At 42.6% G+C, this 144179-nt stretch overlaps 4 protein-coding genes and 1 long non-coding RNA gene across 5 annotated transcripts; 2 read left to right on the top strand and 3 right to left on the bottom strand.

The window, feature by feature from the left end:
• Positions 1-62753: 62753 nt before the first annotated feature.
• On the bottom strand, positions 62754-72447 carry cdk13 (cyclin dependent kinase 13). Its single transcript, XM_079575902.1, has 14 exons — positions 70425-72447; positions 69640-70200; positions 69410-69568; positions 69197-69336; positions 68905-69075; positions 68640-68829; positions 68514-68570; positions 67388-67489; positions 67235-67312; positions 67044-67160; positions 66751-66882; positions 66042-66238; positions 65426-65911; positions 62754-64041 (listed from the first exon to the last, which is right to left on the bottom strand). Exons 1-14 carry the CDS (start codon positions 71537-71539, stop codon positions 63317-63319), a joined length of 4230 nt encoding a protein of 1409 aa, XP_079432028.1. The 5' UTR covers positions 71540-72447; the 3' UTR covers positions 62754-63316.
• Positions 72448-76308: 3861 nt separating this feature from the next.
• On the bottom strand, positions 76309-78212 carry LOC306977624. Its single transcript, XR_013793849.1, has 2 exons — positions 76934-78212; positions 76309-76882 (listed from the first exon to the last, which is right to left on the bottom strand). It is a non-coding gene; the product is annotated as an uncharacterized lncRNA (long non-coding RNA).
• A 516-nt stretch (positions 78213-78728) lies between these two features.
• On the bottom strand, positions 78729-83409 carry ralaa (v-ral simian leukemia viral oncogene homolog Aa (ras related)). Its single transcript, XM_079575986.1, has 5 exons — positions 83235-83409; positions 81101-81318; positions 80795-81003; positions 79262-79436; positions 78729-79086 (listed from the first exon to the last, which is right to left on the bottom strand). Exons 2-5 carry the CDS (start codon positions 81212-81214, stop codon positions 78964-78966), a joined length of 621 nt encoding a protein of 206 aa, XP_079432112.1. The 5' UTR covers positions 81215-81318; positions 83235-83409; the 3' UTR covers positions 78729-78963.
• A 314-nt stretch (positions 83410-83723) lies between these two features.
• Positions 83724-93364, top strand: med1l (mediator complex subunit 1-like). The gene is made up of 16 exons (XM_079576629.1): positions 83724-83806; positions 88322-88397; positions 88587-88641; positions 89509-89635; positions 89718-89746; positions 89826-89897; positions 89973-90047; positions 90106-90182; positions 90296-90358; positions 90736-90859; positions 90936-91060; positions 91231-91337; positions 91399-91597; positions 91663-91758; positions 92535-92637; positions 92863-93364. Exons 1-16 carry the CDS (start codon positions 83804-83806, stop codon positions 93227-93229), a joined length of 1698 nt encoding a protein of 565 aa, XP_079432755.1. The 5' UTR covers positions 83724-83803; the 3' UTR covers positions 93230-93364.
• A 4971-nt stretch (positions 93365-98335) lies between these two features.
• Positions 98336-142343, top strand: LOC306977564 (F-box/LRR-repeat protein 7-like). The gene is made up of 5 exons (XM_079575951.1): positions 98336-98740; positions 106539-106631; positions 136457-136795; positions 137887-138162; positions 141524-142343. The coding sequence occupies exons 1-5, from the start codon at positions 98704-98706 to the stop codon at positions 142258-142260; spliced, it is 1482 nt and encodes a 493-aa protein (XP_079432077.1). The 5' UTR covers positions 98336-98703; the 3' UTR covers positions 142261-142343.
• The last annotated feature ends 1836 nt before the right edge of the window (positions 142344-144179 follow it).

The following is a 144179-nucleotide window of genomic DNA, read 5'->3' as shown; positions in this document are numbered from 1 at the left end:
GGAAGTGACATCACCAACAGCTGCTTTTCTTCTTCTTTAAAGTTATTGGTGGAGTGCAGGCCAAACAAAAGTGCATGTCGCCCCCTAGTGTCCAACAACAACAGTGTCCAAACAAAGACATTTAAGGAGAAAAATAAATCCAAATGATCCATACATTTCCCTTTAGTCTTATTTTATTTCAACAGCTGTTTCATAAAGCTACATTATGCATTTAATCCGTTTCCTGAGTTTCCTCTTTAACACTGACATGTGACTGAGCTGTGAGGACGACAACATGGATTTATCACTTTTATAAAGTTTGGCTTGTGCAGAATCTTAATTTTTAATTAGTATTATTTTTATTATTAAATGTGCTCCTGTCAATCAACAGTGGTTGCGCATGAATCACTCGAGGGTGGGGGCGAGGGGGGTGGGGGGATTTGGCGCAGTGGCTTGTGGGATGGCACATAGCTCCTAATCACTGGTTAGTTAGCACCAGAGGTCCCTATGCTAAAGTGGCTATGATAGTTAGCATCAAGGCTCCTTTTCCTAACTACTTCCTAGCTGACTTACCAATTCGGAGGCAACTTGCCATGGCGGACCCTGACGCACATCCGGTTTGGCGTAAGAGCTCTTAGCAATCTGCCCGTTTCGGAAGCAGCCTTTGCCTCCTGAGCTGAAGCAGGACTTAGATCTGGGGGCTTTTAAAAATGAACTAAAACGTATTTTAAAAAGAGGTCAAGTATGCAATCAATAAATAAATAACACACACTTCTCCCCCCTTATGATATGTGTTCAACTTCTTGCTGGACCTAGCTAACATTTGCTAAAGGGGTGGGGCTTTTTCAAAAGGTCAATTACTAATAGCATAATTGTAAATCTAAAAACACAAAAAGCAAGGAAGTAAAGACACGCTTATTACTTTACAATATTCCACTAAAGGTTTGCAGATTGTGTTCCCCGTGCTCACATTTCGCTCATTTGGTGAACAAAGTGAAAATGAGTCCATAAATGTGACTTGAGGTATTTCTGCGAGTAAATCACATTTCCTTGCGCAAACCCTAGAATATGGATAACCTATGGGGAGCTCCTTAGAAGGTTGAGCAACTGGTAGCTCCTGATAAGCTGGAGACCCACGGCCCTAGGCGGAATCAAAGATTTTGTATGATGGTGTTGACGGGGAAATATGCAAATGCAGCAGCTGACAGGTCTCCTCTCGGAAATCTAATGCAGTGGAATTAGCTCATCGACTGATAGTTTCTCGGAGATTAGCGTGGCATTTTGGTAAAGATCATTTGCTGACTGTCGGCAAAAGAGATAAGGTCAGAGACGCCGCTTATCGGCTGGATGTTTTCCCTCACGATTTCTGTTACGCATCTCTAAACTGTGTAATTTGTAGATAGCAAAATGATCTAGATCAATTTAGATGTAAACTGTGATATTTTATTTATTAAGTAGATGCAGGATTTCTTGAAACACCTTTCCTATAAGGACAAAATAACGAGTACCACTTTGCAGTTTATGTAACCAGGGAAGTCACATTAGGGCTCGGAATCCCTTTTGTCACTGCCCGACAAACTAATCATTAGCAGGAACAAAAAAATGTCATTAGCATAAAAACTTTATCAGCAAGGTCTAATGTAACCTATCTTTTTCTAGTTTTGTAAAAATGTTCAAAATCGCCCCAAAAATGTCACAGTTTAAGCCCAATGTTCGCATGTTCTAAACACTGCATGTTCCAGAGCCACAAATGTCACTTTCTCTATTTTTTAATTCAACCATGAACAGCGAAACGTGTTCCAGAGCTGCGCAAGGACATCTTTTCAAATGTTACGGAGGCTGATTGTTATAAATGTGGAAACAAACCGCTAAAACGAAAACTCGCTCGGGAAACCAATGTAAACCAATGGCTCAGAGCGACTTCCGGCATCTCATCGGAAAATCTCCCCATCCTCGTTCCTACATGAGCCGCCCCTGGAATAAGGTGGATAGGAGAGCGCAGTTGGCGTTAGCCCGTAAGGGACGTTAGCAACATTAGCATCGCAGAGCAAACAGTCTATTCAGTCACGCAAAAAGACCAAAGATGTTGTTGGCATTTGGCCTCTCCCAGTATATTCCTATAGCTCCAAATGGGGTGAAGTTAGAAGCGACCGCGCTCTTCCACAGGCACAAAGACCAGGCAGGTACGCATCAACTCGTCTAAGCTCAGGTAAGAACACATCACAGTATGGATTAACAGTGGCCTGTTCCTTTAAGAAAAAGGGGTACAATTCATTCTGCATAAATAATTTGCAGAATGTCGACATTAATCATGTTTCTTTAAAAAAAAGTAATGTATCTTATGTTATTTTTGTGCAATACATCGACTATTGCAGTATCGGCGTATCGTAAGGTTATCATTATATACACAGAGGTTCCCACCCCTGAAAGTACCAGCATGTGGTACCAAGCCGATATCCGATATATCGGTGCATCCCTAGTGAAAAGTGTCTCATATCTTTCCCTGGAGTAGCTGGTCCAATAGCACGCTTGCCAGTATGAGCGTCGGTAAGGGAGTGTTGTTGTTTTTGTGAACATTGATGAAAACAATATGAAGACAGAGACACTAAGCTCAGCTCTGTCTTATCGAATCACCGATCTCCAAAGAGCACCGCACTTAACGGCCAACGCTCTGTCATCACTTATCTGATGCTTCATTACAGCCTGGTCCTGTTTTCAGAAAGTTTCTATTAGTGTTTTTGCAATTCAAATCACCTGCTTAAATCAGCAGCTCGGAGTACACAAAGGCGAGGGAAAGCGTGACTCATCCTATTACATCTGAACACTTGGAGGGGGAAAAGTCTATTCCTATTCCACTCAAACCCATATTATGTTTTATTCAGATTGTGTAAAGTACTTCTGGTCGACTTGGGTTTGGTGTTTCATATTGTATAATTGATCGGCTAATGATGGAATTTGCGAGATTGGGCCTTGTCGCGCAGATATTGTACTCCTGATCAAGCATTACTCCAATATGACTCGCTGTGACTTTATAGTTATTATTTATTTGAGTGAAACTGTTGAGAGATCAGGATTCATTGCTTAAAACCAGCACATAGATGTTTACATATGGTAATTAGCCACATGCTTTTCCGGCTTCCCGACGGAGCGTCTGATCAATACAGCGCCAAAATGCAGGAGGAAATGTGCGTTTCTTTGGATGCATTAAAAAGTTTTCTACAGTGAGTGAAGAGGTGAAGATTCATAGACATTTATTAAGGACGGAAAACGTTCGAAACGATGACTGAAGCTCCGGTGCAGACAGGAGCCTCCAGAACCACCATGATAGGAGCTGGATTAAGGACAGAAATCTTGGGGTTTTTCAGTGTTTTAAGGCGTTCTCAGGAAAGTTACAGCATTTAGAGGCTTTCTCCGCAGCCACACAGAGCCCAGTGACAGCGGGACTGAAGGCTGTGCGGAATCTACTTTGAGCAGGGGCGAATCCGAGTATTCAGGGGCTGGGGCACTACAGGGGAACCACTGACAGAAAAAACTGCCAGAAACTAACAAAAACAAAAATATTATTTTATATTTCTCTTTCAGACTGCAGAGATAAGCAGCTCATGTTTAAAAGAGTCTGTTTCCATTTTTTTTTTAAAGTTGCCCCCCCCCTTGAAAAAAAAAAAAAAAAAAAGAGTGGTGCTCACTGAATGGGTGCTGCTGCCGGATGCTCTCTCATCGAATGCAATTTCTCCATCTGTGAGATCAATAAAGTACCATCTTATCTTATCTTATCTTCCTTAAAATGCTGTCCCAGTAATTTTGTTAATGGACTAGACTCTAGTCCATGAACAAAATTGGACTATATATATTTCAAATGCTCTAGTCAGTAGAGCATTTGAAACATATATAGTTTAATGTTGTGGCTATTTAAATATTAATTAGACTTTAAATCCAAATTATCCATTAGATTTTTAAAAGTTTGCTTTAGCCTAAATTTCAAAATCGCTAAATCTTGAGAAAGCACTTTATTTATTATAATATAATTATAATATATGTAATATAATTGTAAGTGTATTATATTTTCAAGTAGATCAAACACATTTTGAAAAGAAGAATTAGGCTTAACGTTGGCGTTTGTGACCTGAGATAAAGAAAGACTTGACTTGACCCCATGACCGATTGACTTGGACTTCCTTGGGACTTGGACCTTCACGACTGGGACTTGACTCGAGACTCGCATTTAGTGACTTGCTCCCACATCTGGTTCATCGTGAAGCGGAACAAAATATGCCGCTATTTAGAGCCTTTGTAGTTTGAATGTAGTTTTGGTGTATCGTCCAAATATAGTGGAGTACATTTATTTTATTTATTGGTTTATTTGGTAGGAACAGTGCGTGTTAATTTGCATGTGCCGTCCCCAGCTGCACTTTCAGACACACTCATTCATCTGGCCTATTGTACATGTTTTTATTGGTGGGTAAACCGGAGGAAACCAATGGAGGCACGGGGAGAACATGCAAACGCCACAGAGAAAGGTGTGGAAATATGTGTCTTCTTGTTTTCAGTTTTCTAAATAATATAATATGTTCTTAGCTTAAAGTGAAATAACTGTTTCTCTGCTATCTCATCTGACCTCCTACTGACCTAAGTTGACCTTTTGTTAACCTGAGTGACCAAGGAACTCAGGAGACCGCTAGTTTGGCAATTGCAGTCGTAAACTTATATAGTCATTGTAAATGTATATAGTAGTCATCTGGAGCAGGGTGTTCATTTGTTATCTGTTTGGTAAAGAATGCTTTGACCAGGCTCCTTGGTATAAGCCGGGTCTTCTGTTAAACCTGCAGACTCTCTGCGACTGTCATCACGCTGTCCTCTTGTGCTAATAAAGGCTTTAACCCCTTAAAATACCTGAGCCCGTATAGGATCCACTGTTTTGCTCCGGGCATTTGGATGCCAGGTGACACAAGGGGGCGCCCTTCCAACCTTCTCAGTGTAAATGTGAATTGACTTTCTTCAGAGTTAGACTTTAGGTCAGACACCATGAGTGACAGTAACATGAGGCTAAATACAGTGAGCTCTTTGTTTCCAGTAAAAAGGCTGAGGCCTCTTTGCTCTTCAGTCACAGAGAAGTGAAGAAGGAAGTCATGGAGCTTCTGCTTTAAACAGAACTTCAGACTTCTGCTGAGAACTGTAAAACTAAAGTATGTAGTGAATAAATAAAGAATGAAATGAGAATTCTATTTAAACTGATTATTTCTGAATTCTGATTATTTTTTATTTTTAGTCACACAATTGATGCTTTTACACGTTTAAAAAAACAACAACATATATATTATCTGATGTAGAGTCATGTTTTGTCCAGTTCCTCTGAGTCGTGGTGGGTCCTTGTGGACCATGACAGATGTGGACAGGATTGTGGTAGATGTACTTTTACTTTGGAGAAATTAGTTACTATAGTAACTGTTGAAGAAATGAACCTCACGAGCTTCTTCTGTAACATCTGTCCACATCAGTCCTGCTGCACCACGACTCAGAGGAACTGGGACAAACATGACCTACAGTAGATACAAATGACCTGGGTTTGTTTTTGTAGAATGAGAGTCATTGATAATTAACCAATATATTCATTACAGACAGGATTTTTCACACTTATTATGAAGGAATACTTGAAGTTCAATCTTTTATTGTTACATCCAGCAGAAGTGTAATGTTCTAAAACAGAATATCCATGACTGCCTTCTTCACTTCTCAGTCTGTGACTGAAGAGCAATGAGGCCTCTGCTTTTTTACAGAAATAAAGCGCTCACAATTTAGCGTCATGTTACTGTGACTCACGGTGTCTGACCTACAGTGTAACTCTGAAGCCAATCAGATCACAGAGACTCAGAGTGGGTTGGGCTCAAATGTGACCAAACGCCAAGATCCAAGAACTGAGACTAAATATAATATTTCAGCGCTTTAACTTTGCTTATAGCATTTTTGTTAGCCACAACATCCACAAAGGCCCGGTCCAGGTGGCAATGGAACCCGGGACCTTGTTGCTGTGAAACACGTGGGCTAACCACGGCGCTACCCCAATAAAGTCAGAGCTCACACAAGAAGCCAATTCGATTGTCCTGCTCAAAAATCAAACTACATGAAGCGTGCAAATGTTAAATAGCCTCTATTTTTCATTCATTTGGAATCGATAAGAGAAATTACCGATGCCATTGATACCGAACCCCACATCGTGTGCTCAATAACATGCACTAACACAACCAAACAAACAAAACTGGCAAAAGTGATGAATTCCTCAGTACCTGAACTCATCCTTTACTAGAAACAAAAGGGTGTGAAGACGCCACAGCACAGCACAGAAGAGCTGGAGAAAAGTCATGAGCGCTGTAACAAAGTATGATTCATTCCTAAGAGATACCGTTTTGGAATATCTCCTCGGCGCAGTAAGGCAGTCCGGCAGATACGGCCCCCGCCTGGATGGGGGTTGATAGCGGGCGTGTCACGGGCGGCTCGCGGGGGCCTATCGTTCCGCACCCGCCATGCGAGCCAATATGTTCCCCAGACACAGATGTGGGCACAGCCTAATGGAATCCAGTCAGCGAGGGCGCGATAGCATCACCGAGTCGCAGCACAGGAGCCGCGATAAAAAAAACCTCCTAACCCTTCCTCAAGCCGTCTCATTCCCCCCCCCTCCGCCGCCCCGCTGCCCGTGCCACGCCAAAGTGTCCCGGAGAGAGCTCCTGCCAGGGTGTTACATATTAATACTTCTCCACGTGTGATAAGCAGGCGCGAGGGGATAAATATTTCCCCCTTTGTGGAACCACTTTGCCGACGATTCAAAGAAAAAGGCAATCTCAGGACATTTTCCCGCTTTCTATCGCGGAAAGGAAAAGCTCGCCGGGAAAAAAAACAAGAAAGGGAAGAGCGATGCAAATGCCAAGCCCTGTCTCGGACCATGAGAGGAACATTATTCACACGCGGCGGTAATGCATGGGAGTGTTTGTGTCGTGGATTATGGGGAACCGGCATAAGGGGAGACCTCGACGGCCTTCATAAATTTCAGAATGCGTGAACGTGTACGAGCGGGATGGAACCTGTGAGGCAGAATGTATTATGAATCTGGTTAGGAGATGATGTGTGCTTGCTTCTGAGGTCATTCTTGGTCATGTGGGTTTATTACAGGTTTAGTCTAATAGCGGTTGTTCTTCCCCCGGCTGGCTAAATAGCAACTGTGACTGTTGGCAAAGCCGACCGTTCGACAGGAGTGAAAATATGAGAAGAAGAAAACTAATCCGTCACCATTAAACCGGATTTTAAATGTTTTGCACCTTACATTATTAGTAACGGGGGCCTGAGTTTTTGCTTGAAAAGTTTGGGCCTGAAAACTTTGGGAACCACTGGTCTAGAGTCTTGTCCAAAAAAAGAATTCCCAGATGTGCAGGAGCTCAGACATCGCTGCACTGTCTTCACCAATGTACTTTGGACCAAGTTAGTGATTTAAAGGAGCTATATCATGCTATTTTAGCCATTCCAAAGTTAAGTATAGGCATTTATATGATATATTGTACCTCTACCACTATGGAGCACTCATTTTTGTGATAAATATAAGTGTTTTCTGGAGGTATTTTTCAAACCCGGAAGACACAACGCTTCGATTCAGTTAACTCCGCCCCCTCTCTCCGCACATACAATTTTACCGCAATATAAATAAACAACAATAAGTGAAGTCACTTCACGATGCAGTTATACGGAGTTGACATCTGCAACACAGCTTCATAAATGGCTAACACACACATGCTAATATGCTAACACACATGCTAATATGCTAACACACATGCTAATATGCTAACCCACGTTTGGACTGACTCACCGCTCTGCTCCATCGCTGTTTACATTGTGGGACTCGCGTTGGTTATAAAAGTTAATCCATTTTGATTCTGGCGAAGGTTCACCAAACATCCATCAGAGACAGTCACAGAAAAACACCATTTTGGTGATAGTCGCTGAATCCAGGAGAAAAAACAGCTGAGTGGCCTCTTCCTGAAAAGGGTTGAATATAAACTCCTCGTCCTCGTAGCCAAACGTGCTTCTTTTTCTCCGTGACATTATCGTTAGTTAAGAATAAAAAACAGGTGTCCAGAGTAGGTAACGAGCTGGCCTCAGCTGATCTGGAAGCACCTCGGGCACATCCTTTTTTTTTTTTTTTTTTTTTTTTTAAATTTAAATTTTTTACTCTTTGTTTCTCTCTTACGACAGAAATAATGAAAACGCTGTTTTACAAATTAAAATCAGGCCGTAAGCATAGAATTAAGACATTACATTACAGAAGCCGAGCACTTCCGTTCCGTTGTTACGACACAACTGAACACTCAGTCGTTCACCAGGAGAGGGAGGAGCAGCTGCTCAGAGAGCAGGATTCAGGAGGATTACTGAGAGCTCCGTGAATGAAGCCACAAACCACTCTGGGGGTGTTTTTGATAAGGAAATAGCATAACAACATGGCTAAAAGCTCCAAAAAGTCGATTTTGCATGATATAGGACCTTTAAAAACTTGCCCAGAGAAGCAGACGCTCCTTATTTTTAATAGAAAATGATGTTTTTGTCCATCATTGAAAATGACTTCAGAGATACTTTAGCTTAGTGTTGGCACGTCACCTATTTCTTCATTTAGTCATACGTAGAAACAAGCACCTGACCGCACCGTGTTCCCTCTGCTGGGTAATTGCTGCAACTGCGCCGTCCAGCCGGCTGCCGTAACCAGGTAACCACCGTCCATTATTTGCAATAACTCTTTGACAGAAGCGTATGTACATTCGCTTCTGTTATGCACATCTATTATGCAAATCTTAGACTTTGATGGAAACAAAAGTACAGTCTGGTCTGTAACCAAATGCAGCAACACTTTACTTCTTCCTGTGAGGGATTAGCAGTGACCCACGCAAATACCGTAAATGCTCTAATATAGGCCGGGGCCTTTATTTACTCAAGGGCATCTAGGACCAGGCCTTTATTGGAACCAGGCCACAATTAGAGACAGGCCTTTATTTCTATTTGAGCAAAACGGACGACCAGGAAAACGAAGAAAAATGAGATTTTTGTCCATTTGCACCTAAAATATTAGGTTAGTTTATTCATTAACATTTCAAACCCTCTCCCAGCGGCTGGAACATTGACGCCTTTTATTTTGTCGGGACAACAGGAAGTGTTTCGTTGCTGTTAGCGGAACATTGACATCAATGTCACTGCAGGTTTCTGTTTCGTTTTTACCGCAGACTGGATTATTTGCTGTTATCTTGTGTAAAAGGCGAGTTTAGACGGAGCGTTTGTGTTTGTGATCGATCATGAGACTGACCCGAGAGAAGACGAGACGCTCGCGCTGATGGGAGGAGTTATTTTGAGGCGTGGGACTGACCTGCACACGGAGCAGCTGGACGTGCTTTGAAGACGCGATGGAGACTTTATTAAAACCCTGGAGGGTCGCACAGCATTTGTCATTTGCCCTGTTTCCAAACATAGTCACAGGAGGTTTGAAAAGTGGCTAAATCTGTGTCAAAGTTACGCTCGGATCAGCTCCTCTGCAGCGTCGCCCTCAGCCCGGGTTCCCGTTTTTTTACTTCCTGCACGTGAGTTACCATTTACATTTACATGAGACAAATTCCTAACATGGGGAATATTTCTACTGCTATAGTTTCTAATAAAAGCCCCGGCCTGTTTTAGAGACCGGCTTTAATTTGCCTCCGCCAGCCGCGAACCTGGCCTCTGTTAGAGACCCAGCCGCTAATGGAATACAGGCCAGTATTAGAGAATTTACGGTACATAATATAAGATCATTTCAGGATTCCATTCAGGACAAGTCACCAGCTGCGCATGGGCTGAAACTAAAGAGAGGCCATTTCCACAGCCATATTCCCTTCATGAAGAACTGATCTCCTTCTCCCTGAGACTTTGTAAAAAATGCATGATGTATTACCTCACCGACTCTGAAGTACAGTTTACAAGATCGCATTAAAAAAAAAAAAAAAACAGAATCTAGGTCTCGCTCATGCTTCGCCGACTACATTTGCTTGCGTCGTCGGTAAACAGTGCTTGTTCGCATTAAGGGAGACGAGCTCAGGCAGACGGGGCGGTCATCGGAAGACAGCCACAAACAAAAGTGTAAAGTAATGAAGATAAATATGCAGATGTATTGAAATGTGCGCCGCGGCAGTTACGTATGAGATATGAGATTGTGTGATCACTTGTCAAGCGCCGGCATAAGGGAACGGGGCAGGCGTCATCTCCAGTTTAGCTCAGCTTGACGTGTTGCTTTTTTGCTGCTTGCTTCCACTCGTCGGCCTCTTCTGTTGTCACATGTTCCCTCCCCCGCAGCTGTTAATTTTTCATTTTATATCTTCTGGCCTTGTGCTATGATGGTGGATGGCATCCGCTCTCAAAGGCGGGTCAATTTGGGGAGACGCCGCTGTACCACGAAGACTACAGTAGCATATCAACCACTCTGACTTTCGTGTATACCGTGTATATTTGCTTTCTCCTTGTTACAGCAAATCTCTCCAGCTGTCAGATTGTCTCTTCAGTGCTTCAAACTGATGTTTCCTCTCGGATGTTAGTGTAACCCCAATAATATCTGGCAAACAGATCTAAAAACCATTCCTGTGCCTTCCGACGACTGACTGTGTTACTGCACTAATGTTCTATGGTCCATAGGTTCTACAAGTCTCACCTCCTGGTGGGCCAAGTCACGATCACAAGAGTGCAAGGAGCAGATAATGTGGACTAACATAAAGATTAAATGAGTTATGAAAGGACTGGAGAAGGCAATTCAACACATCATCACGTGAAACTACCAAAACTCGTAAATGAAAGATGTCTTGAGATTTCTATGGATCAATGAAATTACAGACAAAAATCTGTGCATGGACGATGTGATCTGTAATGTCCTGACGCCACAAAACATATTTTGGACACTACTGGAATGAGTTTGTGCAAATCCAGTACATATTAGTGTGAATTTAAATAAAAATGGATCGAAATTATGCAAATGTCAGTAAACAACAAAGCAGAAGTCAAAGGCACAAGTTTAAAATTGGCAAACGAATAATGACCTATTCACAGTCCGTGTATGATTTATTCATTCAAAATCAAAAATAGAGGAAATCAAAGCGTTAATTCTTTATTATGTTTGGACAAAATGATAGAAATACCAAATCCATTTAAAAACTGATGCACTGTGCACATTCAGAGGTGTGTGTGACCTCCACACCTTCAGTAACAGCCAAAGTAAGGCACTTATCAAACTGGAGCCTACTATAAAAACAACTAGCCTATGTAGAACTAACACGACATGGCACATAGTCATATGGCTGCATATGGCACGAGCGCATCACCTCACCGCTCAGCTTTGGGGACACGTCTCTAAATAACAGATACTCGCGTACTCGCTGCCGCTCGCTCAAGTTCATACACACCTGTCTTGCATTCATCAGCTGTCCCATAAAAACGGGGACAATATCGGATACAGCCACACACAAGTAACTAGCGCTCAAATCAACAACGCCTTCATCTTCCTTCTGGTCGCTTTGTACAGAGGTGCGTGTAATGGCACAGGACACGTCATTGGCCTATGTGCCCATGTCAGAACTTGAATTAGTCGGCAAAGCGGGGAGGCACAAACATCACACACTTAGCGTTTTGTCCCATCACACCTAATTAAGCCAGTGTTCAAACATTTTCTGTTAGGCCCCCCTTAAGAAGAAGAAAGCATTTCGCGAGTCTTATTTCATATATCACTGTGTGCACTGAGTGTTGTTGATTTCTGGAGATAGATATATATTTTTTAATTCATGCAGTCTTTATATTTGAAGAGTTTCGTGGCGCTAGGCTAGTGCTAGGCTAGCGCATGTCTATGGCATCTAGTAGCCTGCATTAAAAACAGTCTGACCCAAGCACAGTGCACCTGAGGCAAATCACTTATAACACCAGACTAACCATATAAATGTCTGTGTTGACATTTTTTAAATATAACCATTTTGTATTTAAAGTGCTCGGTTGCCGGATCTACAGTAGTTTGTTTACCTGCGGTCGGCATTACTACAAATGGAATTCACATAAGAGATTTCTACAAATCAGATATGGCAACATTTGAAGGACGACCCCATGATTTTCAAGAGGTTTTTAATGCAGGCTACTTGTTACCATAGACATGCACTAGCCTAGCACTAGCCTAACACGAGCCAAGTACCACTAAACTCTTCAAATATAAGGACTGCATGAATTAAAAAATATCTATCTATCTCCAGAAATCAACAACACTCTTACCACTCTTACACTCACTAGGAAATGAGGCCCTATGTCAAAAATCCGGAAATATCCCTTTAAGTCCAAGACAGTTTGGAGTCTGTAGGGGCTACTGAAGTAGAGATGTTCTTGCAAGAGTGAGAAGAAAACCTAAATTTCTCGAAAATGTGTAATTTCCTGTCTCACGCAAAGGAAATGGCCTTCAGTGGACTACAGCATCATTTCTGTCGCCTATCATGCTACACGTGGATACCAAACATGTCAATATTTGTGAATGAATACGTGTGCGAAAGATGAAGGAGCGCCACGATGTTAATGTGATTTTAGATCGTCATGAAATGGTCTTCCTTTATTTCACTATGACATTGAAACTAAGATGCGTAACTGCGTGGGAAAAAAAATCTATGCTTTCACTTGCTAATAAAGCAGCATGGGGCCTCCTCGTGTGAAATCAAACACAATATTTCAGGAACCCCCTGCTTGGCCATGGCGTCCCGGAAAAAAGACAATCTGTGAGCATTTAAACAAAGGTCAAAGAAACGGCGCTTCAGCTGTTGATTTCTCAGACGTCCTCCTTATTTTTCCGTCCTCCGTGGGGTTTGATTCGTTCTTTCTTGTACACCCGCGTAAGCCGCCGTGCTTGTTCTGACATGATCGGACCTTGTGTTTCTCTGACTGCTTAATCCACCCGCCAATCACACGCTCCCAGATTACAGTCATCGCTCAGAACGGGAATAAAAAAAGCACTTGTCTTTGGTTAGTACCGCGCAGACGCACAGGTGCTGCCATGGCTACGCAGGGCTATTCCAAGCACGCGGCGGGAGGTTCCCACTGCACATATGGCCTCACGCTGAGGTATTCCGGTGGCGTTATGCTTCGCTACATGGGATCTGGCAGGTGGAGAACAAACAGAATGCACTATCAAGCTGTCCGTCGGGATGAGGCGGGTTAGAGGTGAGCTCTATTGGTGGGACTGACCTAAAGGTTTGCGTCTTCTCACATTAGATCGGGTCAACGGCGGGCCTCCCAAATCAGTTTCTGCAGAATGCTGATTGAAATGTCACTAGTAAGAAAGTGTTTTATTCGTCATTGTGTAATTGTACGCTGAAATTGCGTTCAGGTGTTGGGTTAGACCTGGGCCACTGCGACTGAGCGCGCCGCCAATGTGGGCCAACTTTACCAGCATGTTTTTGGAGGTTGGGGAAACCGTAGAATCCGGAGGGAACCTGGCTGGCTGTCGTCACAGTGCACTGCCTCCTGGGTTTGTCGCTGTTTCAGGCCCTGTCCACATGAAATCAAGCTCAGGAATAAACGCAAAAATATTTTGTCAATCCAGCGTATCATCCACACAAAACCGGCGTTTTAAGGGTCTGCAAATGAACATTTTCCAAAGAAGGTCCCAGAGATGAAAGATCTCAAAATGCTGTTTACGTGGCTCCATTGTTACAGCGTATCCGCAACTTTTACTACATCCATCCATCCATCTTCTTCCACTTGTCCGTTGCCAGGTCGTAGGGGAGCTTGTTGTTGGAGCTGCCCAAATCACATTGTACCAGCACCTATGGCTCCTCCTGCAGGTGGTGGGTCCACGAGAGGATGACCTCCCGATTAAACGGGCCTGTTGGTCTCTCATAAGGGGCTTCTGAACCGCTCTTGGTCTGACCCGTTACCTAGGACCTGTTTGTCATGGGAGACCCTACCAGGGGCATGAAGCCCCCGACAACAGAGCTCCAGGATCATTTGGGTGCTCAAACCCCTCCACCACGTGAAGGTGGCGGTTCCAGGACAGTAAAAGTCCGGTCACTGACAGGTTTTTCTTAGTCTCGTTTAGTCTGAAGAATAAACTTGCCTCTTCATCACTTCTCTTCATCATAAATCCATGATTTGCACTGTTTACATTCCACAAGAGTTTACAGCGCACTATCTACTTTCTGTTCTATTATCTGTGGTAGCGTCACAGCGCCCCACACAGGCCTGGTGGATGAATTGCAGCGGTTTAGCAAACGTGACTGTCTTCATGTGGACGTATTTACTGAGCTGCCGTGTTTGACAAAGTTCCTTGTATTTGTGTGGATATAGTCTTAGAGTGTGAAACTTCCTCTTCCTCCTGCACAGCTCCCTCCGCTCCACAACAGTCTTTCACCAACTTCTGGGAAGAGCGTAGCAGAGGAACATAATCTGTCTTGTTCTCCAGTAAACGAACATTAGTAAAAAACAATAGGGATAGAAGGCATGTGTGGCTTAGCTGCGAGTCTTGCCTGGATACTGCCTCGTTTGTCCCTTTTTTGTTTCCTGTAGCGCCTCTTATGACGCCTCCACTGTGCTGCAGGTGTGGGGGGCTCTTGGTGCCTTTTCAGTGTTTCAGAAGAAGAAATGTGTAGGTCTCAAACGTCTTTAGCTCGTAAGCTGGCTGTTTGGTTACTGATAAATGATATGGGTCAGGAGTAAAAAAATCCACCAAACCCCACAAAAACACAGCAACGATGTTCAATGGTATCTAATTGTAAAACAATGTGGAAGAAACTGAAGGAAAAAAGAAAAAAAAGAAAAAATCTGCTGCACCTTGATGAATTAAATGTGACCAATTTCTCTTGATCTGACCATTGCAGGGTAACTGTATTTGCTGACAAAGTCTGAAGAGATGCTTCCCTCAGTCTTAACCACAAGAAAAAGCAGCTGAATTTTGCGGAATAACCTTTAGACACGTCTGATGCATGTTGGAAGAAATTCTCGTGGACCGATGAGTTCAAAATAGAGCGTTTTGGGCACAGCACTTTCGTGAAAAGAACATCAGTCCAGCCCCTAAACATGGGGGTGTAAGCAAGTAGTTCATTTGCTGAGCACCGAAGGAAGAGGCTGAAGAATGGATCCCATTCCAACAAATTCTGGAAGCAAATGCAACACCATCTGTGAAAAAGGGTAATGATCCTAAAGAGGCCTTAATATCCGCGATGGACGACCTCGAGAGGCGCAGGCTGAAGGTTTTGCCATTGCTGAATAAACATCATTGAAGATCAGTGGATAGTCTTCAAAAACAGCCGGCAAATCTGACAATTGATTATCTACCATCCCTTTCTGGCATTATTCAAGTTTGGCGTGCACACATGTCCACTTTGTCATATGTATGGACACGAGCCCACTGCCCTCAGGACGTGCATGTTGTGAGCAGAGATGCCTTTGTATTCCCTTTGCCATGTAGCCTACAGCATCACATCATAAAAACACATCAATAATTCAGCACAAGGTACGGAGGATCATACTCCACGTGTGCATGCATGTTTCATAGCTTTTCCCTCTGAACTTCCCAGAGAAACAGTCGGGATTCTTTGTCTTGGCCAAACATGCTTTTTGCCACGAAATGATGTAAATTAACTTTACCTTTGTTTTCCCCTTTCCATATAACTTTTCTTTTTACACTTTTGCATTATGCATACACCGCATATTCCATACGACGAATGGAAGCGCGGCTGCCAAATTGCACCCACAGCATCTCCACCCACCACCAGTCACTCAGTCACACGTCACATTCATAGCCAAGATAGTTGTATTATGCATCGTATTTTGAGACTTTTTTTTCCCAGATCTTTATGGAAATTGCAAACTTTTAGCCGTAGCGATACAGCTAAAAGTATGGCCATTCCCTCTCATGGGAATCACAATTTTCCCCTCTTTTTAGCCCTTTTCTGGTGGACTGTAGGGTTCCAATCCCAGCTCCCGCAGATGCACATTGTCGTTGTGTCCTTGGGCAGGACACTTCACCCGCCTCGCCTCCAGTGTCTGTGTATCAATGAGAGTGTGAATGATTGACTGGTTCCTTTCCTGTAAAGCGCTTTGGGCCTGATGAAGGTAGAAAAGCACAAAATAAGTTGAGACTATTTCCCAACAAAAGCAAGTAGCGTCACATTTTGAACATCTGAAAGGGTGATTTATTGTCTTCTGGAGTATTTTTAGAACATGTTTAATGATTAAACTCTGAATAGGAATATTCCATGTCATAAATTGTCTATCCACATGAAGATACAGAAAGTAAGACAGCATTGTAAACTGGAAAAAGGCAAACACGGATGTGCAAAATGCATGATGAGAGCCCACACTGGACAGTAGTTTTAGTCAGACTCAACCTCAATGGGGAATTTTGAACTTTAGAATCACTTTGTTAATTCTCTGTTTAGCTCAGGGCAGTTTAAGCAAAATGTCACAATGCCAACCAAACAGTCACTCATAAATGGTTACATTAAAGGAATAGGCCACCGTTTTTACATACTAAGATATGTTCTTACCTCACTTTAGACGTGTTAATATATCCCCGTCTGGTCTTTGTCCGTGCGCTCTGTCACGCAAACGGAGCACATACGCAGCCTCTCCCACATGTCACATAGCTCCAAAAAAGCTCACGATAGAAGCTACCAAGCTCTTCCACGTGTTGCCTATTTAAATAAAGTTACGTGAAGTGTTTTCATGCGAAGTATATTTACACAGAAATGTAGCATGTCGATTTTATAAGCAAATAAAAAGGGGGACTATATTGTGACACGTTACATTTCTGTGTAAATATACTTCGCATGAAAACACTTCACGTAACTTTATTTAAATAGGGAACACGTGGAAGAGCTTGGTAGCTTCTATCGTGAGCTTTTTTGGAGCTATGTGATATGTGGGAGAGGCTGCGTATGTGCTCCGTTTGCGTGACAGAGCGCACGGACAAAGACCAGACGGGGATATATTAACTCGACTAAAGTGAGGTAAGAACATATCTTAGTATATAAAAACTTTAAAACTGGAGTTGTCGTTCTGTACTATAGCCTATGGAGGACCGTGGCTGCCAAAACAATAAATATATCTATAAATAAATAAATAAAATAAAGATCAAATTTGCTAAGAATTTGATCTAAATTAATACAAAATAAATTAATACAGAAATAAATAAATACAAAAATAAATACAGAAATATAAATATATATAAATAAATAAAAAATATATAAATATATACATGAGTACATAAATATATAAATAAATGCACTTATTATAATAAATGCATGCATTTCTTTGCACATTTGATCTTTATTTTATTTATTTACTATATATTTATTTATAGATATATTTACTGTTTTGGCAGCCACGGTCCTCCATAATACCCCGTGTGCATAGCACCCAACAGTAACACAACTAAAGGACATTGACCTGCATGTGATGAACCAAGCAAACCACTGTCAGAAACAACAAACCACACTCTGGTAAACACCTTACTGAGAAATGATATATTTATAAACTATGCACTACTACTGTGTACTTAGCGTGATAAATTATATTAAACCATGAGAGTGTGAGATAGCAGATAAAAAAGTAATGGGAGAAAGTTTAGACTTTTCTTCACTTTGTTTTCCCCCTCTGGCTGCTTGGAACATGCTTCATCACCAGCTATGTTGATGAAGACTGCAATCCAGATATTTATGAAGTAGCCTCTTAGTAACAAAGTCTGCCATATTAGCAATTGATATGGGTGTCTATGCAGCTAACGTGCTGGTGTTGTGTGGCAGCGTGTTCCGACAAATGCAGGTAGAAATGTCCGTTTCATGGCATTTTTATCATTTCTGAAGTTTCTCCATAATAAACAGATTATTAGATGATGCTGTTTAGTATTAGACGTGAACCTGACCCACAATAAGCAGAAAAGAATGAATATGTTTTAACATTTGGATCAGAAGCCAATTCCATACGTTAATTTGTATGATGAACTATTTCATGAATGACTTCTAACCAGGCTTTGACATCATCTAAAGGAGATCGATAGTTGACAACAGCTGAAAACATCTGGATCGTTTCATAATTTGCTATGTTTGAGGCTAAATGCAAACGGATATAGGAAAAATGAATTGACCACAATACAGAATTCTCAAAGCTCACAAACTGTTTCCGGAGATGGGTCGCCATGTGTCATTTCTATTTTTATTTGTATGAAGCCTAAATGTAAAACCTACCCAACCTCTTTTTGCTGTCAATGGGGCTCTTCTTCTTCTCCTCTTCCACCTCGTTCCGTCTAGTCACATGGTTCAGGACGTTGTGCTGTACTCATCAATCAGGGTTGGATTTTTGGGTTTGATGGAAGAAAATACAAATTCAAGACACATGCAAAAGAGCTCAGTCAAGTTTGAAGAAATGAACTCAACTATTCCCCACCAATAATTCCACATTTCTTACTAAAAGATCAGCATCCATTTGTCCAGTTGATCTGATCGGTTCTGTTCTCGGATGGTTTTAAATGTTATCTATTATATCTCGGGACGAAGGTTCGTGTGACAGCAGCAATAAGTCGATCCCTTCGCGACGTCATTCACCATAAATGGGAGGCGAGATGAAAGAATTGTTTGTTTATCGCTGGATTGTCGAGGTCACGTCAGTCCGGGCCATCGGTGGCGTCTGAGTGGTCATTAGTCTGCTCTCTTTCTTTGGTCATGAGTTCTTACCAAGGCCAGTGCGAGACGGATGGACGGTGTGACTCACTACATTATACATTATTACTACAGCATATTTGGCTAAACGTCAGCAGAGTTGAGTTCAATGTGTTAATAATTTAATATTTGTGTGCACAATATGAAAATACCAAGAATGGCACTGCAGACAACGCAAACTGGAATAATCATGGAATTACCTCATGCATGCCATCAGTAAGTCTTTACAGTGGAACTTTGGTAGAATAGCCTCATGCTGAGCTGCCATGGCGAGTACACACTGTGTTTACATGGCCATGTGCCGATAGTCTTCATAAACGATGATCCCGATAGTCTTCATAAACGATGATCCCGATAGTCTTCATAAACGATTATCCCGATTATGAAAATTGCTACAATCAATTCCTCACTTCCGCGCATGCCAGGTTGGGATAAACATCAATCCAACATAGGTGTAAATGTGGAAATATTTGCGTGACGGGGGAATCACAGTTGAAAAGCATCATAAAGCTGAATTTAAAAGTACATTGGCTAATTGTAACACACTCGCTAATAGCTAGCGCTAACGTCCACAGCAGCTTATATATACTGTCACTGAGGAGGCCATACCTGTCAAGTTTTGGATTTGAAAATGAGGGAACATTTCCAACATCTGCTGCGAGACGTAAAATACGGCGGTTTCCCGGAGAAAACGGGACACTTGACAGCTATTTGTTTGTTTGTTTGTTTGTTTGTATACTTTATTGTGCCCATAGGGAGATTTGTTTAGCTATGGAGGAGGCTCTGCATCTGCTACAAACATCAGTATTGTCTGAGGCGTAGCTTGCCATTAGGCAAGGCAGGCAGCTGGCTGGGGCCCCCAACAGGCAAGGGCCCCCCGTGAACTGTCCCATTTTTTTTTTATAAACGCATCAAACGCGTGATATACAGTCTTCCTAAGATTTTGGAGCTGCAATTACACCATGTCTCCACTAATGCGCCATGGCGCTGTTCATCCCCATCCTGCTGCTGCTTTAGTGAGTCATGGTTCCCTATAATGTTAACTTATAATGAGCCGTGGACAGACTTTTCACTCACGTCTCCACCAGATTATATTTTTAAAGTGAAACCAGTTTATTGTGACACTCATTGTAAGTTTATAAGTTTATAAGTTTATTGATGGAATGCCCCTTGAGATGTGCCGTCTCGTTTGCGAGGGGGTCCATTACCACAAAACACTAGTTATGGTGAACAAAACACAGTAAAAGACAGGACGCAGACGGGACAAAACACACATTAGGACAGTCACACAGACAAGACAAACTTGCTCCATAGTCCTCCCAAACCCCTCCAAGATACTTAGACAAAATTTACAACAACAACAAAAAAAAACAAAAAAAACAACAACAGAAATATAGTCAAAAGAAAAAAATTCCAAGAGATGAGGTAAAAGTACAAAATTACAAATACACTTAAAGACATAAACAAGGTGTTTTTAGGTGAGAAAATAAGGAGGCTCTAAACAAACCAAACAATGTTAAAGTAGGAATGGATAAAGGTAAACTATTCCAATCAGAGGGGACTTGGAACTGAACATCTCTGCGTCCTATTTCTTTATTAATACGTGGGACAGTAAAAGTAAGAGAGTGAGTATGTGGATGTAAATGGAATAAGAAAATGCTCGGGATACTGCGGACAGCTACAGTAAATACATTTAAAAACAAACATAATCCAGAGATAATGGCGTCTATTGTTTGGCTGCAGCCAGTTGAGCATTTAGCCTCTCCCTCTCTCCACTATAGCTCCAAAACAGGTCAAGATAGAAGCTACCAAGCTCTTCCACGTTTTCCCTATTTAAATATGGTCTTACATTATAGTTCCCCCTTTTATCCGCTTAGAAAATCCACATTGTTTCATTTTGTGTAATTATACTTTGTAGTGTAACACTTCACGTAACCATATTTAAAAAGGGAAAACGTGGAAGAGCTTGGTAGCTTCTATCTTGACCTGTTTTGGAGCTATAGAGGAGAGAGGGAGAGGCTAAATGCTAACGCCGTCTGTGCTGTGTTTACGTGACTGAAGGCACGGGTGAAGATCAGACAGGTCCTAAAGAACTCGTCTAAGCTAAGGTAAGAACATATCTCAGTATGTAACAACGGTGGCCTATACCTTTAAGGTACAGATCAGATGTGTATGATCTAAAAAAAAACCTCAGCTTCTGTTCTGAGGGAAACTCATGCAGAGAACTGCATTATGGGAGTTGTCAGGTGACCAACTCCTGCCCACGAGACGGTTCACAGGGCGGCCACCAGAGGGCCCCCTACCGACATTGTTGTTTGGTACCCTTTCTATGCCACTGAGTATTGTGAGGAAAGAATGACCTTTGCTGTACTTCAATAGAGCCTCGGAGAAAAGAGTCACAACTCTGGTAGAATTGAGTCCAACAGCTGTAATCGGGAGAGCTTAACAAGTACGTCCTTTTGTTTACTTAACTGACTTAACTTTGACCAAGTATTCAGAAGTGAGGGATTAATCAGTCTTCTTTTCTTTGTGATTATCGATATTTTTACTGTACATTTGCATTTGCATTCGCAGTTTTATGGTGGTCGGCCCCTGAAGCAGTACATATACTTAAAAGTACTTAAAACGTCCTGGATAGTGGTCAATACACAGCCTTCTAGAACGCAAATGCGGCACAATTCCTCTCAGTAACGAAAGCCGCACGTTTCCACTTTCTTTCCGAACTTTTCCACAAAGGCGCAGAGTGGGGGGGAGTCATTTGTCCCAACGGGGGCCATAGTTTCTATGTGCTCGGGCCGGCGTGGGGAGGCGGCGCGCTCCATTCCTCTCGCGGTGACACCCCTCATCCGCGCCGTATCCATCTTTCTAACCGGATCGGGCCACATTGCCTCTGAAATAGCAAGAAAAGGTCAGGCCGTTAATGCGCAAAGTGACAGACGATGCATCACCCAAATCTATGGTGACTTTTGGCGATACATCCCGCGAGCAGACGCCCAGCTCTCATTGGACAGAAGAAGAAAAGAAAGAAAAAAAACAGCCGGATGAGAAATCTCAAACAGGAAACAGACTCTTTTCGCCTGTTTTTCAATAGGGGGGGGTTGTTCTTTGGTTAAACACTGCAGACAGTCTTTGTCACGCCCCTCGTCTCAGAAGTGCAATTTGTCAGAGTCGGGGAGGGGAAGAAAAATCAATGCGGAGTGCTGTTTTGTGTAATGTTCTTGAGGCTGACATTTTCATAATGTTTTCTGTCCGTTTGTAAGATGAAATTTGTTGTCACGAGTTATAGATGCTTTCTGCCGACTTAAAGTTCCACGAGACAGATGAGATAGAAACTCACTCCTGAGCAGGGCTGGACTGGCAGAAAACATACCACCATCAATTCCATCTTAAACCAGTGCTTTAGTGCAATTAATAGCCAACTGTGTCATTCCACTAATAGCTCAGAACCAATGGTTTAGACCAGGGGTGTCCAAACTTTTTGTCTCCGAGGGCCAAAATGAAAAAGTGCATGTGGTCTGCGGGCCAAACACGGCGATGTGAAGTGTGAAGCACAAATAACTGCAAATAATAATAGTTACTTTATTTATGTATTTTCAGTAGGCTAAACATTTGCATTTGATTCTATCTTTGCAAATAACATGCTACATTAAAACAAATGGTAACTTTGGCAAAAGCCTAGTTTTGGTAGAACAGAACAATAGTAGTGCAAAATGAGTGTAAATGACAACAACGCCTGTATCTACAGCACCTACAATTACTTTACCTCACTCATTTGTTAACTCAAAGAAAATGCCACATTAGATCATTTTGAAAATGTCAGTTCAACATCAATTCGTTAATAAGTTCATTTTTAACTCATGCCTTTGCTCATGTAAACAACCTTTACAATAAAAGTTAGAAAAATGGGAAAGTTGATTCAACAACGCTCTGTGATTGATTAATAACGAGACACCACAACAGTGTTTCCTTAACTTTGCAAAAGAAGTGAAACAGCGCCCCCAATTTGACTCTGGTGGTCAAAACGTGTACTGCATCCATATTTACCATTAAAGGAATAGGCCACCATTTTTACATACTGAGATATGCTCTTACCTCACTTTAGCCGAGTTAATATATCCCCGTCTGGTCTTTGTCCGTGTGCTCTGCCAGGCAAACGGAGCACATACGCAGCCTCTCCCACATGTCATATAGCTCCAAAAAAGCTCACGATAGAAGCTACCAAGCTCTTCCACGTGTTCCCTATTTAAATAAAGTTACGTGAAGTGTTTTCATGCGAAGTATATTTACACAGAAATGTAGCATGTCGATTATATAAGCAGATAAAAAGGGGGACTATATTGTGAGGCGTAATGATACGAGGAGCAAAACGTCCGTGCAGTAACTCCTAAAGGTTATTGACGGAAGTGAGCGGGGGAAGTCTTTAGGAGCTATATGACATGTGGGAGAGGCTGAGTATGTGCTCCGTTTGCCTGACAGAGCGCACGGTCAAAGACCAGACGGGGATATATTAACTCGGCTAAAGTGAGGTAAGAGCATGTCTCAGTATGTAAAAACGGTGGCCTATTCCTTTAAGAATGAATGGGAAGAGAGTTAGGATTAACCAGATGTGGCGCAAAAGTAGGTCACTCTCTGGCGAGCCAACGTAATTGTTCTGGCGGGCCAAATTAGGCCCGTGGGCCCCACTTTGGGCACCCCTGGTTTAGACGACTTGTAAAGCAACTGTTCAAAGACAAAAAATCTGTTAGTTGCAACTTGCAAAGCAATAGTCGAGGCCATTAGCAACAACTGTGTAAGCTACAAAACAGCGGGTAAGAGCTGCATGTCATTTCTGCCGAAGTCAAACTAACGCCTCATGGCACATTTTAATGTCATTGTTTACAACTTGCTGCAACATTTCTAAAACTAAATCTTAAAAGGTGTGCTCGGTTAATGAGGTTGGACTGCGACACATATAAACTTCACAAACCAAAGAAATGACCACACTGTAGATTTAAGGTCACCACACACTACAGGATGTTTATGCGACGACTATAATTCTCAGTCGCTCCGAGTCTTCTCGAGTCGTGTCTTGTCGAAGGCAGTCACACAGAGTCGGGTCGCGTAGTGTGGGGGGGGTCACGACTGGACTGGTGTTCGAATCGTGACGTGTGGGCAGCATAAAGACGCGACTAGACTTCAGTCGTAGGAAATCAAACATGTTTGATTTTTGAGCCAGATTTTGGACGCACGGGAGAAACGTGGGTGATTTTACCGTCCCAAATGTGAACACACAGAAAAGACAGACTGATATAAAGACAGAAAAACACCACCGCGCCTCCTTTTTCATTTCTCTGTCAAAACAGCGGCACAAACAACTCATTTCATGGCCGCAGCCCCACACGAAACAGCACAACTTCATACCACCAAAACTTCACAAGAACCACCTTTTCAAGCTACTTTTCAAGCTACATTTCAACCGCGAGCAGAGTTTAGCGGCACTTACTGAGTTTGGAGACGAACTGTTCAGCTTCTCCTGCTAGCTGCTGGTCTCTCTCTGCTTCTCCACTGTCTCCTCTGCCTCCATCTCGGGGCTGAGGTCCGCCTCCTATTCTTATTAAATCCACTGAAATACATCCGGCTTCTTCGTGTCGCCGACTTTTATCTCCATTTGACAGAACTATATCCAAGTGTAAGACTTCGTAGCAGCAGCAGTAGCCTCAGTCGTTAAGTGTGAACCCCCAGATGTTCTATAATCGGCTGAATCCAGTCGTGTAATGTGGGCCCCCCCATTCTATATAAAATCGTCAGAATCGTGAGACTAGAAAAATTGTGTAGTGTGTGCTGACCTTTAGATAATGAAAATCTTTTCAGAAGCTTTTTCCAAACTGCGTGCACTGACCACGAGGGGAAGGAAGGCGAGTCACCTGACAACTCCCAACATGCACTTCTTTGCAAATGTTTGTCTAAAATGCATAAAAACAGAGGCCTTGGGTTCTGTGGGTCCTGGACGGGGTACAATAAACTCTTTTCACTTATAGTGGCAAAATTATCAGGAAACTTGTTCTCAGATTGTCAGTACACTTTGTGAGAAACGTCTGCAGTCCGATGAGTGCGTTTTTTAGTTCACCGTCTGGGCCGTTAGCTTTATAAAGTCAGAGGTCCTTCTTTTCATGCTATCCACATAATCTGGGCCTGATGCATCTCCAGCCAGCAGACCGACTTATGCAAATGAAAAATATGTGATTCATCCACTCTTTTTAAATCTTTTCTCACATCGGTCTCTAATGCCTCATTCTGCGAGCACCAGCCTTTCTGTCCATGTTTCATTCACGCGCACTGTTTTCTCCTCTCTCTATACTTATTATTTAATTTATAGATTGTCGTGGCAAAAAAACATTGTGTCACTTTAATATTATTATTTTACAACAGCGGCCCAGGCAGGGTTAATACGGGCCGCAGCAAGTCCACTTTAATGCTTTTTAATGCACAAATACAGTTTTTGTTTTCAAGCAACACAGAAAATGAGTGCATATTTTAATATTTGCAAACATTCCATCAAACAGAGAGGAAAATGTCACATTCAAAAGAAAATTGGACACAACGGGAAACTTTTGAGCCAAATTGAGCCAAGTCCAATTTCAGCCGGAACTGCAGCTGAGTTTCAGACCAGGACTCTGGTATTTGGACAAACTTGTGCCGTAGTTGAAAATTGTTGATTTAAAGCCTGTCGGAATAAATGTCAATGCTTTTTAAAGATATTTGAGGCCTTGGCCCTAAAACTGACCAGGGGACCAACATGATCCCCGACTTTTTACCCAAAGGCAAGTTACTGCAGGTGAATATGAGACACTTTTTTTTTAAAGATAGTAAATTGAAACTTTTGTTGTAGATCACTGATCTAAACATGAGGAAACATGGTTTTTTTTCTGTCATTTTATGTTTTCACATAAAAATAACACATATAATGCAAAAACAAAATTGAAATTGTCTACACTTTCATCGACAAATCTAAATAATAGAAGAATTAGGTTTAAATGGTTTTATTTGGTTGTCAATAACACAATTTTTCAAAGGGGATTTTGGGTTTGTCCCCGTTTCAGAGAGTGGTGTCCTGCACTGGTCAGCTCCTCCTTCTTCTTCCTCCTGCGCAGCTCCCTCCGCTCCACAGCAGTCTGTCACCATCTCCTTGTTTGTCCCTTCCTTGTTTCCTGTAGCTCCTCTTGTGACGCCTCCCCTGTGCTGCAGGTGTGGGGGCTCTTGGTGCCTCCTCAGTGTTTCAGTGTTCAGACATTTTTAGGTCTCAAATATCTTTAGCTCATAAGCTAGCTGTTTGTTTACTTTTAAAAGCTGCTTTCTTCAGGACCATTACGGGCTCTTTGCAGTAAAAAATCCACTGAACCTCACAAAAACACTGCAAAGATGTACAAAAGTATCCAGTAAAACAATGTGGAACAGAGAAATGCAGTTCACAGAAAAGGCAAAAATGCTGCTGTACCAACAGAGAGGGAGGTTGCTGCTTCTTTATGCGTCATCATGAATATTCCCTAAAAAAAAAACTAAAAAATATTTGAAAAATACAAGATTGGAAAGTTTGGAGTGCAGATGTTATTGCAAGAGTGTAAAGAAAACCTCTTTTGTCCACTGCAGTCTCCCTGAAAGTAGGGATGCACCGATACCACTTTTTCTAAAACCAATATGAGTACGAGTACTTTGATTTAAGTACTCGCCAATACCGAATACTGACACAGACCGTTTGAAGTGAATAAACGGTTTATTGACTGACTTTTTCACAGCAGATTGGTTGGTAATTAGTTAATTTACTCATTTACTTTTCTTGGAGTAAAGTCGTCGACACTTTTAAAAGAAGTTATATCAGAATTGAAGATGGCATTTTATTTTTTACATCTTTCATTCAATATAATTTTTAATTTTTATTGCTCTGTCCATCAAAGACAGAACAGCTCATGTCCAAATGCTCCTCAATGCCTGTGCTCTGTGGTCTCTTTACGGCTTTACTTCAGCTCCGTGTGGATTTTCTCATGTGTTTGTAGTAACTTAGCGAGTAGCTACAGCATTTTGATTGTTTTGCTGCAGCTCAATATAAACATGCTGTATCTCTTTATTTTAGATTTTCTGAGGACTTTTTAGTCGCTGGGTTAGTTTTTTCAGATGAATAAACCCCTGGGCATAAAACAGCGTAAGAATCGCCAGTAGCGGGCTAGTTAGCAACATTAGCATCATTAGCCTGTGTGTTGTAAACACTGCAGACGCTGCAGCACAAACAACATGTAGCTCTGGTTAAATCCAGCACAGACTCTGGTTTAGGGAGTGTCGTCTGTAATAAAGTCAGCTCTATGTGGAATATTGTATTTATACTAAACAATTCTCCAGTTTGTTGCTATTTTCTCTCCTCAGTGGTATATATTGGTATCGGAAATGACCATTCGTGCCTTTTGTGCTCCAAGCGGAAAGCAAAAGCGTCTATATTGGTGAATGAGGACGCATGCAGCACGATTCCTTTTATAAACCCCCTTTGCGCGACAAAATTTAGCCGATGTTTGTGAGATTCAAAGTGTAAAATCCACTTGTGCAAGAGTATTTGAAGTTCTAAACACAAAAACACCAACACAAATACGCTTGAACGTCTGAACATATTTTTCAAAACCCGAATTGAACTCGTCCCTCTCTGCAGAAAGGAAACCGGCTGATGGATTTCCCTCCCTAGCGAGCGAGAGGGGAAACAAAACAAAAAAAAACGTCTTCCTCGCTGCGAGATTCCGTCAACACATTAACAGGGCACATATTTCCCCCTTCTCTTCGCATTTGTTTTGGGCTTTTAAAACCCCGCCGCTGCCCGTCTCTCGGACACAAAGCTGTCAGCGCGGATCCCGTCACCGCTCGCATTGTTCCTCGTGTAATTTCCTCGCCTTGTTTGTCCTCATTTTACGCGGCCTTAAACTGATTTGCCGCGCTGTGGGCTGTCTTCCGCCGGCTCCTATCCAATATTTCCCTCATCTCAAAGTAAATACATCGGAAAAGGCACTTCTTCACAGTAAATAGAGGGCGCCCATTTCGAGACGATTTCGCACAATCATGTTTTATTCCGCTTTCCTTTTTTTTTCCCCCGCTCGCAGATCACGGCTAATGGAAGTCGGTTGCGGGTTTGATTGGCCGCTCTGCTTGAAGGGCTCGGTGACTGACAGTTTGGGGTGTTTACTTTGGGATGAGGGGGGAGAAGAAGAAGAAAAAAAAGAGTGCGGAAATCAGAGAGCCGTGAAGTGGAAGTAAGTTGCCGTGGGGCTCGGGCCTGCGTTCTTTAAAGCGTTGCGCTAATTTGAAAGAGACTATAAGCTGTGCGATCTTCAAAACTATTTTCTGGAATTAGCTCCGCGGGGCTGCGGAGAATGAGATGGATGAGGAAGTGCTGGAGCTTTCTGTGTCGTTTGATGCGTGGAGTGGTGAGACAAAACCAGAGGGATAAGAGGCGCTGTCTGAGTGTCTGCAAATGGAAATGTTAAAACCAAAAGTAGGCCATTAGATGATTTAATGCCCAGAGTCAGGACTAAACACGTTAAATAAAAAAAAAGGCGTGGCTGCAACAGGTGTCCAAATGATTGGTCAGGTGTTCAGGCGCAGACAAGTGGCTGTAATTAAAGTGATAGTGAAAGTCTTGTATTTTTGTATAAGTAAGTATATGTAAATATATATATATTGATATTTGTTCCTCCTTCCCGGATCTCAGCAACTAATCATAGTCTAGTATCCTCCTGTGGTGAGAATCAGGCCCCGTCCGAAACGAGCAGATTGGTCAGAGGTCTAGCGCCAAACCGGATGTGCGTCAGCGGCCGCCATGATAAGAAGTGTCCGATTTGGTCTGTCAGTGAGGAAGGAGTTAGGAAAAGGAGCCTCGATGCTAACTATCATAGCCACTTTAGCATAGGGACCTCTGGTGCTAACTCACCGGTGATTAGGAGCTATGTGCCATCCAAACACTGTTGATTGACAGGTGCACATTTAATAATAAAAAATAATAAAAACAAATAAGATTCTGCACAAAGCAAACTTTATAAAAGTGACAAAATACATGTTGTCGTCCCCACAGCTCTGTCACGTGTCAGTGTTAAAGAGTAAACGGCTTAAAGGAAGACAGTTTGTGCTTTTGCTTTCATTTAGTAGAAACTTAAGCCACATGGATCTTTTGCTACTGTAGCTTTATGAAAATCAGTTGAGATAAAATAACACTAAAGGGAAATGTGAAGGATCATTTGGATTTTTTTTTTTTTTTTCTGAAACGTGAAATGTCTTTATTTGGAAACTATGTTGTACTATGTCCAACAACAACATAGTTTCCAAATAAAGAGTAGGGGGCGACATGCGCTTTTGTTTGGCCTGCACTCCACCAATAACTTTAAAGAAGAAGACAAATAGCTGTTGGTGATGTCACTTCCCCTTCCCCTGGGTAAGGACGGTCGAATTGGACAAATGCTGCTGAAGCTCTAGTTCACCAAATAAGATCTAACAGTTGACCTCATGAAAGGTTAAGGATTAGTTGCTAGTGTTAGTGCTTAGAGGCTATGATTTGATGGTTTCGGACGCAGCCTAAGACAAGCTTTTCCTGTGAGTCTGTCGGGTCCAATCAGAAGGGAGGGGGAGGAGCTTGATCGTTTACTTTTGAAAATTCTTCCCGTCAGACCTTGGAGAATGGAGTGCGTGAGTGAGTGGTTGGTGATGGTCGGAGGGGCCGATGGCGCAGACTGGTTGCCTCAATTCCGTCAATTCCGTGTGGCTACAATAGTAACTTACCACCACCGAGTATGGAGTGAACGAATAGTGCAATGTAAAGCGTCTTACTCATTAATTGTCCATTAGAAGAAATACTACACTGACAGAAAAGACGGAGCGAGAGGGATCTTGTACATCCAATTCAAAGTGGCGCTAGCCCACAGTTAGCTTTGCCCGCTAGTCTGTTAGCTTCTTCTTCGTGATTCCATTAGTGTGTATGGCGCCTCCGACCCGGTGACAGTGAAGTTGCAAGTGTGGTTTTCTGGCCAGAGACACCAGGGGGAGATGAAAGACCCTCCAATCATCCCATTCACACTACAGAAAGGATTTATTAAGGTAAACACGTTTCTTAGTGCTGCTTTTAAGAGGCGAGGAATTTCATAGTTTACTTTCCTATTCCACTTCCTATCTCTCCTCACTTTGCAAACTTACAGACTTCATTGGTCCTTAAAGTGATAACTTTAAGGACCAATGAGCAGCAGGGCCTGAAGGCAATTGGCAGCAAGAGTTCACACAACAACAACAACAGCAGCTGACTAATGAACAAAGAGAAGGGAGCCTGGAGGTCTGGGGCTGTAACAATTGCCATGTGTATGAAATGTGCTCTACAAATAATCTCGCCTTGCCTCATTTGTGTGGGATTTCTCACAGACACAAGTCACTCAAAGCAGAATTATTCATTCCCTCCGTACACAGAGGTGGTATGCTCCGTCTGCAGCCATAAGTGCCCTGGGATAGACTGACAGCAGCAAGGTGGTTGAATGCAGAGGAGACTGGGCCTTTAGCTTTAACATCAGTGCTCTGTCTTTCTGTTCAGGAGGGCTTTATGTTATTCTGTCATTTTCTTTTGCATGTTTTTACCAACCATCTCAAATCTGAAATAGTGCTTCTGGTTGTGTTACCTGTCCTGTCTGTGAACATCAACCTGCCCCGGGGCCACAGATGATAATTAGCCCTTGTGGCCAACTCTGGCATATTTACATAGAGATTTTAGGGACTCCAATGAATACACACAAAAAAAAACATATGAATAATCGCTGTCAATCTGAGCTGTGGGAAAATGATTAAAGGAACAGGCCACCGTTTTTTTCCATACTGAGATGTGTTACCTGAGCTTAGACGAGTTGATGCGTACCTGTCTGGTCTTTGTGCGTGCCCAAAATGGCCAAAGATGTTGTTAGCATATGGCCTCTCCCAGTATGAAGTTGGAAGCTACCACGTTCTTCCACGGGCACACACAAAGACAGGACAGGTACGCATCAACTCGTCTAAGCTCAGGTGAGAACATATCACAGTATGGAAAAACGGTGGCCTGTTCCTTTAAGAATCTACGGCAGATCTAACTCCTCCCAAAAACTCAAACTCATTCAATTCTAAAAAAAAAAAAAGGTTTAATTTAAGCCTCTTCTCTCTGCTGTGCTTCATTAAATACAAATGAGCTTTCTTTATTCACATCTTGTTTCATCAGAATGGGAAATCTAACTCTTCAACTTTTCAGCTTTTCTTCTTTTCTTTTCTTTTTTTAAACACAGCGCTAATGTTTTGTATTCTCCCAGTATTTGGTTCACCTCATCGGACCCCATCAACATGGAAATGTGGCTGGCACAAAGTTGCATTACTGTCGAAACCGTCACCGGGTAAGTAGCTGATTTGTCATGATGCAAAAATTGCAGCAACACCGCGCTTAACTTTGGTACTTGTAATGGAACTTTTCAATATTCTTATGGGCCAATATGACACGCTCCGCTGATCAAAAAGTATATTTGCATGCATGCGATGTATAATGTATGTGTTATTTATATGGTTATTAGCTGCGCTGCCAGACGGCTGGTTTTCGACGGACTCCGCGCTGCTGGTGCAGTAACAAGGAGCCATTTTGTCTTGGCCTGAGTCTCTCTCCGTCACTCGTCCTTGTGGGGGATTAGAATGCGCCCCGCTTGTCTTGTCTGCTCACTCATTAATCACACTGTGAGGGAGCGGGCCCAGCACTAAATATACAGTTTGTCCTCATCAGGGCACTCCACGCACAGCGCCATTACAGCGGCGCTATGGCACTACAGAGCGCCGGCGCCGCTCCTCCGGGCTCGTAATGACGCATCAGCCGCGCCATGTGTCGGCCAAAGCTCATTACCGTGACCCCGCGGACGCCCAGGCTCGGCCCGGGCTCGGCCCAGTCTGAGACAGCAACACTTGTGTGCTGTTAGGCTCCCTTAATGCAATGAGTGCAGCACAGGTGCGACTTCTGGAAATAGCTCTGGAGGAAAATGCTACTGTTCCTCCAGCAACAAGTTGTTTCTTGCAGCAAATTGTTTTTCTGCCTCTCCCTCTCTTTTTTGTCTTAGTTCATAGCACTAAATGTTTTCTAAAATAGATATTGCAGGCAGTTTGCGGAAAACTTTCCAAAACTCTACACAGCGTAGCTAACCGTGCACATTTCTCCAGTTTGGCTCTACCCAAATCTAAACGTGTGAAAAAACGAGACGAAAACAAGGATGAAAGTGCAACAAAATAGTGGCAAAAATGAGATGAAAAAGAAAGGAAGTTCAGCTTCCCGATGGCCTTGTGTACGAAACTGTTCCTCAGTCGACTGGAACTGATCTGTAGATTCCGCAGTCTCCTCCCTGAAGGCATGAACTTGAAGAGACTGTGTACATCTCCTTAACAGAGGGGAGAGGGGCTCCACAGATCTTCTCCGCTGCTCTCACGATGCTCTGGAGGCTCCTTCGGCAGGAGCCAGTGCTGGAGCCATGCCTCGCAGTGATGGAGCTGGTCAGGATGCTCTCTATAGTCCCTCTGTAGAAGAACCACACAGTGATGGAGCTGGTCAGGATGCTCTCTATAGTCCCTCTGTAGAAGAACCTCACAGTGATGGAGCTGGTCAGGATGCTCTCTATAGTCCCTATAGAAGAACCACACAGTGATGGAGCTGGTCAGGGTGCTCTCTATAGTCCCTCTGTAGAAGAACCCCACAGTGATGGAGCTGGTCAGGATGCTCTCTATAGTCCCTCTGTAGAAGAACCACACAGTGATGGAGCTGGTCAGGATGCCCTCTATAGTCCCTCTGTAGAAGAACCACACAGTGATGGAGCTGGTCAGGATGCTCTCTATAGTCCCTCTGTAGAAGAACCACACAGTGATGGAGCTGGTCAGGATGCTCTCTATAGTCCCTCTGTAGAAGAACACACAGTGATGGAGCTGGTCAGGATGCTCTCTATAGTCCCTCTGTAGAAGAACACACAGTGATGGAGCTGGTCAGGATGCTCTCTATAGTCCCTCTGTAGAAGAACCTCACAGTGATGGAGCTGGTCAGGATGCTCTCTATAGTCCCTCTGTAGAAGAACCACACAGTGATGGAGCTGGTCAGGATGCTCTCTATAGTCCCTCTGTAGAAGAACCTCACAGTGATGGAGCTGGTCAGGATGCTCTCTATAGTCCCTCTGTAGAAGAACCTCACAGTGATGGAGCTGGTCAGGATGCTCTCTATAGTCCCTCTGTAGAAGAACCTCACAGTGATGGAGCTGGTCAGGATGCTCTCTATAGTCCCTCTGTAGAAGAACCACACAGTGATGGAGCTGGTCAGGATGCTCTCTATAGTCCCTCTGTAGAAGAACCTCACAGTGATGGAGCTGGTCAGGATGCTCTCTATAGTCCCTCTGTAGAAGAACCACACAGTGATGGAGCTGGTCAGGATGCTCTCTATAGTCCCTCTGTAGAAGAACCTCACAGTGATGGAGCTGGTCAGGATGCTCTCTATAGTCCCTCTGTAGAAGAACCTCACAGTGATGGAGCTGGTCAGGATGCTCTCTATAGTCCCTCTGTAGAAGAACCTCACAGTGATGGAGCTGGTCAGGATGCTCTCTATAGTCCCTCTGTAGAAGTTGCACATAACAGAGGCTGGGACTCTGGCTCTTCTTAACTTGCGGAGAAAGTAGAGACGCTGATTACTTTTACTGACCAGTGATGTAGTGTGTGTGGTCCAGGAGAGCTTCTCTGTGATGTGCACACCCAGGAACTTAGTGCTGGTCACCCTCTCCACTGCAGCACCGTTGATTGCAGGGACAGCCCACAGACACCGGGGGCGGACTGAAGGCAGGAGGGGAGGCGCATGTAGGGAGTCGGAACAGTCAAAGTCTGCATCATATAGTATCTGCTGCAGAATTGTATTCCTTTTATAGAAGATGAAGCAAGCAGAGCGAATGAAAACGCTATGACAGACAGAACCGGAAGTTGCGAAGTCAAATGTTACCCATAATGCAGTGCAAAATTCATTCTCTCCCCCACACATCGGATGACATTATGGGAGAGCAGAACACCCGAATACCTGATGTTCAATTCCAACCATCCGCTCCAGCACAAACTAGGGGTCATTAGGACGCTCCAACACAAGAGCTAAACAGGGGCATCCCAGTGCAGAAGGAAAGACCTAAGAGGAGCAGGACGTCCAGAGAGCCCTCCTAGGCTGTGGCTCTTCTAACTGGGCTTTCACTCAAGAAAAAGAACAGGACAGGCCGACTTCAGAGCCCAGGAGAAAGGGAGTCTCTTTGCAGTATGAAGCTGGGCTCTCGGAGAAACTTCAGAGAATCGTTAGACAACACAGATGACCAGTGAACCACCAACCAGTGAATGCATTGAGGCAAAAAATGTGTGTGGAAACTGGAGACAGTCCTGGTTTCTGCCAACCCAAGAGCAGGGCTCGTCCCTGAATGGAGAAGCGTTTGTCAACTGGTTTTGCAAAATCGGTGTTTGAACATTGTTTACCTCATATCTGGGGACACAAGTTTCTCAAAGTCCTTTCAACTGACAATCTCATCCGCGTGATTAACCAATGCCACCGCATTCAGCAGCTCCATTTGTTTCCTTAAGAATAATTGATTACATTCTGGATAAACCCATTAAAAGGCAGTTTGTGAAGTCAACACTCGTAACTGTGTTTTGATATCTTCAGTTGTGATAACACACATTTGCGCTCGCTTTTATTCATGGGTTTGGGAGAAGGGATTTTTTGAGACGCTAATGGGCCGCACTTTTGTTGGATGAAAAAGCGTTTTGGTAATGGCGCTTTGCACGCTCACCCCAGAGCTTTTTGATAATGTCCAACACCGAACGACTTGTAATTCAGCGGGGGACGCTCTTCCGTCAACACGCTGCCAACCTGCGCGCCGCCGCCGCCACCGCCACCGCCACATATCAATCGCCGCACAGGCCTTTTGTAGCAAACCGCGCCATTGCCAAAACCAAACACGCTCGCTTCTCCATTACAAGGATATTCATTATCCAAACAAGGGCGTCCCATTTCAAATTCTCTTTAGTCTAATTACTCCGCTTCAGACGGGCTTTTTTCCAGTTCAAGACCAACCCGGGGGCGCTCATTTTTACCTGCAAACAAAGCTCACAAGCCATTACCGCCGTACTGTAGCTTTCCATGTACAAGCATAATGAGCGCCAGTCCCCTTAATGGAATCCAAATAAACACTGCTTTTTATGCATTGTTTTCACTCAGAGACCAGTGAATGGGGAATGGCACTGAGCTCGGTGGAGGCTTTCGAAAAACGGAGGAATAGGCAAGCGTTTTTCTGTGAAGAAAAGAAGAGAAAGCTATTTTTGTCACATCTTTTTTTTTGTGTGTGCACAATAACCAAATCCACAGGCGTTGGTTGCACACCACAAAGGGGCCTTTTCAACAACAAAGAAGTGAATATTGTGACTCAGTTTATTGGACTATTCTAAACCTTACCTCATCATCGTGACCATCAAAACTTTGTATGGCGGAAAGACACACATATTTAATATTTTTCTGTCTACATTTAAAAGACTCTTACCACTTGTACTTTAATGATTTGGTCAATTAACACAGTGTGTGTGTACTTGTACTTACAACATTGTGAGGACCAGTTTGAGTTTTTAACCAACAGAGTGAGGACATTTTTGGAAAGTGAAGACATTTGGGTGGTCCTCACTTCTTTGAAGGACTGTTTTGAGGGTCAAGATGTAGTTTAGGGTTAGAATTGGGTTTAGTTTAGGGTTAGGGTTAGGTACGACACATTGTGGTACGACACATTGTCGCTAATAAACAGCAACAATGTGTCGTACCACAACTATGCAGATGACACTCAAATCTACATGTCACTGACGGCTGGTGAACATGGGCCTGTAGATACTCTCTGTCACTGCATCCAACAGATTAACTTTCTCCAGAGCCGGTGCTGGCCCTTCTGGGGCCCTAAGCAAAAATCCACAAGGGGGCCCTACAGTAGCGTCCCATGGCTATTCGACGAAGAGAGAATCCATTTATGGTCAAAACAGTTCCACTGTTCCAGGGCAGAAGCAGAACATACAGACCTCAATTCAGGCCCCGCCCCCTGTGTGAGGACCACTAACCACTAAACCACTGTGAGACTGGGATTTAGGACGACTACTAGTCTATTTCCCTTTTTAAAATAGTAAATGGCAAATGGTCCCATTCTCTCACCTCTGGTCCCTGACCCACAGATTGGGAACCGCTGATTTAAAACTAACTGAAACCTGCTCCTGACGGTTGTTTCTGTCTGACCGCTGAGAACTCAGACAAACCTGAGATCATTGTTTTTGGCTCATCAGTCACCTTGAGTCTCTCTCTCTAAAACCAAACAATCAGGTTCGAAATCTAGGAGTGATCATGGACTCAGACCTGAACTTAATCAACCACATCAAAGCAACAACATCAGCAGCTTTTTACCATCTGAAAAACATGGCTAAGATCAGAGGAATAGTGTCAAAACCAGACTTAGAGAGACTTAGCCATGTGTTTGTCTCCAGCAGGTTAGACTACTGTAACGGCTGCTCACTGTTAGAGCTGCAGAACATCCAGAACCAGGAAATACGACCATATTAGTCCAGTGCTCCGGTCTCTGCACTGACTTCCTGTCACTCAGAGAATAGAATTTAAAACAGATCTGCACCAAAGTCCATCTCTGACGTGTTAGAGCCGTATGAACCATCTCGGGCCCTGAGAACTTCAGGGAGGGGCCTCCTGGTGGTTCCCAGAGTCAATAATAAACACGGTGAGGCTGCGTTTCAGTTTCATGCAGCTAAAATCTGGAACAGTCGTCACGAGGATGTGAGACAGGCCTCAACTCTGACAATGTTCAAATCCAGGCTGAAAACAGTTCTTTTTGCCCGTGCATATAACTGAAAGTATTTTATCTGCACTCTTGCCTTTTTTCTGTAATTGATTAATTTTAAGTTGATGTTTTGTTGATTTGATCTGTTTTCTTGTACCTTTATGCAACTATGATGCACTTTGAATTGCCTTGTGTATGAACTGTTCTGAAAAATCATCTCAATGGGCCATATGCATGAGAGCAACACCAAACCAGGGGTACCAGAGCTCTTAGCAGGGGATACTTCGAATGTTATCGGGTTAAAAAGGTTTGTAGAAGGCTATTTCCATTTTACTTTTAAGGGAAATTTTATTTTAATTATGCTTTTCAGTAAAAGGTTTAAATGTCAGAGTTTAGCTTAAGTTTGTACACGACCCTATCTCAGAGTTTTGTAGAGCAGGATCCTGGAGGTAGGGGATACTCGGAATAAAAATGATTGACTCAATGGGTAAGGTAGGGAAGCATTGTAGCAACCGCTCAAGGTCACATGGCAGGCAGTGATTTACTGATGGAAAGTTAGCATCCTGTTAAAAACATCAGATGATTTTGTCTTGAAGCTAATGACTAACCTTAGATTCAAATGAAAAGAAATGCAAATTAAAACCGCACCAAGATTTTAAACAATCATCCTGTCTTTAGCATAAACAGGCCTAATTGTAAGTTCTTTATATTTTGATTCATTGTTTATGGTATTAGCTCTGAGATAGAAACGCCTGCAGACATTCCCTCCAGTCAAGCTCAAACATAAGCTTCTATCACGTAGCCAGTGACTGTCCATCAGTATCTCACTGTCCGTGATGTTTTCTTGAATTATTTATTGATTGGAGCATCGCTAATCACTGTGGGGGAAAGACCGAGAGAGGAAGAACCGCGGCCTCCGGAGGATTCACTCGGAGGTCACGTCACTCATACGCACAGAGCCCATTAGCTTTGTGCAACAAGTCCGCCAAAAAGCAACCCCTGCTTTCCGAAGTTAGCCAGCGACTTTCAGAATAAAGACGCCCGAAGTTGTGACTTGACCTTTTGACTGTTTAAGCATTAACACTTGTACTGGCTAATGAGTTGGATATTCTTTTTTAAAAGTTAGAAAATATCCTTCTTGTCCTCTGCTCCATTAACCATATTCACTTTTGGACTCTACGGGGGACCTGCTACCCCTGGCCCCTTCAACTAAGTGTATGCAGATAGCGCTCCTTCATGGTAACAGCAGAGCAATAGAGTTAAATAAGTGGCAAGACCTTGGTTTACATACGTTTAAGAAATGCTCAAAGTGAAGCAGAATGTGATTTTTCCCTTCAGCCATTTAAGTGCAATGAATAATGAATGGCCATCATTTTCACAGCGGCGTTTCCTCACACTGATGTGTCCTCCCACAGGTATGTATGTTCTGCAAATTGTTCACGCGTTGCCTTGTTTACAGACAGATGTCAGTAGTTCACTGCCAGCATATTCAGTCAAACAACAATGAAACCTCGCACAGGGTTCAGTGCACTGAATGTGCTGTGCATTATATTGTCAAGGATTTACTGTTTACTGTGTACCCACTCAGCGCCGCCCGCGCTGTGGAAGGCGTCTGTCGACAGCCAGAGAAATTGATCATAAACAAGATGTTGTATTGATTTTACCACCTTTACGTAGGTCACAACGCACAGCTTGTACAGCCTCCAGTTTCCCAGTGTTGTTCAGCTAACTTTCTCTTTCACTGTTGAGGAAGTAGTATTTGCAAATATTCTTTAGCAGCTGACTATTTGTTTAGCTGGAGAACCTTTGCAAGCGACATGCCAAATGAATAATGTAGGATCTCATTCTTTGGGCACATAGTGTTGCTGAACCTAGACCTGACCAACTGCAGCGACCCCAGATCACAACAGTGAGGGGGTGTGGATCAGGACAAATGAATGAGGGAGAGTTTCAGTAAGCTTTTTAGATCAATATTGCATTTTATCAATCAATCAAATTTCATTTGTGTAGCGCCTTACAATAGCCAGAAGGTGCCCGGGGCGCTTTCCAGTATAAAAACAAGAATCACAATAGACATCAATAAATAAAAACACAAATGTTCATAAAAACAGATGTTGAGTCAGTGGCTACATATCGTCTGAATAGATGTGTCTTCAACTTTGATTTAAAAACACTTAACTCAGTGATGCTTTGGAAGGTGTATCGGAAGTGCGTTCCACAGCTTTTGGCCTTGGACGGCAAATGACGAGCCTCCAAACTTTTCGATTTTTCGGCACAAAATGCCAAGGAGTCCTTGCCTCAAGTGGAGGAGTTCAAGTATCTCTGGGTCTTGTTCACGAGTGAGGGACGGATGGAGCGTGAGATCGACAGACGGATCGGTGCGGCGTCAGCAGTGATGCGGTCGCTGTATCGGTCTGTCGTGGTGAAGAGGGAGCTGAGTCGGGGCAAAGCTCTCGATTTACCGATCGATCTACGTTTCCACTCTCACCTATGGTCATGAGATTTGGGTCATGACCGAAAGGACAAGATTGTGGATACAAGCGGCTGAAATGAGTTTCCTGGGCTGGGCGCACCCTTCGAGATCGGGTGAGGAGCTCGGAGTAGAGTCGCTGCTCCTCCACGTCGAAAGGAGCCAGCTGAGGTGGCTCGGGCATCTGTTCCGGATGCCTCCTGGTCGCCTCCCGCGGGAGGTGTTCCAGGCATGTCCTAGTGGGACAAGGCCTTGTGGAAGGCCCAGGACACGGTTGGACTATGTCTCCGAGCTGGCCTGGTGTCGCCTCGGGGTCCCCCCAGAACAGCTGGAGGAGGTGTGTGTGGATCGGGAAGTCTGGGCATCTCTGCTGAGACTGCTGTCCCCGTGACCCGGCCCCGGATAAAGCGGAAGAAAATGGATGGATGGATGGATGGATGGATGGAAAGTGTCAATGTGCTCACACACCTAATATAACCAGTGGAATCACGTTACCGCTTCTATTTGGTCACTTGAAACCGTTGAAATCAGTCGCTTACATATGTTCACTTCAGGAGGAGCCAGTGCTGTTCCGCGATTCTGAAAAATATGCGTGCAAACTCTGGGCTTGCACTGTTGCTGCAATGAGATGTAAATAAAAGTAGTTTCCTGATTCTTTGTGCTTTGGTGACAGTGGAATAGTTTTAGTTTAGTTCTGACACTTAACTTACGTCACACAAACCTGTGGGTTTGGAGTCTGTCAGGCCTCGTGTTATGATAAAATCCTCTGATCCGAATGCCTTGGCTGATCGTTGTCATAAAGCTTTACCTCCACTTTTCAGGCGATGTCTCCGTTTCACTTGCATCTTTATGATGTAGCAGTGCTGGTTATGTTGCTCCAAATTCAGACATCATTTCCTGTGTCCTTTTTCCCGAATGCGTGTTAGACTTCACGTTGACAATACACAGAAATCACCTGCGTTGGGTCTGAATGAAGCTTCAGACAGTGATTGAGAAGTGATTAGCAAACACCTGCACAGTTCGCATAACCCGTCTTTAATCAGCTTTACATAAGTCACAACACACTGTTTTGTATTGCATCCATTTTCCCCAGTGGCGTTTCAACACCAGCTCCACTAACTCAGCATTCAACCCTGACATTTCACGCTTGATTTCATTTCTTTGCTTTGTTCTGTGTGTTGATTTTGCAAACGCTTTCCTTACAGTAACGGATATGTCGATTGCGTTGCTTGGTTGATTGCACACACTGTCACGGTTTTGTTTCCACAACTGGTTCCAAACAAACAAGTTGCTTTGTTACAGTAAAGTATTCAAATGAATCTGTGAAATGTTGTTGCATTGTAACAAATCCAGGTTCAGCGGACCTGAACGTTAACCAGCGAACAGCTTTGCCGAGGATGCCTGTGGTCCTCATTTCCGCCGTACGTGGGTCGAATAAACGGCATGACTGATATCTCTGGCCTGGCCCAAGTATGCCGGCCGAAACTGGACATTTCATTCTCAGCCCACCGGCATCGACAGCGATCATTGAAATTCTTTCCAAGGCAGTGTCAAGCTCCCCAGTGCCGTCATACCGCAGCAGAATTCACAATGCCGCCGCGCTGTTTACTCAGAGCAACATAATGACTTGCGATATTGAGACTTCATAGGTCGATGGCGAAAGGTTGATTCTGATTGAAATGATGCCTATGTCAAGCTCATCAGCCCGCGCCATCTGTCCCTCGAGGTTCGTACGCCCCCCCCCCCACCAAGATCCTGTGGTTTCATAACTGGAGAAGGGTTCTGCACGGCTGCTTTTGATCTACGACTAAAACCAAGCTTGGTGTAGAGGAAAGCAGTTCAGACTATTCTTTCATTTTGCGGCGTGTTAATGTCTTAATGTGCACAGGAGGCAGAGTGAGGGAAGCATTAACGCCCCCCCCCCCCCCCTCAATAACAGCCTCTTTCCCAGCTTTTGTCGTATTGACTACTGTAATCCCTGCTTTCTGCTCTTCCCAAAAAGAGCCAAGAATAAAGGGGTAAATAGATAGCAAAAGTGGAAAAAGGTCGAAACCCCCTTAAATATTCAATAAAACGCATGTGTATATGTTCAGTATGAAGAAAGTTACAGCGGTTCAAAATCCCCCCACCCATTTCATCGAAACAAATGGAGATCAGTGTGACCTAAAACCAGAAATGACCATACCTGATATTCAACCCTGGAAACGCCACCTTAACGTGGTGGAGGGGTTTGAGCGCCCGAATGATCCTGGGGGCTCTGTTGTAGGGGGCTTGGGGCCCCTGGTTTGGTCTCCCATGGCAAACAGGTCCTAGGTGAGGGGTCAGACAAAGAGCGGTTCAGAAGCCCCTTCTGAGAAACCAACAGGCCCAGTTAAAATCATGAGGCCGTTCTTCTGTGGACCCACCACCTGCAGGAGGAGCCATAAGGGGCTGGTGCAATGTGATTTGGGCAGATCCAACAGCTGCCTCCACGACCTGGAAACGGAAAAGTGGAAGAAAATGGATGGATGGATGGAACTTTCAGTTAAAGGAACAGGCCACCGTTTTTCCATACTGAGATATGTTCTTGCCTGAGCTTAGACAAGTTGATGCGTACCTGTCTGGTCTTTGTGTGTGCCCTCAGTCACACAAAACGAAGATGTTGTTAGCATTTGGCCTCCACCAATGTATTCCTATAGCTCCAAACGGGGGTGAACGTGACTGGCTGGACGGGCATTCCCACAGCAGTTCGCCAAACAGGACATTTGCTGCCCCGCTCTAATAATGACCAGGGCGAAACCCGGTCACAAATATCGGGGACAAAAATGGACAAGCTTTTTAGAAACCTCATCATACCTAAAAAAGAGTATCTCAGGTTTATAACTTTAACAAAATTCAGCAGCTCGCGTCCTGATGAAGACCAGGAGGCGAGACCACAACGCGATTCCATCAGTGTGTATTGGTGGCTCGGTTCCGGTGGTAGCGAAGTTGCAATTGTGGCTTTCTGGCCAGAGACACCAGGGGGAGATGGAAGACCCCTCAATCATCTCATTAACACTTGTATTACCCCCACAGGGACTACGGAAAGGATTTATTAAGGCAAACACGTTACTTAGTACTGCTTTAATACTTTATCAGTATTTACAGCCAAGTTGGAGGGGGAAAAAATTGTAAAAAACTAAAATTGGGTTGCGGCACAATGTACTTCCCTCCCTTTGTCTTTTCTGTCAGCGTAGTATTTACTCTCGGGACACCTGCAGTGGCGCTTATGGCCTCTAGGCTCTAAGTTCTCCTTTGAATTAGATATAATTTAAAATAGATATAATGATAAGAGGCTTTATTTCATTTATTAAAAGTGCAAAAATACGTATTCTACTTGCCGATTGGCTTGAACCAATTCACACATGTGCGCCCCCTGTTGGCTCAAGTTCTGACTTTAGCACGACTAGCCTGAATTGGCCTGTAATGTTTTATCACTGTCTAACTACACTGATTTAAAGGAAATATGGTCATCTAAAATATACTAGATTGCATGTTCAATTCAAAATTTCTTGAGGGAGGACCCCCACACCCCCCTTTAAAAATGTGTTTATTGGGCAATGATTGTAGTGCACAATATGACCACAGGGGGGAAATACACTTTACAAAATAAAACGTACACAGAAGTATTTCATGACTCTGCCCACCAGCGCGAGGAAATCCCATGTGATTCAAGTGACCCACCGAATGGTCCGCGAGGCCGCTGTCTCCCACGTCGGCGGCCGTTGGGAGATCAATCGCCCGGACCTCGATGACCTGTCCGCCGTGCGTGCGGCTGAGAGATCACACTAAAAGGGCAGAGCGGCCTAACCTTTCAGCGCGGAGTCACCTCACAGCAGCCGCACAAGTGGGAGACGGAGGAAGCATAACGAAGAGCTGCCCTTTTGCCGCGCTGATCGATCTGCCCCCAAAGCGTCCATCTCACCGTCTCCGGGTCAATCGGGGAATTTTAAATAGAATGAACTCCTTTTTCTTCTCCTTTTTTTTTTTCCTTGGAGGGTCCAAATGTAAATGTAAGAATGAGCTGAGCTGAACTGCTGTCAGGTGATGGAACATTGGTGTTTGGGGAGTGCATTTGTTTCAAACCGCAGTAACTTTCTGCACAACTCGTCTGGGCTTAAAGCGAAAAATTATTCTGGTTATACTATGTTGAAAATACTTTGTGGGAAGTGACTTGTCGGATCAATTCTTTTTCATCTGGCATATTTGCACTGTGACTATTGCAGATGTCAATTTAAATCTAAGCATAGATTTAAACTAGGGCTGCTTGATTATTGAAAAAATAATAATCACAATTATTTTTGTTGAAATTGAAATCGCGATTATTCAAACGATTATTTGTTGCCTTTAAAAAAAAGTCTTTATTTTATTTATATATTTAATAATAATAAAAACTATGCCGAATATTTTCTGTTTTCTGAACAGTCAAAAAAGTACAAATGATTTCAAGTTTGCTTCGATTAAGGAGAGGTCTCTGTTTCACACCTGCCCCCTGCTGGCCAGGCCTCACACCTGCGCAAGTAAACTGAGCAGCGCGGCCTGATGACATCATCACACAGAGCTGCTTGTTTTTGTGTCAGGCAAAAGCATGAGCCACAGCACGTGAAATGCGAAGGGGAAATAATCCCAGCGCCGTGACATAATGCAAGTCTGCTTTGCAAAAAAAAAAAAAAATATATATATATATATATAAATAAATAAAACGTTTTGTTTTTTCCCCGATTATGCTCATTTAGTAATAGTTTAGTGTAATAATCGAAATTGTAATCGGATTTCGATTAATTGCACAGCCCTAATTTGAACAAGAACAGACAATTTCCTGAACTCCTCAAATAAAAGAGAGTTGAGCGAGCTGAGAGTCTGCACTTTAAGTCCACATTAATCATATAACTGTAGCTTCAATACCCTTTGATGAACAGGTTGTACAACAAAATGTGAGCCACTGTCTGAAGGCCTTACTTTGAGCACACCTGTAATGTGATTTAAGATAACAACATAGTGCTGTGGGAACAAGAAACAAGAACAAAACTGTGATGGATGAATGGAGTGTGAGACGAGCCAAGTAAGGTTGGGTATTGGTTTTGAATGCCCCCGTTCACCTCACCTGGGGAGGTGTTCCGGGCACGTCGCCCCAGGGGGAGGCCCCAGGGGAGACCTAGGAGCTGGAGAAAGTGCAAGTGTAGGGAAGTCTGGGCATCTCTGCTGCCTTTGCAAACTGAGCTTGAATAAAGCAGAAGATGGAGGGGTGGATGAATGATGAAAAAGCAACAGCAATATAACTAACGATGTCATTATTTTCTCAGGGAAACTTAAATTGTACTCCGTGATGTCCTTCGTCCACACAATCCTGCTTCTGCCAAAGGTTCTGTCTCAGACCCCTGAACTATGGCTGTGCTCTGACAAACAAGCTTTAAAAGTTTGTGCTGAAGGCTAGAGGCGATGCTGGAGGCATGCTAACTTAATTGGCCCGCTTGTTTATCTCGCAACTTTGTATAAAGACAAAAATGTCCAAATGCTTGCATTTAGTTTAGCAATCTGCGGCCAAGCAATAAAACAGCTCACCAGCAGCAGCAGCCTACAACCTACAGCCCAGCCATGTTCAGGTCATGTTCTAATGCCAACAATACAAATTTGTTTAGAGAAGGGTATACAAACACTTTGGTGGCTTATTTGAATACTTTACAAATGTCTTGCTGTAACATAAAGCATATTTAAGATTTACGTTTTCACACCAAACTACACTGCTCACAAAAACTTAGGGCACACTCAAAAAACACATTCTAGATGTCAATCAATTTGATTTTTCGGATGAAAATCTTTATTCATAGTGTAGGGCAATGTGTTGAGAACAAAATAACATAAGAATGATAATTGGAAATCAAATTCTCAGCCCCTGGAGGTCTGGATCCAAAATTATAGTCAAAATCAAAGTGACAAATCAGGTCACTGGTTGATCCAAATTCTGTAGAAATTCCTCCAAACGAGTCTGTATCATCCTCAGTAGTGTGTGTGGCCTCCACGTGCCTGAATGCACTCCCTACAACGCCTGGGCAGCTCCTGATGAGACCACGGATGTCCTCCTGAGGGATCTCCTCCCAGACCTGGATTAGAGCATCAGTCAGCTCCTGGACAGTCTGTGGTGCCACGTGGCGTTGATGGATGGACCGAGACATGATGTCCCAGATGTTCTATTGGATTTAAGTCTGGGGAACGGGCAGGCCAGTCCAGAACATCAGTACCTTCATCATGCAGGAGCTGCTGACACACTCTTGCCACATGCGGCCTGGCTTTATCAGGCATCAGAAGGAACCCAGGGCCCACAGCACCATCATATGGTCTTACAATAGGTCTGAGGATCTCATCCCGGTCCCCAATGCCAGTCAGGGAACCTCTGGCTCGCACATGGAGGGCTGTGCGGCCCCCCAATGAAATGCCTCCCCAGACCATCACTGACCCACCACCAAACCGGTCATGCTGGATGATGTTGCAGCAGCAGAACGTTCTCCAGGGCGTCTCCAGACTCTGTCACGTCTGTCACATGTGCTCAGGGTGAACCTGCTCTCATCCGTGAAGAGCACAGGGCACCATTGGCCAATCTGCCAATCGCTGTGTTCTCGGGCGAATGCCAATCGGGCTGCACGGCGTTGGGCAGTAAGCACCGGCCCAACTTGTGGACGTCGGGCCCTCATACCCCCCTCACACCCCCCTCATACCACCCTCATACCACCCTCATACCACCCTCATACCACCCTCATACCGCCCTCATGGAGTCGTTTCTGACCGTTTGAGGACCAACATGCACATTTGTGGCCCTCTGGAGGTCATTTTGTAGGGCTCGGGCAGTGCTTCTCCTGTTTCTCCGTGCACAAATGAGCAGATAGCGGTCCTGCTGCTGGGTTGTTGACCTCGGTCGCCCCCCCCAGGTCTCCTGGTGTACTGGCCTGTCTCCTGGTATCTCCTCCATGCTCTGGACACTGCGCTAGGAGACACAGCAAACCTTCTTGCCACAGCACGAATGGACGTGCCATTTTGGATGAGCATCACTCCCTGAGCAGCTTCTGTGGGTTGTAGATGCTCCTCATGATGCCTCTAGTGGTGAGAACACTGGACAAATGCAAAAGTGTTCCAAAAATACGGTCCAAAGGATGAAGACAGGGAAATGGTCTGTGGTCACCACCTGCAAAACCATTCCTCTTTTGGAGTGATCTTGCTAATTCCCTCTCATTTCCACCTGTGTCTGTTTAATTTCCACAACACCAAGTGAAATTGATTCACAATAAGCGTGGCTTCCTGACTGGACAGTCTGATATCCCAGAAATTTGATTGACTTGGACTTACATAGTGTTTTTTGAGTGTGCCCTAAGTTTTTGTGAGCAGTGTATATATGCTCTCCTTAACCTGTTACCTGCCGTGTTAGGGTTAGAGTCAGGCTGGTTTTACCAGACCCTCGTACTCATTGTGTTTTGTACAAGGGTCTGGACATTCACAATTGAGCTCCGTTATCAGGTGTGAGGGGTGAACTCCTTTGAAACGTTTGGATCTGATTTCCACCAGAGTTTGGTCGCGACGTATGTAATGTACCCGAGTGAGTGAAGCAGCTATCATAACTCTGTCATAACTCTATCATAACTCTATCATAACTCTATCATAGCTCTATCATAGCTCTGTCATAGCTCTGTCATAACTCTATCATAACTCTATCATAGCTCTATCATAGCTCTGTCATAGCTCTGTCATAACTCTATCATAACTCTATCATAGCTCTATCATAGCTCTATCATAGCTCTGTCATAACTCTATCATAACTCTATCATAACTCTATCATAACTCTATCATAACTCTATCATAGCCCTGTCATAACTCTATCATAACTCTATCATAGCCCTATCATAACTCTATCATAACTCTATCATAACTCTATCATAACTCTTGGGGACATTCCTTGCACATTCCAAGGCTTCAATTTTAGTTTCTGGATATTTGGGAGCTGAGCCAGAACAGATTAAAGATCTTCCATTACTTTCGTATCCGCCGCCAAACTACAACCAGCAAATGCGATGCAAACACATGTAGGGAAATTATAATTGACCGGAGTTTACAGATGGCTAAGGCCAGGCTAGCTTAGGGTTAGCAATTGTGCACATCCAAATCCCAAAGTGTATTGACAGGAGAGCTTATAGCCTATATGTGTGATACCTCATTTGAAAGCCAAGACCTTCGAGTTTCTAGAAGTATGTGTGTAAGATTTGTGTGACTTACATTACATTTACCTTTCCTCACCCTAATCATTACCCTAACCCCCTGATCAGGGCCAAGCAACAGGTTAAAGGTGCGACAGTGGCGCAGATGGTAGAGAGGGTCGTCTCATGATCGGAAGGTCGGGGGTTCGAATCCCACCTCTTGAAAGTGCACACTGTCGTTGTGTCCTTGGGCAAGACACTTCACCCACATTGCCCCCAGTGTCTGCGTACATTGGTGTATGAATGAGAGTATGAATGGGTGAGTGGATCCTTGCTGTAAAGCGCTTTGAGTGCCTAATGTAGGTGGAAAAGCGCTATATAAGTTGAGACCATTTACCATTTATTGTGTAACTTTTTATTCAGGGAAAAAAGTTGATATTAGTGCATATTTGACCTTGTAGTGACCCAGCGGCTGTATGAGTGATCAGCATGACGCCTTTACTTTCCATCAGAGTGGTCTCTAACACGCTCCAGGATCAATTGTTTGGAAGGTTTTCACGACTGACGAAGCCTCTCACTCGAAAACCTTCAAAGCAATTGATCCTGGAGCGTTGTCGAGACCTTTAACATTCCATGATTCAAAGTAAAGGCCCCGTGCTGAGCAGCCGCTGGGTCAGCACGAGGTCAAATACGCACAAATATCAACTTTTTTCCACATAAAAAGTTACATAATGCACCTAAGCCAATATATGGGAGGCTTCACCACAGCCTTATATTCCGGAGAGACTAATACATGTTTTTTTCTTCTTTATTATGCATTTTTGGTTGGTGCGACTTATACGCCGGAGAGACTTATATATGTTTTTTTCTTCGTTATTCCTTTTTTAGCTTGTGCGACTTATACTCCAGAGCGACTTATACATGTTTTTTCCTTCTTCATTATGCATTTTTGGCTGGTGCGACTTATACTCCAGAGCGAAATTAGTATATGTTTTTTCCTTCTTCATTATGCATTTTTAGCTGGTGCCACTTATACTCCGGAGGGACTTATATATGTTTTTTTTCTTCTTCGTTATTCCTTTTTTGGCTTGTGCGACTTACACCCCAGAGCGACTTATACTCCGGAAAATACCTACCTAAGCCAATATATGGGAGGCTTCACCACAGCCTTATATTCTGGAGAGACTAATACATGTTTTTTTCTGCTTTATTATGCATTTTTGGTTGGTGCGACTTATACTCCAGAGCGACATTAGTATATGTTTTTTCCTTCTTCATTATGCATTTTTAGCTGGTGCCACTTATACTCCGGAGGGACTTATATATGTTTTTTTCTTCGTTATTCCTTTTTTTAGCTTGTGCGACTTATACTCCAGAGCAACTTATACATGTTTTTTCCTTCTTCATTATGCATTTTTGGCTGGTGCAACTTATACTCCAGAGCGACATTAGTATATGTTTTTTCCTTCTTCATTATGCATTTTTAGCTGGTGCCACTTATACCCCGGAGGGACTTATATATGTTTTTTTCTTCTTCGTTATTCCTTTTTTTAGCTTGTGCGACTTATACTCCAGAGCAACTTATACATGTTTTTTCCTTCTTCATTATGCATTTTTGGCTGGTGCGACTTATACTCCAGAGCGACATTAGTATATGTTTTTTCCTTCTTCACTATGCATTTTTAGCTGGTGCCACTTATACTCCGGAGGGACTTATATATGTTTTTTTTCTTCTTCGTTATTCCTTTTTTGGCTTGTGCGACTTACACCCCAGAGCGACTTATACTCCGGAAAATACCTACCTAAGCCAATATATGGGAGGCTTCACCACAGCCTTATATTCTGGAGAGACTAATACATGTTTTTTTCTTCTTTATTATGCATTTTTGGTTGGTGCGACTTATACTCCAGAGCGACATTAGTATATGTTTTTTCCTTCTTCATTATGCATTTTTAGCTGGTGCCACTTATACTCCGGAGGGACTTATATATGTTTTTTTCTTCGTTATTCCATTTTTTAGCTTGTGCGACTTATACTCCAGAGCAAGTTATACATGTTTTTTCCTTCCTCATTATGCATTTTTGGCTGGTGCGACTTATACTCCAGAGCGACATTAGTATATGTTTTTTCCTTCTTCATTATGCATTTTTAGCTGGTGCCACTTATACTCCAGAGGGACTTATATATATTTTTTTTTCTTCTTCGTTATTCCTTTTTTGGCTTGTGCGACTTATACCCCAGAGCAACTTATACTCCGGAAAATACCTACCTAAGCCAATATATGGGAGGCTTCACCACAGCCTTATATTCTGGAGAGACTAATACATGTTTTTTTCTTCTTTATTATGCATTTTTGGCTGGTGCGACTTATACTCCAGAGCGACATTAGTATATGTTTTTTCCTTCTTCATTATGCATTTTTAGCTGGTCCCACTTATACTCCGGAGGGACTTATATATGTGTTTTTCTTCTTCGTTATTCCTTTTTTAGCTGGTGCCACTTATACTCCGGAGAGACTTATACATGTTTTTTCCTTCTTTATTATGCATTTTTGGTTGGTGCGACTTATACTCCGGAGAGACTTATACATGTTTTTTCCTTCTTCATTATGCATTTTTGGCTGGTGCGACTTATACTCCAGAGCGACATTAGTATATGTTTTTTCCTTCTTCACTATGCATTTTTAGCTGGTGCCACTTATACTCCGGAGAGACTTATACATGTTTTTTCCTTCATTATTATGCATTTTTGGTTGGTGCGACTTATACTCCGGAGAGACTTATACATGTTTTTTCCTTCTTCATTATGCATTTTTGGCTGGTGCGACTTATACTCCAGAGCGACATTAGTATGTTTTTTCCTTCTTCATTATGCATTTTTAGCTGGTGCCACTTATACTCCGGAGGGACTTATATATGTTTTTTTCTTCTTCGTTATTCCTTTTTTGGCTTGTGCGACTTACACCCCAGAGCGACTTATACTCCGGAAAATACCTACCTAAGCCAATATATGGGAGGCTTCACCACAGCCTTTGCCTGAACAATCGTAGCACAGACTAAAATGAGAGCCGTAAAAACAGATTACGCAACAACAACTGTCATGAAATGAAAGATTCCCTCCAAGACACAAAGTTCACAACCAGAAACCTGAGCAGAGCGCACGAGGTCGGTTCGTTTCGCTGACTCACCTTAGCATTGTCGAGGAGTCGCCCTGGGCTCTGCGACACACGGGCCCATTACGGTTAAGTTTGCCACGTCTCGCTGAGGTTAGGTCAAAGTCAACACATTCATCTGCAGAGGCTAAATCACACGGCCTCCTCATTATTTCACATTTACTGTTGGGCTACGCGTCACCTTGGAATTGTTCGCTATAGTTTTCAAGCTAAAGTGTGGAGTTTTAAACGTAGGTCGAAAAGTGGGGGGGTTTGAGACCAAAAACGAGGACCACTTGTTGAGGACCACTGTTCAGACAACGTGTTGATTTAGATCACCAAAACTAAAATAAAAATAATATTAACAAGTTATGCTAGGACTTATGTGGTTCAGGTCTAAATAGGACTAAACTGTTGGTAACCCAAACACTAAAATTAAGATACAACCTAGGTTTATTGCTTAAAATTGCTTGAATTATTATTAACAATGTATGCTGATTTTGAGTAGGTTTGGACTGAATAAAAGAGCTAATGGAACGAGCATTAATTCACTTAAAATCATATACATTAACTTGTGCACTTAAATAAGACAACAACGCTTGAAATAAGAGTCCAAGGTAAGAAAAACATGCTTGTTCCAGTGGTAATAAAAACAATACTTGAAGCACTTTTAAGTTACTTTCATCTAAGACGAGATACACACCGTACAAACAGTGTTGTGTCTTTTTCTGTTTGAAGAACTAAAACTACAGGAGGATCTGTGTGTGATTGTGAAAGGGGAAGGTTTCGGAGGAGGTTTCAGGGAAAGCGCCTGTCCACTTTGGTCCTTTACTGCCACTTAGTGCATGCAAAGGGTACTGCATGCAGAAAAGCCAGTGAATAGAAGCAGTGACTCAGAGACATTTTACAGGTGCAATGCCAGCACTTCTATTTCAAATATACAACTACATTTAGTATAATCTAATCTGCTTTGTAATAATGTGTAATAACGTGTACCTATGCAGTACATGCACCATGGAATAATGTGTATTAGTACTTTAGAGGAAATCTAAGACCCTTAGAGTTAGGGTTTCATGTCTTTATTACATTATTTACCTCCAAACTACAAATACATAATATTCCATTGTGTATGTAAACCATAGATATTGGTTATTACACATTGTTACAGCACATTACATTGTACTAAATGTTGTAATTTTAATATGTTTGTAAGGGATGTAACTGCCATAGTAATGTGGGTTTTTTCAATAAGCCGAATGCCCATCTCGGGTCGCCCGTTGCATTATGGGTAATGGAATTTATTTCGGCTACCAAACAGTATTGATAGTTAGCGTAAAGCAACGAAGAAAGCTCTGATTTGGACCATTTTAACCACTGGAAAGTTGATGATATAAAGTGCTTTTGTCGTCACCGTGGAGCTTGTTACGATATTAGCATAAAGTCTATTTTTACAACCTCGGCTGCCACGGAGATAGAAACTGAAAGAACTGAACGGCCGTTCATATGTAGAGCTGCTGTCAGAGTGACGACCAGTCCTTGTTCACATAGTTGGAAAAACTATGTGAGAAAAACATTTCTGACCCTCGAAAGCGACTGTGGGACAAAGTGCAGGGTCTGAAACTGTGGCCTCAAGTCGCCGATATTTAGAACATTTAAACTGGAATGAGAAATAAACACGTAGAGTTCTCTTTTTTTTTGTCAATAAGGAGGTGGACAGTGAACGAAATCTTTTTTTATTGTTATTGTGACCAGAGAGATCCACGTACACATATAGGCTAGGCCATCTGAATTCACTTTGACTTTTTATTTGTATTTTTTCCGAGTGATCTGCTGGTGAACAACATGGCTAATCGATCGCTAATGTGACAGACGGAAATGTACCCACTATTTTAACATCAACACTGTTTTGAAACTTTTCCCTGCGATTTCAAGACGAATTTAAATGATTTAAAAAGTGGCGGTGTCTGTGTCAGGCTGATCCCAGGTCCTGTCGTCCCCCTGTCCGCTATGGTCCACTATGGTCCACTATGGTCCGCTCCTGCCTACTGCCGTCCTGACTTTTCCCTCGCTTTCAAGACATTGACAACATAAACATTATCAAGAAATGTCACTTGAGACTTATCGTCTTTAAACAAATGCCCGTCAGCCTTATGGGTCACGGTTGTGGCTCTTCTCACTTCAGTGTTCACGCTTCGCGACCTGAACTCGCTCACACATTTCAATGGCGGAGTGGTTCGTTTGGGCCGAAATTAGGAGCCTGATTGACCCACAGATGCACAGTCGAGATGGGCGTTCGGCTTATTGAGGGCTGCATATTGGGGCCACAAATTGGTGGTCAATGCAAAGACACAATGAACAGGGTGCATTTAGGAGAGGTTTTAACTGTGTCCCAATCCTTCATTTAGAAGAAGATAAATGCTGCTCAGACTCACAGAAATGTTTTACTTTTTGAGGCTGCAATGTAGAATGATTAAATTTGCAGTAAAAAGTACCTCCGTTAGCGATGTGTGCCACTTCAACAGGAAGCTTGCGGCTCTCTAGAAATTGGCACCCGGGCTGCACTCTGGGCACCACTGCTGTAAGCTGAGAAATACAAAAACAAAAACAAAGATGGCATAAAACCAATGTCAACTAAAATATTTCGTCATCATTTTAGTGAAAGTAATATTTCTGTGACTAAAATTAGATTAAATCTAAACCAGAATTAATGAGACCAGTTAATGAGACTGAAACTATGACTAAAACGCCCAGATATTTTCCATCAGCTAAAATATGATTAAACAAAAAGAAGAGACTAAAATCATCCAAACTTCCAATGACAGTTTGAAAGAGCCTCATAGCACTCACTTCAATTCCCTGCCAAAAGAACAGCTCTGAGCTTTGTTCATGTGGGAGAAGAGACATGAAGCAGAGGAACTTGAATACATGTGGCTATAATAAGTATCATTATGCAAAGTTGACTAAATTGATCTTGGATTTAGTCGAGTAAATTTACATGCCATTTTAGTCAACTAAAACTACTGTATTCTCCAAACTATAATTCACACTTTTTTCATAGTTTGCTTGGGGGTGCGACTTATACTCATGTGCGACTTATATATCAAAATATGACGTAAAGGTTGGAGTGAGCCAGAAACTTGTGAGGGACTAGCGAAAAGCGGAGGTTACTCTTACTGCAAAGCTCGATGGCCACAGCTAGAGGAACGAGTTTGCAAATGGGCGCTTGAAGAACGTGTTGCCGGGAGAGGCTTGTCAACGGTGCAGTTACGCCTCCATGCCCAAGTCAAGGCTGGTGCAACTTATACTGCAGAGCGACTTACATATTTGTTTTCCTCATTGTGCATTTTTGGTTGGTGCAACTTATACCCCAGAGAGACTTATGTATGTTTTGTTCTTCTTCATAATGTATTTTTTGGTTGGTGCGCCTTATACTTCGGAGAGACTAATACATGTTTTTTTCTTCATTATTATGCATTTTTGGTTGGTGCGACTTACACTCCGGAGAGACTTATATATGTTTTTTTCTTCGTTATTCCTTTTTTAGCTTGTGCGACTTATACTCCAGAGCGACCAATATATGTTTTTTTCTTCTTCATTATGCATTTTTTGGTTGGTGCGACTTATACTCCAGCGCGACTAATATATGTTTTTTCCTTCTTCATTATGCATTTTTTGGCTTGTGCGACTTATACTCCAGAGCGACTAATATATGTTTTTTTCTTCGTTATTCCTTTTTTAGCTTGTGCGACTTATACTCCAGAGCAACTAATATATGTTTTTTCCTTCTTCATTATGCATTTTTAGCTGGTGCGACTTATACTCCGGAGAGACTAATACATGTTTTTTTCTTCTTCTTTATTCCTTTTTTGGCTTGTGCGACTTATACTCCAGAGCAACTTATACTCCGGAAAATACGGTACACTAAAATGGAAGAGAATTATTTGAGTAAAATTGAATGACATTTTCGTCAAAAGACTAGAACTAAAACTGAAACTAAATTAAAATACTTCAAACTTAACACTGCATTAAACTTTGTGTCAGTTTTTGTTTCATGTGAAAAAAAGCCCAGTCATTATATTTACCATGAAGTCCCAGCAAAGCACAAATTCTAGAACAGGATTTTATCATCTCGATATTGAACTAAAATGTTACACCGCCACCTATTGTTCAATATAACATCCCGCAAAGAAACATTAATACCTTTGCATGTAAAGATCTCATAACGTATCATAAACTCCAAGGAGAAAAAGAAAAGAAACAGAAAAATGTCACGATGACTTTTCATAATTACAGTCCCGAGTGAGGAGTTTTGATAATAACTAAACCTGGTGAATCGGTGCACCCCTTTCCCAGTAATTTACCATATTTTTCACAATTACCACATGTTCTGACAAAATGTTAAGTATGAGTGACATTTAAAAACACTACTTTGTCATCCCCCCGCCTTCCTCACTGACATTTCCAAAAGTTATGGTCGAAACTTTGTGAAGAAATCCCGCACCTCTGGAGTTATTCGTCTTGCATGGCCGTACCTCTCTCCGAAATGTAGCCTGTTTACTGTTGCTCCGATCGCTCACGGAGAATATATATGACGGTGCCAGTCCCGGCGCAGCCACTGTAAACCCGGAGCCATCCATCATCCGCGCCGTATTAATCGCCGGATAGCTGCCGTAGATCCACTTTGCCGGGGCCTTTGGAGATAATCACTTTCTCATCAGCCGCGACGTGACAATGTGACAAATTTGCGTTTTAATGCGGCGCGTGAAAAACAAATGGCGGATGCGAGCGGAATAAGGGATGTGGAATCGACGCAGCGCCGGCCAAATGGATATTTAAGAGGGGAGTTGTTGCGGGAAGAAGTTCGCTCTCTGTGAAACTCTCTTGTTGCTTACAACGCGGTCGCAACGTCGAACTTTCGACGGACGGCACGGGGTCTCGATCCGTGCCAGGTTCAGCTGACTGGAGGGCGACCGGACATCCCGCCGCAAATCGGTCCGCAAAGCTGTCTCTCATTACTGCAGAGAGTACACAGGTCTGGGACTGGGACTGGCTACGCTTACATGGAGACCAAAATTCTGATCATTATCCGATTTCTGGAGTTCTCAGATTATTCAAGAGACACGTAAATAATAAAAATCCGATATACATATAATCTGATACTTCCTGATCTTCCACACATTTGGATTAGAGGCTAGATCGGGCCCAAATATTCAACAAACACAGCAGCACCTGCAACACCTCCCTACCGGACTCCACTATTTTACGTTGAGTATAACCACATTTTGTATTGAATAGACAAAGCCTATAGGTAAGATTATTATTAGCGATTATAATGACAAAAAAAATATATAATAAAAAAAGGAATAAAGATCTTGAAGCCCGACTCAAACCCGACTGTCATGTGTGACATCTCAGCCCGACCCGGTCAACATTTCGGCCCGGTTAGAACCAGGAGGCCGTCCTTCTGTGGACCCACCACCTGCAGGAGGAGCCATAGGGGGGCTGGTGCAATGTGATTTGGCCCACGACCCGGCAACAGACAAGTGGAAGAAAATGGATGAATCTCAAATGAGTTAGTAGAGTAAGTGTGCTGCTGACAGTCGAGTGGTTAAGGCACTGCACATATGCAGAACAATACGACCTCATTGGTGTTGTGAGTTCGAATCCCGGCTTTGATTATTTACTGAATTGTCTCTCCATTCTCCACACACCCAGTTTGTGCTATTTGTGTTTTAACTTCTTTAATTATTTTAGAAAACAATAAACAGTGAGGGTCAGAGGAGAAACGGTCACTGGGCCTTGAGGGGGGCATCTCTCTCGAGGTCTGAGGGAACATGTCTCTCTCGAGGTCTGAGGGAACATCTCTCTCTCGAGGTCTGAGGAGGACACATCTTTCTCTCAAGGTCTGAGGGGACATCACTCTCTCGAGGTCTGAGGAGGACACATCTTTCTCTCAAGGTCTGAGGGGACATCACTCTCGTGGTCTGAGAGGAACACATCTCTCTCGAGGTCTGAGGAGGACAGATCTCTCTCGAGGTCTGAGAGGAACACATCTCTCTCGAGGTCTGAGAGGAACACATCTCTCTCGAGGTCTGAGGAGGACAGATCTCTCTCGAGGTCTGAGAGGAACACATCTCTCTCGAGGTCTGAGAGGAACACATCTCTCTCGAGGTCTGAGGAGGACAGATCTCTCTCGAGGTCTGAGAGGAACACATCTATCTCGAGGTCTGAGGAGGACAGATCTCTCTCGAGGTCTGAGGAGGACATCTCTCTCTCGAGGTTTGAGGGAACATCTCTCTCTCGAGGTCTGAGGAGGACAGATCTATCTCGAGGTCTGAGGGGAACACATCTCTCTTGAGGTCTGAGGAGGACAGATCTATCTCGAGGTCTGAGGAGGACAGATCTATCTCGAGGTCTGAGGAGGACAGATCTATCTCGAGGTCTGAGGAGGACAGATCTCTCTCGAGGTCTGAGGAGGACATCTCTCTCTCGAGGTCTGAGGAGGACACATCTCTCTCTTTTCTATCTACTCTGGTAGCACTTTATTTTACACTACCCTTGATACATTGTACCTTCCACATTATGTACAGTGTAATGTGCTATGTAACATAGCATTGTACTAATTGAGTTGTGTACAGTGTATCAAGGGTGGTGTAAAGAAAGGTGTTGCTCTACTCACATAGTGACGCCAAAGGACGGCCGTGACGGTAAAAATACCCTTTTCGTCATATTTTGACGGAAAAGGTTCAAAATTAGGTATGGTCCCTTTAAGGGGCGCTGTCAGTGGAGACTGCAGACCAGCCAAATGCAAAACAGCTCTTGGACAGACGGCGTTTGCGGTACAAGGGCCACAGATCTGGAACACTTTACCTGCTGATCTGAAAACTTTAACAGACCTGAGCGAGTTTAAAAGTAAAGTTAAACAGTGGCTCAAACTGAATCAAACTTGTGGACACAACAGAAGTTTATAATATTTTATTGCAAACTTTTTTTTTAAATTGTATTATTTGTAATGTAATTTTGTACTGTATTATTTGTAATGATTTATGTAAATGTTAATATTTTATGTCTTAGGGACCAGGTCTGCGAACTAGCTTTTAGCTATACGGCCTATGAGCATGGCATCGGTTATTGTAACAATGCGTCTTGTTCTGTCCCTATCAAATAAACATATAAATAAAATAATGCGCTATAGTCTGGATCTGCAAGATCTCAAAGTTCACTCCAACTAATTAAAAAAAGTTACACTTAAATATAGTCGTATAGTAGAAACAATAGATCAGGTCCAGTGTGTAGAAGTGCTGCAAGACAAAAAGGCAATTTGGTTGAATTATTTAGTTTATGATAGATGTTGATCATTTTTTAATATGATCATCAAATTACAAATCAATGCATTCAAACAACTGTCAGAAGCACCTACCACTCCTTAAAGAAACTTCCGCCAGTATCTTAGTGTGATAACCGTCTGTGTCTGTGGGTGACCGGACCCCGATACCATCTATATGATCTACATGGGCCTGAGTGAGAGGTTTGTACCCGTTTCATTCCCCCCGACTTTTGTACAAACGTTTTTATTTTGCCTGTGTCAGAAACCACAGCAACTGAAATATTAATTTCTGACACTTTTCTACCGAGTTGTCTGATGTTCAGCGAGTTTCATATCAAAGCCGCTGCACAAAGGGGGCATTCAGAGAGACTTGCACGGTGACGTCTGAAAAACTGTTCTCCGGTGGGTTCAAAGTGGGAGTTAAGTACTTGAAGCCTCTGTTGGGAAGTGCCATCTTTTCAACATCTCTCTCTTTCTCCCCCCACCCGACAGCCCCCGGTGCGTTTGTAGCTCGGCACTGTCTGCTATCTCCTCAGGCACGTCTCCTGTGATAAAGAAAGGGAGTCTCGGCAGTGCTAACCCGCCGCAGACCTCTGAAGGCAAGGCGAAGATGAGCTAGTATATATACTGCTGATATCCGTTTACACGTACAGGACTGCAGTACATTGTCACTTTCGGTTAAACGCGATGAAAGTGTGGAGGAGTTAAAGCTGCTGAACGCTGGGTTTCAAATTGATTCCTATCTTATTGTGTTGAGGTTTTGATCTATACTCAGGCTTATACAGAGGCTGCACTTTTCTGTACTTGGCAGTGCGGTGTTGAAAGTCCTTCGACAGTCTGCAGTCGAACCAAAGCGATCGCTTCATGACCAGGATGTGTCGGCTTTGGAGAGTTCATAATGTCATGTATCAGTGCCAACTGCCAAGCTATAACAACAAAAACACCAAGAAAAAGAGTGACAAAACAACTCACTATTTCATCAGCAGTCTGATTTTCAGCTTACACTGCATTCCAAATTATTATGCAAATTGTATTTGAAAATATAGGAAACTCATGGATGGTATTGTGTCTCAGGGCTCTTTGAATCACTGACATTAATCTCAGACGCCTGGGATAATAGTTTTCAGGTTAAGCCCAGTTAACGGAAAAACTACTGAAAAAGGACGTTCAACATTATTAAACAGACCACCATGTTCAAGCAATATGGGAAAGAAAAAGGATCTCTCTGCTGATGAAAACGTGAAATAGTTGAATGCCTTGGTCTAGGTATGAAAACCTTAGATATTTCGTGACAGATCGAGCTTAATAATTGTATTGTTAAGAGATTTGCGGCTGATTCAGAGCACACACAGGTTTGTGCAGATAAAGGCACAATGACGACGGTTTCTGCCAGACAAATACATCAGATTAATAGAACAGCTGCTACAAAGCAGCATACAGGTATTTGAAGCTGCTGGTGCCTCTGGAGTCTCCCGAACATCAAAGTGTAGGACCCTCCTTGCATCAACCTGGCCTCCCCTAAACTGTTAATGCTGATGAACAGAAACGGCTGCAGTGGCTCAGAAATACATGAGGACTCATTTTCAAACAGTCTTGTTCACTGATGAGGCCGTGTAACCCTAGATGGTCAGATGGATGGAGTAGTGGATGGTTGGGGAATGGCCACTAGGTCCCAACAAGGCTGTGACGTCAGTAAGGAGGGGGCGGAGTCATGTTTTGGGCCAGAATCATGGGGAGAGAGCTGGTCAACCCCTTTAGGCCCTTTTAGGCTCCCTGAAGGTGTGAAAATGACCTTTGAAAAATATGTGGAGTTTCTGACTGACCACTTTCTTCTCTGCTACAAAAAGAAGAACTGTGTTTTCCCTAACAAGATCATCTTCATACATGACAACGCACCATGTCCTGCTGTAAAGAAAACCTCTGCATCACTGGCTGCTATGGACATAAAAGGAGAGAAACCCCCTCCTCCCCTGACCTCAACCCTATTGAGAACCTTTGGAGCCTCAACAAAAAAAACTTCTATGAGGGTGGGAGGCAGTTTTCATCCAAACAGCAGCTCTGGGAGGCTATTCTGACATCCTGCAAAGAAATCCAAGCAGAAACTGTCCAAAAACTCACAAGTTTAATGGATTTAAAACATTTTAAGCCGCTATCACACAAGGGCTCCTATGGTAAACTATAACTTGACCTGTTACATTTTTGGATTGAAATAGCTTTTGATTTGATCAGCTAATTACAACCTGTAAAGGGTATTGAAACTATGAGTTGAATAATAATTTGGAACAGTATCTGAGCTGTTAATATATTTATTTTTTAATAAAATACTGTTATCACTGGGAGGGTTTTTTTCAATCACATTCAAATGATCCTCCAACAGTTAATGACTTGAAAATTATGCTGACTCTCATTTGAGTTGGTAATTTAGAAAATCTTGGAAAAATATCATTTGCATGATCATTTGGAACACAGTGTGGCTTTCTCATAGTGTGTAAGTCTTGCAAATAGCAGGTTTGGGGTTTGATTCTGAAAAAAGAGTCTGCTTCTCACTTAATGCACATGATACGATGTGATATAATATGGCAGTGAGTTGCTTGAAATATTTTGTAGACATTGTTTTAAGCTACGCGGGGAAATATATATTTGCAAGTGGGTAAAAAAGTCGATTTTTTTTTTTTTTTTAAGAATTTAAACTGAAATATGCAACTAGGTCCGCTGATATCTGCCTGTTTGTGACACACTGGGACGAGCGCACTGTCACTCTGGGTTACGCTGACTGTTGAGGTCAGTAATAATAAAGCTGCTGGCTAAAGGACTGCGCATCTGTCCACAAAAGCACTGAATGTCATAGTGGATCAAGAGCTTTACCCGCCTAATACACTCTGTGCTCCATCCATGTGGGAGGCACCTGACCTGACAGCGCCATCCAGTGGTGCGTCCTGCCGGTGACCCGATCCAGACACGAGATTGGATTTATATCATCGTCGCTCCTGCCTGAGGTCCGTGTGTGTCTATTCAGTTCAGGTTTCTCTCACAAGACTGAAGGGCAGGAAGCTGAACTCTCCTCCCTCCCTCTGCTGTCTCCTGTTACATACAGGATATTTGATATTTCTCTATATTTATGTGTCCTTTTGTACCGAAATTGAATCAAAATCGCAATCCTTGCTTTGGTCAGTCAGAAGTCGTCATGGGTCTTTATAATCGACAGGTTTACAGACATTTGTTTTGGAGATTTAGACAATTCTTCACAGCCTCAGCCATTATGTGAGACAAGCTTCAACTGATTGTATTTTAACTCACTTTAATGTGCAATTTTAATACACATATTTGTATTTTTACACATTTCTTTTGAGTTGTATTGATTGATTTGTTTTATTGTGTTTTTTTTATTGTGCTTGTGTGTTTTCGGGGTTGCTGTGAGGCACATTGAGTTGCCTTGTGCATGAAATGTGCTTTATAGTTAAATTTGCCTTTGCCTTAACCCCCACCTGAGCCAAGCACATTTTCTCCAGTTTGGCTTTACCCAAATGTAAAATCTTCTTGAAAAAAAAAGTGTCATAATTGCAACAAAAAAAGAGATGAAAATGTGGCAAAAATGTGACTGAAACCCAAGAAAAAAGCGATGGAAAAAAAAATGTCGAAAAACTTACAATGTGTCAATATGCATTTTTTCCCCAATCCAAAAAAAGTGTCAAAAAAACAAACAAAAAATGTGACCAAAACAAGGATGAAAATGCGACAAAAGCGCGACCAAAAAAGTGACAAAGAGCGATAGAAAAGTGACAAAAATATGGCAAAGAAAAGGCAACCAAAAAAGCACGGACAAAGCGAGGAAAAAGATCCGTTTAGGTCACCTTTGTTGGTCTTAGCTTTCAAATGAGGCATTACACTGACCTATAGGCTGTAAACTTTTAGACTTTTAGATTTGGTGAAAACTGAACTGGAGAAAATGCACTTTATTAAGACGTTAAGAGGTTTTAGTATTTTTTATATTTGAAAAGTCTGTGACCAAATATGTTAAATATAAATGTATTAGTATTAATAGAACACTGGTCGGGCCTAGTTATGTGACTAAAGCTTTGATTAATGTGTATTATTGTCGTTAAAATGTCAAGTAAGTTGATTTATAAGTGCGGTGACTTTCCGCATTCAGTTCAGCTCAGTTATTTTTCATTTCATGCCACAAAGTAACACATGTAGCCGATTACATACCTTTTAGACAAACCTCAGCTCAACCAAAATCAAAGGCTTTTCCTCCGGTTTCAGTTAATGACTGAACCTTGAAATAGCTTAAAGGGCGGGTATTATGCAAAATGGACTTGTTCAAACTTTACATCATGTTATTATGTCATTCCCTCATTAAAAACATGCCTGAAGTGTTGCCACGTATTTTTGAGTAATCTGTAAAAACTCTGATGGCGGCCATTTTAGGGATAGGTTTGCCTGAGTCCTCCTAGGAACGCCCCCACCTCCTAGAGACGCCTCCGAGCTTTCGTCACCAGCCGAGTAACCAACCACTGCTCCTCAGCAGAACCCCCTCCCCACTGATGCCACAGACAGTGTGGAGGGGGCGTGTCGGAAAGGCTCAGAGGTTCTTAAAGAGACAGAGGCCTATTTCAAGACATTCACTACAGCCATTTTGAGAGAGACATTTTAAACAAGGCAGTTATTCTAATTTACTGCATTTACAGACCAACAGAAGGTTTGTCATCATTGTAGTGTGATATAGACTGGTGCTGTGGGATTGAAAAAAAGCATAATACCCCCTCTTTAAGATAAAAAAAAAACTAAAAGAATTTGTTCCCAGCGCCCAATGAAACAATCCAAGGGCCCCGAAATGTACATTTGTAAAAGGTCCCTGAAGCCATGTTATGGGCATAAAACCTTACAGTAAACTGGATTTTAATTTTCAGGTCTACCAGCTTTTTTATGTGTCAAATTAAACTAGACTAATGAAAATAATAAATATTTTTGTGGCCATGTTGCCCCGACGATTCCAAAGTGTATCGTATCTCCAACAGCACAGCAAGAACAGAAGAGACATTCCTCCATTGTGGCATTTCTTTAATAAACATTTGCCAAAGGGACAGGGATGTCGGGAAAATGGTTTTAGTACAAAAAAAAAAGAAAAAAAAAAAAAAAAGACAGTTTTTCTTTTTGAGGTGAAGTCCTGGGGTTTCACTCATGATTTCACACCTGCTGACAACATTATTATTAAAGTTCTAGACTTTGCCGCAGTCGTCCAAGAAGTGCTAGTAATACCGACGCCATCTGGTCATGGGGGAGAAAAAAAACAAAAAAAAAAGACACTACGATGCTTGTCCTTTATCTATCAAAGCCGTTCCTTTGACTTTTTTTTACGCGCTAAAAGAAGTTCCCACCCACTTCAGTCAGTAGTGTAAAACAATCCTCGCCTGCCCCTTGAAGAGGCGAAATTTCCGAACAGGACAGGTAAGAGATTTAAAAGTACCCGGCCTGATTACTGTACACTCGACAAAAACAACAACTTAATTTAAAAGTCGGCAGAATAGATTTACAAAAAAATATGAAAATGGAGCGAGAAAAGCTCTTGTGGTGTTCTTTCGGCTGTTCTTTTTTCCTCTAGTTTGTTCAGAACGGTAAGCCCCGCCCTCTGATTGCGGCCGTGGAGTTCACGTGCGGGACGTAGCCCAGTGGCAGCCCCGCTTGGGAGGACGGCGACCCCCAGGGCTGTCCCGGCGCCGCCTGAGGGGGGGGGAGCGGGGGCTGCGGCTGCGGTGCGCCGTCTTTCCGGGCCATGGCGTGGTTGTACAGGTGGATGGCGTTGGGGTTGGGCTGTCCCTCCACGGGTAAAGGGCTGTGATTGTACTCGAAGCGGTGGTCCTTGTCGCCGGAGAACATCATGCTGGGCGGGGCGCTGGAGGAGGAGGACGTCCCCGGCGGGAAGTGGTCCTGGTGGTGGTGGTGGTGGTGGGCGTGGTGGGTCGCCGGGGCAGCGGGGGCGCCCTGAGTGCTGCCGCTGAACACTTCGTGCAGAGCGTGAGGGGGGAGCCCGCCGCCGCCCAGCATGTGGCCCATGTAGCTGTCGCTGAAGCCGGACACGGGGGGGAAGGTCTGCGGGGGAGGCGGTGGAGGAGGGGGGTGGGGGTACTCTGTGCCCGCGGGGAGGGGCGGGTCTCCTCCTGCGGGCGCCAGAGGAGGAGGTGCCAGTCCCGTGGGCGCCAGTGGAGGGGCGAGGGTGGGTTTGGGCTCAGGGGGGGGCTGCCTGTAGTCGAGGTCGGCGTGAGGAGGGGGCTCGGGCGGCTCCGGCGGGCGCTGGTCTGGAGGTAGGATGGGCACGATGCCCACTTCTGACACTGAAGAGGAAAGAGAACACAGTTAAACTATTAGCCTTGACCGAGCTCATTTACTCTGTTCAGCTTTACCCAAATCTAAAAGCTTCTCGACTGGAGTGTTTACAGCCTATAGGCCCGTGTGACGCCTCACATTGTCTCCGCATTTGTCATATTTTTTAAGTGTCTTGTTATCAGCTGTTTTTTGGCACTTTATTTTCATGTTTTCACTCTGTAAAGAAAGGATGAAGTTTGGCAAAAGATGGACGTGAGCAAAGCATTTCCTGGATATGTAGGACGTCAGGAGCTTTTTGGGGGCGGTCACGGCGATGCTATGAACAGCCACTGGAGAAGATCCAAAGATTGTTCAAAAATGCACAAGTGGCTTTGAAACACAGCTCCAGGTCTTTTTTGATGAGAACAACTTTGTAATGTTGGACACCCGCGCCGCTCGTCGCTACCTCCTATTGGACATTATATTTGCCTGGATTCACCTGAACTTTAAATTGTCATATTTATTGCTCCGTTTTATTGCCTTAATGTTTGGTGCAGCTGTGAGGCGACTTCTCTTGTGATATTGGGCTGTACAAAACCATTAAACTTGAAACTTGAAAATTAATGTGTTAAAAAGTTCTAAAAAGTAATTGTGATTAATACCCTCCTTTATATGACTGCACAGATCAGGGCCCCAACACCGACTACAATACTGAAAATACAGGATACAGGGGGTGGACCCCCATTTTAGTTTGCATGACGACAAATATTACTATTTGTACAAAACAAATGCTTGTTTGTCCTTGAAAAAAAAAAAAAGTTATTTCTACATTCAAGTTTTTGGTTGTTTTGTGGTGTTTAGCTGTGCGTGACAGCTTTTTTTTGCCTGCACTCTTTTTCTTAATCAGGGCATCTGCATATAAGATAATCCTTTATTGAATTAATACTTTTTTAAGACCTCCTTTAAAAACTTTAAGGCCTCACGGCATCTTCCTGCATCTTTAACAAAGGTTTAGAATTCTTCAACCTTTAGCCAGGAACCGGCAAACTTACACTTTCCCTATTTTAACTGATGGTAGTTTCACAGAATGGTGGTCACTGGTCAGCACCAGCACTGTCACGCCGCACACGGCAAGAGCAAATATAGGAGGGAAAAATAGTAACTAATGATAACATTTATATAATATCACTATCAGTTTTATAGATGAAAGCAAAAAGTCAATGCAAAAACAAAAGTTTCTTTGTTTTTTTCTTATAGAAACTTTTAAGACCCCGCGGACACCCTGTTAATGTTGAATTTTTCCCTCATTGATTATTAACATGTTTTTGTTGCCACCACATTGAATTGTAACTTCTCTTGCTTTTATCTGTAAAGTACATTTTAAAATGGCGTATCTCGAAGTGTAGCCCGTACCTGGAGACACGGGGCTGGGCTCGGGGGGCTGCTTGGCGTCCGGGGGTGCAGCTGAAGCGCTGTTCTCCGCCCCCTCCGCTTCGTCGCCGGGCTCCGGCCTCGGAGCCTGCTGCGCCTGGAGGAGCTGAGCCAGGAGCATGGTCATGGCGGTCTGCGTGGCGGCCACCTCTCCCTCGGGGATGGCCCCCCCAGGGGGAGCGGATGTGGGCGGCAGGGGCGGTGACGGGGGCTTGGGCATGGGGGGTGTGCGGGGTACTCCTGAGGTCTGTGGGGGTTTAGCAGGTACGGGCTGCGGTGGGGGCTGTGCTGGTTCGCCGGGCTCGGTCAGGGCTTTAGACAGCTGCTGGAGGGTCTCCTGGTTGACTTTAGTCGCGCCCATGGCCTGGACGAACTGCGCCGTGTTGGCTGTGCTCTTGGTCTGTCCCAGGAAGTTGAGCAGCACGGCCAACTGCTCCTGGGTCAGCTGGGAGCTCGGGCCTTTGGGGTCTGTGCGGAGGGAAAGCACTGAACAATCAGAGTAGATACAAAAACACTGGATATGTGTGTATTTGAGAGAGAAGTGCAGAAGAAAAGGCACACATATTCAGAGGTGTGGACAGAGTGAGGTGAGACTGACCCAGCAGAGCAGAGGCAGCCGCGCTCGGAGCTTTGAGCGTCCCAGGGACGGGGAAGCCCTGGGGGGTGTTGCTACGGCTGTCGTCCAGCCCTAGCTCCTTGCGGGGGGCCTTGGGGGCGGCCAGCTCCTCGGGCATCTGCTTCTGCCGTCGGCGCTTCTTACTCCAAAGCTCGTGACAGTCCTGCCACAGAGGGAGACTGCAGAGACAAGGCCAAAGTCAGGACAGAGTGCAACTCGGCAAACTTTAGGAGTAAACAATGTCACCTATTGCCACTTTAGTCTGTACGGAGACACAAAGCAGACATTTTGTTTTCTAGTTATGAAATTTGGGGCCAGTTTGCCACATGGGAAAAGAAATTGTCGAATTTACAATATCTAAACTTTCCTTGACACACTTATACAGAGTTAACTTGTAAAGACCAGTTTCTCAAAAACATTTGGAACAGCTCATCATAAAATAGAATAAACAAATTGCACATAACATTTTGAGGGTTTATTACAGGAGGAATATTGTAGAAGCTGATTCCAAAGTCTCCCCTTCCGTAGTCTTTGTTGAGCACCATTATTTCTTGTACCAGTATTTTTGTAATAAACAATGGAACAATTTGGTACGTACAGCTTACGTTTAGAGTAAGTAATAGTTGAGCGATTGGGGGCTACTGTTGTCTCTCCTGTTTACGGGAAATACAGAGCGTGTGAAGAAGCTTACTCAGGAGGGGGCATCTTGTCCGGGTCCACGTCCTTCAGGAACTCACTGCCCAGAGCTTGTTCGGCTGTGCAGCGTTTACTGGGGTCCAGGTTCAACATGTGGTCGAACAGGTCCAGAGCTGCAGGAGGAATACTGCAAACAGGACAGACAAATACCTCATCAAGGCCAGTGTTCAGTTCACTTGGAAAAAGTAGGCTATGAAGGAATATAAAGCTGTGTCAACAGGTTTGTAAAGGTCTAAACATAACATGATCCTATGGGGATGTAAGTTAAGCTCTTATGACCAAACTTACAAAGCGAACTCCTCTCTTAGCCGTCTCCTGTACTGCTTCTTTGGTTTCATTGTGTTGAAGAAGGGAAGCTTTATTACATCGGGCCAGACGGCGGGACATGGGCTTCCACAGATCCGACTGAACACAAAAAAACAAAAAACATGTATGATTAAACAAAAAAACACGGTGGTTGCCTTCTTGCTTCTTCATACCTAATGAGCTCCAACTGGGCGAGTTCCTGGTTTGCTTGGAATATTGGCCTCTTGGTGAACAGTTCTCCCAGAATGCACCTGGAAAAGGCACAATATTTAGCACAGACATTTGCAACAAACTAACTGCAGTGACCATGTGGGCAGAGCTCTTACCCGCAGCTCCAGACGTCGATGGCAGGGGTGTATCTCTCCTCACCCAGTAACAGCTCTGGGGGGCGGTACCATAGTGTAATCACTTTGTTGGTGTATGGACGACTAGGAAGAGAAAACAAATGATATCAGCATAAATTAATATATAAGACATTGTAAAATGTTTATGCCATGTCTTCAGATGACCCAGGGGATTGTGTTGTGAAAACCGCTAAGATTTGTGGGATTCCTGGCTCATTTCGTAATAAACCACACAGGGGTTTAGATGTAAAATAAGTTCACATTTTGGGTTCACAATGAAAACTAACAATGAAGACACTACGCTTTGTTGTTAGTTTTTGTTGTAGATTGACCAAGTAAATATATATTTAAGTATATTATTCAAGCACCTGACTTCTTTTTTACAATGAAACAACAATGAAAGAGCATAAGAAAAACTTTCGGCTCTATGCACACAAATGACACGTGACTTCCAGCAGCAGTCCTTCCTCTCTCACTATTTTCCCATTACGGATCAGCACAAATCAACCAATAGTTCAAGAAAACATCACTGAGAGTGAGATACTGATCCGAAGTTCTGAGTTAAAAACATCACGTTGGATGTAAATTCTTAACTCAAGAAACATCTTATTTTTATGTGGGACTTTTATCAGAGCTAATGGCCAGTATCAAAAATTAAACAACTAAAAAGTATTTATACTAAAGACAGGCTGATTATTTTCTGAGTGGCTCATTCAAAATCTTGTTGCCATTTCAATTTTTAATTAGTGTTAACCGTTAGCTTCAAGACAAAAACATCTACCGTGATGAACACAGAAGTTTCCTCAGGTGAATTCTTTGCTCCTCTGGCATCATGTTTTAAACATGATGCTGTGACTGTGCACCAGTAACTCACTGCCTGCCATGGAATCTGAAGCTATTAATCTTTTTAGACAAAACCGCATAGGGAAATAACAGAGACAGGATGAGCAAGCGCTGACTGAGGATCCACTCGGAAGTCACGTGACGCTCGTGTGCATGTAGCCGATTCCAAACAAATCTCAACCTCAGACAAGGTCAAAATCTCTGCAAACCATTAAAACAGAAATTCCTCAGTATTTTAGCCGACAGACGAAGCAATTAGACTCACCTTTCCTCAGAATTATACAACCGAGCCAGCCCAAAGTCCGCAAGCTTGATTTGACCTCTGAAATACAAAGAAGAAATTAAACACTGCCCCGAATGAAACGTCAGAGAAATAAACGTTAACACCAACTTGTTATTGAGCAGAATATTGGAACACTTGATGTCCCTGTGGAGGAAGTTCTTCTTGTGGCAGTAGTCGAGGCCTTCCAGCAGCTGCCGCATGAAGGACTTAATATGGCTTTCGTTGAAATGGACCAGCCCGGATTCGAGCAGCCCCATCAGGTCATGGTCCATGTACTCGAATACTAAATAAAAAGCGCCTGAAGGAACAAGAACGCACAACCCAACGTCAAGTATGTAAAGTACATTCCAATCTCACCGGTGCGTTGTTGTACCTTTGTCGTTCTTAAAGTCCAGTGCGTCCTCCTTGTCTGTAACAATCTCCTTCATGTTGATGATGCTCTTGTGGTTGAGCTGCCGCAGGATTTTGATCTCTCGGATGGCCGTGATAGGGAAGCCCTCCTTTTCGTTGTCCAGTCTGACCTTCTTCAAAGCCACCATTTCAGCTGTTGGAAGAAAACAAGTGCCTTTTACCACTGGGAAAATAATTCAGACTGAATTGTCTAAGTAATAGAAAAGGTTTTCTAAAAGTAGTTCATATTTTTGCTATTATTTTGAAATACACACCAGTGTCCTTGTCTTTAGCCTTGTACACCTGACCGTATGTGCCTTCTCCTGTGATACCAATGATCTCGAATTTGTCCACGCACCGTTTGCCCCAGTCAATCTCAGTCTCCTTAATCTCGCCAAACCTCGGACCGCATATTCTGGGAAAAGCAAAACATGTCAGTCAAAAGCATAATACCCATATGTGATAGTAAAACGGCCCAACAGACATACTTGGGCCTTTTGCGGATAGTCTGGGCCTTTTTCTCATCCGTTGGACTGTGTGGAGACGATGTCCCGCCAGAAGGTTCAGGAGGCAGGGGCAGGTCGGTCAGGAGTGTTCGAGCCTTCCTCTCTGACTTCTTCTTCCCTGAGAGAGAGTTGTCCTTTGAACTAACAACAGAAGGTCATGAACATTAAAAAGTCAGAAATACAACGTAAATTGATAAAGACATATTCTTTACCCGTCTGCTTTGTCTGTGTTGTCAGCCGAGATGGGGGGCATTGGCAAAGATAACAGATTGGAGCCGACTGAACCGGTATTTTTCTCCTTGTCTTTCGTTGGTGCAGTTGTGGGTGCTTTCTTCTTGTCCCGCTGTAGTGAATCGTCTTTGCCTTTCCCGTCTCTGTCCTTGGTGGAGTGGTGGTCGCTGCTCCTCTTGGAGGAGCGGTCTGAGGGAGATGGTGGCGCGCTCATTGGTGGAGTCCGGGGCCCTTTCTCTGGAGGGGGAGAAGGAGGGCGTCCTTTCCGTGTGCTGTGGTTGGACTTGGGACTGGGCTGGTGCGCAGCAGAGCCCTTAGTCGGGGTAGATGTGTTGCTGGAGTTCTTGGCTTTGGCAGCTGCTTCAGCAGCTTTGACTTTCTTCTGTTTGCTTAGTTCGGCTGCCAGACTGGTTTTGAACGTGAGTGTGCTCGGTGAAAGACTGGATGGGCGACTGCGAGAGCGAGAGTGACGGTGGCGACTTCGTGAGCGAGAATGTCTGGTCGAGGTGTATGGACTCCTGCTGCGGGATCTGGCAGAACGTCTACAAAGCACAGCCAAAAGAAAGTTGACTCATGTTAAAAATGCTACAATTGTAGCATCATATTTACATGGTGGAAACAAAACCGAAAAAAGGGTATGCATTTGGATAAATTATGGAAAAGCTGCAAAATAGTGTACTGCTTTTAGCAAGGTAAATTGGTCTAATCACAAACCATTAACAAGTACAAGAGGCTACACTTTATCAGACAGAAAAAAAAATCATACCTGACATCTGGGCTTGGGCTTAGAGACTTCCTGTAGGGACTTCTGGATCTCCTGCGGCTTGCATAAGGACTGGACCCAAACTCCCCTTGTTCATAAGGGCTGTGCCGGCCGTAACTTGGTGACCTGCGCCAGTTCGCTGGACTGGCAGGGGAACGTTTCCTTTTGTTGCTGGAATAAGAACTGGGGGACTTTGACACACCATATGATCCGTATGTATCGGCATCTCGGTTGTAATACGTGGTAACGGGAGACAGTTTCTTGCTGCTATAAGGGGGACTTCTTCGAGATGCCAGCTGATTATAACCCCCAGGGGATTGGTAATTGTATGATGTCCCATAGGGACTTTCTGCTTTAAGACCAGGACTTCTCCTGTATGACCTGAGCTCCTCTCTTTCCTCTCTGTAAGACTGTGGAGCATCTCGATATGCAGACGGCGGCTCTTTATCAGGTCTCGTTTTACTTCTGTGTCCTTTAGAATCCCTTTTATCTGCAGATTGTGAAGAAGATGTCCTCTTACCGTTTCGGTCACTGCTTCTTGCACTGTCTCTCTGGTTTTTAGAGCCACTTAGGCTGCCTCCACTCCTGGCCTTAGAGTCTCTTTCTCGGCTGCGACGCTCTTTTTTCCTGTTCATCTCCCTGTCCTGTTTACTTCTTTCTGAAGGTCCTTTAGCTTTTGTTTCCTTATTGACACTAACAGCCTCACGACTTCTAGAAATGCTTTTGTCTGGGGACGCTGGTCCGTTATATTCACCTAGGTCAACATCACTGAGTGCGTCCCCCGGCAGACTGTCAGCCAGGGGGTCAAGTTTGGGCGAAGGGCTCCCAGAAAAGCGCTCCGACTGCGAGCTCACGTCATCGTACTCTACCAATGTCTGAAGTTCAGCGTCTTTTTCAAAAACGTCTCTTCGCTTATGGTTCAGCTCCCCTGTCAGACCCGAACGCCACAAGTTTCTGTCCTTGGCCTGTCTATGCCGCTTCTTGGATACCGACAGGCGCCTCTTGTCACGGCGCTTATCGTCTCGCTGGCTGCTGCTCTTCCTGTCCTGCCTGTTAGCATTCCTCTGTCCAGAGGGGCTACGAGCCCGGCCCTCCCGGAGCACCTCAGTGTTAGGCATTAGCTCCACACACACTAACAAACTACTGCAATGTGTAATATGTATTATGACTCCTCAGCAGTGTCACTTGTGCCATGGAACTAAACATTCGTGTAGCTGAGATCAGGCTAGATAGCTTACAGTGTAGCTAACTCACAATCGGCATACCTGCTAGCTAGCCATTTACCGAGCCGAATGTTAGCATCGCAAAGCTAACTCTATAAATATAAACTACCATGGATCACTGCCAATAGTAGCCAGGGGCCCGTTAATGTGCTACGTGTAACATGTCGGGCTCCCCGTAGATGTCGGTCAACAAAAATAAACCCCAAAGCGCCCGAAAAACAAGTTAGCCAATGCTAGTGTGCTTAGCCTGCTAGACACCATCAGCTAACTGGATCCAGCTAATCAGTCGCATTCCATTTCATAAGCATAGCTCCCACCTGCAGCCTCTCACAAAACAACACCCGGCAGTCCTGGCGTGTCGCAGCTCACGTCCGCGCATAAATCCATTCAGTGGACGGTGTTACATTGGAAGAAACAAAACGTGCCTCTTCTCAAAGTTCATCTTGCGCCCCATCACTGTCCACGGTTCAATAAGGAAGTGCATACACGAGTTAGCCGGATAGCCGCTGCTAAGTTAGCTCCATGCACTTCAGCCGCGTCTTTCTCTCGGTACATGGAGTCCCCAAAGCAACTCAGTCAAGATGCATTAAAAACAATAAGCACATATTCCACCGCGTCTGCGACACCCGGGATGGTGATCTGTGCGCGGGCGAATCCGTCACCAACATCCAGAGTGTATCCCTCGAGGCGCAGACACCCAGCAGCCCCCGGGATGCTTTTAAAAATGATATAACTTTGTTAGGATTGTAAAAGCAGCTAACGGTACCGACAGTCCGGGCCCCGACAGCTTTCAAACCGTAGGCCCGGTGCGACGGCTTGAACCAATGACGGCCGTCTGCGTAATCCCGATCAGCGAGTACGTCACTACCGAGGGAACCCCTACCTACCTTTACAAAAATAAAATAATAAACACCGTCAACATTTGCTCGATCATAGTGGCCGAACTACTGCGCCAGTCGTACTTCTATTTGTTTATAAACACAAACAAAAGTGACGGTAAATTTAACCTCTTACCCCCCGCCTTAACCGAGTGCGTTTTCCCCAGTTCGGCTTCACCCAAATCTTAAAGCTTCTTTGACTAGAGAGCACCTATGCCTTATTTGAAAGCTAAGGCCCAAGAAACTAACTTTTTTGTTGCGCTGTCGCCGCATTGTTGCTTCGTTTTGCAGGTGTTTTTGTTTCGTTTTCAGGACTTTTATTTTTCCTCGTTGCTTTTACGTTGCTTTTATTTGTCGCTTTTTTTTGTCGCTCATTTTTGTCACTTTTTTTTGTTGCTTTTTCATCGTTTTGGTCATATTTCGCCACATTTTTGTCACTCATATGTTGTGTTTTTTTTAATCAAGTGTTTGTCACGTTACGTTGCTTTTTTGTTACGTTTTCGTTGCTATATTGACGCTTTTTTTCCAAGAAGCTTTTAAATTTGGGTAAAGCCAAGCTGGAGAAAATGCGCTCGGTTCAGGAGGGGATTAAGAGATTAATTTACTGCCCAGTGCCCATGATACAAAAAAGGTACAGGTATGGTAAAAAAATAAAAAATAGAAAATAATAACTAGAAAATTTTGCTGCGACTGCGGAATTGCGGGAAGCGAATGCAGAAATAGCATAAACTGTTCAAATTGCATAAATGGGTTAATTTGCATAATCTAATTTGTATAAACTGGTAAAATGCATAAATGTCACGTTGCATGAACTGTATAAACTGCATAAAGTGGCAAAATGCATGAATGGGTTAATTTGCATAAATTATGTAAATTGCAGAAACTCTTAAAATTCATAAATCCTAAATGGCACAAACTCTTAAGTTGCATAAACGCTTTAAAATGCATTAACTGGTTAAATCCCATAAAGTGGTTACTTTGCATAAATTATTAATATTGCATAAACCTTTATATTCCATAAACTGGTCCAACTGTTGAAATGGCCTCAGTGCTTCAATGGCAGAAGCTGCACAAATGGCTGAAAGTCCTGGAGTCTCCCCATTGGCTGGATTTGCACATACACACTAATGCAAACATTTCAAACTCCCGTATAAAAAAACTGGAAATCTATATAAAATATAAGGATTCCGCAGTCAATCAATAATAAAGTAACAATTTGTGTTCTATGCAAGTAGAGTATAAGAATTTTCTGAAATAATTTTACCCAAAAGTTTGCATACATTTTGTGCCAACGTCTATAATCATGAAAAGCAAAACACGAAAGCAGACAAAATCTTATTAGTAATATCCACTTTATTTGCCATTTCCAAATAAGTCACAAAATGAATTGAAATGTAAGCGTTACTCCTTGCATTCACCAACATAGGCTACATTAGTGCTTATGTCAAAAAAAGAAGAGGTAAACATGAGGGAAACATGTTGTTAAAAGCATACACACTGGCTTCCAAACAGGACAAATCGTTTTAATCCAATTGGGTATAATGTTATTCATATAAAAAGGCAAATTAATTGAATACCCAGTAGGAGAGACAACCTTCAAAAGCTTCCACGCATTTAATTAAATATCACCCAAAAACCCCATTGAACACATTTGGGCCAGAATAGTAAACTATAGACAAAAGTAAACGATACATGACTAAAAGTAATACGTTTATCATAACAAGCAAATGAGAAAGTGTCAACTTGAATCATTGTAGCGCCTCAGTCGAAGCAATGCAGACAACGTTGAAGGTCATTTGTCTGCGTCTTTTGCTTACGCTGAGGTGTTTCAGTCATGTCTTGGTTAACAGCGAGTTAGCCCTTTAAACATAATCATCAAAACAAAATTTAAACCCTTCATAACCAATGGCATCTTTAGATTTTTACTTCAAAACATGCCTCTTACTTCCTCCTCCATTCTTACAACAAACTGTGCTTTTCAATGAGCAAGAAGAGCATGATTTGCAACAATGGCCATTTATGTTACACTTAATCTTTTGTTTAAAAGAACACACAAACAAAAGGTTGGTTATAATTTACAGGCAGGCTTATACACAAATGATGAGCTTCAATGAAATGTCTAAGTGTCACTAGCTAACTAAAAGGTAGTGTATATTACATCTTTCAAATTCGTCATTTTGCATAGACTTTTGATTATGGGAACTGGCTTCTCCGTGTAGGAAATTGTGTGTTTATGCCACTGGCAAAAAAAGCACAACTCCCACTCACAACTGGAGCTTTTAGAAACAACTAAAACCCTGGAAGGTCATTGTTGCTAGGATAGTCTTCAATCAACCACCAAAGTACAGTAGGTTTAGGAAATTTCATATCTCTATTGATTCTTATGTTTAGGGTTGTTTCAATACCAAATCTTATTGTTTTTTTGCCAAGTGGGCAGAGTTACCAAACAGATATCAAGCTGTATTTTCATAAGATCTGCTGCAATTGCTGCGTCGTGGCTAATGCAGCTTAAAACACAGACTGTGGGGGCTCTTAATACTCTAATAATCAGAGAAAGGATTCCTGTTATCTCTTCGATGCCTTCACTTAGTCTTAATGGCAGAATCAAACCGCGTGGTCTTGTGAGCGTTGTGACTCACTGCACACACAGATGTTTATCTTATACATGTAGCCATGAATCGAAGTACTGGTATCGGGTCAAACAGGAAAAAATATATATAGTGGAGCCCACTACAAAATAAAATAGAAACAATTGAAAGGCATCTGAACCCACTGTACATTTGGGAAAAGTTAAGTAAAATGGAACAATCTAAAGCATAGGTCAACTATACCAATATATATATATATAAAAACAAACAGAACAAAAAAACAGATTTACAGAAACATGTTGTGGTTGCAAGGAAGCAAAAATGTCTCACAGTGCATTTTGGTCAATGTAACCAAATTAAATTCAAGAATATTTAGCTATACACTGTGTCAGAGATGTTTCTTGTGTGTTACATTAGTTGTTGCCACATCATTCTAATCGAAGGAGACAAATATAAATCTGTTTACGCCTGAAACCACGACTAGCTCACACCATAACTCTACAGCCGAGCAGAGAGGGGGGAACTGATCACATTCACAATGGACAGAGAGGCAACAGTGATGCACTGTACATGAATGACTCGAGCCCTCGTTCCCCTGGCCATGAGACCGTCTTTACCTAACCCTCCTTTAACCATTCTAGATATTTACACATATTTTACATACACACCACCCACGCCCTAAGCACTTTCTACACCGGCTCTACGCACAATAAGCACGACTACGGTCTGGTCATAGTTTCTTGCCCCATTTCATATGGGAAGTTAGCTAAATATCACTCAAATAAATATTTTAAAAATGTGTGGAAGAGAGCGCGTTACTGATGAATTGTCACCGATAACATTTTAAAAAGCCTTAAATTACACGGGTGAAGCCTTCTGTGTTCATAAAGGTAGACATTTTGGTCTTGAAGCTAACAGGTGATGCATAACGTTAGCCACATAGCATAATGGCCTTAGTCATTGTTGTATTGTTACAATGAGAATAAGAGAACTCCATGTTTTGCCTAAAAAAAAAATATTTTTTTCATGAACAGTGGAAAAAAATAGTTAGGCAATTATGCTATGTGGCTAACGATAAGCAAAAACTAAAAATGGCGTTACAATGTGAACTCTTGCCCTTTGCTTGACCAGGAATGACCCACTGACATTTAAGAATCACATTTTTAGGCGAATCCTGGCCTCAAAAGGAAACCTATAGTCCATATTTTTACAAGGCAGAAATCTACACAGACACAGGAAAAAACGCCTCCCCCCGGCCCAGGATCGGACCTGGGACCTTCTTGCTGTGAGGAGGGAGCACTAACCGCTGCGCCACTGTGCAAAACTAATTGGCATTAATAAAACGTCCAGTCTTCACAATGAACCCAGAAAACCTCTGGTGAAGTAGTTACATCCTACCAGTAAACCTCTAAACCGAATAACCTGTCCTGTTGCTAATCCAAGACAGTGAGATGTCTAAGTTAAAACATTTAGGCGCAGCCCAACTAGCTCTTTCCTAACTTTGCAAAAGCCTCCCAAACATTCTGATTCTTCATAAGTTCATAAACACATTTCACAACTTTCACTGAGCAAAGTGGAGCTGTACCATCCTTGTAATGCTAACAACTAGCTTGCTAACAACAACTAGCCTGCGAACAACAACTAGCCTGCTAACAACAACTAGCCTGCTAACAACAACTAGCCTGCGAACAACAACTAGCCTGCGAACAAAAACTAGCCTGCGAACAACAACTAGCCTGCGAACAACAACTAGCCTGCTAACAACAACTAGCCTGCTAACAACTAGCCTGTGAACAAAAACTAGCCTGTTAACAACAACTAGCCTGCTAACAACAACTAGCCTGCTAACAACAACTAGCCTGCGAACAACAACTAGCCTGCGAACAACAATTAGCCTGCGAACAACAATTAGCCTGCTAACCGCTACTTTGGGGTTTGCGATTGAGTCTTATAGATTTTCATTTTCATTCAAATCAAACTCAAGGTTGACATTCATTTGGCTTCTGTTGCCAATCTGCAGACCCTTTACTGTCCACTATATTTTTAAATATTTATTTGTGAGAATCAGCTAAAACAGTCCTTGGAATAGCCATTGTGCATATGTCCATTTACTCGCGATCATCATTCGCTTTACTACGATGGGCACTTGTATCATGTACTAGCAAGCAGGTTTTCTTTGGTGACTGGGAACTTTTTTTTTTTTTCTTTTTGGGTAAAACATACTTTCAAATCTTTTTCAGTCGCTTCTGCCTTCATATTGACCAATGGGACTTGATTATAACAACGGACACTGCATCAAGCAAGACACAAAACGCTATTTACGCAAGCCTGTGCGTTTAAAAACATTTCCGGATGTAGTGTTTTGGATTATAATACAGAGCACCAGGGATTTCTATAAAAAAAAAGGCAATAGTAATTTGAACCGACCTAAAAAGATAAGCAAAAGTCTGATATAAAGTGGAGCTAACCGATTCTTAGTGTTGATGGAAGTTTGTAGTGTGGGATGTACGGGAAAAAAAGCAAAACTTAGCGAGCAGTTTGAAATTAAGAAAGGAAAAATACAATAAGAAAATAACTAACTTGGAATGGCATCAAAATTCGGCTCTGGCTTTGCTAACACAATAGCCCACTTGTGTGAAGGGGAAAAAAAGCTGTACAGATTGAGCAGTGCAATGTACATGTCCCGGGGTGGCACTTGAAGAATTTTGGGTGTAATAAAAATGGCTGTTCGATATTAAGCAATAAAACCAGAATGTTTTGACTTGGGGCTTTCCACAATTGAGTTTTAGTTTCATATTCCCCTTTGAATTTATGGCTGGCTTTACAATATCATATTTAGTGTTTTTTTTTTAGTACTGCACAGTCATTTGAATATACTATACACATCAAACTTTACAATAAAAGTTTTTGCAACATTTCAAGGCTGTCAACATTAGGCCTAAATTAAAACACCATCCACTTATTACACTCTGTATTGTGGTTACGTAGGTCCAATATTATGCTAAACTGACTTTTTTCTGTTCTGTCTACTTTCCAAGAGGTCAAAAATACACCTGCTGATGTCATAAGGTGGTACCTGTGTTTTGGATGTGTTCTGTCCACATTCTTCACAACAAATTCTCTAGCTAGCACAAATGCCTGCCACAAAACCTGCTTTAGTTCCTGAAGTAAAATATGGAAAAATATGCATTACGGGCCTGATTTTCTAAGAAAAATAGTGCAAACGCAAGATGCACTGGAGACTTTTGTCTCTCATAAATGCTAAAAGGCCACTGCACAAACTCATTTGCATATCACAAACTCATTTGCATATCACAAATGCGTCACTAGTAACTGTAAAATGGCATGTGCTGAATGTAAGCGGTACTTGCAATTTAGCACCGGGCTTAGTAAATCAGGTTTAAAAGATTGATCGAAGCTAATCAGCTTTGTGGAGGAAATTCGTGGGAAAAATAAATGGGATTTTTCTCCTTCCGGAACCAGAGCATGTTTTGAGGTGGACTGTAGAACCCTCGTTTTCAAGTTTAATCTCAATTCTCTTCTGTTTATGCCTAGAGAAGCCCACGTTTACTTCTGCACTTCTTCCACACATTATTATAATTTAATGAACAAATACAGAATAGGCCAAAAAACAACACATAATATTGGACCTTTAAAAGAGAGAGAGCGAGAATACATAAATTATTTGGAGTGTCAGCACATAAAAAGTTAGTTATATAAATGGTGTGTATGCGGTGCCGCGTCACTACGAACCTGACGCACGATCGGGAGTCACATGGTCAGGTAAGGGCACGAAATCAATGCAAAAGTCTGAGAAATGTGTATGTACACAAGCAGCTGCTCCCTTTGACCACTATAAAATACAGCATCGCTCTCGGATCCTCTTGGCCAAACTTTTACTTTTCTTCTTCCCGTTCTTCTCTTTGCTGTCCTCCATTTTCCGTGCCCGGATCTCACGCATGAGGTCAAAGAAGACCTGCCACACAGCACATGATGTCAAACGAGTGAGTGCAACGTGACAGAATAAAGACTAACTTTAGCAGACTGACTAATGATTCTTACCGTATGTGTACCCGTGTTAGTTTACATTGGAATAACAATAACGTGACATGGTCTGAAGCTGTACTAGTGACCCATGTTGTGGCACTGACCTTGTCCACGTTGGCGCGGGTTTTGGCGGAGGTCTCCACGTAGCACACGCCCCACTGCTCGGCCCGGGCCTTGGCCTCGTCCGCGCTCACCTGCCGCCGGTCGTCCAGGTCCGACTTGTTCCCGACCAGGAGAAAGGGCACGTTCTCGTCTTCCTTCACCCGCAAGATCTGCTCTCTGGAAAATGACAGAGACAGCTCTTTAAAAGATGCAGACGCCATTTTGACGTTCCAGTGCACACAATCCTATTTTTTCTTTTTGTGTTTAGCATAATGAAAACGGGAAAGTGCAAATGAAGCTTCGGCCCAGTGTTAATTGTTTTGTCATTTTAGTCAAAGTATATTTTTGGCTGACTAAAATGAGACTAAAAATAAATTTAAAGTTGTTTATGAGACTAAACCTGTGACTAAAATGTCCAGATATTTTTGTCAACTAAACTATGACTAAATAAATATGAGAGAAGAAGAGACTACAGTTTGAAAGAGCCTCTGTCAAAGGAACAAGTCGGTACTTTATTAATGTGGGAGAAGCTCCATGAAGCAGAGGACCTTGATTAAATATGATTATAATAAATATTATAACTGCAGTGTCGACAACATTTGTCTTAAATTTAGTTGACTAAATATACATGCAATTTCAGTCGACTAAAACCAGACTAAATTGAGGAGAATTATTTGTCTAAATCTGGACTAATATTAAATTACATTTATGTCAAAAGACTAAAGACTAAAACTAAATTAAAATATGTTTATCAAAATTAACACTGCTTCGGCTTCTCCTTTTAAGCATCTGAACCTGACCTGCAAAAATAAAATAATCAAAAATGCATACTGCTCAAATAAACAAAACGAAAAATGCACAGAGGCAACTTTCTTGGGATGATCAAGTTGCTCTTTATGTACAACTTGATTGAAAATAGTGTTCAGATTTGCATTTACATGTTTTCCTGCTATAGAAGTGCTATATACTGTATATACATAAATAAGGCCATCTAAGACATGGGTTCCCAAACATTTCAGGCCGTGACCCCCAAAATCTATATTATAAACTATAAAATGTAATTAATATTTATGATAAATACAGGTGCACAACATTCAAAATCTGGTTTAATGATGTTAGTTTGGATACTGTATTTCGATATTTGCCTCAACTTCATGAAAACATGCTGTTTTTAATCAAAATAACAAATTAAATGTCAGAAATGTAAAACATGCCTAAATCATCTTGTGACCCCTACTTTGGGTAGCCCTGATCTAAGAAATGACCACAGTAAAGGAAACATGTTCATCTACTTTCCCCTAAAGACTCCGCCATATTGAATGTAAAATTTGACAGCATATTTCTGTAATACAACTGGAGGATTTTTTCTGAAACTGAAAATTTACTTAAGGAGTGACATCCATTTTTAATTTATGTCAGAGTCATTAGCTGCAGGTCAATAGTAGCAGACAGTTAATAATGACTTTGCCTGCCCCCGTCTCAATCGCCGCGAGCTCATCGAACGTTATGTCATCTGAAACCCTCCAATACTGAACCTGAAGTCGACTGTGGCCGCGAACGACTCCAGCTCTGTGATGGAGAACACGCAGAGGAAGCCCTCGCCGCTGCGGAAGTAGTTGTCGCGGATGGCTGCGTAGTCCTCCTGCCCGGCCGTGTCCAGGATGTCGATCTGCACCTCCTCCCCGTCCAACACTACCTTCTTCCTGTAGCTGTCCGCTTTGGTCGGCTCGTAGTCCTCCACGAACTACCCAAAGAAACAGAACAAAAAGAAAAAAAAGACCCTCGTTGAACTCTACTGTCGTTCCTGATGCAGAAGCAAAACAAAAAACAAAGCGACTCACCTCGTCGTACATGAACTGGAGAGTGAGGGCCGATTTGCCCACGCCCCCGCTGCCCACCATGATCACTTTGTGGAGGGCCAGAGAGTTCTGCCCCTTAGGCTTAGCCGCGGCCATGGCTTTGTGTACCGGGAGATCCGAGGGCGGAGGGGGTGAAAGTTCAAGGCGGAGGGAAGATTATGAAGTGAAGGTTGTGGTAATCAGTCCTTGGATATCAGGAGCTGCAAACACAGGAAGGAGAAGGGTTTGATTCCTTGTCATTTTGGAGGCTCAGGAGTCTCTTACAATGATTTTGTTTGTCTAAAAAGAAATAGGACAAAGTGCAACACAATTTCCCTAGTACAGCAGTTTACAAGTCCTCTTTAGCCTTAGAGCCAAACCAAATATTTGCCAACGTCACTTGTTTAAACTCGTATTGTTCCTATTGTTTTGCCAATATGTCCATGTCGTCAATTTTCATTATGTGTACTGTCCCGGTCACATAAACAAATAAATACATACCTAGTTTAAATGTAGATTGCCAAGTGTCAACTGTGTGCTGTTAATGTTTAATCTAAGATTACAAATATTTGCATATTATCTTAAAAACATATCTCTTAGGCTATTATAGCAGGATGGATGCGAAGGTCATACTCAGATTTAAATCTCATGGCCAGCATTTATGTTGTTTAATGTATTTTTTAAATATGTTCATTGGAAATATGTCTGGGCAGTCGGCTAACATTCTTTACCATCACCATCTTCATTTTAGTAATTATGTTTTAAATTTGATTCATGAAGTAGTACTTATTTGTGTTCTTCTTTTCTTGTAGTTTTGTTCTTGTAGTTTAAAATAATAGAAAACAATGCAAAGTCATAACAGCAGTTTCAATGGCAGACAGTGTTATCTATACTTTGGCTATAGCAAACACGCTATGACACGTGCCGACTCCTTTAAACACAGACGTGTCCTGATGTCTAAAAGCGTGTGCTGAGCTCTAGCATCAGAAAGACCTTTGGTAAGCAGTGATAAGGATGGGAATCAAGCCAGGAGGTCATTATACAAATTAACAAAAAGCTCAGCTCTGACAACACATCCTCAGTATTTAGTAGTGCCCTAAAGGCACTGTCAGTCACATATCTGGGCTTCCTCGTTCAGTGAAATAAACTGCCCTGAGCTGCATTTAAAGGCACCCATTAGCAGAGGAATGCACTTGCATTAGGCCGACCACTTCAATGTAACGGAGCCTTTTCTCCACTTAATGCTATGGTAATATGCACTTTCTGTTATGTTTAAAACAAAGCATAAAGTGCTTATTATTAGTCAACATTTTTACAAGAATATTTGACGAAATTATAATTGTATCTAATGTTCCCTGATTTTACATTTTGTTGTGCTGTGCATTATTGATCCTTGGGCACAGGAATAGCTCTGATAGCTAGTCATATTATATCTGTGAGTAATGAATGAATGAATCCTTTTGTTTCCATTTTTGTTCTAAAATTGCCACTTCACTAGTGAAAAACTGACACTGACACAGAGACATTATCCCATCAAACTAAGTCATAACTTGGAAGCGACACAAACCTGTCAACCACACTTTAAAATCACTGTCCTGGGGGTAACATTATTGTGATCACATTAGCATAAGCATTAACCGGTTCATAATCCACGGTTTATGAAATTGCCCACTAGTTACAGCAAAGCCATGACTAATGCTAAGTGGCACATTTACAGAGTGAAGTCATTTCACCACACATGAGTCTGCTGCTGCAAAACAAGATCTTACCAACACAAGAAGTGACCTTTGTTGTCAAGTTTACGGATGTCATTCACGTACAGGGCAAAATATCTGGTTGCCATTTGAGCATCGAGGCTACAAGGCTAACCAAGTCGCACTGGGCATCTTAATCCTCGATTAACAAGACTGAGCACCAAAAACACATGTTACTCTAATAGCCATAACTACATGCCACAGCTGTGCGAACCACCGAGCGCTTCGATCGCATTTAGGGCTAGACCGGCGGCTGCACGGGCTACAAATGGCTAACAAGTGAAGTGGCTAATAATCAGAACCAAATGATGCAACGTGATTTGGTGAAATGATAGAGATGTGTCCTTAGGCTAATATAAGCACGAGTGATCGACCCCACGTACCTGTGACACAGCGCTGTCTGCCCTGGGATAGAGGCGTTTCGGGGTGAAATGAGAAGAGCTCAGTGGACGTTAGCTTTCCGGCTGTTAGCTCATGGCTAGCGCAGAGGCTAACAGGCGGCTGGCTTCATCACACTGGGCTGCAGCTGCATGTCTTGTGGGCTTGGCTCCGTCTGACAACGCCCGCCCGCCTGGGAAAACCTCCACTCAGGGACTTTGGGAAGAATGCGTGTTTCGTTCCTCGACATTTATAACTCTGACCGGCGTTTTTCGTTGTCAAAAAATATCGGTGTAGTTGTAAATGCCCTAAGCTACGTAAAAATAGCAACTTTAGACGAGTGACTTGAGTTAATTGGCTCATTCCCGGTAATTGCTGCGCACGTGTGTCTTTCAGGACTGAGAGCAGGAAACAAGTTAAAGTTAAGCAAAGTAAACTATGCATTTTTTACATTTGTTTAAACATAATCTCTGTCTCTCTTTTCTTTTAGAAAATGAAAACGGTTATTTCTGAGCTGCGCAGTAAATTTTCCGAGAAGTCCTGGAATGATACGTTTCAGCTTGTGAGGAGATGTATGGTAACGTATGAAAGGCCTCATATACATTATATAACTTATGTATCGTATCGGCAATATATTGTTATGGAGTAGTGTTAACCCCTTAACTCCCACCAGAACCGAGCACATTTTCTCCAGTTTGGCTTTACCCCAGTACAAAAGCTTCTGGAAAAAAGCTGTGAAAATAGCAACAAAACTGAGACGAAAACAATGATGGAAATGACAAAAAAATTACAAAAATGTGACCAAAAAAATTACAAAAATGTGACAAAATGTGACCATAAAAATTACAAAAATGTGACAATTTGACAAAAAAATTACAAAAATGTGACAAAATGTGACAAAAAAATTACAAAAATGTGACAAAATGTGACAAAAAAATTACAAAAATGTGATAAAAATTGACGAAAAAATGTGACAAAAAAATTACCAAAATGTGACAAAAAAATTACAAAAATGTGACAAAATTTGACAAAAAAATTACAAAAATGTGATAAACATTGACTAAAAAATGTGACAAAAGAATTACAAAAATGTGACAAAATGTGACCAAAAAATTACAAAAATGTGATTAAAAAATGACAAAAAAGTTACAAAAATGAGTTGAATACCCAACAAAAAAATGATGGAAAAAAAATCTGATGACGTGAGGAAAAAGATCCTCTCGGTTCAGGTGGGAGTTAAGAGGTTAAAGAATCAAGTGAAATCGCTACTTATATGACCCAATATGATAAATAGTACTTGACGATACGCGCATCGTGTCAAAGCTTCTGTATCGTGATACGCAAATATGTTTGTCTAACCATAGTCTTTGTTCAGAACGCATTACACCGTGCTCTCTAACTGCTCCAATGGACTATTCGCCTTACTCCGGGGGTTTGCGTGGACGCCGCCATGAATTGTGCCCGCCAATTTTCTCCTATCGGTTAACATGGGACTGGAGAAGTCCACATAAAATCAGTTACTGCACAAAAACAAAACGGTTTTTCGGCCGCGCTGAGAAACGGTGCAGTGTTGACATGTTGGTGCAAATGAACATTGGGCCATTTTATCTAAACATCAGATTTGAGCGGAGAATATTTTCCCTCGTTCTCCGTTTAAATGAACGAGCTTTGCGCTTGACCAGAAGTGTCTGTACAACGGAAGTGCCAAGACGAGGCAAAAAGTGTCAAAAGTGGGCGGGGCGGAATAAGGTGAATATGCACAGTGACCCCACGTGATTTCCGCCGGGACAGTATCATTGCCGCTCTCCTTCCTGTCCCGTATCTTTTACATAAAAAATGAGCAGGGTCCCACACAAATGAAGCGATAGCTCAAGATTTCGTAAAGGACTGCAAGTAAAACTTAGGATGTGACTAGGGCTGAAGCAACTTAACGATTAATCGACGACTAATCGATTATTCAAATAGTTGACAACTATATTAGCAATCGATTAATCGTTTTCTAGTAAACACAGATTCAAATAGAGCAAAAATGACATGGAAATTGTGTATTTTTTATGAAAAGCTACTTTGTTTTTAAAGTCTGTAGTGTTTTGTACATTGTAAGTTTCATAAATATCTGTCTGTCTCATCCTGTCAGAAGCACAATTAGCACAAAGAGTCTCCTACAAACGTTCACTTTAAGTTTATTCCATCAACATGTCCTCAAGCTGCGCCACTTTAGCTTTATGTGGTAGTAAAAAAAAATTAAAGTTTCATTCACAGCCAAGTGATTAATTGATTAATCGTAAAAATAATCCATCGATTAATTAATTACCAAAATAATCGTTAGTCACAGCCCTAGATCTGACTTGAGCAGGTTTAAAACATGTGAAACGAAACAACTTTACTGAAGGAAACCTCCATGTTTTGTAATGATGTGTGTTTTTGTCTTGAGGCTCGTTCGTTCTCGTTCGTTACGTTATTTTGAACAATTGAGCAACACAACACACCTTTACAACATTTTTAAACGTAAAGGCTGTTACAAATCAAAAAGACAAAAGCAAACTTGCCAGTTCCCTTGAAAAGCCAAATACAAATGCACATGTCCAAAAAGGAGTGAGAAGAAGTTTAACTTATTTAACTTATTTTTTCAAAAACAGATTGATAACATCATCAGTTTCCTGTTCCTACGTAGTTACTCAAAACTAAAAAAAAAATGGCTAAGTAGCGACAGTAACAAGGCACATACATGAGACGAATCACTTGTAATCTGTAAGTTCTGTTGTCTCACATTTCAAAAAAATGTTTTCTTTACATTTATTCTTAAACTGATTCATACTTGAGCACAGTTTTAGATCTGAGCTTAAATCATTCCATAATTTGGCACCAGCAATGGAAACACAAAAACGTATTATCTAACTTTTCAGGCTAACGGCTAACACCCAATAAAAAGTCCGTTACTCAAGCCTGAGCTAGGTCTTCATTTGTTTGGGAAGCTTCTAATTTTGAATGTAAAAGATATGGGACAAGAAGTACAGCACCCATCTTATTGTCCAAGAAGAGATCACGTGGTGCCACCGTGCATGGCTCATAAAGGCTTGTGCACCAATAGGATCCCTTTTCCTTAAAGGTGCATTCTGCAAGTTTTCATGCAAGGAAAAAAAAAAAGTGAATATTTGTGCAGATTTGACCTTGTAGTGACCGAGCGGCTGAGTGGTCAGCATGGCGTCTTTATTTTCCATCACTGTTGTCTCTGCAATGCTCCAGGATCAATTGTTATCAACTTTTTTTTTTCACATAACAAGTTGTATTATATTATGGACACTCTATCACGATACACTTAAATTGCGACACGCATCATATTGAACTCTGTATCGGAATACGTTTGGTGTTGTGCAGTTGTTGTTGGCAATATCCAGCCCAAATATAAATCAGCAAAAAGGTGACAAAAATCCAGCAAAAAAAATGACAAAAATCCAGCAAAAAAAGACAAAAATCCAGCAAAAAAATGACAAAAATCCAGCAAAAAAATGACCAAAATCCTGCAAAAAAAGACAAAAATCCAGCAAAAAAGTGACAAAAATCCAGCAAAAAAATGACAAAAATCCAGCAAAAAAAGACAAAAATCCAGCAAAAAAATGACAAAAATCCAGCAAAAAAATGACAAAAATCCAGCAAAAAAAGACAAAAATCCAGCAAAAAAAGACAAAAATCCAGCAGAAAAAAGACAAAAATCCATCAAAAAAATTACAAAAATCCAGCAGAAAAAAGATAAAAATCCAGCAAAAAATAGTGACAAAAATCCATCAAAAAAGCGACAAAAATCCAAAAATTAGGAAAAAAAATTCTGAAAAAAAATTTGAAAAAAAAAATTTGAAGAAAAAAAAAAAGAAAAAAAAAAAATTATAATCGATTTTTTGCGATTATGCTAATTTTGTAATCGTTTACTGTTGTAATCGAAATCGTAATCGAATTTCGATTAATTGCACAGCCCGATCTGAGATATGTAAAGAAAATGGCCTTTAACAAAAATGTGTGTGTGTTTTTTTTGTTTTTATGACTGTGGGAAAATGAATGGTAAAATAACTTCCAGGTCAGGTTTGGACATGCACTCCTGAGCTACATTAATATCAATCTCTCAAATACTGATTTAACTGTGGCCCTATTAATAGAAATACAGATGAAGGGGCTTGTGTATATAGTAGAGTTATTGTAAGTGTTAAGCCGACTGCGTTGCTGGTGTGGGGTTGTGAATGAATAAGGTCATTTACCCCCAAAACACTCGAGCCTTTGTTTTTACCGTCAGCATTGTTGTGTGCTTTGGCAATTTGGCCTATCACTTCTGGGATCTCCATTTCGCACCCGGCACTACAACGATTTGAGTAACAATCATCCCATGCCCATTGACCTGGATGCCAAATATAGTTTTCATTTGACAGTTTGGAGCAAGCGCCACGATAACGCTCGCTTGAAAGGCTAGTCAGCCAAGTGATGTCAGTGAAAACTATCTCGCTTATTACATTTTTTTGTGATTATTGCTAAAGGAAGTTCAGCGTTCAGTCTTGTCACGCAGAGCAGAGACGGCCGAACTGCTGGGAGTTATTTCAATAAGATTTGTCCTGGGTGGAGCAGCCGTGGAGATAATACTTAGGATTACCAGAAAGTGGTGCTTGGCAGTGGTCAGTCTCTCGAGGCGTGATGATTACTTGGTGGGTTGAAGCAACGTGTGGTCCCAAAAGGGATGAGCAAAGCCAAGACCTAGTCATAAAGTTCCCTCTGACCGTGGGGATGCTTTTCAGGCTCTGTCAAAGTTTTTCATTTAATGCACTTGCACAAAAGCTAACAGGAAATTCCATAGTAGTACTGAAGTAACACTTGATATTATTTTTAACATCTTAGCCCCCACCTTAACCATTTTCTCAATGAGCTTCACAATGTCGTCACCTGAAAGGGTTTGGATTTCACAGACTGTTTCAGGGACAAGGACCTTATGAAACTGGTGGAGAAAATGTCAAGACTAAAGAGAGGCATTTTTGAAGAATTTAAAATATAAAGTGTTTCCAGACTTGGATGTGGTCTAAGCTGTTCTTTGCCCACTCTTGTCTCTCGATAGGACAAATCCAGAGATGAGTCCATACCACGTGAACCACTGCGAAGAACCATGCTACGGCTGCAGGAAGCGTTTAACGGTAATGTATGTCAGTCACTATGGATCAAAATGACAGATTGTCACAGGAATCACAATTCTTTATCATAATATTGCCCGGCCTTGATTTGATTATTGTTTTTGAAATGATATAAAGAAGCTGAACCTTAGCTTTGGTCCACACAGACTTTTAGCGACTTTTCTAATGCTTACGGTTTTGTCTCCGTTCCAGTGTCATCCATAAATACTATGCAAACTCGTCTGGAAACTATCGCCACACAACACGGGTAAGTCGGCAGATGGAACACCAGGAAATGATGAGGGTAGTAAATCTGCTACATTTCTATTTACTTGATCAACTTTTGAAGAAACGGTTCCTGTCTAAGTAATTTTGTGACTGCACTTTGTACTTCTAGTTGAGAAATATTACTTCTGAAGTATTTCTTCTTTCTACTTTGAGTCTGAAGGTGTAGTAAAAGTCCATGCTGACGTGGTCTATTAGATCAGCGGTTCCCAACCTTATTTGTCAAGAGTCCTTCATGTCAAGAGTCCTTCAGTTTAGGGGGGGCCTTGAAATAAACTGTGCAGGCCCATTTGTGCTCCTCTATATTTGTGTAAAATAAAAATAAAAACTAGCCAACTTTTATATATATATAAAGCCTGTACTGCTGCTTAGCAGCTTCAAAGCATAAAATGAGTAATGATTGTGACAAGTCCATTTCAGTTTGTACTCCTCCTCTGGGGCTTCATACACATCCAGCACTCAAGTGAAGCGCTGCAGGTGGCAGTCCCCCTCCCGAAGCTCTAATTGCAGCCAATTATTTAGAAAATGATGATCCGCTAAACTCAGATTTATTGGTATTTAGTTGTGCATTATGTTAAAAAAATAAAGCAAAAACATGATGAAATTCAAACCTACTACTGCAAATTTTCATTAAAAAGAAGTTTTCTTTTAAGATAATATTGACACACTGTTTAGTTTCACCTTCTTTTTAGATCGGAGATATTTCCAAGTACCCCCTGCTAAGTGCTCGCGTTCGTCCTGGGATCCCCGCACCTTTTGCAAAGAATATTTGTCTACATACTTCTTGCTTCTCGACCCACCTCTGACCATGTTTTTTTCTTTTAACTTTTCGTTTCCTATATTTTCCCAGGCTTGGTTTCCATCTGACTGACGGCACGTGTTACCTGACAGCAGACCTCTTCTACCTGGAGGTGGTGCTGTTGCCGTGCGGTACAGTCAAAGTGGTCAATGTGGCTCCACACGGAGGGGCTCCCATGGTCAGTCAGTCATGTTTTTAAAAAACAAAACAAAGCTATTCCCCACATTTCTGCCACCTTAATGAAATGTAATTGTTTGCAGGCCAGCGAGTCCTTTCTGGAGCTGTTGAGGTGAGACTTGGGTTGATTGACGTAATGATATTTGGATCCAAAACACGATTCATTCATATGTTTGTGTTGCCTTTTGAAGATCTAAAGATTTTGTCCGATTTTCTAATAAGCTGGGCGATCTTTACAGCCAGTACAACATCCCTGGAGACAAGTATGTTCCAACCTTCGGAATAATGTGTGTGATGCTTTAATTACAAAGCACACTTTACTGTGTTATCTTTTGCAGTGAAATAAAAGTAAAGTTGTTGGAGGCGGTGCAGGCTCTGGGAAAAGATTTAGAGCAAATGTCCCATGTTTTAAGGTACGTGCAGCGTCTAATTTTGGTTGGATTCATTTTCATTCTCTGTCTTTTCTTCTAGGACCTCAGACGACCCCGCTTCTCAAGCTGACCTCATAAACAATGGCATTGTTGGCTCTGTAACATCTGGGAAAGAGGGTATTTACGAAAGTGGCACTGTCACTTTAAGTCGTCAGTGTGGATGTAGGATGTATAACTTTGTGACATGTTAAGTTTAAACTGTCACTTTCCATTTAAATTCATTTGGACAGGCGGCCCTTTGACTGTCCAGTTCTACGTGTCACCGGACTCCAGTTTAAAGACAATGAGTCCAGGTATGATGTGCACTTTCTATAATGTTGTTTCAACTATGTACGTTACATTTGAAATACACAGGCAACTTGATATTTATTTTTATTTATTTATATCTCTCAAATAGTCAACAAAGGCCAGTTACGCTTTTGTATTAGTTTTGCATGAAAGTTTCTCAAAGTTTGTAGTCCGTGCTGACATCACATCTCGATAACAGCAGTAATATTTATTTTTATTTAACCTTTTATTTAACCAGGAATATTCCGTTGAGATTAAAAACCTCTTTTTCAAGGGAGTCCTGGCCAAGAGGCAGCAAAAGATGCACAGTTACAATTTCGATTACAATTCTCAAAATAAAATGACATATAAATGAAAGTGATCATTATTCTTTTATTTACAGAGGGCTCCCCTTGTCCTGCACAGGAGACACACACCGCCCTGCTGACCGTTGCACTCACGGATGTTCCCCATAGGCTTCAGGTGGCCTCTTCCATCACCCAGCCTCCTCAGCTCGACGAGCAGGGGTAAACCTGTTTGATTTAGCCATGTCATGCTGCCTGTGCACCATATTATCATCACAATATGCATTATATTTTCCAGCTACCCTTTGTTTAAGTCGGTGAATGACGTGTCATGTGACCAGATGCCAGCCTGTTTCCTGCTTAAGTTGCAGCCAGCTGTTGCAATGATGCCATCTTTGTGGAGCCAACTCAGTCAGATTACAGGTAAAAAAGAAAAAGTCTGAAGCATTGTCTCGGCTGGTAAATGATGCTGCTTCCAAAACAGGTAAAGATCCTACTATTAAAGGCTGACAACAAATATTTAAATTATATTTAATTAAAACACCTATACTTAACACTCATATGGGGATTTCTTCCTGCCTTCTGTATGGCAGATGTGTCAATAGCAGATGTTGACCTGCAGTGGGCACCATTGCCCCGTCTTCTCAGTTCAAACCACTGTGGAGGGACTCCAGATGACCAGGATATCATTTCTACTGTGGTGGGTTCTCTGGAACAGTTCTGTGTGAACCTATACCCACACTCATGACTTTTGTGCCCAGTCTGCTGCAGAGGGTGGAATGCACACGTACGTGTTCCCTATCGAGGCCTGGGAGGGGCCTGCCCATCAAGGCACTTTGGTGGATACAGTTTCCTTCACCCATCTGTCCCATGTGCCTGCATTACTGGAGCTGCTGCGTCACCAGTGCCACATTAATTCAGTTCTGAAAAGTGCGCTGACCTCCAAATGTGCAGTTGCAAGTAAGATTTCAGATTTGTGGTCCACAGTTTGCTGATCATTTGAACACACTGCTGGTCTCTGTTAGGCCCGTCTTGTGAGCTGCACTTTGAAGTCCTTCCAGAGACCGACACTAGCTTCACTGTAACCTTCCATCCGCCTGACACAGACTCCCTCGCTGTCTGTGAGCATATTTACGTATATTTAAAGGAATAGGCCACCGTTTTTACATACTGAGATATGCTCTTACCTCACTTTATACGTGTTAATATATCCCCGTCTGGTCTTTGTCCGTGCGCTCTGCCAGGCAAACGGAGCACATACGCAGCCTCTCCCACATGTCATATAGCTCCAAAAAAGCTCACGATAGAAGCTACCAAGCTCTTCCACATGTTCCCTATTTAAATAAAGTTACGTGAAGTGTTTTCATGCAAAGTATATTTACACAGAAATGTAGCATGTCGATTTTATAAGCAAATAAAAAGGGGAACTATATTGTGAGGCGTAATGATACGAGGAGTAAACCGTCCGCGCAGTAACTCCTAAAGGTTATTGACAGAAGTGAGCGGGGGAAGTCTTTAGGAGTTACATTACGCCTCACAATATAGTCCCCCTTTTTATCTGCTTATAAAATCGACATGCTACATTTCTGTGTAAATATACTTTGCATGAAAACACTTCACGTAACTTTATTTAAATAGGGAACACGTGGAAGAGCTTGGTAGCTTCTATCGTGAGCTTTTTTGGAGCTATGTGACATGTGGGAGAGGCTGCGTATGTGCTCCGTGTACCTGGCAGAGCGCACGGACAAAGACCAGACGGGGATATATTAACACGTCTAAAGTGAGGTAAGAGCATATCTCAGTATGTAAAAACGGTGGCCTATTCCTTTAATGATCAGCATGAATGAAGATTTGCCCTCTTAGTTTATGGGAGTGTATCTGTGCTTTGTGTGGACAGTGGTGGTGGACATTCCGGGGTCTCGTCAGGTGACGTGCAGACTGTACGGGGCAGGACTGAATGATTCGACGATGGAAGAATGCCTCTCCAATGTCATGAAGAGGTTTGACCTTTTATACAGTAATAGACTGTTGTATTTTCAGCACAGTAGGGTTGACCAGTTCAAAACACTACAACCTAAACCATTATTATTATTATTATTAGTGTCAAGTTTGAAACACCGTCTAACATTTTGTATAAAATGCTATATTCGCATCAATTTTGCATAATCTTGTTTTCAAATCCACAAATATAGAGCTTTAATATATATATATATATATATTTGTAGGTCCCATTCCCTTCCGGTGACACTACAGACCTTGCACACCAAACTGAGTGCGATCGCTTCTAGCTTGGTTTCCCCAACTCTGCCAGTCGCCACGGAGACGGACAGCGACCACAGCGCTGCATCTCCCTCCCCTGGCTCTCAGATGGATACACACGGCGCCTCCACCACATTCTCCCAGAGTGCACCTGTGCCAGAGGGCCACTGCGCCGCATCCGCTTCAGCCTGCTACGCCGCTGTGTCTGTGTCCCAATCCGAGCTTCTGCCCGAAATAAACCCCGATTCGCCTGACGTCCCCGACCCCTTACCTCCTGTGGATGTGTTTCTGCCCTGGAGGAACAGTAACAGCCAACTGTCAGAGCCCATTTGACCGTCTACAGCTTTAGTATATTTTTAACTATTTGAAACTATTCAATAAATGTAGCCCATTCAAAATTTGAAATGCCGGTTATTTTGCTTTTTCAGGACATTTAACATTTAATAACTTAAAGTAATCTTTAAGCCCTAATGTCTGAGCGTAAAAAGTCTGGATTCATACGTTGCTGGTAAAGAAAGGTAAGATTTAATTATTTTTGTCCCCTTATGGAAATCTGTCATTTTTAACCCATCCTTCAATGACGCTGAGGAAACCTGTCAGGAGCAGTGGGCACCTGCATTGCTTGTGCTAGGTTTGGTCAAGAGTACCTCGCTGAAGTCATAAGATCATTATTGTAGTCAAAGTAATAATTTGGAGACTGAAACAATATCAAAAGTAGTTTAATGTGACTAAAACTATGACTGCAACGTGAATGTCCTGATACTTTTGTCGACAAAAACTAAATACAAATGAAAAGGAGGGTTTTAAAACATCACTATCTCCATTGACAGTGTGAATGAGCTCCATATTACACGTATAAAATTTGAGTCGACAAAAACTTGACTCAAACTTAAGAAAAATGTGACTAAATCTGGACATAATTACATTTTCAGCAAAAGACTTACTGTATGCTGCGTTTCAGCCAACTGGTAACCCGGATTCAGCAGAAATTACGATTTACAACCTCAGAGCGTTCCAGCTGAGCGCTCCAGCTGTACAAACACGTATGTAACAAAACGACTGATGCTACAACTGTTAGCTAACAAGATGCTAATGATATGTAGCATTTCTTTACACCAGATTTAGTTCAAAACATGTTACATATTGCTATACTGAAGGCTGTGGTAGTTTTATCATTAGCTGCACTTCTCCACCGGAGGCCGCCATTACTGTCTTCAGCTCATATCTGAACTTGGATCACTCTGATTGTCTCTGAGTTTATAAGTCGTAATTGCCAGTTCTAGCAGTGTTCCAAGGCATTTTTCCAAGTCGGAGGTCGGAAATTTACCAGTTACCAGTCTCCTGGAACGCAGCACTGGACTAATGTTGCTTTCCAGGAGACTGGTAACTGATACATTTCCAACCTCTGACTATAAAAAATACCTTGGAACGCCACTAGAGCTGGTAATTATGACTTATAAACTCCTGTGGAGAAGTGTACTGATGATAAAGCCGTAACTGAGGCACAGTGATGTGAACTTTACTTTTGATCACAGCCTTCAATATAACGTTATTTAGCATGTGTTGTATAATATGTGGTGTGATGAAGCATTCATATAGCGTTAGCATCATAGAGTAAGCGTGTGTTGTTTTCACACTACTTTATATGACTTAATTCAGTTGGAACGCTCTGAGCTCATAAGTTATAATTTTCAATGCGTTGAAATTAACAGAGTCAAGCAGTCAATGGCTGCCCGCTATTGGTAAACCAAAAATTGTAATGTAGGGTCTGCTGAAATGAGCAGACCCAGTAATCTATTCCTATCTGGACTTTACAGCATGTGGGGCAAACTCTTAGGGAGGAGACAGACTGACTTTTTATGGAGCTTGTTTTGTCGTTGTAAATCTGCATAATCAAATTAGCAAAAATATGGTTCCTTTTTACCGATTAAGTGAACAGTTTGGTATGTTTTCAGATTGGTAATTTGCTACAGTCACCAAAAAAAAAAAGATAAGCACAAAGCAGGACTTAAGCCGCAGTGCATTCCAGTGTGGCAGAGATAGCTCAGCTGTAAAGGTTTTCGAGGTTTGGCATTTGACCTCGCTTCAGACAGCCAAGAGCCCGCTGATTGGTACCATGTGAGCCAATCAAACTCCGCTAAAGTACATAATGCATTCTTGATGGTCTTGTAAGTATAGACCGCACAGCTCCCATAAACAAGTGGCATGTAAAAATATCACTTTGTTAGCAGAAGCGTTTGATTTCACTGTTGTAGAGTCGCGAACGCACAATGCCCTCAGTCAAAGCGAATTAGCCGTGGAAAAAAAATCCCGATTTATGATGTAATTCAGCCTGACTGTAAGCAGGGCTGAGCTCTTGAATACGTCTGTGTTACCAGCGGATTTGGAAAAGTAATATGCCCAACTGTCAACGCCAAACAACTGCTTTTGTCTCCAAGATATCCAGTGACCAGTGTGAGGGGCTATTCTTGGAAACAAAGTGTGGGGCTAAGCATTCAGACTTCAGCCCTTCCACATCGTCTACAACTAATACAACTGCTAATACTACAGCTAATACTAACATAAAACTACTCTATACTTCGACACAAAGTCCAATTAGGTTTATTACAAGTGACGTAACGCAGCTGACCTCCATGGTAACAGGACTGACAGCACCGTACTGGGGTCACTGGGGTCCTTTAAATGTGTACATTTTGTTTACTGTCGAATGAATGTTAGATCCCCATATAAATGAATAGGGAAGTCAGGCGCAATATTCATGGTTTTAGGATAGTTTCTGCCTGTTCTTTACCATTAACATACTGTATAATATGACATTTAGTGGTCATTTGATGTGTATCTGACCCACAAAGTAGAAACTTGACTGAATATAAGCTAGCATTTAGCTCAGAGGACGTATTTGGATGCTCATTTGTATCTGAAGTAAAATCTTAAAAGGTCTGTACATTCATTAATGATTTCTAACTCGGCTTTGATCTAAATGTGGTCAGTGTGTTGACAACAGCTGAAAACATCTGGATCGTTACAAATGTGCGATGTTTGATGGCTATAGAGTTCGGGAGATTCCACAGTTACCATGGAGATCCGCCATCTTTGCAGCTGTTAGCATACATTTCCATTGACTAATATTAGCTAAAAACAGTATAAAAAGTGGAGAAAAAGCCGTGGAACATCTCCGCTAGCTGCTGAGTTACTGCTGGTAAATCCATCTCACTCACTGTGGTGTCCAAATGTTTAAATCAGAACAATAACTCCAGTGTTTTAACTTTTAAAATCTCCATTAGTTTACGATTGCTGCTAATCCCATAATGCTTAGCGATTATGACATCACATTCCCGAACTCACACTCACTGACAGCTAAAAAACTGAGTGGGGTTTAAAGAAAATGGGAGAAGTGCCATATAGAATTTGGTACCTCGAGTATACAATCTCAAAAAGTATAACTACCAAAGTACAATAGTCTCATCTACTTTGTTTCTTTCTCTATTGTCTGTAAATGGACACTAAACTGGTGGCGACACTTTCTGGTAATTGCCATTGTGTGTCCAACCGCACGGAATGCACTCGGTCACACGTCATTTCGGTTTTCCAAAAGCGAGCCATACGCGTTCTTTTAAGAATAAACCCAAGCTGCAATTTCTACTACAAAAGCACTCAACCACTCACTTGTGTGTGTGATATCCAGCTCGCTTTTTTTTTTTTTACTCTTAACCCTTTCAACTCCCAACTCTTGTCTCATCTTTTCCTTGCACATCTCCGGAGCAGGGAGGAACCTGCAGACCGGAGCACACTGCACATTCAGGACAGCAGATGGAAGCCTCGTGCTATTTGAGTTGATCTACTAGAAATCCAAGTCAGAGAAACCATGCATTGACAAAATTTCAGCCATTTATTCTTGAATCTATTTCACCTATTTTGTATATGTTCCTTTAATACATTTCTTCAGCGAGAATCTACAATGTAAAAAGTCTTGAAATAACAGATAAAGCAATATATAAAAAAGCGTTTCTAAACTTTTGACTGGAAATGTATGTAGCTAATATGGGGCAGCAGATGGAAGGGAGAGTTCAGCTTCCTGATGGCCTGGTGGATGAAGCTGCCCTTAGTTTATTTTATTTATTTGACAGGGACATGTACAGGAGCATTAATCAGCATGAAAAGATGCTTTGTACCAGACTTTAGCTCTTGGAGCTAATTTCCATCTGCAGTCCCCGAGACAGACAATTACAAAACACTACAAAAAGCATAAAAAATACAGTTCATAATATTTACAGACAGTATTTACATTTTATATACAATTTTTAAAAAGTAGTACGGCAAACTAAAGGGAAAACGTGTTCCTCTATTGTCTATACCCACCCCTACCCTTCCCAGATGTCAAATTTAGTTGTTGCTGTTTTAGTGCAGTTGGAAGTTTGTTCCATTCAGAGATAGTTTTAAAAGAAAATGCCGATTGTCCTGATGCAGTTTTTCGTTTTGGTACATTGGCCATTGACTGTTGACCTTGTTGTTCTGACCATCTGATCAGATCTGACAAAGTTAACAATTATCATTTGTTATTAGGTTGTTACTCCTCCATCGAAGCAAAAAGACATATATTATTATTACTACAACTTGGCTCTATTCTACTGACGAGGATCCAACTGGTGTTAAATAATTAGTCTCACCCAATATTAGTTTGTTGCTTTTGCACTCGAGTTGTCTGGAGCCTATGTTAAAGCCACACCGTGTTGAATTTTACCCAATAAATAAAATTGAAATACAAGCATTTATTTTATGACAGATATTTTCATCATTGAAAAATACCTCAAACATTTATGAGGCCCACCCCTCCTAAGATATGACTGTAAACTTAACCAGGAGTGGGTACGTCTCCAGCTTGTTTCCATGGAGATGTGACAAAAGGCAGTAGAATTTGAGATTTAAACAGGCTAGTTTCTCATCCAAATCCATTCTTTTATTACACACTGCAGTAATAGCATGTTCTGTGTTGAGCTGGACATTAGGAGCATGTTTTGTTTTGCCGGCAACAGTATAGTCCAAAATGTTACGCAGTGCACCTTTTAAAGTCAACAAGAAATTACCATAGTGAGATTGACTCTTATTTAGCTTGTTCATTTCATGTTTGAGAAGCAAACAGAAAGCACACAAAAGCATGTAAAGGTATTGGCCACACTGAATCTGAATCACAATAGAACTGACCATAATGATCATGACATAGCTTTCCAAACAGCAGATGTCGCAGTTTCCCAAAGCGGGGGTCGTAGATCTGCGGTCCCTGACGTGCCTGCGCTCCGGGTCTGCAGATTCATAACACCGGGTCCACACACCACATCTCCTTGGCTTGTATGCGGTCTCTTTAAATCCAGATTTCGCTGGCAGCCCGTCTCGTCTGGCTCTGGCTCTTCTCCCTCTCTCTCTCTCTGATTGCGCGCACACACACTCCCGATAAACAGCTGCTTGCTATTTCGGCCCCTTCTAAAAAGTTCGCTCCCAACTCCAACCAGGCGGAATTTCAGACTTCCTTCCCCCCCCACCACCTCCCAACTATACGTGGATTATTCTCATTTTTCGGGGGGTTGAAAGTGGACAACGTGGTGCGAGTTTGCGTAATTTCTAACTCTTTTTCGTTTGACGCTGTTCAACATCTGGATTCTGGAGTGGGAGAGTGAACGGGCCGACACAAAAGTCTTTGGGTGTCTCTGCGCGTGCCTCGATGGACGGAGCGCTTTCCGGATTCGGGGGGATTTTTTTTTTAACTGCGTTGGATTAGCGGAGAGACGCGCGTAGATTATGTATTCTATGAAATGGGTGCGAACAATGGAAAACAGTACGGAAGCGAGGGTGAGTATACGCAGACGGCACAGCACATATAGGAGCACGTTTCTGACAAACATAGCCTGTCCGGGTTTTCTTCCAAATGTAGCCTTTTTTTGACGTTGACGCGTCGTTGTATCACAAAGAACGTGATGCTAATGTGCGTAAAAGTTGTTTGGACTGCGCGTAAAAGTTGACCAAGTTGTGGAATGGGAATGCGGGCTGCTTGTGTGACTTGGGCACGTAGCTACGCGTTTTAAGAAGAGGTTGTCAGTCATTTATTGAAGCTGCTTTTGGGCAATGCGCTTTGTCTCAACTGGCTGTAAAGTCCACATACTCCGTGGACCCGTTATAAAGATGTGCCGAGATGTTCTTGCTGCTGACGAGGGACACCTGGCGGCCATATTCAGGGGTCATATATACATACAGTAGAGCAGACTGCAAATAATGGAGACTTTAAAATAAATAGTCCGAATATGTAGTATACTATCTTAGTATATATCTAAAGTTTGGAAACGCTTTTTGTATTTTCTTGATTTTCAACACTATTTCCATTGTGTGATTCTGATTGAAGGCATTAAACCATGGGATGTGTTCATTCATGGTTTAATGACAACAGTGTGTGAAGTTCATGTTAAAAGTGTTCAAAGCCAAAGTGTTTTTTCTAGCTATTTTAACCCCTTAACTCCCACCTGAACCGTGCACATTTTCTCCAGTTTGGCTTTACCTCAATCCAAAAGCTTCTGGAAAAAAGGTGTGAAAATAGCGACAAAACTGAGACGAAAACAATGATGAAAATGTCACAAAAATGTCACAAGAAATTGAGAAAAATGTGACGAAAAAATGACAAATGTGACAAAAAAAAACGACAAAAAAAGACAAATGTGATAAAAATGTTATAAAAGACAGTAAAATTACAAAAATTTGACAAAAAAATGACAAAAAAATGACAAAAATGTGATAAAAAATTGACAAAAAATGGACCAAAAAATGACCAAAAAAATGACAAAGTTACAAAAATGAGTTGAATACCCAACAAAAAAATGATGGGAAAAAAATCTGATAACGTGAGGAAAAAGATCTCTCGGTTCAGTCGAGAGTTAAGAGGTTAAAGAATTTATTTCAATTATTTTGTTCCATATGTCCTCGTTCATAAATTAACGCCTTCAGTGAGAATCTACAATGTAAATAAAAGAAAAAAACATTTTGATTTTTTGTGCAAATTGATGCAAAAAACGTTTACTGGTTTGACCCATCCTCAATGCTGTTGGGGCGACCTGTAGGAGCAGTGGGCAGCCTGGGTAGGTCGGTGCTCGGGGACCCATCTCCAGATGTGAAGCCAGGCTAATGGTCAGAAACACCTGGCTGGAGGATTCACTTATTGTTCATGTTTTTAGTGGTGGGGGAAACTGGAGGACACCTACGCAGACACAGGAGAACATGTAAACTCCATTAGGCCCTGTCTGGGGTAAGAAACAGGGACCCAAGCATGTGATCTGACAAAACGTCAATATGAAGCGAAGATGCTACATGTTCAGCAGTGCTAAAAGGGCTTAAAGGAACAGGCCACTGTTTTTACATACTGAGAGATGTTCTACCTGAGCTTAGACGAGTTGACGCGTACCTGTCTGGTCTTTGTGCGTGCCCGTAGAAGACGCTTCCAACTTCACCCTAGTTTGGAGCTATAGGATTATGCTGGGAGAGGCCAGATGCTAACAACATCTTTGGTCTTTTTGCGTGACTGAGGGCACACTGTTCTTCCATACTGTGATTTGTTTTTACCTGAGACCAGTTGATACGTACCTGTCTGGTCTTTGTGGTCTGGTCTTGGAAGAGCGTGATAGCTTCCAACTTTCATTGTTTTTTTAATAAGAAAATCAGGTGCAGGGCCTTTATTTATAGTATTCATTAAAGTGTTTGATTTGACACCTATATATACAGGAGACTTGAATTACATGTATCAAGTGAGAAGCATCTACTTCCAAATGTGCTTAATAATAATAATAAAAAAAAAAGGTCTAAACCAAGGTCTCAACAAAGTCAAACACACAAGACCCTCCTCACTCACAGAAGTAGCTCTTAGATTGACCTACTGCATGTCTTAAAAAGATCAAAATAGTCCCTGGACAATGTTCCTTCAGAGTAAGTACCTAACGTGTGTGTGGAGTGCTTTGCCTCTGCTTTGTGACACTGTTCTATGCGTTTTTTTCCTTTTAAGACGTGCATCTGTAGGTCACAAGACTAAAGCGGCCGTTGTAAATGGATGTTCATGGTTGTCCGTCAGTAGCTGCTGCAATTAGTTCTGGAAGATGAACAAAAGGGGCTTCTTCACTCACTTTGTAATGCAATAGCAGTTGTGGGCCTATTGACGATATCTATTTCAGTTCTTGGAGGATTTTTTTGGCTTTGCTCTAATTGCCTTCAAAATTGTGACTTCCTATCAACGTTTGGCTTTGTGTCCAAGTGGGAACGGTTGGCAGCGAGGAGGTTGCCACAGATTTGTTTGCTGTACCTTGGTGTGATATTTGTAATCCGTCTTTCTACTCCTTTGCTGCATAGTGTTCCTCAGGGATCAGTTCTGGGGCCAATTTTGTTGTGCATCAGCCCTCTTGGAAAAATCATTTGCCAGTTTAAAAATGTGTCTTATCTCTATGCTGATGATATTCAATTGTACGTTTCGTTTAAGGAGTCAGAGATGCATCTGAGTTCATGGATTGGACTTTGACGTGTAGCGTCCTGGCTCTGTGAAAACGGCCTTCAGCTGAATTCTAAAAAGACTGAGACTTTGATGGTTGCGCCAGAGCAGAACATTTGTTTGTGAAGTTTGTGATTCACCTCCTCGGTTCAGTAGAGCCCCAGACATGTTGGCGTTTGGTTTGACCAATCTTTGTCTCTTGACAGTCATTCTAGACATTTGGTCAAAAACTGTCTTTACCACTTGTGAAGCATCGCCAAGTTAAGGCCAATTTTACCCAACTCTGATCTTGAACTGGTGATTCCTGCTTTTATCTCCTCTTGTTTAGATTATGGTGATTTACTTTAACTCTGCTTTGAATCGTCTACAAATTGTTCAAAAATGCTGAAGCGAGGCTTTTAACAGGATCTGATGATGTTCAGACAGGGATTTTGGGATATGTATGGTTACGGTTACTACATGTGGCACTAGTCTTGGAGTTTGTTTCAATAGATGCTTTCCCTTTGATTCATTTGTTTGCCTTTCTTTCTTTTACAATATAAACTAGCCCTGGACGAAATGCTGAACATTTAGGAAGGCTTCTCATGATTTATGAGCCCTTCAAAGAAATACTTCAAATTCTATGAATCTCCACAGTCCCCCGGCCATCTGGACCAATGGATTATTATCAATTCAACTGAATCAAGATATAATAAATGTATTAGATAGAACATATGAGAAAAGGCATAAAAACAAAATGTGGAGGAATCAATCTGGTCAAACACGTGATAAGTCTTTCATCATGTCTCTTCGAAATTGGAAAAAACGCATCATTTGAGTCTGGAAGCCGTCTAAAATTCCATGCATTGAAATTTAGCTAAAACAGGAAAGTCTATGTCTTGAGTCTCATACCCAAATATTGATAAAAATCTTTCAGAGTAGCATTAAATCTTGTGGAATGTCTCACTCGACCTCCATCTAATCTGCAGCTTTACTTATTCAAAAGATGCCCAGAAATGTTTGGATATCTAACATTCCCGTGTGGTTTCTATCTAAGTCAATAACTGCAGAGAGAAAGTATTCACGTTAAATTGGGTGAGCCAGGTTTGAAAGGGCCGGTGACATGAGGAGGCAGCTCTTAACCTTCTCTGCCATTGAGACATAAGATATATTCAAGGCCCATTAGTTGATGTTGATGTTGATGAGACTGATGGAAGCATGGGAAATTAGAGTCTACATATTCTTAAATGACTCATCTACCAACCATCCCACGTTCACTCTGCAGGCATGGTAGGTGAAGTGTCTTGCCCAAGGACACAATGCTAGAATGTACCTGCCACGGTCACCTCCATCGGCCTCCAAAGGTTCTCCTCAAGTTCCTGAACAGGAGCAACAAAATCATTTAAAAGAAAGAGAGATTGAAATTCCACTTAAATCAGGCCTAAACCGGATGAAACCAGGTCTATACCATATTAAACAGGTCCAAACCAGTATAAATCAGGTCTATGCAAGATTAAATCAGGTCTAAACTAGTTTACATCAGGTCTGAACCGGATAAATCAGGTCTAAATGGAATTAAATCAACTTTTGTTTTTTGGTTTCTTTTTGAAAGACACTAGGTAGAAACAAAATGTTTAAATACCTTACGCGTTTCGACGGACAAGGAACTACTTCCGTCTTCGTCTAGTTCCTTGTCCGTCGAAACGCGTAAGGTATTTAAAGATTTTTGTTTCTACCTAGTGTCTTTCAAAAAGAAACCAAAAAACTAAAGTTTATTACTCAAGAAGACATAATGAATGTAATAAAAGGAATTAAATCAAGTCTAAACTGGTTTACATCAGGTCTGAACTGGATAAATCAGGTTTAAATGGAATTAAATCAAGTCTAAACTGGGTTACTCAGGATTATATTAGGTCTAAATGGCCCTTAGTCTAAATCCAGGTCCAGCGCCTGAATTACCCGCCGTGGTCAAAGTACAGATAGAATTGATCAAATATTACTCCAAGTAAAAGTTGCTCTTTGAAATGAGTACTTCAGTGAAAGCACTGGAGTATTTGCTGTAGGAAACACTAGAAAGTACAAATCAGATTAAACAGTTTGCAGCTTCATCGAAAAACTCACCACCCGTACGACAACACGACGGGGACAAACCGTCTTCCTCGTTGTTGAGTCAGTGAAAATGCCTGTACATCTATGCAGCGCCACCTGGTGTCCACAGCGTGTGCACTATTAGCTTTTACACTGAACAGAACAAACGGCCAAATTGACTTTCTTCCTTAACTTACCTAAACCAATTCAAAGACCCCAGCCTTTCTGCATGACTCAAAGTTCCAGCCTGGCTATTCCATCTATTCCAACGAATGAAACAATACTCCCTGCACACATCCACACGCACACATTAACCACAAACTCTCCCGAACCCGACTTTGCGCTCCATCTGTGAGCGCACGAACTGTGTGAGTGTCTGAGTCACTTCGGAGAGCTCAAGTGGAAGCAAGAGCAGATGTGCCGCTTCGGTGATGTCATTTAGACCCTTCCCATGTGAGCCCTGTAGTTGGGTTTCAGTCATATTCAATGCGTTTTCAAACCCAGAACGCTTTGCTAATCAAACGTAGGCAAACGTGTGAGCTGCGGTTAACACTTGAGTTTGGAGTTATGGAAAAACGTTAGTGCTTGGAGTCTGGCTGGCAGGAATGTGAGTTATGTGTCAAGGAACCTTTGGGCCTTGACTCCAGCAGGAACTTCCAATGGGTTGGTTGGGTTAGAGGTTCGGAATTGGTGGCTTCATGAGGCACTGAGCTAAGTGTAAAGTGGTCTGAACCAAGCTCAACACCTCTAGATGTCGTTGAGGAGAAATAAAAGCAAGGTTTTGTTGGAGAAAATGTCTTTGATTGGGAGCTAAACACTTGTGGTGAAGATGAGGAGATGGAGAGGCTGCTGGTGTAGTTGTAAGCACTTGGCTGGAATAACTGATAAATCATTTTGGGATAGCAATGCTACTCTTTCAGGAGAAATGTCACTTTTTTGTTTTTTGCCCTATTCTGTCACACATAGTTGTTACAGTGGGGCAGAGCAGGGTCCAAAGAAGAGGTTTCTGGGTCCGGACACAAACAAACCGGACAAACTTGGGACCAAAGGTTATGAACTTGCAGCAATCTCCTTCTGTGGGAAACTCTTTTGCACCCTATTGTATTTATTTGGTATGATTTGTTATTGAGGTTGACATTTGTTATCTAGAAGTGTCAGATTGTGATTAGCTGACGGTGACAGATGACAGGAAGAAGGTTAGGAATATTGTTTTCCTAAAAAAAAAATGATTCTGTCGTGCCAACTTTTCTTGTGCCAACTTTCAAATCTCTGTGCGCTCGCATGCTTCCCTGCGCTGTAAATTTAGAGTTGTGTCCTGTCCATTTAGGTGGTTGCGTTTGATAAGTATGCTGTGGGAGTATACCTCCAGAACCAGTGCATACTTTGGGTTTTTAGTGAACCCACAGAGCTGTAGTTCACATCTGACTGTGGAACGAAAGGCCGTAAACAACGTGACAGTTACAGCAGGCCGCCGCAGAGCAGAACCTTTCAACTTCTAACCTAATAATGCCGGGGAGAAGCGGAGAGTTAATGTTGTGAATTGGAGATGAAGCGGCTCACACGTGACTGCGCCGTCTATGATGACGTTGTTCATTCATGGTTAGGCTTTTTCTGTTTACTTCTCTTCAGGAATATATCATGTTATTTGTTTTGGATAAGACTGTTCTGAAACGGTCATCAACTTTAGCCTCTTCTTTTACATGTCCTTGATTGTTTGCATGGATGGAACTGAAGTATTCAAAATTAACTTAATAATGTGAATATTGTCTGAAATGTAGTGGACATTATCATATTTATCCTTCAAAAAGTAGGACTCAAGTAATGTATAGATCAGTGGTGCCAAACATTTTGAGTCGTGGGACAATATTTTGTGTGCATTTTTAGACCCCAAAAATTGACACAACAACCTGGGACCCCCATTGTATATGTTATTGCCTCTTATGCTACTTTAGGTCAGGAAAACATTTCAAAATCATGTTAATTATTACTTACTGTACACTCAAAAATATACTTTTCTTTTTGTTTCATCTTGAAACCATCCGGGGACCCCCACCCAAGGACTCGCGACCCCCCCAGGGGTCCCAAGCTCCACTTTGGGAACCACTGCTTTAATTAACCTCTTGCCCCCCACCTTAACCGAGTGCATTTTCATCGGCTTGGTGAGAGCCGAACTGGTGAAAATGGTGATTTACCATTTACATTCATTTCAAGATTCCTGACTGGAGCTTGCAGCCTATAGGCCAGTGCTGCATCTCATTTGAAAGCTAAGACCCACAAAACTCATCTAAACTTTTTTTCATTTTTGTTGCGTCTTCACATTTTTGTCAATTTTGTCTTCGCTTTCTTCGTGCTCTTTTGTTGCTTTATTCGGTTGCTTTGTTGTTCCATTTTGTGGCGTCTTCGTCACCTTTTTTGTCACTTATGACATTCTCATTGTGTTTGTTGCTAAATTTAGATTTGGGTAAAGCCAAACTGGAGAAAATGTGCTTGGGTCAGGTGTGGGTTAAAAGAACAGGCCACCGTTTTTCCATATATGTTCTTACCTGAGTTTAGACGAGTTGATGTGTACCTGTCTGGTCTTTGTGCCCGTGGAAGAGCGCGGTCGCTTCTAACTTCACCCTCGTTTGGAGCCATAGAAATATACTGGGAGAGGCCAAATGCTAACAACATCTTTTGTTGTTTTGCGTGACTGAGGGCACGCACAAAGACCAGACAGGTACGCATCAACTCGTCTAAGCTCAGGCGAGAACATATCTCAGTATGGAAAAAAACGGTGGCCTGTTCCTTTAAGAGGTTAATGCGTTCCCCTCCATGACATTTTGACATGCCTATGGTCACACATCAAATCAAGAGAAATTCAATGCTGTATTTATATCAAAACAAAACACTTTTTAAAGGCCCTATACCTGATTTAAAAAAAGAAAAAAGCAAATAAACAATGAAATGGTCCTAATTCATTCCTAGCTTTCTTAACATGATCCTACATCTGATTTGCAGGCTTCACCTTTCACAGTTTTGACACATTCCTCCAAACCTCACCCGTTTTTCGTCCTCTTTGTGCAGGTAAAGGCTGCAGCTCGAGCATTTCGTCTGACATAAGTTCCAGCACAGATCACACACCAACCAAAACTCCCAAGAATGTGGCGAGCACCGAAGGTAAGGCATCTGGTGTTGATTAGCCAAACTCCTCGCTCATTCCCTCTCCTTCACTACTACTACTACTACTACTCCACTCCCCTCCTCTCATCCGCCGGCTCCGCTGCCTATTTTTGGAGACAGAATTGTGCGTGTTCTCGGGATAACCCTGGATTGAAAACAAACACGCAGCCTCCCATCCCGGGGCCCGAGCAAAAACCCCAAAGCGTTCCTCGGACGTCTACGCTCTGAAAAACAGACTTGCTTCACGCCGAGGGAATGCTTATCTAAACTTACACGGGTATCGAGCTCGGAGCGGAGCCAGGCGGAGGAGCAGGGAGGACTAGGATTGAGAGGCGCGTTTTAAGACGGAGCTCGGTTGCGATGGCAGACAGGAGTGGGTGAAGCGCTCGCGGTTGGTCGGGTTGGTGGTCGGCTGAATCCCAGCTCCAGCTAGAACATACTGGGCCAGATCTTGTGACCGGCGCAGTCTGTGCGCAACTCTAAACACAACGTGGTACACGCGCGTTCTTGCATGTGGCGCAGGTTTTGCGTTTAAGGCTGCGCCACTAGGGAGAGGGTGTTATTGAAGAAAAAGAGGCCGACTGAGGCGTGGTTCATTACAAGCAGCACTTGGAGCCACTCTTCTATGGCAACCTTCACATTATGTTCCTCTTTACATCCCACTGCCATGTCTTCTTCCTTAGAATTGACGTCAAATTGAAAACAAAAGTGAAATTGCCTTGAAAAGTCTGTTTGAGCGTAGGATACGCACGGGTTTACTTTGATACAGTAGATCAACGCGCACACCCGTAACACCAAAACAACAACAGTTTCCATAAATAAACCACACATGCCTTAAGTGCCACAACACCAGGTCTGATCTGAGTTTTAAGGTGACATCGTTACCATTGTGTGTCAGTGTTTACCTCCTGATGATGCTCCTTGTGTAGTGCATTTTACAGGGCGCATAGCAACTTTTGTTCCCCAATTCAGCCGCTCCAAGAATCCTGCAGCTGTAGCGCAAAAGTTCCAATAGCTACAGTTTTCTTGCAACAGCTACATCACTCTGCAACTCCTCCGCAGCCGATATGACAGTTTCTGATCAGTTAAATCCTGTACATTTCGTAACTTTGCGCATTCGAACGGTGTCCAATGCTGAGGCTGCTGCCTCTCTTTCCCCGCCCACTCGTCTTGGATCTGCAGCGAGTGGCTGCAGAAGCGGAGGGACACTTTTATTTCTTTATTTTCTTTATTAAACATTGCGCGCTGCATCACGCATGTTACGCGTTTACAGGAGAAGCCTCCCTCGCAAACCACCGTCTTCCGCAGGTCTGGCATGGGGAGGGGGCGGCACCACAACATCGCAATGCGAGTCTGTCCCCCCCTCCTGTCCTGCCCACTTTTTGCGCCAGGTACGACACTGAAGATTGCAAAGAGCGCCACCCGTCTGCGCAGTCGTCTGCTCTACAGCCTGCGCTATGAACCACAAGATCTGGCCCAGTGTCTTCTTACCGCTTTTCCACTGGCACGTCCTACCCAGCCTAGTGCCCGCTCTATCTGTGTAGTCGAGTCAGCCATTGTCAACAGGTGCCATACATACAGACGGCATCTCTGGAGTCACCCATGTGCTGTATGGTCATGTTTGAAGAGGAGAAAGATCGAAAACTTTCTACATTTACTCCAAAACTGCTTTAACTAATGCTGAATTATAAATGTAGTTTTCGGTCCAATAAAGATACAGGCACATGGAGGGGAGCAAAGTTAATCAACAGCCCATAATTACAGAAATAATGGAGAATGTTAAAATGATGCTTTGAAAGAGTATTGCTTTTTGAGATAATATTCCTCAAGTAGAAGTAAAACGTACACTCATAAAACTACTCTAAGATGTATAATTACAACAAAATAAATACATTAGGAAAAGATTATAGTGCAGTGGTTCTCAAATGTTTTACTCTAAGCACCACGTCGCAAAATAATTGACTTAGACCAAGATCAAATCAGGTCTAAACCAAAATTGGTCCAAATTAGACCAGATTATGTCTAAGCTGTGTGTAAACCATGTTTAAAGGTGAAAAAGGCGACTTCAGTGCCTTTCTAAAGCATAATGGGCAGCGTGGTGGTTCAGTGGTTAGCGCTCGTGTTTCACAGCAAGAAGGTCCCGGGTTCCCAGCTGGACGGGGCCTTTCTGTGGGGAGTTTGCATGTTCTCCCCGTGTCTGCGTGGGTTTCCTCTGTGTACTACGGTTTCCCACTAAAACATGTACTGAACTCCCCTGAAAAATAGATTCTTAATCTCGGTGGGGCTTTCCTGGTTAAATAAATGTCAAATTAAAAAAATGAATACGTTCTATGCAGTTCCTGAATAATGCACACAATTGTGAAACGCCTCTGGGCATCGAGAAAAGCGCTGTTTAAAACTATTCTATTTACGATGAGCTTCAGTATCACCTGAAGAAGAACAAGAGAGCCGCCACTGGTGTTATTGTTTATTTTTTTGATAAGGACAAGTTTGTGCAATTAACATTCTCAACATTCATAGCCAAGGCTTGTTTGTAATGTCCGTCCTTCAGGGGCTTTAAAATTACAAATGACTTTCTAAAACTGGACCATACATTTACAAAAACAGTCATTCTGACATTACACAAAGGCATCTAAAAGTGACTGCACATTTGTACACGCAAGTATTGGAATCTTAGTGATTTGCTTATTCTGTCCATTGAAATTACAGTTCCTTCGCCTATGCTCACAGATACTTGTCGTTGTAGTTTTTAATAGTCCCAGTGTAGGAAAACAGTTTTATTGCTGAAGTGGCATAAACTTTCAAGCCTTTGGGATATCATGCGTACTGTGTCTTAACGCAGCTGTCAAACAGGATAACGCTAAGTCTTTCTTCAGAACCAAACACCAAATTTATGGCGGATTCTAAGGATCGGGTGGAGGGGGTGAATCCTGGTGGGTTTTGTCTTAGGTTTGTGAAATAGGGCGTTTGATTTAATTACACAGTGGGGCCTATGCTGTGTGCGCGGCCTATAGTTCACTGCGAGGGCATAACATAATCTCATGGCAAAACAACTGCAGAGGGAAGGACGCAGTGGGAAAAGTTTGTCTCATGGGTCGGTTGTCAAAATGCTTTCTACAGCCACTCTAGGGGGCGCTGTGACTTGATACAACTTTACCATCCTGCTTCTTCGGCTCTAATATGCTTTCATTCTCTCACCTTCGCCGCAGTTTACCTTTAGTTACACCGGCTTCCAGTGCACAAAGGTCAGATTTTGTTTGGAGCAAAGCGATGGCGCCACTCTCCCTTCACACGGCCTTTGTTTTCTTGAGAACTACCTGTTGCGTGTTCGGACTGACTGTCCACACGCCGTGTTCCTCTGCATCGTCGCCGCGCTCCTGAAATTTGCTCTGGCGTAGTCAGTGTAGTACTCTTGTGGCTAAAGGACGGACCACTGGAAAACAAATCACTTTTCAAACCTGTGCTTAGAGCTGTCAGTCAGACGCGGATATTCAGTGGCAGCTGTGGCTCAAAAAAAAGTTATTTTTGTTTGGATTTTGTTGTGAAAGTTTTTTTTTACACCGTCAAAAGCATACCTGTAGTAGTATTCACCATTGACACATTTTTGCAGTTTTAAAGACCTTAAAGCATCACCCGTTCGGCACTCTAACTCTTATCAGGACACTATGGATTTGACAGCATGCTGTTTGGGACTCATGCATTTTAATAGATGAAATACCACTGTGCTGAGATGCCCAAAAGCAGGGTTTTAAGCCATGATTGTGTGTGACATGTCCACTGAAGGCTGGACTATCTTTCATAATAACACCAACAGATGGGACACATGGGTATGTATTTAATTGATTATTTTCCCAAATAATTGCAGTTTAAGTGCCTTGCTCTGGAGATTGCATGAGTATTTGTGCTAAAAGTCATACTGGGGGAGTGGCTATGCAACTCTGTTACAGATGTCATTGCTTTTGCACTCTTTTTAGATGTTTTCTAGCGATTTGTAAACCATTAGCAAAAACAAAATGGCTTCATTAAGAATGTTTTTACAAAGATTGTCCCCTAGCCGTAAAAAAATATATAAAACGGCACTCGAAGTTTGCCTTTAGATTGTATCATTAAAAAAAGGACAAAAATGTGACGAAAAAGCCATGAATGAGCAACAGAAAAGTGACAAATGTGATGGAAACGCAACAAAAAATGCAATTGGAAACTTGAGGAAAAAGATTAGTTTAGATGAGTTTTGTCAGTCTTAGCTTTCAAATGAGGCGCTACACTGGCCTAGAGGCTGTAACCTTTCCGATTTGGGTAAAGCACTTTGAGGTTTCGTTGAAATGTAAAGTCCAATATAAATAAAATGTATTATTATTATTATTATTATTAAAGATGAACTTGAGAAAGCTGTACAGTCGTGCTATCTCTGTCGTAGCTTTGACTGTGGTGCTCAGACTCTCAGCCACTGAATGTTTGCTTGTGTATCAGTCTGACGCTCTGAGTGGGTATTTATCCCTTTTCTGTGGAAGCAGAGACAGACTTGAATGGCAGGACTAGCACAATGTCTCGAGTTCATGTCTCCGGGTCCCGCACCGATGGTAAATAAACATCTCCTGTATAAGACATCCAGACTGCTGCCTATTCTTCATCTATCATCTCAAACACCATTGTTTTTTTCTCTAACAAAGAGGTTTACGTTAACGTTAGCATGATGGTTAGTATTCTCCTTTATTTGTGTATTTATCATGGGCTGTTGAACCACTTTGCTCCTCTTCGTTTCTCTGTATCTTTATTTGGTAGAAAATACAATCCGTTATTCAGCATTGATCAAAGCAGTAACTTGTTCACCTTAATAAATCCTTTCCTTAGTCCCTCTGGGGGTAATACAAGTGCTAATGGGGAGTCTTTCATCTCCTCCTGGTGTCTCTAGCCAGAAAACCACAATTGCAAATTTGCTGCCACCGGGTCGGAGGCCCCAATACACACTAATGGAATCACGACAAAGAAGCTAACAGGCTAAAGGGCAAAGCTAACTGCGGGCTAGCGCCACTTAAACAGAATTTTCAGTTCTGAGTGAAAAAAAATGATCTCCATTGTGTAATTGGATGTACAATATCCCTCTCTCCCTTTGTCTTTTATGTCAGCGTAGTATTTACTCTCACGGACAATTAAAGAGTAAAAAAACTTAACATGCTACACCTGCAGTGGCACTTATGGCCTCTAGGGGCAAGATTTACTTAGTACTGCTTTAAAGAAGTGGTGGAGTAATTGGTGAAAGAGTTCTTTTAGTTTCTCTTGTAGGCGTTACCTAACTATCCAACATCGTAGCCATCAGTTTGTGTTACGACTGTGTGCTAAGTGAGACTAATTATGGCCTGAGCCAGTCTCCCTCCTGACACAAACCCACGCACGTTTGAATCCACATGTAAAACAGCGCGGCGCTTTCGCCATCGGAGAGTCCTGCGGTCCACTAAACTAATCAGGAAGCAGTCTGGCCCGCTACAGGGTGACTGAGGCCGCAATGGATCTGTGCTATTAACGTAATGATAGGGTCATCAGTCTCGAATAATATCATAATCTGTGAAACACTGGCCTCTTACATTTGTGCCGCAAACCACAAGGGGAAGGCAGTACAAAATAATGGCGTTGCTGTCAAAAGCCTGTTAGGTTAGCCATGTGTCTCTTGGTTTGTGTTTTTGTTTTTGTAGAAGCTGCTGGCATTTGTGTCTTTGCTGGGATGTCGCAGGTCAGGGTGAAGGTTACAGTTGAATTAAATGTCCCCATAGAGAGGTTTTTCATGTGATTTTGACACCGTCCTCGGTAAGTGACCTTTCTCTGGATCTTGAGCGAGATTTGTGGTCTGTAGATGGAGACCTAGCCTAGCGCCCGTGGTTTGGGGAAGCTAGGACTGTAACTAGGTATTATTTTGTTGCTAGTCTCTTACTCTGTCAATTCTTTAGCTGAAAAAAAACATATTGGGGGAGGAAAATACATAATTTTAACATTTTAAACTCTGTATAGTCCCTTTAAAGTGATAGTCTGTAAGATTAGAAAGTGAGGAGGGAGTGAGAATACTTCCGGGTCCGCAGATGTGCGAGAAACTACAAAAAAACTCTTCAATACCACAATCAATATTTGTGAAACTCCACAGAGAGTTACTGAACATACTTATTTATCAGGCCCATTAGCCAAAAATGCAGCACCTACTGCTATAAAAGTCATATTTACCAAAATCGCTACATCCGGATTGAGTGGATAGAAATGCTAACGTCCGAGTCGGCGCAGCAGCTACGCTAACCCCGGAAGTACTTTAGTGAATATTGCTTTTTTAGCAGTAGGTGCGGCATTTTTGGCGAATGAGTCTGAGAAATAAGTGGGTTCAGTAACTCTTCGTTGAGTTTCATAAATATTGATTGTGGTTTTTAAGAGTTTTTTCTCTCATATTTGCCGGTCTGCTAGTTGTGACGTCACACTTAACAAACGTATTAGGAGAGCAAGAACAAACTTTCAAAAGTAAACAGTCAGGCTCCGTCCCTCCCTATTGGACCGGACAGGCTGGTTCACAGGAGCTCGTCTTATTGCTCAGAGCGATAGCCCGGTGATTCTGACTTAAAGGGGGTAGATGCAAATTAGCCATTTTATACTCACTACTGCCATCTCAGGTCATACGAGTAACTGCAGCTTCTATATATAGCTCATGCATGACGGCACTTTGGACCCGAAGTAACACCTTTTTGAGTGACAGTGCAGGATTTTAGAGGCAGTTGTGGTGAACAGGTCTGAGCTCATTCTACACATTAGGACATGGCGGAAACATGTAGGGGGAGGATAATACATAATTTTAACATTTTTAAACTCCATACAGTCCGTTTAAGAAAAAAAGAATTATTTCTTGTTACTTACATTACCTCAAAGTTCAGACAGTCAGTCAATTACTATATACAATGTATTAAATTCATAAAACATTGAAATGTATCACTTTAAACATCCTGGGTATTGCTCAAGAGCAATGGTGGGAGAGTTTGCTTTGTGATGGGACGATTTTCTTCATCATCTGAAGTCCAGGGGCCAAACTTCCAAATGGTGCCCCAAAGTAAAGCCCCAGTTCCTCCACATCCCTGTGTCGTTCATCATCTGTCCTAATTTGGGCGTTGGGAGCGTTCTCTTGGAAATACTGAAGAAATGTACAATATTGTATAGTACTTTTTAAAGATATATGATCCCTGATTTGTGAAACAATCTTTCTCCATATCATCTTGGAGGTTCTATGTCGGAGGGCTGGACGTTGCCTACCCTGATGTAGCTCTGTGAAAATGTTAATGTACTCATTGAAAGTGGAATTTTCTCCAAGGGCTGCGAACAAAAATGTCCAATATAGAGCATGTCTCGATTAAAACCCTGTGTTCAAACTTTCCACGCTTTGGAATAACTTTGCGATGTCTGACTCTGATAGCATATGGTTAGAATTAATATTAAGAAGACCAAATATGGAATAACTTAATAACATAACGTGCCGTGTGTTGAGTACATCCAAAACCACAGTTTGGCCCCGCAGAACAGTTTCAGGTCTGTTTGGCTTCACACGGCCCGAGATATGTTCCTACAAAATCAACAAGAGGAAGTCACCCCCTTCTCGCCTGAACCCCCCTCACAAACGCTCTGTTTTCAGGCATTATTTAGGCAGACGGGCTCGTGACCCAGTCGCTCAAGCGGCAGTCCTCCTCACTAAATCCTTCCTGTGGGACGCCCCAGTAGAGGTGACCCTGTCTGGGCCCCAGGGCAGCAGACACATGCAGACCTGAGGGGCATCTGCAGACTGAGGAATGTTTGTACGAGATGACAGAGATGCAAAGACTTTAGGTCATTATTGTGAGATATCACGGGTCTGTAAAGTCAATTCACTACGCGACCTGAATGACAACTCAGACAAGAGTGAAAAAGTATTGAGTAAAAACACTTGAGCGTCTTCAATGAATGTTCTTGAGTCATCTTCTGTACTCTGTAGTACTCTAACGTTCTACAGTTCAACTGCAGAGTATAGAAGATGACTCAAGCGCCTTCATTGAAGAACGCCTGTACGACTGAGAGCCTTCACAGATACTACTTGAGTGAGTTACTGTTTGAGGTAAATGTCTGATATACAGTATGTGTAAGTTTTCTTGTAATCTGACCAAAAAAACATAGCATACATAAAATACGTATACGTATTTATACAAAAAAAGTGCAATTAGTGTTTAGCGATATCATCTCTTAGACGATACTATGAATGTGTCAGCTCGCGCCCCAAAGTTTTGTAGCTGCTGGAGGGAATTAAACATACTAAAAGTGATAAAGCATCTATGATTTAGTCAACAGTGAGTTAAGAGATCGATTCTATCTATTACACAACAAAATCCAGGAATATCCGATTTGAAACGCTTCAGCAGTACTAAAGAAACATCAAAAGTACGCAGGGTGATTGTAACTTTAGTGAAAATACAACTCTAGGAAACAACTTAGTAACATGGTTAACATGGTTAACATGGTTAACATGCTCAGTCCTGTGTGCCCATTACTGTGAGTGATGGTTTCTTGTCTTTACTTGCAGTCGAGTGAAATCCATTGGAGTTCCTTGCATTTACTGAATATCTGTGGCTCCAACAGTAGCACACTGACACTAAGTATGGAGCCATTGAATAATGACTGTAGTAAGTGTAAGCCGGGCGGTGCGGTGGTACAGCGGTTAGTGCTTGTGAACGGGACGGGGCCTTTCTGTGTGGAGTTTGCATGTTCTCCCTGTGTCTGTGTAGGTTTAATAATGCCCTTGCGCTTTACAAGCCTGTATTACCAAGTTTCTCAAAGCACTACACTGTAGTCATTATTCATTCTCTCCATATTCGATGGTGGCAAGCTACTGTTGTAGCCACAGCTGCCCAGGGGTAGACTGGCGGAAGCGAGGCGACCAGTATGTGCCATCAGCCCCTCCAACCACCACCAACCATTCACTCACTACATTCACCCACTTTAGTTAAGTTTAGTTTATTGGTTTATTTGGTCGGGACAGTGCATGTTAATGAACAAGCCACACCGGACTGTAGCCTTGGGCTAATTTCCATCCGTCGTCCCCCATGTGCACTCTCAAACACACTCTCATTCATCCTGGCCTATTGTACATGTTTTTAGTGGTAGGGGAAACCGGAGTACCCGGAGGAAACCTACGCAGACACAGGGAGAACATGCAAACTCCACACAGAAAGGCCCCGTCCTGGTGTCCCGCTGTACTACCATGCTACCAGGCGTCCTGGTGCTCCCAAACGGTCTCCCATACAAGTACCGATCAGTACAGCAGTAGGGGGCGCTCCGGTTTCCCCTACCACTAACTAAAGACATTGTACATGTCTTTAGGATTATTGTGTGTGTCAGAGGGGGGGATGGCACAGATGGCAGCCTTGCTTCCACTCGTCTGCTCTAGGGCAGCTGTGGCTGTTAACATAGCTAACCACCACCGATTATGGAGAGAATGAATGATGCACAGAATTGTAAGCGCTAAATAAGTTATAGTTGTTATTATTAATAAGTACTATTTTACCTTTTGTAATCCAGGAAGTACCCACATGCCATTTCCCTCCTGAGTTTTGTGAAATGTGCTTATCAATAGGAAAGTCACAATCATTAATGCTGTATTTAGGATTACTTTTGCGACTATTGCACTTGATTATGGTGCTTTGGAAGTAACTAAACTTTGGATATACTGAGTGTTATTATTTTAGCTCATTACTACTATAGTCGTCTAATATTTGTTTACAGAGCACTTTGGACACACTGGTCGAAACCCATTCTTTTCCAGTGTCCTACTGTCCACAGTCTGACTAATCTTTCCATTTAAAACACGCTTGTTTAAGTGTAGCCCGTGTGCCGCAGCTCCTGAAGCATGTGTGTGTGGGCGTGTAAGCGCTATCAGCCGAGGCCGTCGCCAAGCTCTGATCGCTGATGTAAGTCAGGCTCTGCACCGTGTCCGTCAGCCTGTGGGTCAGCCTCTTCACCCGAGGATAATGGCACCAGGAAGGTCGCCGCGGTGGGAACCAGGCCAGCTTCCTCCCCGTCTGCCAAGGAGCAAAGCAGCAGCGATAACAGCCAGAGGGAAGCTCGAGTAAAGAAAGCACTCCGTTGTTGTACAGGTCTAAATCCGGGTATAGCTAACAGAAGATTGTGGCTGGAAAGGCACAGACTGAACTCAGGCCAAAAGCTGAGAAAGGCACAAAGAGTTGTGGCGAAATGTGTTGTTTCAGTATCTAACCCCATAGTTTTACTGCATACACCACATATTGTTTTAAGTGTCTGCAATCTACTTTGAAGTACACGGGAACTCTAAACCATGTTGCTAGGTGATGTTAGTCTGTCTTAAATATTTTGGCTTTGCAGTCTAGTCAGCCTTTACTGGTTCATCACAGAGACAATGAAGTCCACTGAAGGAGACGTTACACGGAGAAAAGAGCTCTAACCTCTGAACCCCCGCCTGAACCCAGCACATTTTGTCCAGGTTTGCATTACCCAAATCTAAAAGCTTCTTGAAAAAAAAAATAGCATGAAAAAGTGACAAAAAAGTAACAAAAATGTGATGAAAAAGTGACATAAATATTATGAAAAGGGGACAAAAAAGTGATAAAAAGTGACAAAAAAGGAACGATAAAGTGACAAAAATCTGATGAAAATCTGATGGAAAAAGTCACGAAAATGTGACGAAAAAGTGACAAAAATGTAATAAAAAGTGACAAAAATGTGATAAAAAGTGACAAAAATGTGATGAAAAAGTGACCAAAATGTAGCAAAAAATTGACAAAAATCGGATGAAAATTTGATGGAAAAAGTGACAAAAAAAGTGAAGTGTCAAAAAAGTGATGAAAAAATGACAAAAATCTGATGAAAAAGTGACAAAAATGAGACGAAAAAATGACAAAAATGTGATAAAAAAGTGACAAAAATGTGATAAAAAGTGACACAACTGTAACAAAAAAGTGATGAAAAAGTGATGAAAATAAGGGATGAAAAAGTGACAAAAATGTAGCAAAAATCTGATGAAAATTTGATGGAAAAAGTGACAAAGTGAAGAAAAAGTGACAAAAATGTAACGAAAAAGTGACACAAATGTAACGAAAAAGTGACAAAAAAGTGATTAAAAAAAAGTGATGAAAAAGTGAAGAAAAAGTGACACAAAAGTGATAAAAAATGATGTGATGAAAAAGTGACAAAAATGTAGCAAAAAAGTGACAAAAATCGGATGAAAATTTGATGGAAAAAGTGACAAAAAAGTGAAGAAAAAGTGACAAAAACGCCACAGAGGCAACAATGGCAACAAAGTGACAATAAAGCAATGAAAAGAAATGTCAAAAAAGCAAACTTGTTTAACCATGCTTTAACGTTTTCCTTGGATTGTGTTGCGTAGTAAATGAAATACCAAACTCTCCTCCCCATTTGTAGGACATAAATCATTATCAAACTGGTTCTGAGAAGTTCTGCCCACAAAGTGTGTTCATCACAGTGCCATTGATTTGTTAGCATGCCATTAGTTGAAAATGAAAGCTTGTTTTCACCGTTTTATCCCGAGTCATTCCCACTCCCGCCTGTAAGAGGGCGCTCCAGGCCGTTTCCAAACCCTGTATTCATTTCCAGACATGTAAGAACGACTTTTGGGTGGAGCAAAGGGAATTCTTCTGGATATTTTCTCTGACATTTCAAGAAGGTCGTCTGTTGAGTCTAAACATCTCCCCCTCCAGCAGCTCCCGTCTCCGGTGCAACCATGTTTCCCACAATCCCTCTCTGACCCAGTGAGCGGTGTTTATCTAAGCAGACGTATGGACTATACACTGTTGGATCCCTGAGTGGAGGCCGCAGTGAATGACCCAGATGTTCTCCCTCTGATTTACTGTCGTCACGGGCGCCTTAGCTCTGACCAGAACTTCACTATGAGTTAGGTTTGGGCGATGGTGACAAAAATAAATATCCCAGTATTTGTAGGGACTTTCTCCATGACCAGGATGAAACAATATTTTTGAAAACCATGCATGCAAAAAGGGTTAGGGTGCTGCAGACATCGTAATTTACATCACTTTGTCCTGAACAGACAAAAAAACACCTTCCACATTTTTCCCACAGTTTTCCCCCAATTTCCCCCCCAATTTAACCATATTTTCCCACAAATTTTACCCACTTTTCCCACAAATTTTTCCCCCACTTTATTTCTTAATTTTTCCTCTTTTCTTGAACTTTTTTACCCCAGTATTTCCTAGCCTGGGAATCCCCAGGCTGCTGTGTGCGCTCATATCATTTCTAACTGCACAGCAGCCGGGGGACCATGGCCAAAATCTTCACATGGATTTGGGAACCAATCACAGAACGAGGAGGGACAGGAAGACGATGACGCGCTATTCCACATACCGAAGCTTGTAGTTTGTTTACGGATAAAAGAAAATATACATATATTTATGGATCCAACATGACAGCAGCAAACGCGACGGCATCTTTCGATCAAGCTTCAGACCGTGTTCTAAATAGTTTAGCTCGAAAGTTTACAGCGGGTACGTCATACGTCATCTGATACGATGATACGATTGGCTGTGGCTACGTGCAGACGCATATTATTGACATTCGTAGCACCCAATAAACGGCTATGGATGATCGTAAACCACACCTCTCCTACGAGAACATGACCTGGTGATCCCCAGACTAAATATCACTATCGGCAGATATTTATCCATCCATCTCTTCCCACTGGGACATGCCTGGAACACCTCCCGAGGGAGGCGACCAGGAGGCATCCCAAACAGATGCCCGAGCCACCTCAGCTGCTCCTTTCGACATGAAGGAGCAGCGACTCTACTCCGAGCTCCTCCCGGGTCACTGAGCTCCTCACCCCCAGCCACCCTGCGAAGGAAACTCATTTCGGCCGCTTGTATCCACGATCTTGTCCTTTCGGTCATTACCCAGATCTCATGACCATAGGTGAGGGTGGGAACGTAGATCGATCGTTTTTTTGTTTTTTTTCCTCCACATTTCTTGACATTGGAGATAAACACCATATTGTAAATTTGCATACGTTCCAAACAGCAATTTTCAATATTGTATATAATATGTTAGCTTGCGCCTCAAAGTTTTGTAGCTGCAGGAGGGAATTTAACATGCTAGAAGCGATAAACAAGCATCCATTTATGAGTCAACGGCATGTTAAGAAATCGAGTATCTCTTACACAACAAAATCCAGGAAAGGCAGATCAAACCGCTTCAGCAGTCGCCAAATAAATGACACAAAGAAGCAGGGTGAGTCTAACTGAAGTAAATGGAGCAAAATACAACTTACAGTAGAACCATGGTTAAAAGTTAAAAAGTACATTTTTTTTTAACCCAAAGTAAGTTCTGTTGTTGACAGAGCAATGAGTGCAACTGTAGCCGAACGCGACTTGTTTATACTCCCCGTGTCACAAAGTTGGCTCCTTTGGCTCCTCAGCTGCTGGGGACTTGGCGGAGGGATTTGTTTGGACGGGGAAACAGCTGTTTTCAGGAGGGACATGTTTGGAGCAGGTGAGAGCCATTAAACTTGGATTCGGTTGTTCGCGGAGGGGGGGAGTCGTATTTTATGTATTTGCATATTTGGCAGGCACTAATGGGAAGTGTGCCGTGGTTAAGGACGCACTCAAGTCATTTTACTTCATTAAAGCTGCAGATCAAAGGGCTTACATTTTAGATACCAGTGCTGTTTTTCTTCGGTATGGCAAAGTCAAAGCATCTATTCTATTCACAGAAGTGTCTCACACAGACCTTTGCCAATGAAATTTGTAAGGAAATACAGTGCCTGACCAAAAGTCACCACAAAAAAAAGTCACACGCTCTAGTTTGGTTTTGGTTGTTCCGCCAGAACCAAACCGGAAACCCCAGATCAGAACAGTTAAATCCAGGTAGCCTTTTTGACAGGCAGATATAGTCTTTTGATATTTCAGAGTCAAACTGTAAAATATTTGAATTGTAGAATGAGAAGCTCTTATTTACTGTACATGGATCTCTTTACCCAAGATACATGGGTTTATGGTTAGTAATGTAAAATTAGAAGATTAGAGATTTTTTTTTCTTATTGTACAAAGCACAAATTCTATTTTGGGTTTGGAATTCGATTGTGGATTATCAATGGTTGTACATTGTTGTCAACTTTCTTTGTAGTTGCCGAGCAGGTGATTTTGTCTATCAGCCGGTTTAACGAAGCAATAAAGAGGTCGACAAGTAGTTCAACTTCTACTGTTTTGTGACTTCTCTAAAATGAGCGTTACTTACTTCATTATATTCATCTGTTTCACGACGCAAAGGTATGACATATATGGTAGAGCGCGGTGCCCCAAGAGCTCAGGCTTCTTGTAGAGTTATTACACTTCACCAGAGATGGTACTTTTAGTGTGAGACTGAGCCAGGGACGAGCTGGACCTCATTTCGGCCCGAGAGTTTAGGCCCACATGCCTGCGGAGTTTTATCTCAACTCAAAGTGCATTCGATTTATAAGTCAAAGATTGTAGGATCAGTTCCTGCTCATGACACTTTCTCCTTTCACATGGGCCTGCACACACAGTGTGAGCCTGATACATCTCCACAGTCAGCACCAAGTTCTATCCATCCATTTTCTTCCCCTATTCAGGGCATAGTCCCTCCAGCGTGTCCTGGGCCTTGCCGCCTCCTCCCAATAGAACATGCCTGGAAAACCTCCCGAGGGAGGCGGCCAGGAGGCATCCGGACAGATGCCGGAGCCACCTCAGCTGCTCCTTTCGACGTGAAGGAGCAGCCACTCTACTCCGAGCTTGTCCCGGGTAACTGGGCTCCTCACCTTATCTCGAAGGTTGTGTCCAGCCACCCTGCGAAGGAAACTCATTTCAGCTGTCTGTATCTGCAATCTTGTCCTTTCAGTCATTACCCAAATCTCATGACCATAGGTGAGGGTGGGAACATAGATCGATCGGTAAATCGAGAGCTTTGCCCCGACTCAGCTCCCTCTTCACCAACAGTCCGAGACGCCGCACCGATCCATCTATCGGTCCCCACAGCCAGAAGCTGTGCACGCGGGCCGGGTTGTCGAGGCATCTGCCTTTGATCGCTGCCCAGTCCTCTCTGCACCTGAGCCCTAGTGTGATGAGTCCACTGCAGAGCGGGCCCATGTCGTCCCTCCGGGCCCTGTGGGCAAAGGCCCGACCACCAGATACGTGCGACCCAAGCCTTGCTCCAGGGTGGGGCCCCGGCTGCGCCAATACTGGACGACGTCACGGTCCAAGCACCAACTTAGTTATGGAGATGAAACTATATTATTTATCCACTTTCTCTACATTGAACGCTAATGCCTTTCACCTGCCTTTCTCTGTTCCCTCTTGAACTAAACGGAGGGCTGGTCCGCTTAAACATCTCTGAGTTCATTCAATGTCAAAGGCTATCTGCCACAATCAATGAAAAGTTTCTGATTTTGAGACATCAGTCATTACTTGATGGAGTTACGTGACAGTAGAACTTGTGTTACTTCATTCATCCAGCAGCCCAGGCTCCTGCTGAAGCTCAGTCAAAGCCTTTAGGCCTGGAAAAGCACAATCGTGAGTCTGTTATTAATTCATTATTTTGTTCTGCTGGCCCACCAAGAAACTTCCCGACTCTCCCGATTACCAGAACGCCTTTGGACAGTGCTGCAGTCAGATCCTACGCTTCTTTGCACCATATGCACTTCAGTATGTGGTGTGAAAAGAGTTTGGACATACCCGGCTAAGAGGATCATCGTGCTTCCTAAAAGTAATAGATGTTAGCACTGTGATACTCCTGGGTCTGAAACACTTTTATAGGCCCTGTGGCAATCTGAGCAGCGTCGTGCAACAGCTGAACTCACACTCCGGACTTCCCCTTCATTTGATTTTGTATCAGCGGACTTATCTTCACATGCACAGGACTGCTTAGGCTTAGGGGAGTGAATAAACGAATAAACAACATATGAACTGTTACAAGGAACACAGTCCAGTTGTTTACTTCTCTTCAGCTGTTCAGGGTTTCCGTAGTAATTGCACACATTTGAAAACAAAAGTGCACTCCCCCGGTGTTGCTTCTGACCTACATGACATCACTACATTTGCTCTTGATCAAACCCAGTCGCACGCCGGGGCCTCCTCCCTTCGCGTTTCCACGGCGATGTTCTCCTTACGGCTGAGAACCGCACGCCGGACGCCTGTCTGCGTTAAAAAAGGTTCTGCTGAGATGGAAGAAATAAAAGTATCAAAAGCAGGCACGGAAAATAAAATATTAAATCTTTAGATCGAAGTTTCGAGGCTGTTGTTCATCAAAAATGGAAGGAAAATTAGGAAGAAAAGAAAGTGGAAGAATTGGGGGGAAAGTGGATACATTAGGGTAAATTGGGAAAAGATTGGGAAAAATTTGGAGGAAAAACTGGGGGAATAAAAGTGGACAAAAATTAGGGATGCACCGATACCAGTATTGGGTATCGGGCCGATACCACATGCTTGTACTCATACTCGTACTCATTCATGAGGTCCCGATACCAGAAACCGATACCACTTTACGTGCTGCGTCCGACAGAAAAATAGCAACAAACTGGAGAATTCTTAAGTGCAAATATACACTATTCACAAGTAAAATTCCACATAAAGCTGAGTTTATTACAGACGCCCCCCTCCCCAATCTTTTCCCAATTAACCCTAATTTATCCACTTTTCCCCCCAATTCTTCCACTTTCTATTCTTCCTAATTTTCCTTCCATTTTTGGAAGGAAAATCAGAGTCTGTGCTGGATTTAACCAGAGCTAAATGTTGTTAGCGCTGCAGCGTGGAGTCTGCAGTGTTTACAAGATACAGGCTAATGTTGCTAACTAGCCGCTAACTCGTGGCTAACAGTTTTGGCTATTCTTATGCCGTTTTATGCCCAGGGGCTTATTCATCTGAAAAACTAACCCAGCGACTGAAGAGTCCTCAGAAAGTCCAAATCAAAGAGATACAGCATGTCCATATTGAGCTGCTGCAGAACAATGAAAACGCTGTAGCTACTGGATAAGTTACTATAAACATACGAGAAAATCTACACAGAGTTGAAGTAAAGGCCTAAAGAGACTACTGCTTGCAATAACATGACATCACCCCACATGTCGAGATTTGGCAAAGGCCCCGAATCCGTTTTCTCCATTGCCCAGAGTCCGTTGCGTTGTGTGGATCTGGCTTGCGTAAAAGGCTACATTTTGAGACGCTCAATCATGCTGTTAAATTAAAGATTTCTGGAGTCCTCCTACCAGATGATTTATGGAGCGGGGAGGGCAGACTGCAGCGTGGACAACTTTGTCCTTGAAGAAGACATAATGCCTCCCTTAAAAGAGCGCGGTGGGGTTCAATACGAATGCCAGGATTAGAAGCTCAGGAAAGGTTAGATTTAGAGCATTCAAGTGTTGAGGCTTTTCTAATGGTTCACTGGAAAGAAACAGGATTGACGTATTTTGTGAGCTTTAACTGAACAGTTGCAAACTCTTCATGAAAACTGGAACGTCTCGCATGGATTTTTGGAATTAGACAAACCCTTGCAATCGCATATACAGTACCTGTCAACTGTCCTGATTACCAGGCACACTTTTGCTGGTTCCAAAGGATGGTTTATCTCTACACTGAGGACCGTCTCAGACAGTGTAGAGATAAACTAAAGAGCTCGGGAATTTGGTTCCAAACGAGCTTCCCGACTTCTGCACTGAGCCGCGGAAATTAGCTGATGTGATCGTGTAGCGTTTTATAAAATATCACCTTTGTTTACTTTTCACAAGTGTTAGTTTCTCTCATAAAAGAAGCAGTTTTAGCCAGAAATGTCAACGTCTTCTCTAGTAGAACGTTTAGAGTTTTCCAACTACTGCCACCTCAGGTCTTACGCGTAACAGCAGTTTCTATATTATAATAACCAGTATTCTCATTCCAGCCACTAGGGGGCAACTTAATTAAATAAAAAAGAGTTCCACACATGTCTAGCAGAGGCACTGACGTAAGAGATCAGCATATAAACAACACATTACAGCCACGTGGTAAATGAAACTAACCACCACAGAGTGAATGAATAATGACTACAATGTACTTTGAGAAACTTGTGACTCAGGCTTGTAAAGCGCAATACAAGTGTAAGCAGTTTTTACTTTGGTCACATTACGCAATGCTGTTTTATTTGAAAAAAAAGAAAAAAAATAGAAAAAATAAAAATAGGTGTGGAATACCTTTCAAATTAAAACAATGTGTGAAGACTTGATTACTACAGATAAACAAATATGTGCCTGGAATCAAGTGTTGATCTTGTGGATATAGTCGTGGGGACGACTGTGCCAGGCTAGTAATCTCTACTTCACAATGAGGCCTGCTGTATTTTGCTCTGGGTCAGACAATTCTATGTTATAGCCAACATTTTTAAACTCCGTATAGTCCCTTAAAAGTTAGCCCTGTAACATGCTAATCAGATGATCGCTGACATCAAAATCCACACTTTCTTAAGAAGGTCACAGACCAAGTAATGTTGACGTCTGATTAGTTTCAAAGAAAGGGAAGCCATGTTTGAAAGGAGGAGTCCTTTGTTTGGCTCTCATAAGATTGCAAAGTTGTCGGCCTGTTCATTGACTTGACAACATCCATATTTGAACGAAACAACCAGGGGACAATTGAGGTAACTGTCTTCACCTGCAAAACGCTCTGCAGTAAATATTGTTTTATGTCCGTGTCAGATGTGGAAAATGCATTGGCTGACCTGGAAATGTGCGTCTGGATAAGCGATTGTTTGAGATAAATATGGAAAATATGTAAGAACTTGTGAACTGGTGAAGCTAAGTGAGTGTGAGAATACTGCAGCCAGGATTTGTAAAAAAGTGGACTTCCTGTCCGAGTGTTTGCCTTGGTGAGGAAGCGCTGAGCTGCTAGCCCTATTGTCTCCAGTGACGCAGCTCCTTCCTGTAGTGAAGGCTCGGCAGATACGAGCACCGGACCCTAATATCAACTTCCACGTATTCAGTAAACCCAGACTGACCCACCAGTTATTGGGCCGCACGCTTGGATGTTTTCTTGCACATATGGAGTACACACAACTTCTTTTTGTTTTAACTCCTGCAACAGTTGAGACAGTTACACAAGTGGAGGAATTTGGGTTATTTATATAATCTAAACCAAAGGAGATTGTAAAATGTAAAATGCTGGAGTTATTGTAAACATGAAAGCATTTGAACACTTTTACTTTAGGGAACATTAGTGTAGCATTAGATTCTGGAGCACAAAGCTGATCTCATGTTGTGAATTGAATAAACATAGTAAATGACAGAAGCTTGTTTGGCTAGCTTATTAACTAGCTCATCTAGATTATTCCATCAGGTAAAGTTAGTGTTTTCTACGGTTCTACAGTCGTGTTGTAATGCTAGAGCAGGGCTGTCGAAACCTTTTCCATTGAAGTGTATACGGTGTGGAGGTCCACAGATCACTGGTCAATGTGGTGAAAACGTCAACTGAGTGTGATTTGCAGAGTTTTAACCTGCGCCCCTTACCTTTGTTAGAGCTCTGAACCTTAAAACCAGCTCCTCCCCACTATAAAAGGTTTGTTTTCCAGGTATAATTGTATAGAATTGTGAAACTTGTTGAAGGTAAACAAACTGCTAACTTATCAGCTAAACCCATTTGAGATCTACAAACATCTTCTTCTGAGACACTGAACAGTGAAGAGGCACCAAGAGCCCCCACACCTGCAGCACGGAGGAGGCGTCACAAGAGGAGCTACAGGAAACAACAAAAGGGACCAACGAGGAGATGGTGATAGACTGTGGAGGGAGCTGTGCAGGAGGAAGAGGAAGGACGAGGTGGAGCTGACCAGTGCAGGACACCACGCTCTGAGACGGGGACATGCCCAGGAGGCGGTGCACCGTTTCAGATGATCAGAGGAGACAGAGGGCAGCTACAGTTTCTCCATCCTCCAAGGTCATGCGGGTGGAGTGGCTGAAGGACAACGAGATCATGGACCCGGCCGAGGACAGAAACTTCTACATCACCGTGGACACAACCTGATCATCAAGCAGGCGCCTCTGTCCGACACGGCCAACTACACCTGTGTGGCCAAGAACATCGTGGCCAAGCGCAAGAGCTCCACCTCAGTGGTCATCGTCTACGGATTTCCCATCAACCAGTGCTCCTCCTGTGACCAAAACAGTGAAGATGGCGGCCGCGACACAACCATCTTTCACCAAAGAAAAAAAAGAGTGGTGCGCACTGAATGGGTGCTGCTGCCGGATGCTCTCTCATCGAAGGCAATTTCTCCATCTGTGAGATCAATAAAGTGTCATCTTATCTTATCTTATCTTATCTTAAAAGTACTATCTCTCGTGATGTGTGCCAATTCAACAAGTACAGTAGTCTGAGGGCCGCACTTTGACAGTGTAATATTTATTACACAGTCCACTGACCCACCCGGACATTGTGATGGTGGACAAAGAGCAGAGGAAAGCCGCTGTGGTCGACATCGCTTTACTAAGTAATTTCAACATCAGGAAAAAGGAACCCGAGAAACTAGAGAAATACCAGGGGCTCAGAGAAGAGCTGGAGAAAACCTGGAGGGTGAAGGCATCAGTGGTGCCCGTGGTCATTGGGGCACTCGGGGCAGTGACCCCCAAACTGGAGGAGTGGAGTCCCAGGAAATACATCAGACATCTCGGTCCAGAAAAGTGCAGTTCTAGGAACAGCACTACTGTGAAGCACGAGCGCTAACCGCTGTACTACCATGCCGGGGCGGCACTATAGTACACGGCACGGTAGTTTGAAAGAAAAGCACTGTTTTTTCAGTGAAGATAACATTAAATGAATCATAAATACAGTCTAGACATTGTAGATGTTGTGAATGCCTATTCTAGTTGGAAACGGGTAATTTTTAATCTACATAGGCGTGCAGAGATTCTAATTGTGTTAGCAAATGGTGTTAGAGGGTCATTGATGATTAGAAAACCCTCGTGCAATTATGCAGCACTGCTGAAAACTGTTGTGCTGATTAGAGAAGCTACAGAACTGTAGCCTGGCATGAGCCAGACTGATGCTCTATGTTCAGAGATACAGGGGGATACAGTCTGGAATTGTGTGGTTTGAATCTCGCTGACTCCGGCAAAACCAGGCAGAGCCAATCATAGCGCGGGAGGCGGGAGTTAACAGTGCGTCATCTTCCGCTTCCTGCGCTTCTCCCGCAACCAAAACCGTGAAGATGGCGACGGCCGCGACACAGCGATCTTTTACCAGTGCCTTTCTTCTGTTTTAAATGAGCTGGACTTGACCTTAAAGCCACAGAAAGAAGCTGCTTTGAGGACTTTCACCGGAGCATTTACTCGACTGCACGTGTGGACAACAGTCTCCGCCTCCAGTTCGATTTGGAAATTGCGTCCTATTACCACAATTCCAGACTGTCTTTATATGTCTTTATGATTACATAAATGAAGTCAGTCTGGCTTTTGCTGGGATAACAGAACTGACCTGGGTCACCCCAAACTTTTGAGCAGTAGTATATATATATATATATATATATATATATATATATATATATATATACATTTAAATGTTTTATTGATAGAGTAAGTTTCTTCATTGTTAGTTAACATAAGCATTTAGCTAAATTTAGCACATGTCACAATGTATAGTTGGAACTATATGGAAATGAAGCTCTACTTTCACACACTTGGCTTGAAAGCATTTGGGCTGTGAATATGAATTACAAAGTGTAAACAAACTGAAAATCTCAGGCCTATAGTATCTCAACGCTAATGGTGCATGTGATGAATCGCTGAATGGTGTTCCAGTTTTTAAGTAGGAAAATCTGGTCACCCTACTCTATATTATATTGCTTTCTTTTTCAGGCTAAAGTAATGTTCTTTCTCACTTGCAATGCTATATCAATTATTTCCCAAATATGAAATCTGAAGCTGGAAGTTTAAAAGTGCTAATAATGTCGTTGTGTCCTGCCCAACGCGATATGAGGCAGTCGTGCTCTAGACGTAGCCTTAACATCACCCCGACATCCAGAAAGTGAATCCCTGCGGCTTTAGTTTATGAGTGGAGTGCGCCGACGGGCCCCATTGGCCCTCGCCGGTGCACTTGACTCTGCGTCTGCTAAAATGCACAGCGGCCGCTTTGCCAGTTCATCCTCCCTCCCTCTCTTCCCCTCTTTGCTTTTTCAATCAGCACTTCTTTTATTTGCCACTATTAGACGAACGTAAGACGCACTGATACACGGAGGAAAACAACAAAACAACTCGGGATAGATTTACATGAGACTTGGCGGAGTCCGTAAAAAAAAAGAAAAAAACGAGATCCTCATGCGAAACAGTGGGTAATGAGGGTCCGCTGCCCGCACTGCTTTGCTCCAGCCGTATATTTGGGTATTAGTGGCAAATGATTTCAGCCAGCAATGCCTTTTCTGTGGCTGCACGCACATTCACAATGCATGAGATTCTTCTTTGGTTTCACCGCGGCCCTGTTGTTGTAGCGTCCAAGGGTTAGAGACCAGATGTTGCTCCGGGTTCTTTTTTTTTTTCTTCCTTTTTGGACTCTCCGGTTCCTCTGAAATCCGACGGCATGTGCTCGCGCTCCGTGCCTTCAAGAGGAGTTTAACAGCTGCGCGGAATTTGTTCTGTTAATGATAGGGTTCGCAAGTGATACATCGATATAAAACACAACACTGGCTGTTCACTTATTGGGGAGAGTTATGGCCCGCGACATCCTGCCAATAAGCAACTGTGTAGCGCTTGGCGAATCCAGCTCTTTTTCAACTGCACAGATCCGGATGTTTCTATTAACGCGCTTTTCTCGTTGCTTCGGGCCGTTTTTGTTCACATGCGGTAAGATTTTAGGCTGGATAATAGATCGATTGTATTTCTCAAAAAGTCGCGGAAGAGCTACTTTTACATGACTTTTGTTTTGTATTGTCATTTCCAAAATAGAGTTCTCTGGATACGACGCCATCCGCCATTTTCCCGGTAAAGCTGAGCGTTCCGGAAAAATAATATTGAAAAGGAATATTGAAGGAAAGTCAACAAAACTGTGGCGGAACAGACTCGGGGAATGGGAGAGCTAAATAGGCAAATGTTTTTGGTTAACCTCTTGTTTGGCAGTGTGGGGGAAAGACTACTTCCTGCCCACATTTGAACATGAATTAAGTTTGAAATCAGTTGTGCCATTTCTAATCAAGCCAAGTCCGCCCTTATGTTAAACAACTGTCGAGCAGAGTCACTCGAGAGTCGGTGAACAGTTGATCAGAAGCACAGTGTCTCTCTGGCGTCGCGGATTTGCTCTCATCAGTGACACGTGTAGTCGCTCGTTTTGGAAGTTGCTTCTTATCCAGTGGCGGCGTGTTTCGCCTCCATTCACAGGCCTGTTCCGACGTTCTACTTCCTAGTGTCCAATCCATGAAACTCCTCCGTGTGTTGATTTGTATCCAATGCTTTAAAGGAATAGGCCACCGTTTTTACATACTGAGATATGTTCTTACCTTAGCTTTGACGAGTTCTTTAGGACCTGTCTGATCTTCCCCCGTGCCTTCAGTCACGTAAACACAGCGCAGACGGCGTTAGCATTTAGCCTCTCCCTCTCTCCTCTATAGCTCCAAAACAGGTCAAGATAGAAGCTACCAAGCTCTTCCACGTTTTCCCTATTTAAATATGGTTACGTGAAGTGTGACACTACAAAGTATAATTACACAAAATTAAACAATGTGGATTTTTTATCTTATTTTTTATCTTTTATCTTCACTTTACTGTGCGGATGCCAAACTACTCCTGGTATTATTACGCCTTACAATATAGTCCCCCCTTTTATCCGCTTAGAAAATCCACATTGTTTAATTTTGTGTAATTATACTCTGTAGTGTCACACTTCACGTAGAGGCTAAATGCTAACGCCGTCTGCGCTGTGTTTACGTGACTGAAGGCACGGGTGAAAACCAGACAGGTTCTAAAGAACTCGACAAAGCTAAGGTAAGAACATATCTCAGTATGTAAAAACGGTGGCCTATTCCTTAAGACCACAACACTAGAGGCCGCCATTGCTGTAGTGCCTCCATATAGCCGCTAGTCTCCCATTAGAAAGCATTACACTTTAGACACGTTCAAAACAACTTTCTACAGCTAGATATTCCTCCTGTGATAACGCTGGGTTAGTTCCAATGAAAGAAACCAGGCTGGTTTTCGTAAGAAACATTTTAGAAATCTCGCACTTAATGAAGGCCGGACTGTTTGCATTGGATCTGCTCGAGCTACACGTCACGCAAGGGCCGAGTCTACAGTTAAGACCTATTTAGGAACATGCTTCGTCAGAGCTGGGGAGGGGGAGTCTGTAATGATTTCCCCCTGTGGTCATTATGGTCAACAGTCTATGTTTGTATCCGGGTATCGCTTTAACTACAACTCTACATCCAGGCCCAGACAACTTTATTAGATTTGTTGTGATCATGTTTTACATCATTCTACAGCAAGACTATGATGTCCAAAATAGGGTAAAAAGCATAATATAGAGTATATTAAAGGAACAGGCCACCGTTTTTCCATACTGAGATATGTTCTTACCTGAGCTTAGGCGAGTTGATGCGTACCTGCCTGGTCTTTGTGTGTGCTCTCAGTCACGCAAAACCACCAAAGATGTTGTTAGTATTTGGCCTCTCCCAGTATATTTCTGTGGCTCCAAACGGGGTGAAGTTAGAAGCGACCACGCTCTTCCACGGGCACAAAGACCAGACAGGTACACATCAACTCGTCTAAGCTCTTGAAAGAACATATCTCAGTATGGAAAAACGGTGGCCTGTTCCTTTAAGAGTTAGAAGAAGAGTTATGCATAATAAATCCATATCGACTAAGTTTGTTATCAACATTTTTTAACAATATTTAGCCTTATTTTGTGGTATGCATTCGCGTGACGTCAAAAAATAAGAATTCTTTGTAATGATTTGACTTACCCGCATGAAACAAAAACTGTCCCATTGTCTTCTCTCTCAGCACATATAAACTAAGGTCACATGACTGTCTCCTAATGGCGTTCCAAAAGTGGAGACGATGTTCTGAATGACGTGCTTGATGTCGGTCAGATGAACTTTCAGTCATGAGACGAATGTGGAAAACGTGAATCCAATCGCTTCCAAACAATGATCGGGGATCAAATTCTTGGACAATTTCAATTTGGAGATTTCTTTCCAAAACTGTGTCTGTCCCATTAAATTAAAGTGAGTTGAGGGCCAGACAGAATTGCTTGGGTGGCTGCAGTCTGTTCTGGAGGGTAGTGCTTTGCTATAATTGCTCTTTTGTGGAGTTGTGTGTATATTTCTTCGGGTTTTAGACCTAAAATATTGCAATTGCATAATATTAACTGTGGGAGCCAAGTTCCCTCTGCAAAGCTCAACTGAATCAAGATCTGAGCCTATTTTTCACGGTTTTCCTTGCTTTATTTGTGCGTTTTCATCACATTTTTGTCTCGTTTTTGTCGCTGTTTCGCGCTTTTTTCAAGAAGCTTTTCGATTCGGGTAAAGCCAAATGTGCTCGGCTCAGGTGGGGGTTAAGAGGATAAGCATGATAGGCTCTCACAGGTCAAACTAAAAACTTTATGAACCCCGTCGTGAGCTAAAACATGTTCTTTTCCCGAGAGAAAGAGATGTCGCCTCCAGCCGCGGGGGTCGGCACTCGCGCGGCCGTAATTGCGTTAACGTGACCAAAACAAAAGTACCCCCCACATAAGATCGGGCCCTTTATGTTGATCCAGTGCGTTTTCTTTGCGTGTTTGCTTCAGTAGGACCTCGACTAGGACTAATGAAGCTTTGTGTTTGCATGTAGCGGGGACAGAGGGCTGAGCCAGGGACAGTCCCGAAGACAAGTGTCTTGCAGATGTGTAATCCAGCTGTGGGACCGGCTCTTACCTCTGATGACATGCACAGACTTCTGGGAACATGTCCTCCCCACATCCAGCACCGCGTTCTAAATGCCCCTCCAGTGTGCCTTAAATACTTGATCGCATTCGGATGGGATCATGTCAAAAAAGGCATCCCGTGCTCCCAGGATTTCTATGGTTGCAGAAATCGCATAGACTGCAAATATTTAGACTGTCCTTTGTAAGCTGCATCATACTCTGTGGAGTCTCCTATTTTAGATTTAGATTTGCACTTTTGTCAGAAAAGGCAGATCGACCAAGTGGGGACTTTCTCGATTTCAATGATGAAGCGATAGTATTGTAGGATAAATCAACAGAAATATCCAAAAACATCTTCATTTACATCGCTTTGTCGTTCAAAAAGATTATTGTCCTGAACAGACTACAAAAAGGCAAAAAAAAAGCATTTCCCCTGTCTTTCCCCCCTATTTTTTCTCATTTTCCCCCCATTTTTTTTCAAAATTGTTTCCATTTCTGCCCCACTCCCCATTTCTTCACATTAGAGATTGTTACGGACCCAGGCCATATAAGTTTTATGTGTGCCTTAAAGGGACTATATGGAGTTTAAAAACATTAAAATGAGGTATTTTCCTCCCCCTACATGTTCCAGCCATGTCTTAATGTGTAGAATGAGCTCAGACCTGTTCACCACATCTGCCTCTAAAATCCTGCACTGTCACTCAAAATTCGGGTCCGAAGTGCCGTCATGCGCGAGCTTAAGGTGCAGTTACACACATGACCTGAGGTGGCAGTAGTGAGTATAAAACGGCAAACTTCAGCTTAAGCTTATTTTTTGCATATGAATCCTCTGACTGTGTGAGCCCACGTCTTTGATTGGTGGATCCTGCTGTACGATTGGTCCCGGTGTTCTGCTCCTTTTTGGAACGTTCACTTCCAAGTGACTCGCTTATTTAGTCATGACAATGGTTACATCTGAAACCGGTAAATTGATATGAGGTCTAACGGCAAACCGGGTGTTTGTCAGTGTCCGCCATGATAAGAAGCCTCCGAATTGGGCTGTCGGTTAGGAAAAGGAGCCTCAATGCTAACTATCATAGCCACTTTAGCATAGGGACCTCTGGTGCTAACTCACCAGTGATTAGGAGCTCTGTGCCATCCCATAAGCCACCGGGCCGATCCCCCCACCCCCCTCGCCCCCACCCTCGAGTGATTCATGTGCAATCACTGTTGATTGACAGGTGCACATTTAATAATAAAAAATATGGAATGAGATTTTGCACAAGCCAAACTTTATAAAAGTGACAAAATAAATGTTAGAGTCATCACAGCTCAGTCACGTCAGTGTTAAAGAGTCGTCTCAGTAAACGGCCTAAATGATAATGTTAATGCGGCATCTTTCTCTGAGGATAAACCAAAGGACAGGATTTCGGTGGAATATTTGACCAGAGCATTTTTTATTTATTTCTGTGATGAAGCTGTAGCTAAAGGTAAATCTGAAACAGCTTTTTATCATCGTCTGTTTTCTGTGTGGCTTCATATCATTACTGCGGTTCACATTTCAGTCATATGATTACATTATGTAGTCCAATATGGGTGACGTAGCTTTATGAAACAACTGTTGAGATGAAAAAAAAAAAAAAAAACGGTAAAGGGAAATGTGATGGATCATCTGGATTTTTTTTTCTCCTTATTTATTTTGACTCTATGTTGTTGCATGCTCAATACAGTAGGTGGCGGCATGCGCTTTTGTTTGGCCTGCAGTCCGCCAATAACCTTAAAGAAGAAGAAGTGCAGAAGCAGCTGTTGATGATGTCACTTCCCCTGTGGTTTCCGCCCTGGGTGAGGACGGTCGAATTGGGCAAATGCTGCAGAAGCTTCACTAACTTCATACAGATCTAAGAGTTGACTACATGAAAGGTTAAGGGTCAGGAGCTAGGTTTAGGACATAGAGGCTACATATTTAAGGTTTCAGACGCAGCCTTTGTTTGTATTTGTTTGGCCTGATTTTGTTCGTACACTTGTTTACTCTTATGTACTGTTTCCTTTTAGTCGTTGTTCATGCCTGCCGTTTATAGTACGACTTAGACCTTTTCACATTACAGACTAAGCTTCCCACAGAACCAGTTTAAAAAGCCACATGACTCTTGTTAGCGATGGCCATCAATCCTGCTGAGCCTAATAGTGAGAATGTCAGCTCAGACTACACGCCGCTGAAATCACCCAGTCCGACTGATAGGAAGCGCCTGTTTGACGGTTACTACGGCGACCGCAAGATAGCGCACACATTTTTACAGCAAACATCACCAAAACATGATAAAGAAACCGGTGGAAACTCCTCGTCAGGGATGATAAAGCTGCTGTTGGCACCGGCTTTGATAGTCCTGACGTTTTGAGGAATTATCCTCCTTTTAGATGCTTTTAATGTGTAACAGGTCGGCCAACAAAATACAAGCTTTTATTTCATAATGTTTTTAATTTAGCACTCAACTACTCAAAACAAGCTCACCTTTCCTCACACCTGAACACTGAATATGTTTGAATAAAATCATATGAATGTTAAGTGGACTAAAAGACCATATAGATATACTGTATTTCTGTCAAATAAACGGAGACTAAAAGCTCTGAGTAAATCATGAATAAAGAGGCAGAATGCACTGGCATGTGCTGCGTTCAGGTGCTCCTCTGGAACTGGGGAAAACGTTTTGCTCAGTTGGTAAATGCACATGAACGCTCGCTTAACTGGGAAAAACGACTGAGGAACTCGGGTCAAAACGAACTTCGCGACGTCTGCACCTGACGGTGGAAATCAGCTGATTTGTTCTTTTAACGTTTAATGTGAGCTTTATTTTGTAAAACTCTGCTACTTTATTGAGTTTAGTGTGAACTGTTGTCCTTCGGAGCAAATTTACATGAAATTAAAATGCTCATCAGTAAACTTAAGTTTAGCAGTTGAGACGCTAACGCCAAATTCAGTTAGTTGCCTCAGCTAAGCACTTGTTAGTAATAAAAGAGTGTTTATTTGATGAGATCAAAATCCCCACTTTCACATAAAAAGCTCATGAACACAAACCAACTGGGCCAATGGATGGGGGACCGTTTGGGAAACACCAGGAAGCCTGGATGAGTGTAGTGAGTGAGTGGTTGGTGGTGGCTCGCTTCCGTCAGTCTACCCCAGGGCAGCTGTGGCTACAATAGTAGCTTACCACCACAGAGTATGAAGTGAGTCATATGACTCATGAGTAGCGCTTTGAGAAACTTGGTAATACAGGTTTGAAAAGCTCAATACAAGAGTGTGGCATTATTATTATTATAGACACAGACAGCACCCTGTCATACAAGGGGGCGTGGCCTCGCCGAGCGGGAAGAAAACCTCTCATGGGAGTTACAATTTTTTTAGCTGTTTTTTTGTGTGAAATATAAACATATTAATCATACATCATCAAATGTTTTCAGAGGGATGTTTATTCACAGTGAATTGTTCAGTAGAACCGAAAAAAAGCCTTCGTTGCCAAGCATAGAATGAAGCTAGCATTAGCTTCCTCTTTAGCATTGTTTGTATTTTAATTATTTATGGTCTGTTAACCCATCGGCTGTTCCTCTCCATGTCTCTGTCTTTATTAAGTAGAACAGTATATTCATAATTCAGCCTTTGTTAAAGGGACTGGATGCAAGTTGGTCATTTTATACTCACTGCTGCCACCTCAGGTCTTATGTGTAACTGCAGCTTCTATATTAAGCTCGTGCATGACGGCACTTCAGACCCGATTAAACAGCTTTCTGAGTGACAGTGCAGGATTTTAGAGGCAGTTGTGGTGAACAGGTCTGAGCTCATTCTACACATTAGGACATGGCTGGAACATGTAGGGAAGAGGGAAATACTTGTGTGAATAGTGAATAGATGGCTGGCGTTACATTTCTTGACTTTGTTCTCCTGTGCTCCCCCAGGCCTGGACTCGCGGACCCTGAGCACCCCCAGCCCGGGTCTGATCCTGCCCTCTAAGTCGTCCTCTCTGTCCTCTCCGGCTCTGTCCAGTAACGGCCATGAGACCAACTCGTCGTCCTCGTCCTCCGCCATGGCCGAGACCGTGGCCGTGGTGCACTCCCAGCCGGGGACGCGCTCCCGAGCCTCCAAGCCCCATCACCACCTCCACCCCCCGCCCATCGAGCTGCTGCCCGACCACACCCTGCTCCAGATCTTCTCCCACCTGCCCACCAACCAGCTGTGCCGCTGCGCCCGGGTGTGCCGCCGCTGGTACAACCTGGCCTGGGACCCTCGGCTCTGGGGTACGGGGCCCCTTTACACATGTGTTTCCCAGACTTTATTAGTTTGACCCTTATGTCAGACTGAGGTTTCAAGATCTTTTTCAGGGGACCACAGAGGGAGACCCTAATGCAGAGGCCAGTTTAGTTTGTGGAGGGACGATTTTCAGCACCGTCAAAACGCCAAAGGCTAAACCTTTTCTAATATAACATATAATAACCTTTTCCTATTTCTAAAGCATCCACTTTCTGCACATGCCAGTGTCATACGTCTATCACTACCTTGTAGTTTGTTTGTTTTTGAAGGAATTTCCAGTACTTAGAGAGTACTTTAGCAGGCATTTGTGCAATAATGTTTCTCTAAATGGTCTTAGGATCTTAGGCCTTGCCCCACTGCCGGTGTCTCCAACCTTATCTGGCAAGCTTTTTTTTACTGTAACAAAAACATCAAGGAGCTGCTTCCTTTTCAGAGATACTTGTGTAGCCAAGCAACGTGGGAGATGTTCCCCCAGAGAGGATGGTATTTACACGACTGAAGAAATTGAATTGAATTCTATCCTTTACTTGACTTTATTTACCTAAATGTTTGCAGATTCTGCTCAATATGTTCAGAACAAGAACATGCCTCTAAAAACAACAAACAAAAACTAAAACAACTGTTGTTGACCAAAGTGCTTCACAAAACAGTACAAAAATACACAATGTACAAGCAGCAAACCACTGCAAATCCATTCGATATCTAGTTTTGAAAAAGTATGTAGCGCCTCGTGTTTTTCCCTCGTCTCTGCTTTGTTCATTAGTGTCCATTTAATCCAAACCACTTTTGTGTAAGATCAGTCGCTCTTCATTTCTTCATATCAACTACAGTGGAACACCGCAAAGGATTATGGTCTATGTTGTTTCTATATCTGTTTTTTGTTCAGTTCAACTTTATTATTATCTTACTCTGGCTCTCTCTCTCTGCTCTCTCTTCCTCCCTCCATACTGTTGGCCCGACAGCGTTGCACAAAAGTATCATCATTATTTCACAATCTAAACCATGTTGTTCAGCTGTAATAAGAGCAGTTCCTCATCATTCGTAGTCAACATTCCATGTGTTGTCCCGTGTTCCGTAGGCATGGTGCGGCTGACGGGGGAGCTGCTCCACGTGGACAGAGCCATCAGGGTCCTGACTCACCGGTTGTGCCAGGACACCCCGAACGTGTGCCTGACGCTGGAGACGGTCATGGTGAACGGCTGCAAGAGGCTGACGGACCGCGGGCTGCACATCCTCGCCCAGTGCTGCCCCGAGCTGCGCCGCCTGGAGGTGGGAGGCTGCTACAACATCTCCAACGAGGCCGTGTTCGAGGTGGTGTCCAGGTGTCCCAACCTGGAGCACTTAAACCTGTCAGGTAAGTCACAGGCTGGAGGTCAGAAGCTTTGGAGAAGATGGAGAATCAGAGGGCGGGATCCTCATCCATATTCATACAAATGAAGCAGAAATTTGATTTATAAAACTACATTCTATGGTATTAACAGACAGTCTTATCCTGTTAAAGAGCTGAAATATTATATTTAGTCTCAGTTCTTGGATCTTGGCGTTTGGTCACATTTGAGCCCAACCCACTCTGAGTCTCTGTGATCTGATTGGCTTCAGAGTTACACTGTAGGTCAGACACCATTAGTCACAGTAACATGACGCTAAATTGTGAGCGCTTTATTTCTGTAAAAAAGCAGAGGCCTCATTGCTCTTCAGTCACAGACTGAGAAGTGAAGAAGGCAGTCATGGATATTCTGTTTTAGAACATTACACATCCACTTGCTGGATGTAACAATAAAAGATTGAACTTCAAGTATTCCTTCATAATAAGTGTGAAAAATCCTGTCTATAATGAATATATTGGTTAATTATCAATGACTCTCATTCTACAAAAACAAACCCTAACCATTGGTATCTGCTGTAGGTCATGTCATGTTTGTCCCAGTTCCTCTGAGTCGTGGTGCAGCAGGACTGATGTGGACAGATGTTACAGAAGAAGCTCATGAGGTTCATTTCTTCAACAGTTACTATAGTAACTGTTTTCTCCAAAGTAAAAGTAGATCTACCACAGTCCTGTCCACATCTGTCATGGTCCACAAGGACCCACCACGACTCAGAGGAACTGGACACTTTCCACTCCCCCCTATTTTCCACTTTTTTTTCTCTATTTCCCCCCGATTTCCCCATTTTTCTTTCCACGTTTTGTTTTTTACAATCACATATTTTGCACATTATCCCCATTTTTTTTTTTCAATTTCTCAAACCTTTCCTTCGGGCACTTCCCCCCATTTGCCCTTTTTTCCCTGCCATTTTTTTTCTTCACTTTTTTTCCCCATTTTCCCCTCTTTTTCCTCTCAGTTTCTCCACTTCTTCTTTTCCCCCCATATTTTCCCCTCCAATTCGTTCCCCTTTTCTTGACATTGGAGATAAACCCCATATTGCAAATTCTTCCAAACCTCCTATTTGGATATGATCTTGCAGACGACATTACCCACCTCTTGTTTTAAGTCATATTGGTCCCACAGAAGCTGCCGGCCCCTGTGTCTGTCCAGAAAGAATTCGTCCCTCAGGCAAACGTAGCTGTGGATCACTGCACAGGCCGAGGCTCTCCGTGTACAACAGACAAAAAAACAGGAAACAAACTCGTTGCTGCTGCGATTCCCCAGGTCAGAATGAAGAGCAGCAGGTGCAGCTTGTGTTTTCTTAATCCGCTTCTGGAATCCTGAAAAATCTCCTGAACCCGACCGTATTGTCTGACTGGCCTCAGGTGGGCTCTCTGACTTTTATTGTGGATTGGACTGTGCCTGACGTCATGTGGACTCACCTCCCGAATCCGTCTGGCTCGTTTCTGCTAAAGCTGGTAAGATCATCAGCGAGCGCGGCAGACGCTCTGCCAACCTGCTGCTCCCATGTGGAAACCAAAAGAAAAGGAGCGGCCTGTTGCTTTCATTAAGGCTCTGACGCAAAAAAAAAAAAAAAAAAAAAAGGAACACGGAGCGGCAGCATTAGCGTTAGGAAGTCTGCTTCTGCGGAGTAAAAATAGAGCCCGACCTGTGGCTTTGACTTGAAAATAATGAAATGAAGAGGGTTTTGTAAGTGGCGGCGACGTGAGTGCACTCTCTCCCCCCTGAAAGCGTAGACAGTGTGTGGTTGTCGGGGCCGTACACAGTGTTCCCGCTCTGACCTCATGTGGAGATGAATGTCCCGTGATCTCGCTCCGCCGGATGCACCGCTTTAGGTGGAGAAGCGAGGAAAAAAGAAGGAAATGTGAACTCCCCTTATACCACTTTAGGCCGGGGTGTATTTTCAATGAGGCTTTATCTCCCTCAGAGTTAGACGCTGTTTCTTCTTTTGCTTTGGATGCGAATAGGAGGAAGTAGGTCTAGGTCAAGATGAAATAAATGACTAATGGGTCCTAACTTGAAAAGCTGCAGATCGGATGCTGTTATAATGTCCTTTATGTCTAGATCCACAATTTTCCGGTCTCTTATTTGACCTTGGCGAGAGACTGTGGGTGAATGGGGAAACTTTTTAAATGCAGAGATATCGATTTGAAACTTTTGTTGTAGATTATTGACATAAAGTTTTCTGTCCATTGATGTTTTCATGTGAAAATATGAAATTTATGCCTAAAAATGTTCACGGACGGATCAAACCAGGTTCAAATGTATCTATAGGTTATTTCTTTTAAAGCCAAGAGTGTTTATTTGCGATAATAATAATTAGCTCTTTATTTAAAGGGACTATACAGAGTTTAAAAATGTTAAAATTAAGTATTTAGCCGTCATAGTCCCTCAGAGGCGCTCAGTGAAAATGTCATTTTTTACAACTTAATTGAAAAGCAAAGATATAAGCAAAAAGAAAGAAAGCAAGAAAGAATGTGAGGAAAAAAGCAATGGAATGAAATTGAAGAGAAAAACACTATTTATTAACTTTAGTAGCATAATAATAATTATAATGATAACAATGTAAAGAAAGGAAAAAAACTATGACCATGGCATCCTACGATTGTTACTGTTATTTATAACGCTAAGTGTAACAATGCATTTTCTTTTTTTTCCCTTTTTTTAATTATTGCTGTTATAATTTTGGTTAAAGGGAAGTGGGTGGGACATGAGGGGGAAAAAACACATAGATTATGTTGTTTGTTGGCAACTTATGTGAAATGAAAAGATAATTAAAAAAATCATATATCATATAAAATATGTTATTTTCACACAAGTTTTGTTTGAACAAGCTGTGGATTTGCCTTTGAATTAACAGGCCCCCGTTTTTCCACACTGAGATATGTTCTTACCTGAGCTTAGACGAGTTGATACGTACCTGTCTGGTCTGTGTGCCCGTGGAAGAGCTTCTAACTCCTCCCCCCCCCCCAACTTTGGAGCTATAGGAATTTACTGGGAGAGGCTAAATGCTAACAACATCTTTGGTCTTTGACTGAGGGCACGCACAAAGACCAGACAGGTACGCATCAACTCGTCTAAGCTCAGGTAAGAACATATCTCAGTATAGAAAACAGTGGCCTGTTCCTTTAAGGCTGAAATTATGATCAAAACAATACATACAAACAATAACATTCAAAGTCAATAGTGTCTCCATGTAGTTTCAGGTGGAAGGAAATGTTCATATGCTCACAAACAGTTTGTAAAAGCGAGTAAGAAAGTTGTAATAATAATTGTAATAATAAGTAATGTGATTTTGTGCTGACTCCCTCCCTCCCCTGCCGTCCCCAGGCTGCTCCAAAGTGACGTGCATCAGCCTCACCCCGGAGGCCTCCCTGCAGCTGTCCCCTCTCCACGGCCAGCAGATCTCCATCCACTTCCTGGACATGTCCGACTGCTTCTCCCTGGAGGACGAGGGCCTGCGCACCATCGCGTCCCACTGCCCGCGCCTCACCCACCTGTACCTGCGGCGCTGCTCCCGCCTCACCGACGAGGCGCTCCGCCAGCTGTCCCTGCACTGCCCGTCCATCCGCGAGCTCAGCCTCAGCGACTGCCGGCTGGTGGGCGACTTCGGCCTCCGGGAGGTGGCCCGCCTGGAGGGCTGCCTGCGCTACCTGAGCGTGGCCCACTGCGCGCGCATCACCGACGTGGGCGTCCGCTACGTGGCGCGCTACTGCCCCAGACTGCGCTACCTGAACGCGAGGGGGTGCGAGGGCCTGACGGATCACGGCCTGGGACACTTAGCCAGGAGCTGCTCCAAACTCAAGTCTTTGGACGTGGGGAAGTGCCCGCTGGTCTCGGACAGCGGGCTGGAGCAGCTGGCCATGTACTGCCAAGGACTGCGGCGGGTCAGCCTGAGGGCGTGCGAGAGCGTGACGGGGAGGGGGCTCAAAGCGCTGGCGGCCAACTGCTGCGAGCTGCAGCTCCTCAACGTGCAGGACTGCGAGGTGTCTCCGGAGGCGCTGCGCTTCGTGAGGCGCCACTGCCGCCGGTGCGTCATCGAGCACACCAACCCGGGGTTCTACTGACATTCTGACAAGGGAGGGCTGGACAGTTCCTGCTATAGCTTTGGCCACACCCGGGGGGGTCCCAGAGAGAAGGACAGACCTGGAAGAGTCACGTGGTACAGTCGGGCCAAATGACAAGCCCAGAAATGTATGTTTAGTCGTGTGAGTTTGAAAGTTTCTGTTGAAATGCAATGAAATATCTTGAGGTAATGTTAAAGTTTCTGATCAGTCACTGCAGTATCATAACATTGTTGATGTCGAGTAGGAATGTTCTGCTTTAAATACACAAACTCCACTAACTTCCTGTCAGCCAGTGTCGGGTAAAGACTACTTCCTGTCCACATTTGAACATGAATTAGAAATAAAATGAGATAAAACACAATTATATTAAAGATTCTGCAAAGGATTTATCCAGCTTTCTTTAGTTTGACCATTCTTGTGATGTTTATAGTTTCACTTCCTTATTGGACACTGACAGGAAGTGACATAGATAGAGGCAATGTAGTACAATAATAAAAAAAAAAAAATGCACATCCCTTTCATTGCATCTGTTGGCCTCTATTGATCCAGAACACTGCTCAGAAATGGATGTGCGTGTTTTGTTTTTTTTTTGCATTGTACCCAGTTTTCTTTAGTTTGACAATGTTTATCATATTTTTTTAGTTTCACTTCCTGATTGGACACTGACAGGAAGTGACATAGGTCGAGGTCAATGATTTTAAACTGTCGCCGTGCCGACCGTGTTACGTCAATGGGAAACGAGTCAAACTGCTGCGGAACTTTACCTCTATCCGTGTCACTTCCTGTCAGCAGTCTTCAAAATTCCAACAAAAATACTTTATCTTTATTCAAATATTCTGCTTCACTGAAGTAAGATGATAATTATGACTTACAACAGATGTTATCGACCTGAATAAGTTCACATTTTCAAAAGCATTTAAACGTGTCTGCACCTTAAAGCACCACAGATGATATTTCATCATTTCTTAGTGTTCACGTTAGCCTTTAGCTTCAAGGCTAACACACTCAGAGGGTCATTTATCAGGGCTGGGGCTAAATAGCGGTTGTTGCACTTAAGTTACCATTTGAAATCGCCGGTATTACAGTATCAGCCCCCAAATCAGATATGTAAATGAGTAAAAACTGCATAAATGAGTCTGCTGCTGACCCTCTCGCTTGGTAAATGACCCCCTTACAGTTCTGAACACAGAGTCCCCTCCGGTGACGTAGGCTGTTTACATCCTTAGCTTTTATCAGGGTTAGTGCTAGATCGTCTGCTCCGGAGGGACAGTCTGCTGTGAAAACGTGAGATATCATGACACAAATGAAGGTTAGGGCCAGGGAAATGGTTAACCTCTTAACTCCCGCCTGAACCGAGAGGATCTTTTTCCTCACGTCATCACATTTTTTTTTCCAACATTTTTTTGTCGGGTGTTTAACTCATTTTTGTAATCTTTTTGTCATTTTTAATCACATTTTTGTCCTTTTTTCGTCACTTTTTTCGTCCATTTTTAATCAATTTTTTGTCACATTTTTGTCACTTTTTTCGTCCATTTTTTGTCACATTTTTGGTCACTTTTTTGTATTTTTTTTTGTCATTTTTATCACATTTTTGTCATTTTTTCGTCACTTTTTTCATCCATTTTTAATCCATTTTTTGTCACATTTTTGTCACTTTTTTCGTCCATTTTTTCGTCCATTTTTAATCCATTTTTTGTCACTTTTTTGTCACTTTTTTTGTCAATTTTTCGTCAATTTTTAATCAATTTTTAATCATTTTTTGTCACATTTTTTACATTTTTTGGTCCATTTTTTATCAATTTTTTGTCCATTTTTTGTGACATTTTTGCCACTTTTACATACATTTTTCGTCACTTTTTTGTCAATGTTTTCTCACTTTTTTTGTCACATTTTCACAGCTTTTTTACAGAAGCTTTTGG

The sequence above is a fragment of the Gobius niger genome (genome assembly GCF_951799975.1).
Source record: "Gobius niger genome assembly, chromosome: 18".
NCBI classification, from domain to species: domain Eukaryota; kingdom Metazoa; phylum Chordata; class Actinopteri; order Gobiiformes; family Gobiidae; genus Gobius; species Gobius niger.
The sequence above is the reverse complement of the archived record's forward strand: the minus strand, read 5'-3'. Positions and strand labels throughout refer to the sequence as shown.

Coding starts and splice junctions, on each gene's coding strand:
- cdk13 (XM_079575902.1), bottom strand. CDS start 71,539: ATGCCTAACACTGAGGTGCTCCGGGAGGGCCGGGCTCGTAGCCCCTCT. Junction 70,201..70,424: donor AGCCCAAGCCCAGATGTCAG/GTATGATTTTTT, acceptor TGTGCTTTGTAG/ACGTTCTGCCAGATCCCGCA. Junction 68,571..68,639: donor AATATTCTGCTCAATAACAA/GTTGGTGTTAAC, acceptor TTTGTATTTCAG/AGGTCAAATCAAGCTTGCGG.
- ralaa (XM_079575986.1), bottom strand. CDS start 81,214: ATGGCCGCGGCTAAGCCTAAGGGGCAGAACTCTCTGGCCCTCCACAAA. Junction 81,004..81,100: donor TCCAGTTCATGTACGACGAG/GTGAGTCGCTTT, acceptor TTCTTTGGGTAG/TTCGTGGAGGACTACGAGCC. Junction 79,437..80,794: donor GCGGCCACAGTCGACTTCAG/GTTCAGTATTGG, acceptor GTCATTTTCCAG/AGAGCAGATCTTGCGGGTGA.
- med1l (XM_079576629.1), top strand. Junction 89,636..89,717: donor CACACGGAGGGGCTCCCATG/GTCAGTCAGTCA, acceptor AATTGTTTGCAG/GCCAGCGAGTCCTTTCTGGA. Junction 91,338..91,398: donor AGGATATCATTTCTACTGTG/GTGGGTTCTCTG, acceptor TTTTGTGCCCAG/TCTGCTGCAGAGGGTGGAAT.
- LOC306977564 (XM_079575951.1), top strand. CDS start 98,704: ATGGGTGCGAACAATGGAAAACAGTACGGAAGCGAGG. Junction 98,741..106,538: donor AAAACAGTACGGAAGCGAGG/GTGAGTATACGC, acceptor CTCTTTGTGCAG/GTAAAGGCTGCAGCTCGAGC. Junction 136,796..137,886: donor CTGGGACCCTCGGCTCTGGG/GTACGGGGCCCC, acceptor CGTGTTCCGTAG/GCATGGTGCGGCTGACGGGG.